The sequence below is a fragment of the Enoplosus armatus genome, chromosome 16 (genome assembly GCF_043641665.1).
Source record: "Enoplosus armatus isolate fEnoArm2 chromosome 16, fEnoArm2.hap1, whole genome shotgun sequence".
Taxonomy (NCBI): domain Eukaryota; kingdom Metazoa; phylum Chordata; class Actinopteri; order Centrarchiformes; family Enoplosidae; genus Enoplosus; species Enoplosus armatus.
This window is the reverse complement of record NC_092195.1, coordinates 21862067-21988773: the sequence shown is the minus strand read 5'-3', so window position 1 is coordinate 21988773 and position 126707 is coordinate 21862067. Positions and strand designations below refer to the sequence as shown.

The 126707-nt window shown below is 41.6% G+C and overlaps 6 protein-coding genes and 1 pseudogene across 6 annotated transcripts; all 7 read right to left on the bottom strand.

Moving 5' to 3' along the window:
* Positions 1 to 8934: 8934 nt before the first annotated feature.
* Positions 8935 to 30591, bottom strand: LOC139298683 (phosphatidylinositol 4-kinase beta-like). Its single transcript, XM_070921390.1, has 13 exons — positions 30478 to 30591; positions 25414 to 25909; positions 24401 to 24960; positions 23015 to 23467; positions 18252 to 18479; positions 17741 to 18102; positions 17265 to 17369; positions 17057 to 17180; positions 15885 to 15998; positions 15395 to 15546; positions 14529 to 14661; positions 14148 to 14268; positions 8935 to 9116 (listed from the first exon to the last, which is right to left on the bottom strand). Exons 2-13 carry the CDS (start codon positions 25892 to 25894, stop codon positions 8935 to 8937), a joined length of 3015 nt encoding a protein of 1004 aa, XP_070777491.1. The 5' UTR covers positions 25895 to 25909; positions 30478 to 30591.
* Positions 30592 to 38947: 8356 nt separating this feature from the next.
* Positions 38948 to 46352, bottom strand: rfx5 (regulatory factor X, 5). Its single transcript, XM_070922338.1, has 11 exons — positions 46327 to 46352; positions 43810 to 43964; positions 43016 to 43049; positions 42853 to 42935; positions 42624 to 42746; positions 42207 to 42323; positions 41709 to 41787; positions 41021 to 41219; positions 40494 to 40576; positions 40273 to 40416; positions 38948 to 40072 (listed from the first exon to the last, which is right to left on the bottom strand). Exons 2-11 carry the CDS (start codon positions 43929 to 43931, stop codon positions 38948 to 38950), a joined length of 2109 nt encoding a protein of 702 aa, XP_070778439.1. The 5' UTR covers positions 43932 to 43964; positions 46327 to 46352.
* Positions 46353 to 47357: 1005 nt separating this feature from the next.
* On the bottom strand, positions 47358 to 51364 carry psmb4 (proteasome 20S subunit beta 4). The gene is made up of 8 exons (XM_070921526.1): positions 51235 to 51364; positions 50153 to 50279; positions 49975 to 50054; positions 49737 to 49883; positions 49514 to 49595; positions 48807 to 48923; positions 48227 to 48315; positions 47358 to 47521 (listed from the first exon to the last, which is right to left on the bottom strand). The coding sequence occupies exons 1-8, from the start codon at positions 51360 to 51362 to the stop codon at positions 47509 to 47511; spliced, it is 783 nt and encodes a 260-aa protein (XP_070777627.1). The 5' UTR covers positions 51363 to 51364; the 3' UTR covers positions 47358 to 47508.
* A 1880-nt stretch (positions 51365 to 53244) lies between these two features.
* Positions 53245 to 66166, bottom strand: LOC139299320 (saxitoxin and tetrodotoxin-binding protein 1-like). Its single transcript, XM_070922213.1, has 18 exons — positions 66047 to 66166; positions 65328 to 65467; positions 64456 to 64520; positions 63650 to 63811; positions 63463 to 63567; positions 63351 to 63373; positions 62473 to 62601; positions 61090 to 61235; positions 60610 to 60701; positions 58742 to 58867; positions 58440 to 58559; positions 57867 to 57888; positions 56309 to 56357; positions 55273 to 55418; positions 54735 to 54826; positions 54140 to 54265; positions 53846 to 53965; positions 53245 to 53294 (listed from the first exon to the last, which is right to left on the bottom strand). The coding sequence occupies exons 1-18, from the start codon at positions 66164 to 66166 to the stop codon at positions 53245 to 53247; spliced, it is 1833 nt and encodes a 610-aa protein (XP_070778314.1).
* Positions 66167 to 68043: 1877 nt separating this feature from the next.
* On the bottom strand, positions 68044 to 71789 carry LOC139299318 (toll-like receptor 13). Its single transcript, XM_070922212.1, has 4 exons — positions 71762 to 71789; positions 69305 to 71641; positions 68434 to 68551; positions 68044 to 68314 (listed from the first exon to the last, which is right to left on the bottom strand). Exons 1-4 carry the CDS (start codon positions 71787 to 71789, stop codon positions 68044 to 68046), a joined length of 2754 nt encoding a protein of 917 aa, XP_070778313.1.
* A 13192-nt stretch (positions 71790 to 84981) lies between these two features.
* LOC139299317 (L-rhamnose-binding lectin CSL2-like) lies at positions 84982 to 102239 on the bottom strand. The gene is made up of 7 exons (XM_070922211.1): positions 102227 to 102239; positions 101889 to 101939; positions 86877 to 87012; positions 86643 to 86711; positions 85586 to 85681; positions 85117 to 85226; positions 84982 to 85004 (listed from the first exon to the last, which is right to left on the bottom strand). The coding sequence occupies exons 1-7, from the start codon at positions 102237 to 102239 to the stop codon at positions 84982 to 84984; spliced, it is 498 nt and encodes a 165-aa protein (XP_070778312.1).
* Positions 102240 to 115372: 13133 nt separating this feature from the next.
* Positions 115373 to 118440, bottom strand: LOC139299411 (cortexin-2-like; annotated as a pseudogene).
* Between the last annotated feature and the right edge of the window lie 8267 nt (positions 118441 to 126707).

The following is a 126707-nucleotide window of genomic DNA, read 5'->3' as shown; positions in this document are numbered from 1 at the left end:
CTAATTACATGTCACTCTTAAATAATGAAATATGTGTCTTTGCTGCTAACATGAACCTTCGTCATTGTGACACCAAATCAACACTTTTTCTAAACCTTGCCGAATATGAACACATTTTCTACTAAACCAACCATAAAATGCCAAACATGTCAAATTCATCAATATTTAATATAAAGGTCCGAAACTCTTCCACTCAAGAACATTTCAGGAAAATAAAAGACAGGAGAAAAATAATGATTTTAAATCAACAAATATGAGATGACAGAACGAGCCGACAACACAAAGAGTCTGACGATGCGTTCACTGCCAACTTTCACTACCCGTCAGTCACATGTTTGATTCCAGCTCGTCGTGTTGATCATCAGAGCTTATTTTCTTCATTTATCACAAAAACCTGTATGCAGAACTTACATTTATATGGAAGCCCGAACCTGCCAAGAAGATTAACAAAAGCCATGAAATGACAAAAATAAAAATACTCATTCTGACTTACTGTCTCATGATTTTGTACTAAGTCATTTATTATTAAATAAATAAATAATAAGAATTATTATTTAGACTCACTATCTTTTATTTACGACTCGGTATCTGATAACTTTGACCTAATTTGTCAAACATTTGTCTTTTCTCATATTTATGACTTAATATCTCATATTTTGACTTTCTAAGTCCTAATTTGGGACACAAAGTCATAAATACAAAAAACAAGGTAAAAATGAGTTATTAGAACTATGAGATATTAAGTCATATGAAATAAATCAACATTCTAAATTACACAGACAAAACATAGTCATAAATATGAGATGAAAAGTCAAATGTTTGACTTATTTTTTCATATTTATGACTAATAATTTTGTGTGTGTATGTATATGTCAGGGTTTTGACTTATTTAAAAATTTTGATTTATTAATTTGTATTTATGACTCATCATTTTGACATAATAAGTCAAATGTTTATCTCATGTTTATGACTCATTGCCTCAGAATTATGACTTAATATTTTTTGACTTTCTATCTCATAATTATGATTTACCATGAGTACTAATTTTTGGCGTTCCTAACTCCTCCTAGCTTTTCTTTCTGGGCGTTAATGGGCCTCCGTACCTTTAACGTCAGCTGTGAGAAGAGACTGGAGGAGTAAAAATCTTCTGGTTGGACCCAGAAACACGTCATGACTTCATGACTGTTGCTGTTGGGACTTAAAAACTGAACTAAAAGCACATTTTGGACTAAAACCGTGTCGTAACTGCTGATGAACAGATGTTTAATGAATTGTTTCAATCTGGAAATGTAAAGAGTTTTCCTCTTCGAACCAACAAAAACCAGGACAGTTTTTTGACTTCGAAGTGCTCCGAATAAAAAAACTTAAAGTCCCGGAAGATTCAGGAACCCAGTGTCCTGATTTAAAACGACTTATTTAAAGCCATGTTGAATAAAACAGTTAACGTCTTAAACTGAGTAATAAAAGTCTTCTCTAATCAGATGTTGTTGCTGATCGAGTTCAGAGACCCGTGAAGAACATTTAGCACTTAAAACTTTCCCATCATGCCTCTCTGAGTGTTCGGGGCGTGGCCGGTACTTCCTGTTGTCGTCCGGTGTTTCCAAAAGTTTATTTCTTTGGTGTGTTTGCTGTCGGACTGTCGGACGCTGCCAGGCTCTCTGTGTAAGCTTTGTATTTAATTTGTCATGATGTCAAATTATCAGTAAAAACAAAACCCAACTCTCTCGGTGTCGACTCCTTTATTTGTTTGTGGTGAAGATTATTGAGTTTTTTCTTTTGTGGTCTCATCACTTGATTTTACGTCTTTGTATGGAAGCCCACCAGAAGATGATAAAATGTTCAAAATGACAAAAACTTAACTCATGTTTTACCTCAGTTATGATGTCACGATTTTCAAAATCATAACTTTTGATTGAAAAAATGAGTATAATTGTTTTTCTGACAGAATTTCAATTTACACATTGTAAGTCATAATTTTTAATTGATATCTAATCATTTTTTGATTTGGTATTTAAACACGTTAAAAGTAGTAGTGTCAATTTATACTTAGCTATAATTATGTCACATTAGTTGGTAATTTTAATTCCGAATAATGTTCTCTTAGTAAGTCACTAAGTCAACAACGAATCACCCTATAGTTTATATTTGTCATAATATTGACTTGGTGCCTGATAACTGATACTAAAAAGTCAATGTTGTACTATTGTAATGTATAATGTTAATAAAAGTTTTAATGAAAAAGTCACATTAAGTCTTGACTGAGAAGCATCATAATTTTGACTATCATTAGCATTTTTTCTTATTTGGACAGATATAATATTTTTACAAAATTCATAAATAATTCCTCACTAAATGGCTTTTCCGTGCTTGTGGTTAAAAACAAATGGTGTCAGTCCTTCCTGCTGATACCTGTATGACACCTGCAGTGACCTGAAGTCTTTGTTCTATCAACAGAACGATGTTGCCAGCGCGTTCGCACACCTGAGGAGAGAGGAAGACCACAGGAGGCCATGTTATGTGTCATTTAGATATTAAACCTTTTCATGTATGTGTGTATATATAGTCATTTTATGTAATTTTATTTAGGGATGGGTACTGAAACCCGGTATTAAAATCTGAAATTATAATCTCTGACGTTACACACGTCGAGCTGTTCACGGTGGCGGCTGCATCACCATGTCACCAAACTGATCTAATAACTGCACCCCGACTAAAAACAAAGTCAAGCACACATAAGAGACACGTGTCAGGTTTATTGAATGAGCCTCCATGCAGCTCAGAGAGGACATGTGACACACGATGTGTCCTGATTGAAAACTTCAGCAGACACACAAACAACACACAGGTTTGATATCTGAGGTGTGAACAGACGGAGACTTTTCTGCTTCTCCCTTAAAGGAGCAGATTTACATTCAGAGTCTGGTACGAGGAGGAGGAGGAGGAGCAGACATGTTTATGAAGTTAAGAGACACTTGTTGATCTTCACTTACTAATTAATTACCTATTAAAGGCCAAATCAGCTGCAATTTATAAATTACAGTTGGATGGAGAGAGCTTCTCAGACCTGTGACACATCAAACAAGGTCTGGTACAATTTGTGTTTTTTGTTGTTTTTCTGTGAGCAGTAGAAATGTACTAGATTGACCAAAGAAAACTAATTGGACACATCTTGTAATTAAATACAAAGATTTTATAATTAAGTCAAATGATCTTTTAATTACAAGATCCATATCTCATACCAATATTAGTCAAAATATTTCACAACTACAAGATTCCTATCGCAACTGATTGAAAATATCTAATAATTATCAGGAAATCTCTCATAATTAATCAAAAATTACACTTTCATTAATACAGATGTGTCCTGGTCCTCGAGGTCTTGGACCTCCACCTGGACCTCCACCTGGACAATGAATTGAGTTCCTTCTTAAAAGGGAATAAAATACCTCCACCTGTGTCGTCCAGGTGATTTTAAGACTTTTCCTGCTCAAACTTTTTCCAAATTACTGCATTGCATGTCTTTTTCCTCCATCAGAGAGAAATGAATTGTTCATCAGCTCCTCCTCGCCATGAAGCTTCCTCTTGTGTCGTGTGAGATGAAGCGGTTTGTAAAGAAACACTGAAATCCAAAGTGTTTTCCTGTTGGTTTTTCTTCACACAGTGAAAAATAAAGCCATCACTTTGTCTCCCCAAGTAGCCCCTTGTTGTTCCGCTTGAATTCAATAGAAACTCACAAGATGCCTCCATAAAATCAAAATAAAGATGGAGGAGCCCCCATGCTGCTTTAATGGATTTAGTGTTACATGTTTAGTACCAACTGAAGTTAAAAACATCAAGGAATCCTTTACAAATGACAGAAAACATTTTCATTCAGGATAAATGCACTTTAAGAGTTTTTCACATTGAATTTCTTGAATGTGTTTGAGCTGATGGAAGGAAGAAAGAAGGCAATGAAAGGTTTTTAGTAGCAGGGACGAGTTTTCGACAGCAGTGTTTTCCTCTCTAGATTCACCAGACTTCACTCAGAAAAAGAACGATTGTAGAGGGTATTAAGTTCTATTTTTGCCTTTATTTAATGGCTAATGTTAGGAAACAACAAAGTAATACTTCTGACATTTTAAATGTACGCTGTTTCACTTAATTTTAGTAATCATAATTGTTTCTATGATCAATATGTGACTACAATCATTTAAATATAAAGAAATATTTTTCTTGTTCAGACTGAAGTAGGAGAGGAAGACATTTAAGTATTAAAACACGTCCCTGAAGCGGTCAAACGGCTAATATAAAAGCACTTCTCAGGTCCGAGACCCTTCGTCCCTCCTGTTGCATTGATAAGAGTTTGTACCTTCTGTACGTATCAAGGCATCTATTTTTCTCACAGGAAAACTAACATCACTTCATTTACATACATACATATTCACAAATGAAAGAACAAGAAAGAGTATTTGCTATTTAAGTTGCTTATCTGGTAAACTTTAGTCACAGCTGCATCTTTGTAAAGCGCGGTAGCGTAAAAAGTAGCAGGCTAACGGTTAGCAGACGGTAACATGAGGCTGCTTTTACAATAACAGATCTGTGCTTCTCCTTCAATAGTGGTCAAAACACACAAAAAACTCAAACAACTGTACAGATGTTAATCATACGACAGTAACCCCAAATATTGGCTTTATTCCAGGGACAAGCTTTTATAGTATCTTTACTATAATTTAGTCTATTAGTATAATAGTATAACTTCCCCCCCGGGGATCAATAAAGTATTTCTGATTCTGATTACAATTATATGCTTAGTTTATAAAATGTAAATTTCCACCAGGCTGCAAACACAAAACAGCTGGTTATGTGATCGCCACCTGATCGTTCCTCCTGTAGCAGTTAATGATGCATTAATATACAAGAAAAGAAAAGAAAATTGGGATTAAAAAGAAAAATAAGCAAAAAGTTAAACTCAAATTATGATACAAAAAATGTTTCTTAAAATAATTTGTACAACCTGAACTTTTAGTTGGCTAACTAGCTTATTACAGTCTGTTCAGGTTTGTCACTAACTAGCTAGCTTGTCACTGCTCTTCTTTGTTAGCTACAAGCTAACTGATTGATAGAAAAAAACGGATTGTTCCTCTTGATGACACATTGATTTCTAACATTACTACTACACAATCCATAAATATAAAAATTAAAACTTACATTAAAACTAAAATGATGCTCAACAGACAACAAAATAAGCTTGCTATGATTTTAGCTTAGTCATTGTCAAGCTAATGGCTAACAAGAAACAGCTGGGAATATTGATTAAAAAAGTCTGTAGCTGTGAATCCAGTCTGCATGTGATGACAAATAGATGAAATAATATATTTTATCACTACAATGAGGTAGCTAGTAACGTTAGGTAGCATCAACTAAAGGGTGTCTCACAGGGTTTTACAGAGGAGACCGACCACCTGGTTTGAAATGGACTCACTCGACTAACATTATCTAAAAAGAAAATACACTTTTGAAATAAAACATGAACTTTCTTTCAGGGGGAAAAGGAGCTATTTAAACAAAAAAGGACATATTTAAGAGAGAAGTTGTTATAATAAAAATTCCATGACCACTATTGTCTGTTAACTGTTAGCATGACAATGGCTTAGCTAACATGCTTGCTAGTATGTTGCGATTTACCCTCCAGTCTAATGTAATGTTCTTGTGTTTGAAAGGAAGCAGGCTAGTTAGCTAGCTAGCAATCTTAATTCATTTTTGGTCATTCCTCTACTATTAATACATCTGTAGTTATAAACTTTTAAGTGGAGTCCGGAGCATTGACTAGCTAATTGCTTCCATGCTTGCTAATTAGCCTCTGCTCTTTTACCTCATGTTTGTAACTGGAGTTATATTTAGAGGAGTGGAACAAGCAGGTAGCTACAGACCTGAACACAATGTTTTCTAGCTAACAAGCTAACAGTTCTGGTAGTACTAGCTACTGTCTACTAGATTTGTTAGTTTTAGAGGATTTAAAATCTTAGTAGACTAGCTGAGTATTTTAAGAAATACTTAATTTCACTCACTTCTCGAAGACAAAAATGCAGTATTTTTATGTACAAACAATACGTTCATACACACGTGTGACACACTGGAATAAAGCCATTGAAAGTGTTACCAGCATTAGTTACATCATTATAAGTGTGTCCGTAAATACAAGAACACATCTGTCTGAGAAACATTTGTTTTAGTGGACTGTTGTTAAAAAAAAAAACCCATTCACATATTCAGGAAACTGATCGTCACCGATCTCCTCATGAAGAAAAATAAACTTTCTGTCAAACACAGAAATAAAGTCACTCGCTCTGATCAGCAGAGGCGCCTCTCCTGATTGGCCGGAGTTAATCACAGGAATGTATCTCGATCAGCCAATCAGGCAGGAAGAGCGTCGAGCGTTAAATATGCAAATATATCGTTAACAGACACATAACTGTAACACATTAATTCAGTTCAGAGTTATACACAGATGTACAGTTAGTGGAACATGGATGATGAGGTTCTTGCATAAAAATGTTGCAAACGAATCGTTTCATCGCTCGGTGGCCATTTTGGCTCAAAAAGGACAGGAAGCCATTCAAGTAAGGTGGAGTGTCGGGAAAAGACCGCAGGTATCGGTTACTCTGCATTCGTGTAAATGTTCCTCTTTAATTCAACACTGTAGAGTTTTGTTATCGTTAGCATCTTTACCATGTTGTGGACTGAGTGTGTTGACAGAAACTCATCAAAAAATTGCAAATAATTACTTCTGAAATTCACCACAGACCCTTCTTACACTGAAAACAGGAAATTAAAATTCAATGACAAACATGCAGATTAAATACAGTGATGAGTTGACATGTTGAATTTTAATTGGTTATTTTTCACCAGACACTTGTTTTACGTTTGCATAAAGTTTCTAGTTCCTGAAAATTGTTAAAAGGTCTTAAAGCACTGCACAATAAATCTTATTAAAATATTGATTTATGGGTCTGTTAAATCTCAATTTTGCATGAAAACAATGCTGCCGATAAATTCAAAAATCACTTGAAAAAACAAGCATTGCTCTTGTACTACAAACAGAGGCACGGTTTGTTTTTGGATTCAAAAACGACGCTACACTAAAGCTAATGTTAGCATGTTAACACTTTTGTTAGCAACTATTGGACGTTATCATGCCGATGTTGGCTGGAATTAAAACAACGAAAAAGTGAAATTTATGTTTATATCTGTACAAGTTTAAAAAAAAAAAGTCAGACAATTGTTGACAAACACTTTAGTATACCAACGTTTGCATACATGCTCACATTAATCTTGAAGTAGAGCTGATGCCAACAGGGATTCAGTCACTGGTCTCTTGTCATGAACGTGACACCTCATGATGGAGCTACATGAACAGGATCGGTCATGAATGTCTGAATCAAATTTAATGGCAATCCATCCGATAGCGTCTAAATATTTCACTTCCTCAGAGCCACGTTGCAAACTTTTTTTAAATTTGCAAAAAAACATATAGAACGCTGGAATTAACTTCCAGGATGAACGTTTTTTAGATGCAGTTGTGATGAATGTCTGGTGAAAACAAACAAGTAAAACTCGACACATCAGGGAATTCTGTTGAAGATAAACTGGTCTCAGACACCATTTCAAACTAAAGAGTGATAGTATATTCAGTCTCTTTTCTTTCTTTCTAAACCGTTCAGTCTTTTCTCTGAACATCCAGAGAGCAAAGAAAACTCTTTCTCCACAGTGTTTTTTCTCACTGTTCAGTTCTTTAAGAACAACCAAACATACAGCGAACCGAGCGGCATGACTTTCTTCCTTCATTATGAGAAGCTGCAGACTTCCTGCTGGTGTTTGTTGTGTTGTAGAATTGGATCGACATTTTGGATTTTGAATTTTACTCAAATATTTGTGATATGAAGAATCAGCTGAAGGAGCTGCTGTCAAAACTGAAATCACATTCATTGCGGTTTGTGGAGTTTTAACCTCCTAAGACCCAAGTTCTATCTTAATTTCTCTTTGCTATCTTGGCTTATTGGGACCTGATAAGTATAAAAACTAAGCATCATCTGTTGACATGATGTAGTTCCACATACGGGGACAATTTTGAATTTCCATATAAGCAGAATTAAGTTTTATGGTATAACCCAAAATGTGATGTCCACGCATGTGGATGCCAGGTCTTAGGAGGTGAGAAGTTCAATGTTCTACGTGAAACTCGAACGTGAGGAAAAGCTCTACTATCATTATTCTGACATTTTATCGACCAAATCATTAATCAAATGCTCGTCATGAGTTCCCAGAAACTGACGTGATGGCTTCAAATATTTTTGTCTGATCAGCAGCTGAAAATTCAAATCAATTGATGTGGTTTTGTGAACCTTGCAAAGTTGAACTCAATAAACGACTAAACTCATTTATCAGAAGTCAAATTAAAATTTCTGTCCTTCAAAACCGATCCAAACACTACAAACTCTCAGCTTCAATGAAGCGTTCAGTGTTTCCTCTGCAGTTTTCTGTTATCTGAACACTCGAGTCAACAGCAGCTGAGATCCGGTGTGCTGGTTCAGAGTAAAATCCAGTAGAATCCAATAGAATCTAATGATGATCTAATGTGTTTCTCTGACAGGGAGAATTTGTCTCAGGCTGTAAATATCGACCTGGAAAAGTCCCAGACACTGTACTTTCCCAGCTGCCCATGAATGCAGCAAAAGTTCACCTAAAATCTGATCAGCTGATCCTCAGATTCAAAACAAATCTGTTCAAACTTCAGAGACAGAGTGATGAACGCAGAGCGGAGGTTAATGAGTAAATCCCTTCAGAAACAAACGTTTAAAATCTCCAGCGACGTTCAAAGAGTCTGAATCCAAATACCAGCAGCTGCTAAAAGTTTCCACACGAGTGTCTGCAGGAGGTGTTGCTGCGTCTCCGTGCTCACATGATGCCGTTGGTGACGTACTGGAAGGAGTCGTAGAGTTTGGTGGTGATGGAGCGCATGGAACCGTCAACCAGCTGCTCCACCAGCAGCTGCAGCTGCTCCTCCGTCAGAGACATGTGGAAACGCTCCTTCAGGCCGCGGATGGTGCTGGAGCCATGGAAGCAGGGCAGGTGGGAACCTGAAGAGGGCAGTAAAACACACGTCAGTATGAGGAGGAAACGTCGGTGCAAGGAGGAAACGTCAATACGAGGAGGAAATGAAACACATGAGAGGAAACGTCGGTGCGAGGAGGAAACGTCAGTACGAGGAGGAAACGAAACACATGAGAGGAAACGTCGGTGCGAGGAGGAAACGTCAGTACGAGGAGGAAACGTCAATACGAGGAGGAAACGTCGGTGCAAGGAGGAAACGTCAATACGAGGAGGAAATGAAACACATGAGAGGAAACGTTGGTGCGAGGAGGAAACGTCGGTACGAGGAGGAAATGAAACACATGAGAGGAAACGTCGGTGCGAGGAGGAAACGTTGGTACGAGGAGGAAATGAAACACATGAGAGGAAACGTCGGTGCGAGGAGGAAACGTCAATACGAGGAGGAAACGTCAATACGAGGAGGAAATGAAACACATGAGAGGAAACGTCAGTGCGAGGAGGAAATGAAACACATGAGAGGAAACGTCGGTACGAGGAGGAAATGAAACACATGAGAGGAAACGTCGGTACGAGGAGGAAATGAAACACATGAGAGGAAACGTCGGTGCAAGGAGGAAACGTCAATACGAGGAGGAAATGAAACACATGAGAGGAAACGTCGGTACGAGGAGGAAACGAAACACATGAGAGGAAACGTCAGTGCGAGGAGGAAATGTCAATACGAGGAGGAAATGAAACACATGAGAGGAAACGTCGGTGCGAGGAGGAAACGTCAGTACGAGGAGGAAACGTCAATACGAGGAGGAAACGTCAATACGAGGAGGAAACGTCAATACGAGGAGGAAATGAAACACATGAGAGGAAACGTCGGTGCGAGGAGGAAACGTCAGTACGAGGAGGAAACGTCAATACGAGGAGGAAACGTCAATACGAGGAGGAAATGAAACACATGAGAGGAAACGTCGGTGCGAGGAGGAAACGTCAGTACGAGGAGGAAATGTCAGTACGAGGAGGAAACGTCAATACGAGGAGGAAATGAAACACATGAGAGGAAACGTCGGTGCGAGGAGGAAACGTCAGTACGAGGAGGAAACGTCAGTACGAGGAGGAAACGTCAATACGAGGAGGAAACGTCAATACGAGGAGGAAATGAAACACATGAGAGGAAACGTCGGTGCAAGGAGGAAACGTCAGTACGAGGAGGAAACGTCAATACGAGGAGGAAACGTCAATACGAGGAGGAAATGAAACACATGAGAGGAAACGTCGGTGCGAGGAGGAAACGTCAGTACGAGGAGGAAACGTCAATACGAGGAGGAAATGAAACACATGAGAGGAAACGTCAATACGAGGAGGAAACGTCGGTGCAAGGAGGAAATGAAACACATGAGAGGAAACGTTGGTACGAGGAGGAAACGTCAATACGAGGAGGAAATGAAACACATGAGAGGGAACGTTGGTACGAGGAGGAAATGAAACATGAGAGGAAACGTCGGTACGAGGAGGAAACGACAATACGAGGAGGAAATGAAACACATGAGAGGAAACGTTGGTACGAGGAGGAAATGAAACATGAGAGGAAACGTTGGTACGAGGAGGAAACGACAATACGAGGAGGAAATGAAACACATGAGAGGAAACGTTGGTACGAGGAGGAAACGTCAATACGAGGAGGAAATGAAACACATGAGAGGAAACGTCGGTACGAGGAGGAAATGAAACACGAGAGGAAACGTTGGTACGAGGAGGAAATGTCAATATGAGGAGGAAGCGTCGGTATGAGGAGGAAACGTCAATACGAGGAGGAAACGTTAATACAAGAAGGAAACGTCAATACGAGGAGGAAATGAAACACATGAGAGGAAACGTCGGTGCGAGGAGGAAACGTCGGTATGAGGAGGAAACGTCAATACGAGGAGGAAACGTCAATACGAGGAGGAAACGTCAATACGAGGAGGAAATGAAACACATGAGAGGAAACGTCGGTGCGAGGAAGAAATGAAACACATGAGAGGAAACGTCGGTGTGAGGAGGAAATGAAACACGAGAGGAAACGTCGGTACGAGGAGGAAACGTCAATACGAGGAGGAAACGTCGATGCGAGGAGGAAATGAAACACATGAGAGGAAACGTCGGTGTGAGGAGGAAATGAAACACGAGAGGAAACGTCTGTACGAGGAGGAAACGTCAATACAAGGAGGAAAAGTCGGTGCGAGGAGGAAATGAAACACGAGAGGAAACGTCGGTACGAGGAGGAAACGTCAATACGAGGAGGAAACGTCGATGCGAGGAGGAAATGAAACATGAGAGGAAACGTCAATACGAAGAGGAAATGAAACACATGAGAGGAAACGTCAGTGTGAGGAGGAAATGAAACATGAGAGGAAACGTCGGTACGAGGAGGAAATGAAACATGAGAGGAAACGTCGGTACGAGGAGGAAATGAAACACATGAGAGGAAACGTCAGTGTGAGGAGGAAATGAAACATGAGAGGAAACGTCGGTACGAGGAGGAAATGAAACACATGAGAGGAAACGTCAGTGTGAGGAGGAAATGAAACATGAGAGGAAACGTCGGTACGAGGAGGAAATGAAACACATGAGAGAAAACGTCGGTACGAGGAGGAAATGAAACACATGAGAGGAAACGTCGGTGTGAGGAGGAAACGTCAATATGAGGAGGAAATGAAACACATGAGAGGAAACGTCGGTGTGAGGAGGAAACGTCAATATGAGGAGGAAATGAAACACGAGAGGAAACGACGGTACGAGGAGGAAACGTCAATATGAGGAGGAAATGAAACACATGAGAGGAAACGTCGGTGTGAGGAGGAAATGAAACATGAGAGGAAACGTCTGTACGAGGAGGAAACGTCAATACAAGGAGGAAAAGTCGGTGCGAGGAGGAAATGAAACACATGAGAGGAAACGTCAGTGTGAGGAGGAAATGAAACATGAGAGGAAACGTCGGTACGAGGAGGAAATGAAACACATGAGAGGAAACGTCAACACGAGGAGGAAATGAAACACATGAGAGGAAACGTCTGTACGAGGAGGAAACGTCAATACAAGGAGGAAACGTCGGTGCGAGGAGGAAATAAAACACATTGGAGGAAACGTCAATACGAGGAGGAAATGAAACACATGAGAGGAAACGTAGGTACGAGGAGGAAATGAAACACGAGAGGAAACGTCAATATGAGGAGGAAATGAAACACGAGAGGAAACGTCTGTACGAGGAGGAAACGTTAATACAAGGAGGAAACGTCGGTGCGAGGAGGAAATAAAACACATGGGAGGAAACGTCAATACGAGGAGGAAACGTCGGTGCGAGGAGGAAATGAAACGTCGGTGTGAGGAGGAAATGAAACACGAGAGGAAACGTCGGTACGAGGAGGAAACGTTGGTGCGAGGAGGAAACGTCGGTGCAAGGAGGAAACGTCAATATGAAGAGGAAATGAAACACATGAGAGGAAACGTCAGTGTGAGGAGGAAATGAAACATGAGGAAACGTCGGTACGAGGAGGAAATGAAACACATGAGAGGAAACGCCAGTGTGAGGAGGAAATGAAACATGAGAGGAAACGTCAATACGAGGAGGAAACGTCGGTATGAGGAGGAAACGTCAATACGAGGAGGAAATGAAACACATGAGAGGAAACGTCGGTACGAGGAGGGAACGTCAACACGAGGAGGAAATGAAACATGAGAGGAAACGTCAATACGAGGAGGAAAAGTCAATACGAGGAGGAAACGTCGGTGTGAGTAGGAAATGAAACACATGAGAGGAAACGTCAATACGAGGAGGAAACGTCGGTGCGAGGAGGAAACGTCAATACGAGGAGGAAATGAAACACGAGAGGAAACGTCGGTGCGAGGAGGAAACGTCGGTGCGAGGAGGAAATGAAACAAGAGAGGAAACGTCGGTACGAGGAGGAAACGTCAACACGAGGAGGAAATGAAACATGAGAGGAAACGTCAATACGAGGAGGAAACGTCGGTATGAGGAGGAAACGTCAATACGAGGAGGAAATGAAACACATGAGAGGAAACGTCGGTACGAGGAGGAAACGTCGGTGTGAGTAGGAAATGAAACACATGAGAGGAAACGTCAATACGAGGAGGAAACGTCGGTGCGAGGAGGAAACGTCAATACGAGGAGGAAACGTCGGTGTGAGTAGGAAATGAAACACATGAGAGGAAACGTCAATACGAGGAGGAAACGTCGGTGTGAGTAGGAAATGAAACACATGAGAGGAAACGTCAATACGAGGAGGAAACGTCAATACGAGGAGGAAACGTCGGTGCGAGGAGGAAACGTCAATACGAGGAGGAAATGAAACACGAGAGGAAACGTCGGTGCGAGGAGGAAACGTCGGTGCGAGGAGGAAATGAAACAAGAGAGGAAACGTCGGTACGAGGAGGAAACGTCAGTGCGAGGAGGAAATGTCAATACGAGGAGGAAACGTCAATACGAGGAGGAAACGTCGGTGCGAGGAGGAAACGTCGGTGCGAGGAGGAAATGAAACAAGAGAGGAAACGTCAATACGAGGAGGAAACGTCAATACGAGGAGGAAACGTCAGTGTGAGGAGGAAACGTCGGTACGAGGAGGAAATGAAACAAGAGAGGAAACGTCGGTACAAGGAGGAAACGTCAATACGAGGAGGAAATGAAACAAGAGAGGAAACGTCGGTACAAGGAGGAAACGTCAATACGAGGAGGAAACGTCAATACGAGGAGGAAACGTCGGTACGAGGAGGAAACGTCAATACGAGGAGGAAACGTCGGTGCGAGGAGGAAACGTCGGTGCGAGGAGGAAACGTCAATACGAGGAGGAAATGTCGGTGCGAGGAGGAAACGTCAATATGAGGAGGAAACGTCGGTGCGAGGAGGAAATGAAACACAAGAGGAAACGATCATTAATCAGCTTTCAGTCTGTGTCGTGTTTCTATCTTAATTTCAAAGTTTCCCACTGAGGAGGAAAAAGTTTGAATGTCTTTACATGATACAAGATGAAGTATTTAATGTGTACTCCAGAGTAAATGTACTGTGTTACCTTGTTGCATGATCTCCACTATCTGCAGCACCTTCTCCATGTGTTTCCTGGCAGCGATCAGACCCTGAAGCATCAACATCTTGTAGTAGATGAACATGTCTCCGTCCAGACCGCCCATCACCTGAAACACATTCATTCAGAACAACGTGAAGTCCTGAACGTGACCTGACAAAGACCATGACCCAGCAGAGGCTGGATTAGACTTGTGGTTTCAGTTTCTTCATATGTTGGACATGTTGTCTGCTAAAGGTTCCTCATAACCAAGACCAGACTCTGGTCCCATGTTGAGTCCTCTTGGATCAGGTGTAATGATCCTCAGGTCTGTTGTAGACCTGCTCTGACAGTCTGGCTCTGAATGTAAAACTGTCATTATTTACTCACATCGACGAACTCTGACGTGAGTTTGAAGGCCGACGTCTCGAAGCCGAGGTTACGAGGAGAGCTGGAGAGGATGAAGCCGAAGTCGATGTGGATGATGTGACCTTCAGAGTCCAGCAGGATGTTCCCGTTGTGTCTGTAGAGATCAGTTTCACATCAGAGAGAGCTACGGGACTGTTAGCCTAGCTTAGCACAGACTGGGAGAAAGTGTTCGCATAGAGAAAAGAAGTGTGTGTGTGTGTCTCACCTGTCTTTCACCTGCAGCAGGTAACAGGTGAGGCTGTGTGTGTGTGTGTGTGTGTGTGTGTGTGTGTGTGTCTCACCTGTCTTTCACCTGCAGCAGGCAACAGGTGAGGCTGTGTGTGTGTGTGTGTGTGTGTGTGTGTGTCTCACCTGTCTTTCACCTGCAGCAGGTAACAGGTGAGGCTGTGTGTGTGTGTGTGTGTGTGTGTGTGTGTCTCACCTGTCTTTCACCTGCAGCAGGTAACAGGTGAGGCTGTGTGTGTGTGTGTGTGTCTCACCTGTCTTTCACCTGCAGCAGGTAACAGATGAGGCTGTGTGTGTGTGTGTGTGTGTGTGTGTGTGTGTGTGTGTGTGTGTGTGTGTGTGTGTGTGTGTGTGTGTGTGTGTGTCTCACCTGTCTTTCACCTGCAGCAGGTAACAGGTGAGGCTGTGTGTGTGTGTGTGTGTGTGTGTGTGTGTGTGTGTGTGTCTCACCTGTCTTTCACCTGCAGCAGGTAACAGGTGAGGCTGTGTGTGTGTGTGTGTGTGTGTGTGTGTGTGTGTCTCACCTGTCTTTCACCTGCAGCAGGTAACAGGTGAGGCTGTGTGTGTGTGTGTGTGTGTGTGTGTGTGTGTGTGTGTCTCACCTGTCTTTCACCTGCAGCAGGTAACAGATGAGGCTGTATCCGGCGCAGCTCTGGACGAAGTTCCTCTGAGCGGTGAGGAAAGCTTCGGTGGTGAAGCTGCCGTGTTCCTGCAGGAAGTAGTCGAGCAGAGACAGCTGACTCTGTTTACGCACCTGACGGACAGGAAACAAACCTGTTTAGAGAAACGTCTGACAGGTAGATGATGGACAGGTGTCACCTCAGAAGTTAAATGATCACCTCCAAGATGGCGCCACACTTTTCTTTTCTGTCTATTAAAATGTCAGAGGGATTTAACTACATTGCTAATAAACACTGAATAATACATACTAATAAACTGAATAGTCTTTATAAAGCTACTGAATGGACCTCTGGTGAGACGGTTCTGTCAGCTGCTGCTCGACTTTTAATCTCACTAACTAAACGAACATAATTCTGACAGGTTAATGCAGAGATGAGTTCCCATGATGCCTTGTTGTTTGTGTGTGTGTACCTGGTGCAGAGACACGGCGTTGAGGACGGGTTCGATCATGCCGCTGTCTGATGACATCACCAGGATCTTGTAAGGTTTGATCCACAGAGGGACTCTCTCCTGCTGCCAGATCGACTGCACACACAAAAACACTCCAGTCAGGTTTCACTTCCTGAAACACCAAGTCTCTTCTGACAGTTGACGTCAAGATGAAGAACAAACTCAGAACAACTGAAAGGAAAGACTGCGTCCGTCCTGCAGAAGCGTCATTACCTCATGAATAGCAAAGAACAACATCAGACAATAAGTACCTGGGAGTCCACATTGACAAGAAACTGGACTGTGTAAAGAACCCCTAACCCTCTACAAGAAGGGCCAGAGCCGTCTCTATTTTCTGAGGCAGCTGAGGTCCTTCAACATCTGCCGGACTATGCTGAGGATGTTTTGTGAGTCTGTGGTGGCCAGTGCTATCCTCTATGCTGTTGCATGCTGGGGCAGCAGGCTGAGGGTGGCGGACTCCGACAGACTCAACAAACTGATCCGCAAGGCCAGTGCTGTTGTGGGGGTGGAGCTGGACTCTCTGACGGTGGTGTCAGAGAGGAGGATGCTGTCCAAGCTGCGGGGCATCTTGGACAATGTCTCACATCCTCTCCATGACGTACTGGTCGGACACAAGAGCAGCTTCAGTGGGAGACTCATTCCTCCCAAATGTCCAACAGAGCGACACAGGAAATCATTCCTGCCTGTGTCCATCAGACTGTTCAACTCCTCTCTCTGAGCGTCAGACACTCAGGAAGAGACTGGAAACCTGGACCTGCTTCACCTGTTCATATACTACCTCACTATTTGTTCTTTAAATGTTTCAGTGCAATACACATATCTATATCTATATATATCTATATAGATATAGATACATACACATTGTTATTGTATATATTTTTTACTTTATTTTTCACTTAAATACTGTAAATGTGTATATTTTTATTTTCCATTTCTTATTTTTATATTTTTTACATACTTTTAGTTCTAAATTATGCTACTTTCTACTCTTGAATGGGAGCACCGGTACTGTACAATTTCCCCCCGGGGATCAATAAAGTATTTCTGATTCTGATTCTGATGAATACATTTTATGAGTGGAAACAGCGATACATTCACGGTAATCTGCAATTATATTCCAGGTGTGTCGGTACCTGCAGCTGTCGGAGGACCTGATAGGCCAGCAGCTCCTGTCTCAGGTCGTCTCCACACTTGACGATGACCGACAGCAGCCTCCAGTTCAGCAGGTGACCGTACGGAGAGGCTTCTCTGATGCGCCTGCAGAGAAGTAGAAATATATATAAATATATATATCTCACAACACTCTGTTGGTGAAGAAGCAGTTGATGTTTGTGGACTCACCTGACTTTCTCCTCCCAGGGTTCTTTGAGGGCGACAGCTGACGGATCCTCGGGGTCTCTCCTGAAGGTGGTCGGAGTGTGAGCGAGGTTCTCCGACAGACGGCGTCTGAAGAACCGAAACACCAGAGAGAACAAACAGAGTGTTAGACAGGAAGCTTCAGACCGTCAGCAGGTTCTGTTTGAATCAATAATTAAAGTTCTGCAGTAAAATAAGAAATATGAAATATGAATGTTCCTTATTGGTGTGATGTGAATGATTTTCATTAAAATATGACTTTATTATTTGGGATCTGGTGTCTTTGTGCTTCTTCTCAGTTATGATCGTGATTATTATCATTATCTCAGATGTTTGAGTGGTCAAACTTTCAAAACTGTCACATGGTTTTCTTTCTCATCTGTGTCCCAGTATCATCCGCCATCAGTCCTGGACCCCTCTGAAACCAGACTGGGTTAATGTGTGTGTGTGTGTGTGCCTACCTGATGTCTCCGGCGGCGATGAACACCGGCTCTTTGCTCTCCAGACTTGTGATGCTGTCGACTGAGAACTGGCTGATGTTGTCGCTGCTGCTGGTCTGGGCCTCCACCTCCACCTGCAGCTGTCCGATGTCGTCGGTGGCCCACGCCTCGTCGTCGTTGTCGTAGTTTGGGACGGTGGAGAAACTTCCCGCTCTGTGCTCTGATGTCATCCCGCTGTTAGCGTTAGCCGCGGTGACGCCGCCACAGTCCAGGTTCTCTGCGGAGCGAGCGGATCGGATCCTCGTCTCCGGGATCCGAGCGGGAAGAGGAGACGTCTCAAAGCTCTCGCACTCCAACACCTCCACGTAGATGATGTACGGAGCCTGAGGAGGAGGAGGAGGAGGAGGAAGAAGAGGAAGAGGAGGAAGAAGAAGAAGAAGAAGAAGAACGTCACTGTCTGCAGGGGGGATATCAGACAGACTTAAGAGTTGTAGGTGTGTGTGTCTCCCGTCAGGTGTGCGTCTCCCGTCACCTTGTCTTTGGAGTTGAGCACCACAGCCTGAGTGTGTGGGATCCTGCAGACGTGGTGTTGGTGTTCGGCGGTGGGCAGCCAGACTCGGGCCGGCAGCTTGTGGTTGAGCAGCGACAGCTCTGAGATCAGCCGCTGGGTCTTCTGCTCTTTGGTGGGCAGCGTGGCCAGACGCTTCCCGATGCAGAGCAGAGACTTGACGAACTCCCTCTGAGGACGGAGACGCTCCGGCTGAGACACAAAGACAAATATAAGACGTATTTATAGTTTCGGGAGACGGACGACAACATTAAATCAGTGAATCATCAACAGACACTGAAGAAAAGTCACATTATTAACAATAATAGATCGAAGGAAAACTAATTCTGATCGTCGATTAACCCTAAGTCGTTTTTTTCAAGCAAAAAAAGTTTAAGGGATAAAACATAAAACGGATTCTTATGATGCTGCAGCCACAAAATATTATTTGTTTCAACAAAGAGTGGAAACAAACGGATACAGACTATATTTGACAGTTTCAAACAGCGAGAAATGTTTTTTTAAAGTGAAACTCTTTAAGAAGAAATGTAAAGGTCAGAAGTGTCACATGAACAAACTGCAGCTCATCAGTTTGTCCACCAGAGGGCAGCGTGGCGCCACAATGTCTGATGTGTCCAAGCAACAGTCCAAAGCTCCAGTTATTAACAACATATTCCAATTATTAACAGCATTCAGAGGAAAAGCAGCAAATCTTCACCTGAGAAGCTGGAACCAGCAAATGTTTCAGCTTTTCATAAATGATTCATCAGGTTTTTACATTATTTTCTATGAAATCAACCTGCAGTGAGATGTATATCTTATATAGCATTTATACTTTAATATCTGTGGGTGGATGACATCAAATAAATAAGCAACTGATTAATGAAAATACTGATTTTTGAAAATGCTTTCAGGTTTCAGGTTGCTGCATTTTTATCTGATGATTTTTTTAATAAACCTATTTTTGAGAGATGTCCTATATATATATAGATATATATATATATCTATATATATTATAATATTTATTGATACACACGCTGGTCAGGATCAATAACATGTCGTATGTGAAGAAACGTAGTAATTTAGAGGAGGGTTGTTTGAATCAAACACATTATTTTGTAATTTTTATACATCTGAACCGTTTTCAAACACAAGATTTTAAAACAATTAGAAATAATAATAATGTAATGATATGTGGAGAAGTTTGTTTCGGGAAAGATGCTGACATGAAGTTTGAAATCAGAGTTAGTTTGAATTATTTAACAAACTCCATCCAATGAATGAGCTGCTGCTGAGTCATGTGACCGCCGACCGTGAGCTGGTTTTGGTCTCTGAACCAGAACCGAACGTCCCCACTGACCAATCGGAGGAGAGCGTTTCAGCTCAGTTTCTAACACACGGCGACTCTTGTCACATGACGCAGCTGCTGTTTCACACGTTTCAGCGTCACATGTTTTAAATCCTCCTCCAGAGGCCTCCCGGTCCCTCCCTCACCCAGAACCAGGTCTGAGGTGGGGGGGGGGGGGGGGCGACACATGGAAACGTTTCGGAGATGTTTTGGGAGGAAATCAAAGAGGAAAGATGTTTACATGACCCAGATTCTGCGGCACGAAACACAGAAACAGCAGATTTTACAGTTTAAATCAGTCACAAAGTTCACTTTATATTCAAGAGTTATGAGTTTCATATTTCATATCAACTCGACCTTTTAAACCGCTCAGGCTTTGTGAAACAGAGCAGAGAAATCACTTCGACGGCAGAGAGGAAACCACTAGCTGATTAATCAATTAGTCGATGGACAGAAAATTAATGGGCAGTTATTTTGATAATGCCCTGATCTGAAGGAAACATTTAGAAACTGATCTGAGAACATTTTAACTCCTAAAGTCAGTTTCAGTCTCTGTGATTCACATTTCAAGTATTTCTCATCGTCTCTCCGTTATATAAACTCTGTTGTTGTTGTCAGCGTCGGCAGCCTCTGGCAGGGAACCAACCCTCCTCCTCCTCCTCCTCCTCCTCCTCCTCACTTCCTGTCCTCCCTGTAACCTCCTCCCCTCACCCTCCACCAGGACAGAGTCAGAGAGTCTCTTTCTGTCTTTTATTCTAATAAATAAAGAAATTATTGTTTTTTCAAGTTTCTTTTTATTTAAATGATGAATTATTGAATCAGAGGAACTGAACAACTCAGAACACATCGGCTCTCATCTCATTTAAATAAGCTGCTGGCTTCATGCTATGTCTTCAACATCACTGAAATCATTTAAAGCTTCTTTGTCCAGAATGATCAATAATGCAGATATGTGATCACCTGTCAATGTGTTCACTTATTATTACACTCGTTCACTCCTGCTGTCCGTCTTGAGAAGTGAACGTTACACACGTCAGCCGCCTTCTGTAATCTTACAACAGTAATTTGACTTGTGAAAGTTCCTTCACTTCACACGAGCAGAAACCTCAGACACAGCAATATGAATATATGTCGGATTGAAGTAAAACTTTTTCCTGATGCAACACGATCTAAACAGTCGCTCTTCCATCTCATCTGTGTGTCTTTGTCTTCTTTAAACGTTTGAGTAAAAACTGTTGAACTGTCAAACTATTTCAACCTTTTCTCAGCTACATTTTCACTGTTATCAACGGTCTCTGGAAAATAACTGGTTCAGAAATGGTTACTGAGGTTCTTTATCAGGAGGTCAGAAGTTCAACATCAAATAAGAAGCTTTGCTGCAGTTTTATTCTCCCTCTTCAGTCTTTCCAGCGGAGGATCTCTAAAAATAAAAACGAGTGGAAAATATGATCAAACATCAGCAGACGAACAGACGAACAGGAAAAGAAGAAAAACAGAGACGTTTGCTCTCCTCTCTCTCGTCTTTTTAATGTCTGTTTTATGTTTTTGGACGATGAAAAGAGGAGAAAAGGTTCAGAGTTTTCTCTCTCTGTGTGCAGGAAGAACCAAGCTTGGCTCTCAGCCAATCAGATCGCACTCTGCGTTTGACTCCCAGCCAATGGAGAGCCTCGGTCTCGTGACTGAACCACCGGCCAAGAATGTGACAGCAGAGAAAACACTCTGAAAGTCTGTCGAAATCTCCTGTTTCTCTTTTTCACAAAACAAATAATCTCCAGTCGTCTTCCAGAGTCACAAACTGGAAACCAGTTTACACTCTCAGCAGCTCTCCTGATGGTACTACAACAACAACAACAAGCTGTTCAACCCCAACAGACTGAAGCTCAAAGCTACAAAGACAAACAACGTTCAAACAACGTTTCAGAAACCTGACGACTGAGTAAATCCACCAGACACCAAACTGAACCACTGGAGCTCTGCAGGTACACGACATTACAACTCCCACCAGAACACCAGCGGTCACGTGATCTTGTACCAAAACAAACATGGACGCCAACCAGCGGCTTGTTTTTATGCAGTGACGTTTGAGCTGAAAAGACCAAAAAAGGAAGGAAGACCAGGCTGCACAGCGCTGCTTTGAGCTACACGCTAACATCAGCATGCTAACATGTCATGTCACCATCCATGTGTTAGCATGCTAACATTAGCTGATTAGCAGTAAACACAGAGTCCAGCTGAGGCTGATGAACGTCATCAGTTCTGCAGGTATTTGGTCATAAACCAAAGTATTGGACACATGAACATGTTGACCTGATGGTGGCGCTAGATGAAGAGTCAGAGGATCACCAGAGTTACTACAGTTCATCCTGAGGGGACCATGAAGGTCAGAACCAGTCCATCCAACAGCTGTTGAGAAACTACAACTGTGAACCTCCATAGAGGCTGCTGATAGAGCTAATAATCCATGACCTCCTGCCCTTTAATATTCCTTATATTACATTACAGAAGGATGAAAAGGTGAAGGTGTACAGACGAGTACAACAGGCTCTGGAACAGGTGTTTTGTGTGTTTGAACAGGTGATGAATGCAGACGGCTGAAGGGTCTTATCACGTGTAACTAACAAACATCAAGACAGACGAAGCGAAACAAAGACAAGAAGAGAAAGATGCAAACTGCAGCACTAAATGTTTTATTGGATATGTTTTGTTGACTTAAATGTTTCTCAGTTAATGTTTAATACAGTTTTGTGTGCTGTATTATTTAAAATACATCAAACTTCATTATTGATTACTGTTCAATGTACTGTCATCTTATATTTACTGTTGTCGTCAAGTTTCTCTTAATTCAATTTTTTTTTGCTGCCTGTACATTTACATATCTTTATCACAAAATGTTAATGTCATTAGTTTATGTGCGAATGCTTATGAGATTGCTATTACCGAGTACTGAAGTATTTAAATACTCTACAGAAGGTGAGCAGTAACTTTCAGGTCTAGTTGTGACGACACATCTCACCAAAGACCAACTATCGCTAACGAACTTGCATTGACCGCCCCCGAACACAAACACTACTTACATTAACGTACATCACCCCTGTCCCCCCTGCGTTACATTAACGCACCCACCCCCTACTGGACACTTTACTTTATTCTGGTCACTGCACTGTTGTTATTTATCTTATCTTATTTTTATTCTTATTCTTATTTTAGCTTTTATATTCTACTTATTTGTTATCAAAACAATAGCACCTTCAGACCACGGCAAATTCTTTGTAATGTATGTTACTTGGCAATAAACAGTTTCTGATTCTGATTCTGATTCTGATCCCATAAGACCCAACTCTTCCCGTGTTGGTGTCAGCACAACAATGAGACAAATTAAATAAAAGAGTCTGGTCCTTACCTCCTCATGGACAGCTTCCACTTTCGGGTTACTCCCTGTCCGTCGGAGGCCGGAGCCGGGTCCGCTGCTTGCCATGGTGGCGTCAGACTTGGATCTCTGGTGGGTCCTCCTGGATGGGGAAACAAACACCTCTGCCTCTCCCAGTATGGGGCTGTCTGGAGAGGGGCCGGCCGTAGAGAAGGCGGGGGAAGGGTCCATGTTGCTGCTGTTGTGCCTCCGGTGACAGCGGCGGTGGGACGGCGAGGACACCGGGCTGTCGGAAACAGAAGCTGAAACTGCTCTGGGAGCGTCAGATGAAGGAGCAGAAGGTTTGAGTTCATCGGAGAGGATGAGTTTTCGGAGTTTGGTGCCTCTGGAGTGACGCTGGGTGGAGATGTGCATGTCGGAGGAGTAAGCACCCAACAGCCAAGCTGTCAGCAGGGAGAAGGTTATACTACCTCTGCAACGGTGGATCTGAGAGAGACACAGAGGAAGACTTTAGATCAAATGTCAATATCTGAAATATTACACTTTTAACTCGTTCAATACGTTTTCAAATGGGGCCTGGGGTGATATGACACCCCATGTGGCCATAGTACGCCCACAAGAACAGTGTCATAAGCCTTCTTCGAGACCACAAAGGACTTTCAGATTGTGGATGGTCTAAGTCCCATGGCCCATCCAGCCTTCCTGAAAGGGTAAAGAGCTGATCCCCTATCTGGCGTTTAACAATTGACCAGAGCCACCACTCCAGCACCACAGGATATGTTTTCCCAAAGATGCTGGGTAATGTGTTGACAATTGAGATGCCCTGTTTAAAAAAAAAAAAAGTAAAAGAAAAAGGGGAACCAGCAACCCGTCTGCCTATCTCTATACAACACTGAACAGGTGTGTGCACCAAGTCGGTTGGTGCACAACCCTCATGGTTTGCCAGAGGCCAACTGGAAGTCTGTGGTCTTCGTGAACTCCCTCTGTACTTGAGAAGTTGTAGTCCTTCTGGCTCATGGTTTCTTCTAAGGGCCAGACGATCAGGAGCTGCCCTCCCAGGTCTGACTCGAGGATAGGAGCATGGTTTCCCAATTCTGAGCAAAGTGGCGCTTTCATGGAGACATTGATAATCAACCCCAGAAGAGGGGCGGTAAGCAGATGGATGGGATTTAGCTATTAACATGCTAACACTAGCTTCTTTAGTTAGTTGAACTACTAAACTAATTAGCTGTGTTAATAATCAGACACCTTGAACAATGGTTAGCTGGCTAACTAGCTTCACATGAACGAAATACAAACTCATTCAAATGTGTCAGTGGTGAAATCATCAGTTCAGTCAGAAATTAATGATGAATTCTGCTGAGAGCTTAGTTTGTTGTGCATAATGTTTTCTTAGTAATCAGGTGTCTGAGGACTCACCAGGTATGGTCTGATGGCGTCTCCCACCTCGGTGTCCATGTGTACGTACATGTTGAGAAGCTGCGGTAGGTAGAAGTCCACCTCGCTGTCGGGGAAACTGAAGAGGCGGTTCCCGATGTACGCCTGCACACCTGGCTCCTTTGACTTGTACAGGTAGGAGATCGCCATGGAAACGTCAAATAGCTTAGACTCGAACAGGCGCAGCAGCCACGACTGTTTAGATGATGACGATGATGATGCCGACGGCAATAAAGAAGACCCCGGACGTGCTGAGGGAGGTGGGTCTTGCTGGGAAATACCTTGTTGTTTTTCTATATCCTTCCCAGAAGTCCCCACCTCCTCCTCTTCCTCCTCCTCCTCCTCGTTTTCTTCTTTGATGGAGCTGGTGTCTGGGCTGATGTGCCACTGTGGACTGGAGCGCTCTGTCAAGTGTTGTTGTTGTTGATCGTCCTGCTGTTGATTGTAGTCAAGTTGTTGCTGTTCAGGCACTTCCCTGTTCTGCAGCTTGACCTTGAGAAGAACTTCCTGGCAAGCCTTCAGAGCTACTTCTGGGTCGATCACTGGAAGCAGAAAACAAGGAGAGGTCAGATTGATTGTGACCATAAAACGTCCTGTTAGCGTCCCATAGAAGCTGCAGTGTTCATTACATCCCACATTATTAAAGTTTTGGACAGAACAAACGACATACTGAGGACTTCGCTTTAGTCTTACAAGAAGTGGAGCTACAATGTGAAAAATGTCCTGGCAATGGCCTCTTAGATTTCATTTTGATATTGACCAAACTCCTGGATTGGGACTAAGTGGATGTGTTCTTTTGTGTGTCTTACTGGAACTTCTTACACGTAATGAATGAGTTTAAGAATCTCTTAAGGCTTGATTTGTAATTGACTTTGGCCCATAAACTGGTTGTTTAGTTTAATGCAGAAAACTGGTGTTTGGTAAATCTGGCAAGCATTGCCAGGGACAGAATATCATGGTAAAGTAACCTAAAACAATCTGCTCTGTCCTGTTACCTTGGTCGACCCCCAGGTCCATCTCCATGGCATCCTCTGAGATGACATCCAGGGGGGGGCTGGGGCCTCGCGGGTCGCCGCCACTCGACATGCCGCTGCTGCCGATGCCCTCGCTGGCGCTGCTGCTGCCGAGGCTACCAGTGCTGCCGATGCTCCCGCTGGGGCTGGAGCTGCGGGGGCTGGCGCTGGGGGAGGACGGCTGCTCGCTGAGTGGGGGCGGGGGCAACTGCAGCTGGGGGCGGGGGTGATGGTGATGGTGATGATGGTGGTGGTGGTGGTGGTGGGCAGGACAGTCAGAGGAGCTCTCAGAACAAGAGGATGAGGAGGAAGAAGAGGAGGAAGAGGAGGCGCTGGAGGGGGATGAGGGGCAGGAGAAAGTAGTGGGGGAGGAGGAGGCTGGTGGAGCGGGTGGGGCTGAGTGGGAGGGGCTGAGGTGGAGCGGCTGCAGAGCCGGGGACAAGGAGACCTCGGCGTCGGCCATTTTGAAGGAGCAGGCCTACAGAGGGAGGAAATGTTGCATCTGTTAGGAGGTGGAGGGAGTTCAATCGTCATATTGTCAGTGTTCCTGAAGCATCATGGAGCCTCTCTGTACTCTGCAGCATCTGAGCTGATCCGTGTTGTGTTTGCAGGTTCATGTGACCGCTTTGCCTCCAACGCATCAGAGAGAGAGAGTGTGTGTGTGTGTGTGTGTGTGTGTGTGTGTGTGTGTGTGTGTGTGTGTGTGTGTGTGTTATGTAATGTCCTGCTGCCTGCACACCAACCTGTCATCATCATAGCTGAACAGGAAGTGGATTATATCTGATGTCTCCAATCACAGACCTTCCTCAACACTTCCTGCTAATAAGTCAGTCTGACGGCCCATGAATGCTCATGTGTCACTCCCCGTCAGACTGAACGTTTGTTGATGCCACTGGGGGAGAAACTGGAAGTCGAATCATTGACTGCATCGAGATCATGATCTTAATACCAACGATCGTGATGAGGAATTCTATCATTAATCTTTATTCCAATCTGTGAATGAGGATCCTTCTGTCTTCAGTCTGTCTCATCTGAGAGGAGGAAATCACAACAAGCCTCTGTTGTGTTTGTGTCATCACTGAGTGACACAGGTGTTCTGCATCATCATCATCATCCTCATCAGTGTTTGTTTCTATTGTTACTTTCTCCTCCTCACAGACTCCATGTTTCCTCTGATTTCACTCAGATCACCGACCAGCAGCCGATCCAGTTTCTGTCTGACCTCCTGACACTGAACTCTGTTACCATAACGATGCTTTTAAAACGATTCTGTGTTTCCATGACGATGCCTCCACACTGACCTGCTGCTCCAAATATAGTACATTTCCCCCTGCTTACAGTCTTTGTGCTAAGCTAGGCTAGCATTTTCCCCCTGCTTCCAGTCTTTGTACTAAGCTAGGCTAAACACAACTGATATCCATCTGACAAACACAGAGTGCAGGACGCTTTACTAAAAATGACTGCAGACAAATGTAGTGCAGTAAAAAGTATAATATTTCCATCTGAGTAGAAGTATATAAAGTTGCATAAAATGGAAATTGTACAGGTACCTTAAATGTGTACTTACTAGAGTAAAAGTACTTGCTGTGTAAATATCTCACATGAAGACAGCAGCTTCATGACAAACATGTGGAGAGGAGAGAGTATGATGTCATCACACATGTGTGTGTGATGGTCTCCAGATGTGAGGCGTGGGCGGAGGCCGGCTTCACACACACACACACACACACATACACACACACAGAGTTGTTGCTATGGAGACAGTGTTTACATAGGGACTGTGTGTGTTTTTTGTATGTGACATTCATCAGTGAGAACGTTTTTGTCCTTCACTCATCATCAGGACGTGATGAAGAGGAACGAGTGTTTCCTGAATACATGAGAGCAGAAACTGTGTCTGTGAGACTCACTGACAAACTCTGCAGATCAATCATCGTGAAAATCTGATCAATACATCGGAATGTGATCGTTGATCTGTTAGACAGTGAAGATGGACTGAAATACATAAAACATGTGTGGGCTTCAAATCACAGCTGACAGCAGCATGACATCATCATCATCATCATCACACACACACACACACACACACACACACACACAGTGAAAGCAGAGGAAGTGTGACGCTGTCACCTTTTTTTATTCAGAGATAAATGTCCTCGAGTGATGTCACCTGAGTCAGCGTCGGTTGAAGACGGCATGGGTAATGTAGGCAGCACATTTTGACCAGGAAGAAGAAGGCAGATTAAAAAAGATGATATCTCTGGTTCTGCAAGTTAGATCCTTTTTTAAGGGAGTTTTTTTAACATATGAGGAAGTAAAGAGGTGACTGACACACACACACACACACACACACACACACACACACACACACACACACACACAGTTTACTAAGGCTTACATTCATTTCCTGGGGACTTACCCTAACCTTAACCACTGACCCAAAAATCAGCCTTTTCCCCAATTAGGCCAATTAGGGACAAAAGCCAACATCACTTGAGGACATTTATGAACTGGTCTTTAGTCTGTAATGTAACCCAGAAGGTAGCCTAAGTCAGAAACACACACACACACTTTTATCAGTGTTATGAGAGCCATTACCGACAGTGAGTCTTCTAATCACAGTGAGGCCTGAAGTCAGACTCAGGTTTCAGGTTTCAGTAATCACACACACACACACACACATACACACACACACACACACGGTTCAGATTTCAGCTCTGATAGAAAGTTTCCAGAAAGACGAGACTCAGTTTGTTCCTGATCTGTAAACCTGATCTCTCATTGGCCAAACTGACTGAGAATTACTGACGGACGTTTGCTAACAGAAGTGAAACTGAAGAAATACTGAAAAACTCTGATGTTAATAAAGGTGCATGACTGTAGCTGGGAGCAATGAATTCTGGGTCTTGCAGTCATTTGGAAAAACAGAAACCTCCTGAGTTCTCAGTAACTTCTACCAAGTGATTCACTATATCAGGTTGCACCATTAACATTTAACAAATGTCTCAGCTAGTAAAGACTTCAGTAATGTGTAAATCCGTTGCTAAGAAACATCATCAGCCAGGACCTCCGGTGGGAGCTGAACATCAGCTCCCTCATCAAGAAAGCCCAACAGAGGATGTACTTCCTGAGGCAGCTGAAGAAGTTTAACCTGCCACAAACAATGCTGGTTCACTTCTACACTGCCATCATAGAGTCCATCCTCACCTCCTCCATCACCGTCTGGTACGCTGCTGCCTCCACCAAGGACAGATGCAGACTGCAGCGTATCATCAGCTCTGCAGAGAGGGTGATCGGCTGCAACCTCCCATCTCTTCAGGACCTGTACTCCTCCAGGACCCTGAGGAGAGCAGGGAAGATCGCTGCCGACCCCTCCCACCCCGGACACCGTCTGTTCGACCCCCTCCCCTCTGGCAGGAGGCTGCGGTCCATCAGGACCAAAACCTCCCGCCACAAAAACAGTTTCTTCCCCTCTGCAGTCAACCTGACGAACATGGCCAAAGTCTTGCACTGACACCCCCCCCCCCCCCCCCAGCATAACTTGTTTTCATTCTGTCTGCATACAGAAATCTGAATTAGTAGTATTCACACAGTTTATAATGAGAGGGAGATTTCTGATTATGCTAAGCTAACTGTTATTTAGTCATTTAGTGAATTGTTATCAGCATAATGTTTCACAATTTGAGGTCTGTTGGGTTATTTAAGTGAAATGTAATTTTAAATCTTCATTATTAAACATCATTTATTAAGTTTGAGCTCAGAGATGTCGACCGTCCTCCATATTACCTCCTTTACTGTAAACGACTCAGATATTAGCATGCTAACATTAGCTTTGTCAGCTGGTTCAGTAAGCTACACAACAGTTAAATATTTAGTAACAACCAATCTCCACATCAGAACTAGTTAGTGTTTAAAGTAGTGATGATAAAACTCAGAGCGACATGTTTGAACTGAAGACCAGCTGGTCCGTTAGCAGGAAAACAAACCTACATCTGGTTCATCTGATAAAATGTACTGTATTTGAGTTACTTTGAAAAATGTTGGTACAAAGAAGAACATCTTCAGCTGACGTGATTCTCTCTCACCTGAACAAACAAACCGGTCAGAGTTCAGAGAAACTCATTTGAACATAGGGTCAATAAATGCAGCGTCTGTAGTGACTGATGGAGGAGTGTGTGACGTGTGCAGTTCAGGGCAAAGTGTGAAGTTTATCATCACAACATCACAGCTGACTGACACACACACACACACACACACACACACACACACACAGAGGTTGAAGACTTCAACTTGTCCTCCTCATTGCAGGGGGTCTCACTCTGTTACAGATCTTGTTGAACTGAACGTTCATGTAGACACCAAATGTTTAGAAACTTGATGAACGATTCTTTAATGATCTTTAATTACATTTCCCAGCAAACTGTAAAGACTCGAGCCTCCTTAATGAATAATATAAACTTCCTTTGTGGGAATTACTTGGTAAATTCTCCTTTATTTGTATCAAATTCTTCATTACATGCAAGAAGAAGGTCAAAGGGGTAAAAGGAAAATGATGAGGTCGTGTCTTTGTATGCATTCTGTGAATTGTAGTGACTTTTTGTGACAGTTTACATTCCACAAATACAAACTGGTGGTATTTTACAGGCTGAAGCTCTGTGTGTATTTATACGAGTACACTGCTGAGAACATAACGCAGCCTTTATATTATTTATAGAGTATTATGGAAACATCATGATGAGAAAATACTTCATATACAGCTGAATATTATGGAACTACACAGCGATACACTCACAGTATCAGCGAGTTATTTCAGAGTATATTCTCAGGCAGCAGGAGGAGGAGGAGGAGGAGGAGGAGCAGAGCCGCTCCCTCCTGATGAAAACAAACCGGAGGAAGGAGGAGGAGAGCCCGGCTGCAGCAGGCCCGCAGCCCGGGGGTTTAACACGGGCGGCTAACAGCTAGCTTAACCGAGTAAAAACCGACAGAAACACCGAGAAAAAGAAAAGTAACAGGAAGGGAAACCAGCCGGAGCGGGAGGAGACTTACCCGGTCACTGAGGCGGCTTCACTCCGGTTTAAATGTCCCGAGACTCGGGCTGCAATCCGTTTTATGTCCCGGGAGTTTCCGGGTTGAATCGAAGTTTTTAATCCAGGATTTAGTCCGGGTCTAAATCCTGGCTTTTAGGCTCTGAAGTGGTCCATCTGGTCCGGGGTTTGTGGCCTGGCTCTGGTCGGATCGGCTCGACTCTGTCTGCTTTAAAGCAGCAGTGACGCAACATCCGTCAAGGCAGCCGCAGTCCGAAACGACCGGAATTTCCGGTAATGTTTTCACAATAAAAGCACAATTAAAACTGAATATATGAATTTGAAAGCGGTTTGTTCCACATGACCGTGAAATGGATACTCTATATCTATTATTTATGTTTAAAAAACAAAATTTAAGTTAATATGGATATAAATACACTGTACTTCATGAAAATCATGTTTAGAAAATAAGTAAAACAAGACATAACCTGTCAATGTTCCGTCAGTATGCATACAGTGTATTTATATGAACTCGCTTGTCAATCAAAAAGTGGAAAATACTGTGATTAAGAACATCGGCAGTTCCATGTAAAAACTATTACTTACAAACAATTGTCAATTAAAATTATGTTGATATATATTTATGTTTGTATGAATTCCGATGTAGCCTGCAGAGTTGTATTTGAAAGTAAAGCACGAGTATTTCTTCCTTGGTTTAATTAATTTTTTTAATTACTTTTAATTTCACTAGTTTGACATTTTAATGGCCTTTATTTTGAAGACTGGACTACATGGGATCCGGTTTCACTCCGGTTACCTTGACGGAGCTGCTGGTTTTGGTTTTGTTTCCGTTTGGACCAAAATATTCAGCTCGTCCACATCCCGGAGGGTCCACCCACTCTGCTCTCCATCTGACGGACTTCCTGAAGGAAACCTCACATTTAAAATGACTTTATTTCCCTTTTTAAAGTTAAAATAAATACGACGTTCCCTTTAAGACCATTTCCTATTTCATCTTAATTAATATAAATTGGACCTTTTATTACTTTTCATGTGGATTTCGTAAAGATTGTCATTTTTATTTCGTCTTTTTGTGAAAATCCTTCTAAAATACAATGAAAATAATATTAATTATTGTACACTTTATAACATTATATAACAATGAAATTATATTTTTACTATATATATCTTGTATATCTGTATATTTACATGTGTATTAAATCCAGTAGAGCGACCTGTTTCTACTTCAGGAAGACAGGATGAGACGCTGTTGGAGCGCCACCCAGTGACTGATAGAGGGAACAACAGAGGAGAGAGGAAAAGAAGGAGAGACAGGATGAGAAACTGACATGACTCTGTTCTGCCAGTGATCGTCACTTCCTTTATTCCAGTCAGTCAGCGTAGGAAAATAGATTCACATTAATGTTCTGGCTTCTGTCCTCTGTCTCTTTTCTGTTTCTCTTCACAACAAACAACAAAACAAACAAACAAAAACAAAACAGGCTCCAGGAAAACAAAGTGTGACTCGCGCAGGTAAAGTAAAGGTGCTTTCACTGATTATTGTGGTTTCCAAACCAAAGAGCAAACGGGGGAAGGCTCATTATTTTGGACTGATGTCGACCCCCAACTTCAATATTTAATTTAAAAAAGTAAAGTGCAAAAAAAACACAAAAGCCAGCGAGTTATAGAGAAAGAAAAACAACACTTTTAAAGTTAATAAGATACAAAAACAGACAAACAATCACAGGGAAACCATGCAGGAAGCCGGCGGCGTCTTCCACAAAGCAAAGATATTCTTAAAAGATCTTCTTAGCGACAGCAATAATGATAATAATAATAATAAAATCTGCACATCAACAAGCTGTACAACTGTATGAAATAGCAAAGACAGACATCAACAAGAACAAAAGACCAACAAAAAAGATAAATTAACAATAAGAGAAACTCTTGTTAGATTTAGTAAAAACACTGACGGCAAAACAACTTGATTGAGATTCTCTTATTTGCACTGAGTGAACAGAAAATGGCAGCATGAAGCTCTGAATGTTCATGTTTGATGTCAGAATCCCACTCAGGTTCTCATCTATGGACTGTTGAGGACTTCATTACCCAGAGTTCCTGAGCCTGAGAAGTAGCAGCGCCTGGAAGGCTTCACTCTGGGCAACAAAATGAAGAATTCCCTTTTTTCTCAACATGAATTGTTTTTATCTGGAAAATCAGTTGGAAAAAGGAGATTTAGAGATCAAATTTTAAAAACTGAGTGGGTCTCTGACAGGAAACAGGGCTACTTTCACTTTAGACTGGGAGTTAACCACCACTACCATCATCATCACCACAATGAATGCAGTGTTTGACCTCGATCAGCTCGGTCGTACAAGCGTCTCGTCATCTCGTCACCTTAACTGCCAATTCACCTTCAAACCGCTCATCGGACTCCGTCAGCGTTCAGAAGAAACTAATCAAAAGCTTTAATAATTAATCAAAAGAAACTTTCTTCTTCTGCATTTTAATCTCTTGTGGGTCGGTGTCACCTGAGGGGCGATCACCTGACTGTCATGTGACCTCAATGCGTCTCACAGTGTCTTCAGACTTCAGAGCAGCAGTCGGAGCAGAATGAAACGCCACGTCACTCGACCTGTAGTTGTTGTCGTTCTGAGTCGGTTGAATTCAACGTGAATGAACGGCACTTAAAACTGATTTGAGCGCCATTTTAACTTATTAACTAAAATCATATTAATGTTAATTTGTAAAATAACGAAATGAAATCAGACGAAGGTACGACAACTAAATTAGCAACAATATGTTGAAGTTAAAAATGCTGCACGTAGCAGCGTTAAACACCACAGACATCAGGAAGTGACATCAGAGGACGTTGTGTCATTGAGTCTGATCCTTCAAGGTCAACGCACCGCTACCCGAATCCCGATCCTTTCATCTTTGATTATCTGACCCGTTTATGGTTTTGTTTTTTGAGCAACACGGCTCCACAGTGAAAGATTCCCATGACCGTCTCCACTTAAAATGAGCCAAACTGCTTCTTGTAATCACTAACTTGCTCTAAACTATTTCCCAAACTCCTTTTAGATCTTGACTTTCACAACCCTGCTAAACCTTCACACCCTTTCTTTAGGGAATGTACATGTCTACATGTCCACCTGGCCCAGTCAGTCCAGTTAAAGGGCCAAACTGAACCAAACTGGGGCTTCTTGCCATCATGGACTCTAATCTCAAACTTATTGTAGAACTTGACTTTCAAACTGCAGCTGAACTTCCAGACCTTTTCCAAACTTTCACGTAGGTTCTGCAGGAACTCAACACGTCCAGTTAACTGACTTTCCATGAACCATTCCTCTGATTTATTTTGGATCTAAACTTCCACAGTAATGAAAGAAACAGTATGCCCAGTTCGTCCAGTTCTCCCAGTCAAAGAGCCAAACTAGGCCTAACTGGGGATCCATGCCATTTATGACTTCCCTTGAACCATTTCTCCTTTTGGATGCAGATTTCCACAAAGCTGCTGGACTTCAAGTCCCTTTCCAAACCAGTGTCCACAGGAAATATTTAATGTCCAGTTGGCCCAGGTAGTGGTCCAAACTGACGTTTCCTCCATCACCGACTTGCACTGAACCCTTTCTTGAACTCCTTCTGGATCTCTTTCACGTCTTTTCATGTCCAGAACTTTTCCAAACGTATTTCATATTCCCAGTTTAGCCCAGCAGGTCCTGCAGAGGGAACCCAGCTGCTGTGTTACCTCAGGTTTCAGGTTTCTCTGAACCTTTTACATCAATTCTAGCTTCCCAACAAGACACTAAAAGCAACATTTCACTTATACCAGGGCTGGGATACAGCTCACTGCTTTCTGGATTAATATTGTCTGTCTTAGGCCTCCGTAATGTCACACTGCAACTTTTCAACCACACTGTGGATATCTGACAGGGCGTTAAAAATTATAAACCCAATCAGAAAGTGAGGACTGCTGATGACAACTTGTTGGACAACCTGACAGGTAACTTAAGGAGTTGCTCTCACTTCTTTGACCCTACAGGAGTAAGGCCTCACTATGCTTCAAATGAAGTTCTTGTCAACTCAACACGATCAACAAGTCCCAAGTAAAGACCAACAAGGCTGTGGAGGATATCAAGTCCAGTGAAGTCACTAGTCAAAGACAAGCTGTAAGTCTTCTATGATTGTGTCACAGCAAGTCTAATGTCACCAGTTATGACTCGAGTCCAGGTCATGTGACTCGAGTCCTTTTGCCTTTAGACGCGGTCAGACGTCAAGTCATGAACGAGTTGCCTTTACAGACGTGCTTCCTGTCGCTGTAGACGTCGTCCATCAAGTGAAACGTTGCTTTAAAGCGTCTGTCTAGTTTAGTCTCTCTAAATCCGTCCAGTCACCTCAACTTTAACACAACAGAATGCTGAACAGCAAAGTTTTGCGATAAAAAATAAATCTGGCGCTGCTCAGTCGGTCTCTAGCGAGTGCAAGCATAAAGTTACATCACGCATAAATAATTGTCAATGTATTTTCTCAATGCATATAATAAATTCATACAACATAGAAGGACTTCTCGTTTTAACTTAACAGTGCAACTTTTCATTTATTTCAGTCCTGCCTGAAAAGGGCTGAGGCTCGGAGGTTAAAGGGAGGCTGACACGTTTAGTTTTACATACTGGCTTCACTTTAGTGATAAAAAATTACGTATTAGCATCATTGGTGCTCATTTTAATTATAAATTATGGGCAGTGCTGTAGCAGCTAGCATGTAAGTTAGGCTGCACTCACTTCATGGCAAAGGACAAGTGCTTAAACTCACTTTCCCATCATGCAACAGGTATCGTATTAACAGTCATAACATGCTTCGGCGTCCCTTTAACCGACCCCAAGCTCGTCGTCACAGGACGGAGGGAAACAAGGACACACACTCAAAACACACACAGCTGTATTCACACCTTGATGGAGTTTCTGTATAAATGTGTGACCACAGGATGGACGACAGCGAGGGCGCAGTGCCCTGCAGTTTATAGCACCAACGATGAAGAAGACGCCCTCACACAGAGCGAGAGGCAGTTTGGCGGAAGTGAAGATCAAACGTCAGCAGTGTGACATTACCATGACGATGGAGGGTCAGCGAAGAGGAGGAGCAAATCCTTTCAACAGTTTGGTAGTTTGGTCTGTTGTCCGACTGACAAACACAAGCAGCTTTTAGGCTTCATGAGGAAACATTCAGCACATTCCTGGTTGACGAAGGAGGATATGAACTGAAACCATCTGCTTCTCCATCAATACCATTTAAATTCATTGAGTTTTCGTTGTATTTTCTTTACTTTTCTTTGAGAAAGGGTTTTCTAATGTATATGAAGGGCTACAGTACTGGGTACTGGATGTTTGGGGTGTAACCTAAAGGGACAGTTCATCAGTAATATTTGAAAGTAATTTTGTCTTTATACTTTTCCTTTACTTGCTGGCACAGCATGAGATCATCAGCAGAAAGACGATCACTTCACACAATAAATCAACTATCAGGAAACTAAACAGGTGTTCATTAGTTTGTGGCCAAACAAAATGTTAATTGACAGTAATTAGTCTAATTAGAAGTGGGAGGACAAGACTACTACAGACGAAACATGTTTCACCATAAATCAAACAGATTATTCCAAGTGACAAAGAAAAAGGACATTTGAGTGTAGAGTCACTTTCAGCAGGATCATTTCTCCCCAAAACTGCTTGTGTTTGGACATCTGCTCTATTTTCTCTTCTCCAATCACTGCTTGATGTCTGAGTGCTGTTTCTTGCAGAAACAGAAGTGATGCGCTCTACTTTTCCCATCTGTTTGAAATAAACAGAAGAAGAACTAGGGTAGTTGGCATGAGCAGCAAACAGACAAACAGCCTTGACAACCTCAGTGTCTCTGAGCTTGAAGCCAAGCGAACATTAGTGTCACGTCCGAGAAATGACTTCACGATGAGTTGACGGGAAAGTCAAAAACATCTCAGATTATGTCTAATACATGGTGATGTCACATTGCTGATCCAGTGCGTCAGTGATCAAGAGGTGGTCGAAGAGTTAGTGCAAAGGGCGCATGGCAACACACATCAACAGCTAAGCCAGCTAGCAGGCTAATCATGTAGAATACACTTCAGTGCTACAGAAGCTAATTTTCTGCAAATATCCCTCAATAATACATCTTTGTTTACTGCATTTTAACATGTTTTTCACGCTACGTGGCAGGTAACTTTGTGCTTCGCTCTTTGTGCCTGAGCTGACGCCATTTTCTTCAACAGGAAAGGACCAACTTCAAACTTCAAACAAGGGTTGACTTCTTCACTGACGTTTGTATCCCAGCGAGCTCAGCTGGAGGCTTTTTGCGGTCATGCAAGTGCTAATGTCAGCCTCACAAGTTTGGCATCGAGAGAACTCAGGGTCAAATAGTTTCGAGGTAAAATCACGTCTTAAAAACACCATCAGGTCTCTCTGTGGTGGGCAGGGCCGTGTCTGTAGCGATGACTATCAAATATGGAACTGTTCATATAATAATCTTTTGACTGATTCTTGATCACATAGTTCCTCATTTAGGTTCCTACAGTTTTAGAGTGTTTTTCATTCAAAGCTGTTGTGCGGTCGCTTGTGTTAACACAAACTTTAACATTTGAGAAGTTTGGCTTCCTTTAGTACTGCATCAGTGTGCTAAAGTACTTCAATTTGTCGTCAGGTATGTATTTGATAGATTAGCCAAAAAACAAACATGCCTATCTGGTTTGTTTAATTTAATTAATCTTCCAGAAAGTGAATTATATCACAATGTATACTGACATATAACTTAGAAAGGCTTTTATTCATGTCATCCATCTCAAGCGTCCTGTGCGCTCTCAGACGTTGACTTGCAGACTGAGCAGCGCTCACAATTTGCTTTGTGTTCTTTCAAATCTCTTGTTGTGAATGAACTTCCATACTCCTGATCCTACAGTGCCGTTACAGAGTGGAGCTTTATGCCGAGAACAGATGTCGACTGCAGAACGTTAACCAGGCGACAGATGGAGAAGTCTCTCAGAATTAAAGTTAATTATGTAGAGCTGATAGAATTCATTTCAATCATGCCAAACAGTGGAAGCAGCTTAAAATGAGAAGCAGGAACCTGAATGTTTTGTACATAACTCTTTGCTAATACAGGAGAGATAAACGGTTCAATAAGAGGTAAACAGGAACCAGATCCAAAATGGAACTGGCTTCGGGTGCCTGGTACTAAAATGGCATCTGCACTAGTAAAGAAGGATTTGAACAGACACCCAGCCCTGCTGATCACTCGGCAGAAGACGACGGGTAAACAGACAAACATGGCTGCCGCCCACCACAGACTTGGACCTGACATCAGGTGTTTGTTTTGAATTTCATGAACAAACTCAGTGAAATGAGTCTCAGACCAAATGATCTGAGTGATGGGTAGTTATGAGAGGCTTGAAGTGTTGTCTCGTCCCTGCCTGTCTCTCTCTCAAACACACACACACACACACACACACACACACACACACACACGGTCAGAAATAACTAAACACCGTCACGAACACAACAAACCAAAGCTGTTTAGAACAGAGGAGCTCTTTAAAGAGAGCAGAGCCGAGCTGCGATTCACATTCAATCCAAAACTCAAACTGAAAACCGTTTCCAGCTTTTCTTTAACACGTTAACCGGACGTCATCATCACCTCTGCAAGACGTTTTGTTGAGTTACTAAACATCCCGATGTTTCAGAAACCTGAAGCGATGACAAAAGCTTTCAGCTCAGCATCCTGAAATCAGTTTTTAGTATTTCCATGAACTGAAGGTGAATCGAGGCCGAAACTCTGTTAAAGAGGTCATTTTTTCGTGTTTAGCACAAAGAACCTTCACAAGGCTCTGACCCGTAGTACCTACTGTATCTATCCACTTCAGGCTGAACTCTGTCTGGGGCCTGATTCAATACTGAATACATGTCTCCTTCCCCTCTTCCTCTAGTCTGTCATCTTCCCTCCTTCCTTTATATCACTATCACCATTTATATCATTTCTTGAATGTGTTTTTTTCTATAAATCGACGAATCTGAAGCAGCGGAAGCGACGCAGCAGACGACCGAACCTCACCACAGAAAATGAGAAGTCTGCAGATGAAGGATACAAGGAGGCAAGGAAGGAAGGAAGCAGGGAAGAGATTTGATTTCAGGTCCGGCCACCTGAGGAGTCGTTCTTCTGGTTTCAGCCACAGTTGACAGACAGACAGACATGCAGATAAAGAATCACAGGGTTCTAAAAGCGTCTTTTTACAAGTGCAATGGGAGCCCATGGAACGACAGTCGAGGTTTTGGCTTCATTTATCCTCCTCAATTGGCTATCTGCTGTCGCCAATCTGGGATTTCCACCAATAAGGAAAAGGAGAGGTAAGGGGGCGGGGCTTTGTTGCAAGCGAGGTAAAAGCTGAGTGAGGTGGGGGGGCTGATAAAAAAGACGAGGAGTGATAAGAGCTAGTGTCCCTCTCTCTTTGAAGAGGTGCTGCTGCTCTCTCCTGCCTCCTCCTCCTCACTTTTCCCCACAGTGATGGAGGAAGAGGGGTCAGGAGCAGCAGCAGAAGAAGAGGTGGAAGGTAGCAGCGGGTTGACGTGCAGCTCCACCGGCGTCAGCGTTATCTCCACCTCCCCCCGCTCCTCATGCAGCGTGGGCAGAGGAAGAGGAGGAGGAGGATGGAGGTGTGCTATAGGCGGAGGAGCAGTGCTGCTGTTGTTATTGCTTGGTCTTGGAGCTTTCTGGATGACCTCCACCATCGGGGTCCGTCCCGACGCCGCCAGCTCCCAGCTGGAGTTCCCTGGACTCTGGAACAGCAGCAGCGGCCTGCTGTGGCGGTCCGGCTCAACCGCCCCGCCCGGCTGACACTGCACCACCACCCCGCGGTGCTCCATCAGCCGGTGAGCCGGGTCCGACACCGCTGGTAGGGGACTCAGAACCAGCCCCGACTGGTCCTGGATCACCAGCTCCAGCACCGGCTGTGAGGAGGAAGAGGAAGAGGCTTTCTGGATGACGCCGCCGGTCAGGGAGGTGATGATGGGGGGGTGGGAGGGAGGCGCAGGAGGGGGAGGCTGGGGAGGAAGAGCAGCAGGAGGAGGAGGCAGGACGTCCTCTGGACGCGGTTTTCTTGGTCGTCCACGTTTCCGTTTCACCGGAGGAGCGTTGGGAGCAGAGCCACCGGACACAGCACCACTTGACATCACCTCCAGGGGGCGCTTGCTGACGTTCCCTCGTGCTTTCTGGACCACAGAGGTGGGGGCTGCAGGGGCATGCTGCTGCTGCTGTGGTGGCTGTTGTGGTGGCGGGGCGACATTCTCCCTCTCGTACGACAGGCAGCCCTGAGGCAGGATCATCACTGGGACAGGCCCGCCCTGCTGCTGGGGCAGCGTCGCCATGGCGATGACCTTCACCCCACCACCGCTGGCGGCGGCGGCGGCAGCTGGGCCTCCGGGTCCAGACGCCCCCCCGATACCTGAGGCGTCTTTGGGAGCCAGAGAAGGTGGAGAGGAGCGGACCGAGAGCTGGGTCTTATCAGGGATGGAGCTCCGAGGGAGGATTCTGGGTAACTGCTTCATGAAGGCTTCCACCTGCATCACATCAGTTATTGATGTTACTTATTGATCTGTTTATTGGTACTGTGGAATAAAACACTGTATCTGAGTAAACAAAGACTGGTACAAGAAACAGAAACCTCTGTGATCTTTTCACAGACAAATAATAAAAAGATACAAAATCAAAAGGTGCTGGAGGTGAAAGCAGGTGCAGATATGTGGAGGCGTCAACCTACCGCAGGACACAGAGAGGAGGAGGAGGAGGAGGACGAGGGGGGGGGGAGCGGAGCATCCAGGGAGGAAGGTTTGGCTGCTGCAGCTGATTTGTCTCCAGATGGCGACTTCAATGAAGACAAGGAGGAAGAGTCTCCAAGATCCTTCTAAAGACAGACAGGAAGCAGTGAGCAGCAGTGACAGCTGATCTGTGATCAGTGATCGGACAGAAACACATGAGCACCTTCTGATCAGCAGCTCCGTCGCTCTCAGCTTTAGAGATGACGGGCGTTTTCTTGATGACCTTGTGGGGTTTGGCTGGACCTCCTGCAGACAGACAGACGGGCAGACAGACAGATGGGCAGACAAACATCTGTGTTACAGTCACCTTCTGATCATGTGATAATGCAGCTAAGAGCAGAAACTGAGGCTGAATCCAAACGTCAGCTATGATCTCTACTCATGTCTGTGTCACATTCTGACATGAAGAGGGTTGTTCTTCAACAGAGGTTCATAAAAGTACTTTAAATTAACATTTTCCTGATTATACTTACTACTTAAGTGACATTTTCAATGTAGGATTTTTGCTGTAACAGTACAGTGTGGTATTAGTCCTTGATTAGTACTTTTACTGTAGTAAAGGATCTGAGTACTTCGTCCATCACTGCCTACTGAGTAATGAGACAATAATGTGACCGACCTGGATGTGACTCTTCCATAAGCACATGTGTAGCCATCACCACACACACACACACACACACACACACACACCTGCCAGGGCTGCCGAGGTGACCAGCTCGGCCTGGCTGCAGCGAGGGTTGACGATGTGCTCCTGGATCAGGTAACGAGCGATCTCCACCACTGTGTCGAACGAACGCTTCAGTATCTTCTGCGCCCAATCACAGATCAGCTCGCACGCCGCCTCTGTCACTTCCTGTTTGTATGTCTGGACCAGCTCAGTCAGCTCAGCCTGGACATGAGGATGAAGAGGAGGAAACGTCAACAAGGCTCAGTTTCTATTGGTGAAGCTATAGCTATATTTGTCTGTTCAGCAAAGATGGCCGTCCAGTGATGATGTCATTTTGTAGGCCAACAAGGAGGTCAGCTCTCACAACAGATTTCCATAAGAATCAGTTTGTTGATAAATAAAGAAGAATGACGTCTGTTGCAAATGAAGACTTGTGATGATGTTCAGACACCACAAACTTCTTGTTCTACATAAATTGAAAATCCTGTGGGGCAGTGAACGTAGCGTGGCCTTGAAATTCAGGGGTCAGGTGTAAAAGCAGTATCATAGATTTTTGACAGATTATTTCGATTCTGGATTTTCTCTGGAAAAAGACAAAGAACTGCTGTTGCAACAAACTGAGGCCAGACACAACTGCGTGTCAGCTGATGGAGCTGCAGACAGAAATGCATCACGCTGTTATGCTGATTATCAGACAAAGTGTGTGTGTACCGGGTCATTCTTCAGGTCCAGGTTGGGCAGCAGAGGCATGTTGAGCACCGTCTTCCTCCTGATGCCGCTATAACAGTACGTATCAGCCGGGCAGGTTAGGAAACTCAACCAGCAACCCTGACAGAGACTCACAAAGCGTGTCGACACACTCATCTATCAAACACAGGATCTAAAGCAAACTAAAATACAACCAGGTTTATAAAACTGTACGCATGCGCACCTGCATGCAAATGTCCCTTTACGAATCACAACTAACGTTAAAGTGTGGCACAAAAGGAGCCTCATATCCTGCACATGGCAACATGAAACATGTTGTTCTGTGGAGAACATCATCAAAAACAAAGAGAGGCTGACGGCTGCTGTCAACAAACAGGACGATTCCTGAAAGAAACAAACCAAACTACATATCATATTCAGTCAGCTACAGATTCACAAACAGTGACTGTGTCCTTCTGTCCCGAGGGACGCTGTGTGTCTGTCCAGCAGGTGAAAGGATATTTGGACTGTCCTCTGCCGCCGAGCCGTCTGGCCTTGATGTTGGGGAAAATGTCTCTGATGATCTTCCCAAAGTTGGCAGCGCTCAGAGGACGATGCTGCAGGTTCTCACAGTATCTCCTGGAGGACAGAGACAGGAGGAGACACAGACAGGAGGACAGAGACACAGACAGGAGGACAGTCAGATGGACAGCGACACAGACAGGAGGACAGTCAGGCGGACAGATACACAGACAGGAGGACAGAGACACAGACAGGAGGACAGTCAGATCGAGAGAGACACAGACAGGAGGACAGTCAGGAGGACAGAGACACAGACAGGAGGACAGTCAGATGGACAGAGACACAGACAGGAGGACAGTCAGGGATTACATGACCCAACATATAACTTCATGAAATGTCACTGGTGTGTCCTCTGACTTGTATGTCTCGTAGACGTCCTGTTTGGGCAGGCAGGTGTCTGAATGCTCCTCCAGGTGACTGCGGATCCAGTTACAGGTGTGAAGCTGGTCGGCTGTGTTGAACGAACTGGAGTCACCACCACTACACACACACACACACACACACACACACACACACACACCGTCAGTAGGACACACCCTGCTGTATTCCTGTAACACTACATCTGTTCAACAGTAACAGGTCTGACCTCTTGTCTCCGGAGCTGGGTCCAGAGGGCAGCTGGAGGTACAGGTACAGCTTGTCGTTGTCGGAGAAACGCTGAACATCTTGCTGTTAAACAGAACAGAACAACTCGCACACATCACTAATCTGCTGTTTCATCATTGACTTGAGTTAAGTTTGGTTCTTACCAGGATCTGATCCACTTTGGTCTGAACACTCTTACTGCAAGACAGAGAACACACCAATCAGGAACGTGCTCAGGGGGGCTCATGCAGGGAGGGAGTATTAAACTACAAAGAGAGGACTCTACAGAGTCAACCATATTTCAAACAGTCTGAGCAGCGTTGACATTTATCAGCCTGAAGCTAAATATCGCTTCATTGTGGTCCGACCTCGATGATCACAACAAGTTCACCACAAGACGGCAGCTTAACATCCGAAAATCACGACGGGACTTTATTAACTTTAAAACTGAAGCAAAGTCTTTAAACTCTTCATTCATCTCAGCTGCTTCAAAAACTGTTTTATTTATGAATAAAGAATATTGTCATACTGAAATTATATATATATATATATATATATATATATATGATGTCAACATGAATTCAAAACACACACAACTTCCTTGACTAAATAAACAAATGTGTATCTCTTTTTAGAAGTCATATACATGAAAGATATGGTGCTTTGGCCACTTTAATAGCTACATTTAACAACCGCAAGAAAACATGGAGGAGGAGAGTGAAATTGTAATTTACAGAACAATTACTGTATCGTGATATATAAAATGACATATACTGTGATGGCAGATTTTGGTCATATCGCCCAGCCCTAATCAGTCATATTGATCCTTGTCTTGGGGTGTTTTGATCTGGAGAACTGAGAATAACTTATGAGATATATTTTAAAAGGTATTTTCAAAACCTTCAAGGCCTTATTTCACAAGGTTTTCAGCGGGCATGTCACAGCCAAGCCTACTTACGAGATGTTGCTCTTGAGTTTTTGCAGCAGCATGCTGGGCTCCGTGTCGCCCTCCCCCGCCTCCAGACCAGCCTCCTCCCGCCGGGAGGCTTCGGCCCGCTGGTGCCGCTGGTCCTCCGACATCTGGACCAACTAACCAGTGCTGAGTACCACCATCTGAGGAGGACACGGACAAAAACACTCAATTACAATACTTACTTTCATACTTAATACAACGACGACGAGTCATCTCCACAACAACTGAGCAAACTGTCATCTGGAGAAAACCATGACATGTTGTTGAAAGCTCCAGAAAAAGCTCGTAAATGGACCTTGAGTTCAGATTTCAGAAGTTCAGAAATTTAACTGTTGTCATAAACTGTAAATTTAAGTGTTCCAAATATACTTCACAGTGTAGTTTGTAGAGCTGAAAAAAATAGTTGATTGGCAGAAAATCAAATTATACATTATACATCTACGTTTTTGACCATCAAGCTACACACAGTAAGCCAAAATAAAAAAGTGAAAACAAAAAAGATTTTCTTTTTGTTGCAATTTCAACCATTATTTTCCCATGTAAATAAACATATACAGTCTTATATATATATATATATAAGACATATAGTTCCATCTGTGAGCTCATATTACAGCTGGGAAAGGAGACAGCATATTGTAAATACTGTTGTACTGTCAGACAGGTTGGAATGAGATGATTTTAACAACCTTACAGCAACTCCTAAGAACACTAATGCCCTCTAGAGGAAGGGCCAGAGCCGTCTCCATTTTCTGAGGTGGCTGAGGTCCTTCAACATCTGCTGGACTATGCTGAGCATGTTTTATGAGTCTGTAGTGGCCAGTGCTATCCTCTATGCTGTTGCATGCTGGGGCAGCAGGATGAGGGTGGCGGACTCCAACAGACTCAACAAACTGATCCGCAAGGCCAGTGACGTTGTGGGGGTGGAGCTGGACTCTCTGACGGTGGTGTCAGAGAGGAGGATGCTGTCCAAGATGCCCCGCAGCTTGGACAATGCTTCACATGCTTCTCCATGACGTACTGGTCGGACACAAGAGCAGCTTCAGTGGGAGACTCATTCCTCCCAAATGCACAACGGAGGGCCACAGGAAATCATTCCTGCCTGTGGCCATCAGACTGTTCAACTCCTGCCTCTGAGTGTCAGACACTCAGGAAGACACTGGAAACCTGGACCTACTTCACCTGTTCATATACTACCTCACTATTTATTCTTTAAATGTGCCAGTGAAATACATATATGTCATACACAACAGTGCAATACATATATATATACACATGCATATACATTGTTATTGTATATATTATATTTTTTACTTTTATTTTCACTTAAATATTTTAATGTGTATATTTGTGTATCTTTATTTTTTATTTTCTATTTCTTATTTTTATATTTTGTACATACTTTAGCTCTAAATTTATGCTACTTTCTAATCTTGAATGGGAGCTCCGGGGATCAATAAAGTATTTCTGATTCTGAACTCGTGGAATAAGAAAACTGGATTTAAATGATTGATTAAAAAATATAGATAACTCAATGCTGTAAATAGTCATTAGTTGCATTACACGAGTTTGTTGGATGGTTTCACTCCGCACAGGAACAATAACACTGCTGTCAGACAGACAGGCAGACAGACAGACAGACAGACGGGTCACTCCCACCTCTCTTCTGTCACTGCAGCACACTGAATTTGAACATCATAGGACATTTTAAAGCTCAGATTTCAGCCCCGTGTTGCGCTGACATCCGGTAGAAAAAGGCCCACTGGCTGCCGGGTAGTGACACATGCCGGCTGTCACGGTGCCGTTAAACGTTACTACTACTACCGGAGCGGGAGGCATGTTTCTGTGGAGTAAAACACAGCCCGCCGCCGGCCACACTGACTCCACACACCAGCTAATGTTAGCTGGAAATGCAAATGTGCTAGCGGCCGAAATGTGACAGTCGTGCTCCCCGTGTCATGTCTGACTGCCGTGTTTACAGCGGGCGTAGCGCCGGTGGTCATGTGCCTGCCATTTACTATTACAACACACACGCACACGCACACACACACACACGGACCCAGCTCAACATGTTACCGCCGAGCTAACTGGCTAGCGGACAACACAGACACCATCTGCATTAGCTGACTGAGGCAGCGACACTTCAACACGTTAGCTGGAATCACTACAAGCAGATTTGACGATAGTTCAAATGCATAGAAACTGAGAAAACTGTTTCCCATAAGAGAAAGTAACATTAGTTTGGCTAACGTTGACATTTGCCGCGTTCCTACGTGGCTAGCTAGAAGCCCGCTGCTAAGCAAAGAGGCTAACTAACTAGCCTAGCTAGTTGACATCAGATAGCATTAGCTAGCAAGCACTGAAACACCCATTAAACATGTTTTAACACGCTATCTGTAATTTCAAAATAATTCCCGATAATAGTTAATTTATTCTGGTATTAATGTATGATCGGTTCGGTGAGTCTCATTTGAGTATTTATTTTAAAAAAGAAAAAGAAAGTACCTGAGCCAAGATACAGCAAAAATCCCCTTTCAGATTTTTTTGTGATTGGACGACTTTGTTATGTCTGCCTGACTACAAAGCCAACGTCTATTCTGATTGGTGAGTTGTCACAAATCCACCCGGATACCCAAAGCGGATGAAATTCCATTCGTCGAGCAGAATTATTTTTCTGACAGAGAGTATTCTGATTGGACGCGTTTTCCTGGTCTGCCCAGTTACAAAACAGATGAATTTATCTCGCATAATCTGCATAGCAACAGCCGCCTGTTTACACAGTGAAAGCGAAAAGTACTTCAAATAAACATTTTATAATTATGTGTCAAACATGAATGTCTGTTGGAATATTATGCAGTCCAGCCACTTATGAAGAGGCCACACAGGACTACATATTATATTAATAAAAATAACCTTTTGATTATTTCATGGTTTAATTTGCCCAAATATCCACCTTATATAGGATCCCTCAGGGGGAATTTAACTATTTATGACAGGAAACAATGAGGATTTAATGTGGATTGCTTTTAACTAAAAAAAGAGAATATAAAAAGTGTCCAGTTCCAATAAGACATGATCAGCTTGAAATAGTTATAAATCTTGACGTTCAAGTAAAACACTTTTGGGGTGGCATGGTGGTGCAGTGGTTAGCACTGTCGCATGGGAGGTAAAGCTGGTTAGAGCGGGATGGGGGTTTGATCCCCATCATGTTGAAGTTTCCTTGAGCAAGACACTGAACCCTAAGTTGCTCCTAATGGAGACCAGCATGGCAGCTCAGTCGCCATCGATGAGTGAGTGAGACATAGCTGTAAAGCGCTTTGGAGCGTGAAGGTTGAAAAGCGCTATATAAGTGAGATCATTTTTGAATTGTCGTGTCCAACTGTAGGTAATATATAATATAGTCTGACATGCGTTATTTACTTTTTTATCTGGGAAAAGGTTACTTTTTGAATTCTGTGATTTCCAGTTCAAAGTGTTTGAGAGGTGACCACATTCAACTGTACAAAACACACAAATAAAACCAAAAAAACCAAACATACTTTGATTTATCACATTTATTTTCCATTATACAAAAGTTACAATGAACACCAGAAAAAAACTAAACTGGGATAGATAAGTTGCAGGTGTGCAGTTGCTGTCTTTGACTCAGCAGAGAAACTGCGCAGCTTCATCAGTCGCAGCTCGTCTTCATTCAAACCCACTGCAGAGAAACAGGAGGAGAAACATGAATGAATGCAGAACAGTTACATCTACATGACATCAGGAAGGAACTTTTACTATCTGACAATTTATGGAGGAACACATGAAAGCGGACATGAATTTTTCAGACGAATGAATAAAGTTTTGTCTTCTTGCGAGCCTTCATCACCGGTTGCGACCAGTTCAACCAAAGACAGATCTGTTTTTTCTGTTTTATTTGAATTATTTTCAGAGGCATCAACAGGTGAACTTTTCCAGTATTTCACAGGGAAAAAAAAAAAGAGGAAAAAACTATTAGAGGCAAGTCTGGGGAAAAAAACTCTTTTGTGGTTCTGAAATGTTTCTGATAATGTCGTTTTTAATCTGTTTGGTTATACAAAAGAGTTAAATTATTTTACATTTCTATTTTTAATAAAAGCAACAACTTGTCTCTCTGGCTGTTTTTGGCTTTTTTGCACAAAGTTTGAAACATTGCATGTTTACCATTTCCAGTTTTACTACAGAAGTTCATAAAAACAATCAGAAATATACATCATGCAGCACTCATTTAGGTGAAGATAAGTGAAGTCCATTTAATCCCCTACCCTGATTACCAGTTTCTGCTTTACATCAGATGACTGACCCAGTTCCTGATGTGGAATGTGGATATAAACCCAGTGTCATTGGGAGGAACTTCAGAGGAATCTTCTGTGACCTTTGACCCTACCTGACCATGTTAGCAATGTCCCAGTTGGTTTCAGAAGACAGAGGACCAATAATCTCCACGCCCTCTTCTGTTACTATGGCGATCTCGTGCTAAAACAAAAACACAATATCACTCATTAAGAGCAGATAAAACATCAGATTCAAACAATAAAAATTACTTTTTGTAAAATTATTTTGTGTAAAAATGTCAAAAATAATGACCAGAACCCAAAGTGTTTTTTTTTTTTAATTTTCCTACATTCTTACCAAAATAACTATTGAAAAGAATCAAACAAAAATCGCACCTAAGAAATCGCTTATCTTACAGACAGTTGCTAACTCAATTCTTAGAGACAGACCAAACATTTTCCACCTTGATGGGCAATAAAGTTGTATTTCTTCTGATTTATCAACTGATCATTTCAGCACTAATGAATTCAACTTTGTCTGCCTCGTCTATTCACAGTGATTCTTTTTAAAGTCTGGAAATATAACCCAAACTACAAGAGACATTACAGTGAAACCAGCAAGAGATTCATAACAGTACGACTTTAAAACAGCACCGTTGTCTCTCTCAGGATGGAGAGCTAAAGGAAACTCACCCTGTTGTAGGAGCGAGCGTCTCTGTAGTAGAGCACTTTGAGGCAGCGCTCCACCAGGTCCCGGGCCTCCTGTTTAGTGATCTCCACCTTGTTCTCCAACACCTCCCTCATCAGAGGCTGCACCCACCCGCACGCGCGCACACACACACACACACACACACACACCAGGTTAAACACAGTTCTCGTAGGCTTTCTTTACACCGCAGATCTATGTATTTATGTTATGTTGTTTGTCAGACTGGTTCGTTGTGGAGGCACACATGATACACTCTGTGGAAACAAATTGTATTTTGGCTACATCACTCCCAAACAGTCATTTTTTGGTTTTATTAATATTCTATATTTAAATCAAATAATGTTTAAACTTTAGATGATGCAGTGAAGCAAAAGTCAATTAGCGTTTGGATTGCGACAGGTGATGGAAACATCAAGAGTGTTCATCCAGACCTCTACAGACCAGAGCATGAGAAGCTGAAGGCCTGGAGCTAGCCGCTAACTATTTAGCAGGCGCTGACGTCACTTTTACCAGCAGGAGGTCATACTACAGCTCAGATTCTGTGTCAACAGATACCCAATCTTAAAAGGACTTTGATAGGGACATCTCTAGATGTGACCCTTCAGATCTGAGTCCCAGTCAGAATACAAACTTTCAGCTGCAGTGTAAACATGTAAAGAGCTTTAGACCAGGAGGAGGAGAACTAACTCACCTGAGCCAGGTACGCTCCAAAACCTGTGGCCACCGTGGGTGCCTCATAGGCCACACCCAGCTTGTCAACGTAACCTAGGAAACTACAGGCAGGCAAGACGGCCAACTGGTTAATTGTAGCTGACATAATGTTGTTTAATTTCAACATGACTGAGACATGTAGAACGGACTAAACCATAATGCAGAATGAAGCAGGGCAGAGAGTAGAGGAAAACAGCCCTCACCTCTCTCCGTTGTAGAAACCTCCGATCACCACGGTGTTCCATAGAGGATTCATCTTGCTGCGACGGTTGTACATCACTCTGGTCAGCCAGGAGTGGACTGCCTTTGGACTGTAGCTGTGACCGTCACCCAGCAGCTCCTCATCGATACTGACGGAGACAAAAGAAAACTTAATATCTCAACACGGAGCAGCTACACATGAAGGTGGTTATATTTCTGTCTGTTGGAGCAGCAGCTTACACCATCTGTTCGATGACCTGTTTGAGATACTGGTAGTCTGCGTAGTCTCCTGAAGCTCCCAGGATGGTGTTGCTGTTCACCTGAAACAGATACACAGACAGTACAAAAGCTGTCAACACAGCATGTTTACATTAATTTACCACTACAGCTGATGGTGTTTGTTAGCAGCGACCGTCACCTTCATGAGGCGTGAGATGTTCCTGAAGCGAGCCAGGGAGCCGTAAGAGCCCAACATGTCAGCCGCGATGACGACGCCGCCAGTGAACTTCACCCCAAGAACCGACGTCCCGGTTACCATAGGGTTACTGCACAGAGACCGAGACAGTAAAGACATTTTTATTAAGAAACACGTTTACAGGCGAGGCCGAGCTCCCACTGACGACAACTCGCCTGTGTTTACTTCTAGAGATTTATGGATTTGAATGACCTGAGGAGGAGAAACCGTGGTGATGTACTGAAGAACATTGGACTCACAAGGACTCAGTATTTCTAAAGTCCCAGCTGCAGCTAATATTTGCAGTTGCCTCCTGGTTGGTAACAAGAGCTGATAAACAATCACTATACTATACAATGGAAAGAAAAGTGCTGTTATAGAATTCTAATTATTCTTGCCATTTATAAGTTTTGACAGTTTACATGAATTATGTCACTGATCTGATTGAGGTAAGATTTAAAGATTAACAGAGCTGCAGTTCATTTTTGTTTGAATAACAGTGCTATGAATTAATAGGTGAAGTCAATGATTGGTGCCGTCTCATAGTGTTCAAGTCTTGATGCTGAGTGAGAGTAATGATCACTAATGTTACACACCAGGAGTCCAACAGGTAACGACATAATTTAGTTTAAAACACAAGTATATCATAAAAACATTTAAGGCGCAGTGATGTGTTCACAGGTCTGGAGTCAAATGTACATCTGAGTTTCCTCTGATGAGTTCACTGACGGTGGCTAGCTAACACGGCTAACAGTTAGTCAGCAAAACAGAAAGAAACAAAACAAACTGCGATAATTCCAGTTTATCAATGATCAATATAGATTCTTATTTTTATTGTCTACGTTAATTAAACAACTAATAAGATCTCTATAGAACTGTACAAAGCGTTTAAAACAGATGTAAACTAACAGTTAGCTTAGCATCAGTTAGCTATCGTTTCTCCATGATGATACAGCACTGCGGCGAAGCACAAACCGAAAGCGACAGCGGAGGTTCGTGTTAAATTAACGGTAACAGTCCCGGTTCTGTCGGAGCGGATCACTCACAGTGTGTGTCTGACCGGCCCGCAGGCTGTGCCCGACCCGCTGCTACTGCTGTTGCCGGGGAAAGAGTAAAACTGTCCGGGCTTTGGTCCGTTCTCCCAGAAACTCAACTTCATACCGCACGACTCCATGTTGAAAATACCTGGAGGAAGTGACGACACAGCGTCGTCTTGTTGGGATCAAGCAGTTTGACGTCACGGAGCGGAGCTTTACCGCCACCTGCTGTTGGTGTGAACGAACTGCAGTTTACAAGTAATCCAGCTCAAAGCAACATTAGTCAAGGTTCAAGGTGGATTTAAGAGTCATTGTACAAAACAGGGCTGCACTGTGAGATGAACACACATACAACTGACAAATGTACAAAATCAGACTAGAATAAGAATAAAAACAATACATACCCATATTACCCATCTACACAAACCATACAAAGATAGTGGTATGGTAACGTGCAAAACCAACATAACAGAAAGTTCCATGTCATTTATTTATGGTGGAGTGTGGAGCAGGAGGTGGAGTTGAGGAGAAAGAAGATGCCCTGTAGTCTGGTGGTATGACAGATTTGGTTGAGTTTAATAATAAATACAGTTGTTTCTGAGTTTATTAATTATTATTAACATTTTATTTTGACCCTCCTCTTGACTGCAATATCTGAGGAAATTCAGCTTATGTCCTTGTCATGTAGACCTTTCTATCTACCTCCCTAGGCAGTTATTTATTACAGTTGTCTATATTCATCTGAGAGCTAATGCTCAGGTTGCTGCAGATATAATACATGATGTTCAGTGAAAGACTCATTCCACCCAAACGCATAACAGAGCGCCACAGGAAATCATCCCTGCCTGTGGCCATCAAACTGTTTAACGCCTCCCTCTGAGTGTCAGACACTCAGAAGAAAGAGACTGATTCTGGACATATTTCACCTGCCAGTGCAATACGTGTGTGTGTGTGTGTGTGTGTGTGTGTATATACATAAATAAAAATCTATACAATAACACTGTATATGTATGTGTGTGTATATAAATATTTTTTATTTTTCACAGAAATATTGTAAATGTATATATTTTATCTTTATTTGTATAAAAGTGTAATTTCCCCCTGGGATCAATAAAGTATTTCTGATTCTGATGCTGTGGTTGGGTTAGAAGACTACTCCTGATGCCCCTGAATTTATATTGGGTGGGCCACTGGTCTGTAGTCGCTAAGGCTCACCTTCTTTTTCACAGCAAGCAGGCAGGATGTCTTCCCCAGCACAGGGACCCTCTCCAGACTCAGGCCCAGGTCGAAGATGTGCGGGAGGACTTCACACAGCTGGGCACACAAGCTTTGAGTACTCTCAGGCTGACGCCATCTGGACCTGCAGCCTTGCCTGGGCAGAGTCTACACCTGCTGTGAAGGCTGTAATGTGTGACGGGCCCTGTTGTGTTGTTGGGGGGAGAACAGGTATGGTGTTGATGGATAGAATAGGTGAGGGAGAGCTGGAGGAGGGGTGAAGAGGGCCCCCCTCTCGTCAAATCTGTGAAAGAACAGATTGAACTCGTTGGCCCAGTCCAGGTCCCCTGTTACCTGACTCCTCCGCCAGTGATACCCCTCATGACACTCCACACAGAAGCTATCCCTGCCCTGCTGAATCCTCACCTTGAGTTCTCTCTGAACCTGTTTCCCCTGCTTCCTGTTCCCGTCTCTAAAGGTCCTCTTCTCCTCATTCAAGAAGACCTTGAGAACTCTGGTATCCCAGGGTTTGTACTTAGTATTTCGTATTTGTAGACAAAAACATATACAAAGTACTGGTAAAAACTACTAACTGTTCATAGCACTAAGACTTCATACTGTGAGTTAATACCAGCAAGCAGAACCAAAGATAGTTTGATTAATATGGAGATAATAATCATTTTTATTTTTAGGCCATTTGTAAAAGAAACATCCAGGTTTTAGTGTTTGCTTTGCTTTTATTTGATCTGTGAATGACACGTCTGATATATGTGCACACTTTGATGTTTGCTCCAACGTCTTCACTTAGGACTGTTCAGGCTCCACTGCTGGAGAAGATTTCTTATGACAAAAATCTGTGAGGAGACAAGAGGAGAGTCATTTATATTCATTCACTTTGTTTGTTTAGGTGAAACACTAAAGGGCCCCTCCACTGATTCTGCACATCATGTTCAGGATCCTGGTCCTGGTTAGTCCTCCTCAGTCTGTGAAAACACATGTATGATGTCGTCGGGGAAACGTAGGATCCGGTGTTTTTGGACTAAAAGTTCTTTATAGTTCTTCATTTCTCTTCAGGTGTTCATGTGAGCCATTTTCTGATTGGGAGAGGGGTTATTTTGCTCTGACCAATCAGCAGTGACTAACGTATGTGTCCAGCTGATGTCATTTCCAGTGGACACAAAAGTTGTATTAGAGGTTGTTAGGAGCAGTTAACGGGCGTCTAAGAGATTTAAGATTTAAGCGTTGTTATTTGAGAAATGGGGTTCATCCTGGTGGGGTCACCAGTGTCATTTAGAGCCTCTGGTTGATCTGAGCTGCAAATACTTGAGACTCCACACAGAACAAACCCATATTCAAACCCAGAACCAGTGTGGTCAACAACGAGAGCTCGTTCACAGAAACTGACCTGCAGCTCCATCGTAGATGAACGGTTCGTCGTGAGGGAATCCCAGACACTCGGCCAGTTTCTTATGATCGCTGTGGGCCGCTTTCAGCTGCTCCACATCCCGATGCTGCCCCTCCCTCCCTGATTCATACACACAGACACACACACACACACACACACACACACACGTCACTGAATTTAGAAGAAGAATCACAGAAGTTCATTTTCCAAAATGTTGAATCTAATGTGAAGATAGTAATCTTAATAATATGAAGGTGTGTGTGTGTGTGTGTGTGTGTTGTGTTGCGAGTTTACTGTAGATGAGCAGGAATCGCCCCAGTTTGCCTCTGTAGACCATCACCAGACAGTCGGAGCAGCTCTCATAGAAATCCACATCGGCTGAGTCGATGTATGGACTAACAACTCCATCTTTCTCCACCGCTGACACACACATAAACAACAAACATCCCCACCATCAGTAACAACGACAGCAATACAATTCTTCTTCTTCTTCTTATTATTATTATTAATAATAGTAATAATAACAAATGTAATGTAATGCTAATAAATCATTCATAATGCCAAAGCAAAGAAAACCCAACACATGTGGGCTTGAACTGCTAACTTTGTGAGGAGCAAAGTTCTAAACCATCATAGTGAGGACATTTCTGCATAGTGAGGACATTTCTGCATTGTGAGGACATTTTGGCCGCTCCTCACTACCTCAAAGGACTGTTTGAATGGTTTTAAGGTTCAGGTTAGAATCAGGTTTAGGTTAGGGTATGCGTTGGGGTTAGGCACTTAGTTGTGATGGTTAAGGTTAGGGTTGAGGGCAAAAGAATGCATAATGTCAACGATGGCCTTAACAAATATAGAAAGACAAACATATTTGTGTGTTAATGTGACTCACTGGCAGCAACTATGTGCAGTGTGTGATGTTCGGAGTCGGAGGGGTCAGAGGGCATCGACATGTTGATTAGGTACTGAGAACACGCCATATCACTGAAAATGACACAACACAAAGAGAGTAATGAGATGCGTCACTCCTTCTTCTGCCATAGATGTATAAAAGCAAACTGGCTGCTACTTTTACGGTTCATCTGAACTCAGATGAGAGGCTAACAGTATCTTCAGTGAAATACAAGATAGACACACAAAGAGTGAATTGTTCAGGTGTTACTGGGCAGGAATAACTTCAGTCTTTTATAAAGATGCTTATTAGCATTTTAACATGAGCAAGGTGTGGAAAGAAAGCTAACATTAATGTTCGTCGAAAGAAGTTAATAAATACTGTAAAATATGTTTTTTAATTTCTTTATTTTATTATATATATGTTTATTTACACGTCTGCATGCTAAATATGAATCCACCACCAGCAGCCGACCAACTTAAACTAACTTAAAGCTACCTAAACCACTGCTTAAGTGATTTATAATGAAAGCACTCACAGCAACATGTTCCTCTCGTTGTACACGATGGTTTTGTTGTCAGGGAGGAGTTGCAGCTCGACGTGGGAGCTGACGAGGTTTACCAGCAAATCCGAGCCTTGCTGATGATCAGAGGTGGTCCAGACCAGAACCCAGTCCCCAAAAATCTGCAGGAAGAGGGGGACAGGTCAGAGTCAGACAGAGCTAATGCTACCTGTGTGTTTTCTCTGGGAACTTTAAAACTTACGAATGGTGGGTTGTTTTAGGCTGATTCCTCTATTTTTAAACTTTATAGAGTAACTTCACTTCAGTGTGAACAGCAGTGTAACCACATCCAACAGTGATGGCACAGTGTTCTGGAGCACACCTGTACATCACCACAGCAAGGTGAGAAGTTAAACCAGTGGAGGTCAACAAAAACGTGATTTATTGAGTTGATCTTTAATACAGAGAAAGTCTGTGTCCTCCACTCGAGTCCAGACTGAAACGTCTCATCAGCTGCTGGATGGACTGTGATGAGATGTGGTTCAGACCTTCATGGTCCCCTCAGGATGAACTGTAGTAACTCTTCATCTAGCGCCACCATCAGGTCAACATGTTCATGTGTCCAACACTTTTGTTTATGACCAAATACCTGCAGAACTGATGACGTTCATCAGCCTCAGCTGGATTCTGTGTTTACTGCTAGTTAGCTAATGTTACCATGCTAACACACTGAACTAAGATGGTGAACATGGTAAACATTAAAACTTAACACATTACACAATTTGAGTATTTTCTGGCAAACAAATAAAATGTAATTTTGCAGGTATATGAATAAGCAGCTTCTTATGTTCCATATTGTGTCAAATATGATTTTAACCAGGATGAGACGAGCGTACACGTAAACGTACTCAGAGACAGACGAGGCTGACGCAACACAGACTAGAAGCTAAATGAAGTTGTATAAAGCTGAATGGAACTAAAATATTACATTATTCGGCTGTGAAAAGATCAGCCCCCTCAGGAGTGATGGATGTCTGCTCTCAGGCACCAAACTGACCAGAAACAGGCTCACCTTGTGCAGGTCTTTTGTTGGCAGCGTTTTGTTCAGACCGTCACAGTCTTCGGGGCCCGGCACTGCGTTGGTGCTGATCGCCGCCACCAACAGCAGCAGCACTGCTCGCATCACAACACTCATCCTGCTCTGAGACAAAAATCAAACACACCCCACTCTGTGGTCTGTCAGCACAGTAGAGCGAGAGGAGGGAAGCAGGTTGTTATATATAACAGCCCCGGTCCCCAGACCTCCAGGGCTCCAGCCACCCCCGAATCAGTCCAAAGTGTGTGTGTGCTCGGCGTGTTATTGAACTCTGATTGACCCCTTAATGCTCATTTGTTGTATTTATGTGTACAAAGGTTACGAGAAGACAAGGTTACTGCTTTAGGTCTTACATGTTGTAGCAGCACATGATTCCATGTCTTAACCAAAACAAGTAAAAGAGAGCACATTACACTCAGCTTAGCATGTTTGCATTGGCGTCCTGTGTCTTTTAGAATCGATTTTAAAAACGATTCGTCACGACTAGTTTACAGCCCTGCATGGTTGAGTAACCCCAGTCTGTCCCTGTATGCTCCCAGCTGCTGCCTAAGGAAGAGGTCTTCATGGGTCCAACATCTGAAACAGACCCACAGAAAATCTACCCGAACTGAACGTGTATCAATTCATTTTGACCTGATCCAGAATGCTGTGGACCTGAACAGACCCAAACACCTGCAGCAGCATGATGATCTATCACACAACAAGCAGGAGGAGGTCGTTTCTGAGGAAACTGTGGTGTGAATGCTGGATGTTGAAAAGCTGACGCTAAACATTGCTGGCTTGACTTTGTATGAAGAAGCAGCTGAAGGAGTATGAAGAGTTGGAAATGAAGTATGTATTATTTTTCTATGTTTTTATGAAAAAAGTATGTATGAAGAGTAAAAACTGTGGGATTAATAGAAAGTTGAAGATCATTTTTAATTATAGTTTAACAGCTAAACCCACTCAAACTCTGAACATTACGTCCACTCATTTGAACGGGGAAGAATTCCCAGAAGTGTTGTTGTTTCGAAAGTATTAAAGGTAGAAACATTAAAAATAATAGCAACTGATTTGTTTGTTTTTTTATATTTAGTTTGTTTACTTTAGTTTTTCTAGTTTGTCTGTTAATGTGATGACTTTGACCACCAAATTCTAATCACTTCATCCTTGAGTCCAAGTGGACGTTTAAGCCAAGTTTGAAGAAATTCCCTCAAGACAAGAGATATTGCGTCATGAGAATGGGACAGATGGACGTAAAACCTCAAAACACGATGCCTCCGGTCACGACTATCGCCGGCACAGAGGCATAAAGACACAATGCATACTAAGACTTCATACTGTGAGTTAATACCAGCAAGCAGAACCAAAGATAGTTTGATTAATATGGAGATAATAATCATTTTTATTTTTAGGCCATTTGTAAAAGAAACATCCAGGTTTTAGTGTTTGCTTTGCTTTTATTTGATCTGTGAATGACACGTCTGATATATGTGCACACTTTGATGTTTGCTCCAACGTCTTCACTCAGGACTGTTCAGGCTCCACTGCTGGAGAAGATTTCTTATGACAAAAATCTGTGAGGAGACAAGAGGAGAGTCATTTATATTCATTCACTTTGTTTGTTTAGGTGAAACACTAAAGGGCCCCTCCACTGATTCTGCACATCATGTTCAGGATCCTGGTCCTGGTTAGTCCTCCTCAGTCTGTGAAAACACATGTATGATGTCGTCGGGGAAACGTAGGATCCGGTGTTTTTGGACTAAAAGTTCTTTATAGTTCTTCATTTCTCTTCAGGTGTTCATGTGAGCCATTTTCTGATTGGGAGAGGGGTTATTTTGCTCTGACCAATCAGCAGTGACTAACGTATGTGTCCAGCTGATGTCATTTCCAGTGGACACAAAAGTTGTATTAGAGGTTGTTAGGAGCAGTTAACGGGCGTCTAAGAGATTTAAGATTTAAGCGTTGTTATTTGAGAAATGGGGTTCATCCTGGTGGGGTCACCAGTGTCATTTAGAGCCTCTGGTTGATCTGAGCTGCAAATACTTGAGACTCCACACAGAACGAACCCATATTCAAACCCAGAACCAGTGTGGTCAACAACGAGAGCTCGTTCACAGAAACTGACCTGCAGCTCCGTCGTAGATGAACGGTTCGTCGTGAGGGAATCCCAGACACTCGGCCAGTTTCTTATGATCGCTGTGGGCCGCTTTCAGCTCCTCCACATCCTGATGCTGCCCCTCCCTCCCTGATTCATACACACAGACACACACAACACACACACACACACCACTGAATTTAATTCAATAATTAATAACTGTGAATAAACTGCCAGAATGAGAGAAATTTCACACAGAAGTTTATTTTCCAAAATGTTGAATCTAATGTGTGTGTGTGTGTGTGTGTGTGTGTGTTGTGTTGTGAGTTTACTGTAGATGAGCAGGAATCGGCCCACTTCGCCTCTGTAGACCATCACCAGACAGTCGGAGCAGCTCTCATAGAAATCCAGTTTGCCTGAGTCGTTGAACAGACTAACAACTCCGTCCTTCTCCACCGCTGACACACACAATCAACACAAACCACCACCATCATCATCATTAAAAACAACAATTGTATTCCTATAAGCCTCAGCAGTAATGACTTCATGAGCCTCTTTAATGATAAAAGTCTAACTATTAGAGACAGAATTGATCACCTCCTGTCTTCAGGTGGTACCTTACCTTCAAACACAGGAATCTCAGAAACAGCTGTAAAACCTGATATATATTTAGATTACTTTTCTCCCATTGACCTTCACCAAATTACTAAAACTATCTCTTCATCCAAGCCATCAACTTGTCTTTTAGACCCCACCCCAACCTGGCTGCTCAAAGAGGTTTTACCTTTAGTCAGCACTTCTTTACTAGACATGATCAATCTGTCTTTATTAACAGGCCACGTACCACAGTCCTTTAAAGTAGCTGTAATTAAACCTCTTCTTAAAAAGACCACTCTTGATCCAGAGGTTTTAGCCAACTATAGACCTATATCTAACCTTCCCTTTCTCTCCAAGATTCTTGAGAAAGCAGTCGCCAACCAGCTGTGTGACTTTCTACATGACAATAAGTTGCTTGAGGACTTTCAGTCAGGTTTCAGAGCTCATCATAGCACAGAGACGGCACTGGTGAAAGTTACAGATGACCTTCTAACTGCATCAGACAAAGGACTTGTCTCTATACTTGTTTTGTTAGATCTTAGTGCTGCATTCGACACCATTGACCATCATATCCTATTACAGAGACTATTATTGCAATTCCTTATTATCAGGCTGTCCCAATAAGTCCCTGAGGACTCTCCAGCTGATCCAGAATGCTGCGGCACGTGTACTGACAGGAACCAGGAAAAGAGATCATATTTCTCCTGTATTAGCTTCGCTGCACTGGCCCCCTGTAAAATCCAGATTACAGTTTAAAATCCTTCTCCTGACCTACAAAGCTCTTACTGGTCAGGCACCATCATATCTTAAAGAGCTCATAGTACCCTATTACCCCACTAGAGCACTGCGCCAGAATGCAGGGTTGCTTGTGGTTCCTAGAGTCTCCAAAAGCAGAACAGGAGCCAGAGCCTTCAGCTATCAAGCTCCTCTCCTGTGGAATCGGCTCCCAGTTTGGGTCCGGGAGGCAGACACACTCTCTACTTTTAAGAGTAGGCTTAAAACTTTGCTTTTTGTTAAGATTTATAGTTAGGGCTGGCTCAGGCCTGCCTGGACCAATTGATCAACAGTAATACAATAACAGTAACAAGGAGAGGAAGAATAACAAAAAGAAGAAATATTGCAGCATCAGTTGTAATAATAACAAACATGAATATTGAGCATACTCACTATACCTATACTTCACTGTTGTACATATACTACGTATAGATATTTTTAACAGTTGTGATCTTTCTTATTCTCGTTCTTTTATAATAATGATTTTATTATTTTTATTTACAACCCATAACCCATAACAACCCATTCATAATGCCAAAGCAAAGTTAGCAGAACAAGACATGTGGGCCTGTGCTGCCAACTTTGTGAAGAGCAATTTCAGTTTCAAACCATCATAGTGAGGACACTTCTACATTGTGAGGACATTCCTGCATTGTGAGGACATTTCTACATTGTGAGGACATTTGGGCCGGTCCTCACTACTTCAAACAGACTGAAGTTTCAGACTTGGTTTTAGAATCAGGTTTAGGTTAAGGTTAAGGTTAGGGAATGTATTAAGTCAGTGAGGGTCCTCACAAGTATGTGTATAAATATGTGCATGTTGACTCACTGGCAGCGACTGTGTGCAGTGTGTGATGGTCGGAGTCGGAGGCGTCAGAGGGCATCGACACGTTGATTAGGTACTGAGTACATGACTTCTCACTGAAAGTGACACAAACACAAAGCAGTTCGACAACATAAAGACGCTACAACCTGCTGACGACTGGCACACACACATTATATATCCTACATCTGTGTGTCTCTAAGAAATCCTGTGTGCCACTTAACCAACAAGAAACATAGAAAACTACAAAATCTAGAAACACCTCTAAAGATCACATTGGATCATATCTCCAAGGCAGAGGCCATGTTGTTGCCACTGGTGGCCATAAATCAGATGACCATGACATGTGGAGTGCACAAAGAAAAGGTTGCTAGTTTTTCACGTCTGCATGCTAAATATGAATCCACCAGCAGCAGCCTGACTGACTTAAACTAACTTAAAGCTACCTAAACCACTACTTGAATGATTTATAATGAAAGCACTCACAGGAACATGTTCCTCTCGTTGTACTCGATGGTTTTGTTGTCAGGGAGGAGTTGGAGCGCAACGTGGGAGCTGGAGAGGTTTCTCACCTGTTCCAAGTATTTCTGATCTTCAGAGACGGACCAGACCAGAACCCAGTCCCCGAAAATCTGCAGGAGGAGGAAAGAGCTAATGCTGAAGACACTGAGGACACGTCTCAGTCTGTCATGTCTCTGACGTCCTCTGTGCTTTCTCTGGGAACTTTGGGGGTTTTGGGAGGGAGGAGTTTATGTTCTATAACTGTTTTTATGCTGATTGCAGTATTTTTAAACTTAAAAGAGTAACTTAACTTCAGTGTGAACAGCAGTGTTTCTCTGAAGCGTCACCACACCTAACAGTGATGTCACAGTGTCCTGGAGTACACCTGTACTTATGGTTTGTGTGAATAATCGATTCTGATTGGATGCAGAGTGTCCGATCCAGTGAAACTGTCTGTCACCTTTCTAAGTTATTGTGCTGACTACATAGTAGTATCAGCCTAATGAATGACCATAGCAACAGGGACGCAGTGAAAGCCTCCGTTTATGAAGTTTTTAAGTTATCACAACATGCAACAAGCTAACATCTAATTACAACAGTGTGCTTCAGTGTCTCATCCTCTGAACACCACAGGAAGTACACTGCCCCTCTGAACTTACTGAGACTTTGTGAACTCACATGATCAATCACCTCACATCCTATTCGCTGTTCAACTCGCTGCTTCAGGCTGCGGCCGACAGCACACACAGCCGATCATTTGTTCCTGAAAATCTGGATGTTGATTTGGAGACAATGAGATGGCTGGATAGCTAGAAGGTCTGAAGATACTGTCAAATTATATTCACTGTTTGTTATTGACTTTGAATCTTGCTAGCCTAAAGTTAGCTTTCTGGTCATAGCTGAGCCAAAGGGTTCTATGAGCTGAGCGGACTAGGAACATCTCCCATTGCCAAGTCGTATCTAATGTCCTATTTACTGGAGCAGTGAACAACGTTTCCATTGCATAAGAACCTTATGGGATGGTAATGACTGTTCCAGGTAATAGTGTTACCAGGGAAACTGAGTTATGGCTTGGTGAAAAACATTTGATTTTGATTGCAACACATGGAAACTGATATAAGTCAGAAGCTGATGTGACCTTTTTTCCAATTTTTGTAAAGATACATTTCTAACCAGGATGAGACGAGCGTACACGTAAACGTACTCAGAGACAGACGAGGCTGACGCAACACAGACTAGAAGCTAAATGAAATTGTATAAAGCTGAATGGAACTAAAATATTACATTATTCGGCTGTGAAAAGATCAGCCCCCTCAGGAGTGATGGATGTCTGCTCTCAGGCACCAAACTGACCAGAAACAGGCTCACCTTGTGCAGGTCTTTTGTTGGCAGCGTTTTGTTCAGACCGTCACAGTCTTCGGGGCCCGGCACTGCGTTGGTGCTGATCGCCGCCACCAACAGCAGCAGCACTGCTCGCATCACAACACTCATCCTGCTCTGAGACAAAAATCAAACACACCCCACTCTGTGGTCTGTCAGCACAGTAGAGCGAGAGGAGGGAAGCAGGTTGTTATATATAACAGCCCCGGTCCCCAGACCTCCAGGGCTCCAGCCACCCCCGAATCAGTCCAAAGTGTGTGTGTGCTCGGCGTGTTATTGAACTCTGATTGACCCCTTAATGCTCATTTGTTGTATTTATGTGTACAAAGGTTACGAGAAGACAAGGTCACTGCTTTAGGTCTTACATGTTGTAGCAGCATTGTTATATATAACGGCCCCGGTCCCCAGACCTCCGGCCACCCCCGAATCAGTCCAAAGTGTGTGTGTGCTCAGCGTGTTATTGAACTCTGATTGACACTTTAAACGCAGAATGAAAGCAAAGCAGCACACGACTGCTTCATTTAATAAAATATTAAATATCTAACTGCAAAGTAGTAATGTGTTTTTGATACCTTCACTTTTTTTCAGTAAATCATACTGAGATGTTTGCTGAAATTGATAGGCTGTGACTCAGCCCTACCTAGACATTTTTCCACTAGCTGCCACTACCCTTCACACAGTATCCTGTGACTCACCTCTCCCCCCCCAGCCTTAACTCCCCCGCTCCCGCCCATACATCACAAAAATCCTGAATAAAAAACAAGGACCACATGTTTGATGTCCAGAGTCTCTTTACTTCTTCAATTTCAGTTTGAAATATTTAATTATTATAATATAGTTTTTTTTTAACTTCAGTTCAATGTAACGCCCTCGCCTTCAACACAGAAACCTGCAGAGAGAAAGACAGAGAGAAAGACATCAGTTCTGTCTGACATCACACACCCATTGTTTAATCAGACGGGTTTAAAGGTGAAGAACCTTTCTTGGGGTCATAGTGAAAGTCTGGTTCTCTGGAGAACCCAAGGCAGCTCGCTTGCTGCTTGAAACGTTCCAGGTCCGAGTCTGTCAGGGTCGAATTACTGCCTGGAAACAAAAAGACAAAAATGGATTAATGTTTCGGAATATGAAATGAGTTCTTTTGTCTCTCTGACTTGTTCCTTCCTACCCATCAGATAAAGAGTACGAGCGGTGAACTCCTCTTTAACGGCGCTGTTGAATTTCATCAAGTCAAGCCACTTGTCAAAGTTTCTGGCGGTGCTGTTGATGCTGAAGATCAGACAGCCCTCGCAGCTTGGCAATATGTGGAACGTAGAGGTGATGTTGATGACTGAGGATGGAAACAAAGTCAGAAACAACAAAACAACAGTATTCTCCATCGGAAGCAGAAACAGTATATTAACTTCTTAGACTGAAAACCTAAGAATGTGTGCTTTGTAAAATACTTACTACGTACTTTCTGGAAACTGATTTTGTGTTTGACATAATCACCAGACAAGATGGATGTTTTATCACTTTAGCTGTGCTGCGGATTGTGTCAGTTTGTTTACAAAAGTTACAGTGAAATAGAAAGTCTGCAGCCATGTTAGGTACTCTGTAAGGCTGCACAGCAGTGCTTTGAGCTAAATGCTTACATCAGCATGCTAACATGCTCACATTAACAGGGCTAACATGCTGATGTTTAGCAGGTATAATGTTTTGGTAATTTGCAGTGAACACAAAGTGGAAATGTCAGTAGTTCTGCAGGTATTTGGTCCCCCTAACCCCGAACCAAGTATTGGATACATTAACATTTTGGATGATGTGTGATGAATCTGCAGCTTTTAATTTGATACGTCAGATACAGAATCAGACTCAGAAATACTTTATTGATCCCCAGGGGGAAATTGTACTACTTGAGCTCCCCTGCTGGATTCTGTGACTAACAGATCTAACAAACATGTTGAAACTCCAGCGTTAGATCAGATAACTTACGTGACGTTGTTGCAGTGTTGCCGTCAATAGTTGCATTGGCTTTTGAGGCAAAGCAGGTTCCATTTCTGACAGACAAGACAGAAAAAACAGAGGAAGAGGTGAATTCATATTCTGACAGAGCTGTTGCCAAGTTAAGATTCCTTTCCATGATAAAGACTGTGTGATACATTTGAAAGCTGAGAAAAAGGCAAGTAAGTAGAGCTTGAGTTAGGATTGTTTTGTCAAACTCCTATTTCCGAGGTCAAGATGCTTAACCATTAAGCCAACACAGTAATAAAATGACCATCAATTAAAAAATATAACCCCTGAGCTCTTTGAGCTTGCATGTTATTTCTGAGTGCAAGAGTTAGCATTAGCTACCTACATTATTTTGTGGGGTTACCGATCATGTTCGAAAAATCCTAGGTGCAGCTGATAAAATTGATGGCCGCTGATTAAAAAGTAGAACCTGCTGTTGTCGACTTCTGTCTGAAAGCAAGGACCCATTGGTTAAAAATGTATTCAGATGGAAAATCTGTCACTGTTATCATTGGAAAATGCATACGTGCTACGATGGAAAGCTTGATGGGTGTAGTAACAGGCATAGCTTAGCAAAAGATGAATTGACGTATATCAACTGACGCGACTCAGCCGTTGTATGTTGAACTTAAGTTGAGGTTTTAGTGTGACAGAGAGATTAAACTGAGTATCATCATTAGTGGAACTTGATCGGGAAATATGGAGCCAGGAGAAGCATATAGACGCTGACCCAAGAAGTCAAAGTGTTAAATGTGCTCTAGTTGGATTCTTTCCTCAAATGCTTTGAAACTATGATTTACAGAAATGATTATGTTGTATATATGTACAGTTGATGTGCAGTGTTAGCAACTCACATCTTGTTCATTTGAGACATAAGAAGTTCCTTGGGGCCAATCGGTGTGATTTTCATCCAGGAACTCTCGGTTGACTTCAGCATGGTGTTAAAGACGTCATTATCAGTGTAACCCATGATGAAGTTTGTCCTGCCGTACATCTGCAAACACACATGAAGTCAGTTAGTGAAAGCAGACACAAACATCTTTCATTAATGGACGTAGGGCAGAATATTGGACCTCCCTTGATAGAGCTAAGCTAGCTGTTGCCTCCAGTCTTTATGCTAAGCTAGGCTAACAACAACCTGACTCCCGTTCCGTACGGGAAAATGCTTCTCATGTATGAGCGTTACATTTGAGTCTTAAAGATAAATTCGTGGCGATATTTGAAAAACTGGGAAGGTGGTTTAACTATATTTACTGCTGTTCTAATGGCAACTCTAATAACCATCTGGGTAAAAAAAAATCAGCCCACTGCACTTCTTAATACCAACAAAGATGGTAGCTGGGTAGGAAACAGAGTCACATTTTGGGAAATGGGTTAAAACTCTTCTGCCCTTCTGGGATTTAAGTGCAGTGAATTTATCTTTCTATTTAGAAATGTTTGCTTTGCTCTGACTGAATGTAATGCTAATATATGAGATGCACAAACTTAATTTCCCAAAAAGCTGAATACTGCTTCAATGCTGCAATGCTAATGCTGACCTAAACACCCAGGCAGGAGTCAGAGGAAGGCTTACCATGGAGGGGTCGACCAGAGACAAAGGGGTGATCAAGGGTTGGCATTCTTCAGGTGTCAGAGCCGAGCTGCTCAGAAACAGCCCCACAACCAGAAAGTGACTGCTGAACCACATATTCATGATGCTACAGCGGGTCAGATTCAGAGTACAACTGAAAACCAACAAAGAGCCGTTGAGTCTTTATAGAAGCTGCTGGTGGCAGAGTTACAAGCTTCTGGGGTTTCCCATTATTTACATAAAAGGGATTTTTCTTTCATTTTGCCCAAAGTTGGGTAAGCAAGATTTCTATGCCAGCATATCTCTCTGCCAGTTCAAAAGGGATTTGTGTGTAAATCATTAACTGCTTTGTTGAATTGCCCTTGACCACCCACAAAACACAAATACACTGAGTATACAGGACAGCACATGACTGCTTCAATCCAGCTAAAACCTGGACTGCGACAGTCTGAGCTCTGCCATTACTGCTGCAGTATCTAAAAAAACATTATGTACTGGGGTTATAGCTGCAAATGATGTGTTCAAGTCATAATTCACAATGAATGCAGAAGAGTGACAACATTTAATATGCTCAATCTGTGCCCAAATACAAGTATTTAATGGCATGATCAAAAAGGTTTGAACTGAAAACTACTGTGGACTGAAATGCTTTTTAAGCTTGGCGCTCTTCATCAGGCAGCATCAGATGTACCATGTAAAAATCAGCTTCTTACATTCAAATAAGTAAAGAGGACAACAAGAGAGAAGGGTCCGACTGCAGATGTCTGTGGACCTTCATGCCTGTGAGCCAATGGGAAGAGAATAGCAAAGAGGCTAAACTTTTGCTAGCTATTTAACCTAGTTGGCCAACATATTCAGTTCATTCATTTTAGTCAGTCCTCGTAGAATACAGTTATTTAATGCTTCTTATGTTTTCTTACCAGGACCAGGCTTTTAGCTAAAGGTTTGTGATGATAATGAAGAAAACTGTGGGGGCTGGAACAGGAGCTACACAACAGTAGCCAGAAAGACTTTCTTCATTAGCATGTGTCTGCTAATACTGCAAAACACATCACCTGTCTTAAAAAAAAAAGAGTTAATAAACACATTAAATGTTGTATTTATTCTCTGGTTACACACAGTTTAATACATCATGTGCAGACACCACTACTCTGATTGCGGTGAATGTAATGTACTATGTACTACTATGTGTATCATTTTGAATACTTTTGTTTGAGAAATTCTTACACTTTATGCTCATAACTGTGTAATCACCTCTATGGACCTCTTAAATTATTACTTGTGTGAAAGATGGATGTAACTATCTCATAAAGACAGAGGCTGCATCCAGGAGAGGACGTGAATACCTGAGGGACAGATCATTCTGTTCCTCTCCTCAAGGCCATCTCCACTTGTCTGATAAGCAAAAGAACTGTCTTCAATGAGTGAGATATGTCAAGCCTCCGCAAGAATGCAAGCCTCCGCCCGTCTGGCATTATAAAGGTCTCATGTGAACTCTGTATTTTTGAACATTTGCACTGCAGACTCTCTGTGTGTAACTTGTTCCCTTGCTGCAAGTTTAAATAAAAAACCTACACTTGTGAATTTCAGACGGTGTTCCTGAGTTTGTTTTAGAGTTTTCCTAACAACTTTAATTGAGAACTAATTTTATGCTACTCATAGCCTACTTCTATTTTACTATACTCCTTTTAATATACTCCACCTACAATTAGCCCACCAGTTACTATGTTTCTTACTGAATTACATATGAATCATATGATCAGTTTATAGCAATACATTTTTATAGCTTAAACTATGTATATAAAACAGTATATAAAGTAGGCGAAATTAGCTCCACCTTAACAATATACATTAATATGCTCCTAATACATGTTGATACACCGGTAAAAATAATTATATTACAATGATATACCACTGACAGGGGCCAGATGAATCAATAATGGAAATAATCATTAGATGCAACCCCAGATGTTTTTTTTCATGATGTTTTTTTAAATTATTTAATATGGAACACTTTGGGTTCCATAGTCTGGAGCCAGGCTGGCAGTGAGGAGGTTAGTGGTCTCGTCGGTGGGAGCGTCCCCCGTCTCCAGAGCTCTCCGGACGTTCTGCCAGAAGACTCCCGTGTGTTGGCCGGCCTGCGGCCAGCTCAGGTAGGTGCGTCTCTTCACCAGTTTCCTCATGCGGTAGTATGGAGACAGCTGCTGGGCCGGGATCTCCTCCAGAAACAGCAGGATCAACACGTCCTTCTGCTCGTCAAACAGACGGAAGCTGCAACAACACACACAGGACGGCACAGGACAGACCATGAGGACGATCCAGAGGACTGAATCAGTTTGGGAAGCTGGGAGATAAAAGCAGGAGGTGCCGCTGGATGTGAGCGCCCCCACCTGGCCATCTGGATCTCTCTGGAGCACCACTCGCTCTGCAGGTAGCGGCGGCTGATCACACAGATGGTCTTCCTGCTGCCATAGATGGCGTCTGTAATGTTCTCTATGATGGGCTTCCCTGTGGAGACGACAGTTCAGACTCACTGTAGGAAAACTACATGCACTGATTATTACTGAAGCAGCTAAACTCCCAACCCTAACTCTCTCCTTAGCTCACACTTCACTGAACTGAGGATTTGAACTTCTTTCTCTCTCTTCAAGCTCTCTTTTTTCATTTTTCATACATCTGTTTCTGTCACTTTTCATGTGAACAACTGAATGCAACACCATGACTGTCTTGGAGGAGAGACTGTAAGTGTGTGCAGTTATCAGCATACAACGATTATCGCAACTGACCCCTATCTATGACTGCTAGCTTTTCACCCTGCCATAGAGTTTGGCCGTTTGGAACAGTTATAAATACTTTTGCTTTCAAAAATGGTCACACAAACTAGTTCTTCTCGAGTATACCCCACCAGCAGCCTGTGGATACTATTCCTGCTGAGAAGGGATTTCTGGCACAACTTCACCTACTTATAAGGTGCATGGTGGGTATCAGTGAACATGACAACAAAAAAAGGGATGTGAAACTCATTGCAGCGACTAGTCTTTAAAAATACAAATAGTTATGTATCAAGCTCTGAAAGGAAGGAGATGGAGAAGTGAAAGAAAGTGGAAGAGAAGACGAAGTTAACAGAAAGAGAGAAAAAAGGCTGTACCTGGCTAAAAGTCTGGTTAATGGTCCAGAATAAATTTGATTCAGACCGCAAGGAGAAAGGGAAGGAAGCAAGAGACATACAGAGTTTCAGAAAGAGACAGACAGAGCGTTCACCTGGTTGGAAGTCTCTGTGGTGCAGACAGAGTCTCCAGCCCTGCTCTCCCTCCAGCACTGGAAGCATCTCTCTGTAAACCCAGGCCTCATCGTGAACGTTGTAGGAGATGAAGGCATCGTAGTGGTGAGGAGCTCCCTTCTTCCTCTTCCTGCTATCATAGAGGAAGGCCAGGAAGAGGTAGAAGGTATAGGCAAGCTGCCACCTCAGAAAGTGGTAGATGAAGGATGTGAGCAGAGTTACCAAAGTCAGACCAGAGCTGCAAATGAAGCAAAGGAAGCTAAAGTCCTTCCAACAGGACTGGATGTCAAAGTCCAACAACCTGGTTCCCTGTTTACTCGGAGGAAAGGAACAGTCGTACTGGTAGGCATTAACAACCTGTGTTTGGTTGTTGTTCTTCACCCATTGGATAAAGCCAATGTTAGAGCAGTCACAAGTGAAAGGGTTACCAAACAGGTCCAGGTATCTTAGTGCAGGGAGACGCTGGAAGACCGTCTCATTGATCACTGTCAACTCATTCTCTCTCAGTATCAACTGGCTGAGTGCAGACAGGTTGACCTGGGTCAGAAAATCCAAAGATCTGAGCTTGTTTTTGGAAAGATTGAGAGCCTGCAGGTTTGGGATTGGCTGAAACAAGTCAGGTTTAGGATATGAGACATTACTGTCGATTATCTGAAGACTTGCCAGGCGAGGAGTGTATGTAAATGTGTCTGGGTGTGGTGTGTTGGTGAAGAATTTCTCAGCTGCAAAGTCCTCTAAATATTTCAGACCCCTGAGCAGATCTGTTGAGATTGCTATGTTCCATTTATTGCTGTTTTTGATTATAAGCTGCCTCAAAGAAGGCACATTTAAGAAAGGTGGCTCACCATTAACTTGATGACTCAAGCTGTTCATAAAAGTAGGGAGATAAAGTGTCAGACTTTGCAAGTGTGGCAGTCCTCTGAACATGTCATTCCTTAGATTCGTTGGTGAAAGGATAAGAGTTTGGAGATGGCCAAGCCCCTCGAAAGTCCCATTATCCACTTGGCAATCTGACAGTGACTCTAAATCCAGAACCATGAGGGAAGAAAGAGTTCCAAAGTCTCCTTTACTGAGTCCCTTAAAATCATTCCTGTTCATATTCAAAATGCGAAGGTTCTGCAAACTTACACTGAAGGTATCATACAAACGGAAAATTGGATTTCCTTCGATATAGAGTAATCTCAAATTCTTCAAGTCTTGAAAAGCACATCCTCTGAGTTTTGAAACACGATTGTTGCCAATAAAGAGTTGCATTAGTCTTGTCAAATTCAGGAAGTCAGAGCAACCTAACTCTCCGATATCATTGTCACTCAGAGATAGGACTACAAGTGTGGAGAGGCCTCTGATGGTGAGCGGCACTTTGGGTAGAAAGTTGTGGTCTAATTTCAGTTGCTCGAGCTGATTCAGTGGTCTGAGTGAATTCTCAGACAGCTCAGTCATGACATTACCAACTAAAGCCAGCTCAGTGATTTTAGAGCAAGGCTGAAGCAGTGTGTCGTTTAAAACGTAAATGTTGTTAAAAGTCAAATCAAATCTTGTTAAAGCAGGAATCTGGCAGGCGACTTCTATCAGACCTTTATCGAACCATTCTTTCACGTAGCTCAGCCAGAGATACTCCACGGACTCCGCGCTCTGAAGCATCATTCTGTAAGTTTCAAAACTTATTTCAGTTCCACTTAAATACAAACTAGTCAAGCTCCTTAGAAAGGTCTTGTTGGGTACGTCCCACTCAAAGCCAAAGCTGCATTTGGACAAATCGATAGACTGAAGATGAGGAAAGATGTCTCTTGTAATGCTGAACTTTCTCAGTGGATTCAAGTTAAACTCAAGCGACCTCAGGTTTGATTTGTTAAATGGCAGGTCATCCGACTCAAAAGTGGTAAACCTGTTCATTCCCGCCTCTAGTTTGTATAGGTTTGGTAGTTGTAAAATAGGTACAATATCAGTAATTTGATGTAGGTTGTTTGAGCTCAGTCCTACTTTCTGTAAGCTGACAAGGGGTTGAAAGGCCAGTGGGGAGATGTATGTTATTTGGTTGTTGGTTAGAGACAGACTCTCTAATTTGGACAGTCCCTGAAACGTGTTGTCTGTCAGGTTTTTGAGGTCATTAGAATGTATATCAAGTTCTTCTAACTGCACCAAGTCTGTAAAAGCTCCATCATCAATGTGTGAGATCGAGTTAAACCCCATTTCTAAATAAATAAGCTTTGATAAACCACTTAAATCAGTTCTGTTGATCTTTAAAATGTCATTGGAGCTTAGATCTAGAGATATCGCATTTTTAGGGATGTCATCAGGAACGGCAGTGAGGTCACGATCTGCGCATTTAACGGAAACATCTGTGACATACCCAGAATATTTAACAGTGCAGTTTGTCAGTGAGTAAGCCAGCGAGGGGTTAAAATGAAGCAGGACAGACAGGAGTAAGACGAGGACACTGGTGTGATGTAGCATGGTGATCTTCATGATCAGCCCTGTTGAAGTACATCAGCTTCTTTGAGTTCCTGTGAGGTAGAGTTGATTAATAATCAGTGCACATATACAGCCATGCGAGAGTCTCTGTGAGACTGTACCATTCATGTCACGTGGTTATCATAATTATGGACAACTGAGTCAGAAAAAACGTTCAGGTCATCCCCCAATGTTGTAATTCAAGTTGGAGCTATCAGGAATTTCTGACAGCTACGATATCTCACATTTTGTGAAAATAACTGTCAACAAATTGGTGACAAAATGGCTGAAGATTTGCCTCCATCACTGACAGTTACATCTAAATAATACAACAATAGGTACAACTAATTTAAAAAGGACCTATTCATGGTTGGTTTTTATCTGGTTTTACTTGTTAACGATCCACTCCAAGGTATTTAAATGAAGGCTAGCCCTGCATGATAAGGGGAGGTTTTCCTGTTCTTCACATTCTACTGTCATTGTGTTAAATGCAGCAACAGCTACAGTAATGCTTTGAGCAAAGAGAAAGCAATCTGGTGAGGAAGAAATAAAAAAATGTAAAAAACACCGGAGAAGGCTGGATGATGTGGTGTGCTCAAATTGCCCTTTGACTGAAAACCTGCCTGTATATTACTGACACCTTTTGTCCAGCAAGATAATCTTCACTAATGAACATCACTTTTATGACTTTTGAAGCGTAAATGTAATCACCAGAAGTAAAAAGCTAATGTTTATATGTTTATATTCTTGCTTTTAACACTTATTTCACATTCGCTGCCCTCACCTGGCTTGAAGTCTGGTCACTTCTTTATGAGGAGTTACGGCCTGACAGAAGAGAGACAGCAAGAAAAGAGAAGAATTAATATTACATTTTCATTTAAGCACTGAAACTGACGCTGGTATCATACAGCTAACATCTTTACTTACCAGCCGCTTCCACTCTTGCCTGCAGGACTCTGACTGGTTCTTGGTTTCCTTCTACATGAACTTATTTAGGAAGTGAGAGGTCGGTCCTTTAACACATGCAGCGTGAGCCCGGACACACAAGAAGATTGTAAAAGAGGAACAGGCGTAATTTTCATGACTTCACTTTTGACATAATGTACAGGAGGTGCATATGCAAAATTAGAACTGCAAGCAGCAACACAGTGACCAGGCTGCAGGGTAGATATTTATTCAGATAGAAAAAAGGAAATTAGAAGATTAGTATGTGTAGAATCTCATGTTAATCAATCAATAATCAGAGATTATGTCACAGTGCTGTATTTGAAATTAGACAGTAAGAAACAACAAACAATAAGTCACAGGAGCTCTATCTGATTAAAAGTAACCAGGCACTTCAGGTTTTGTTTGAACTAGCTGACGTTACTTCATCACAAACTTCTAAGCAGTGGTAATTGTGCTAGTTTATTGTGTATAAGTATTAAACCTACCTCAGAATCCTTTGTTAAGTTTGTTTAATAATATTTGGATACATGGAGAAACATAGTGCAGTAAAAAGTACAATATCTCCATGACATGTAGTGGAAATAGAAGTATAAAGTTGCATAAAATGAAAATACTCAAGCAAAGTACGAGTACCTCAAATGTTTATGTAAGTAAATGTACTTTCTGGACATTTCATTTCATCGAAAACACTAGAGAGAGCCAGAGTTTCATTTCATCGACACCTCTGTCTGTCCTTGAAAGAGATGTGAACAGACTCTTCAAGAGACAAAACCCCCGGAAAGCTGCTGGACCAGACTCCATCTCCCCATCCTGCCTGAAGAGCTGCGCCGATCAGCTGTCTCCGGTGTTCAGGGACATCTTCAACACCTCACTGGAGACATGCCACGTGCCAGCCTGCTTCAAGGCCTCCACCATCATCCCCGTCCCCAAAAAAACAGGGCCCACAGGATTAAATGGCTACAGACCCGTCGCCCTGACCTCTGTGGTCATTTGAACGCCTGGTCCTGTCCCACCTCAAATCCATCACAGACCCTCTGCTGGACCCCCTGCAGTTCGCCTAGAGAGCCAAAAGGTCTGTAGACGACGCCGTCAACCTGGCTCTACACTTCATCCTCCAGCACCTGGACTCCGCAGGATCCTACGCCAGGATGCTGTTTGTGGACTTCAACTCTGCCTTCAACACGATCGTCCCGGCTCTTCTTCAGGACAAGCTCTCCCAGCTGAAGGTGCCTGACTCCACCTGCAGGTGGATCACAGATTTCCTGTCTGACAGGAAGCAGCATGTGAAGCTGGGGAAACACGTCTCAGACTCGCGGACGATCAGCACCGGCTCCCCTCAAGGCTGCGTTCTTTCTCCTCTACTCTTCTCCCTGTACACCAACAGCTGCACCTCCAGTCACCAGTCCGTCAAGCTCCTGAAGTTCGCGGACGACACCACCCTCATCGGACTCATCTCTGGAGAGGATGAGTCTGCCTACAGGTGGGAGATTGACCATCTGGTGACCTGGTGCAACAGCAACAACCTGGAGCTTAACGCTTCAAAGACAGTGGAGATGGTTGTAGACTTCAGGAAGAGCGCAGCCCCACCCGCCCCCATCACCCCGTGTGACTCTCCAGTGGACACTGTGGAGTCCTTCCGTTTCCTGGGCTCCATCATCAGCCAGGACCTCCGGTGGGAGCTGAACATCAGCTCCCTCATCAAGAAAGCCCAACAGAGGATGTACTTCCTGAGGCAGCTGAGGAAGTTTAACCTGCCACAAACAATGCTGGTTCACTTCTACACTGCCATCATAGAGTCCATCCTCACCTCCTCCATCACCATCACCTGTACTCCTCCAGGACCCTGACGAGAGCAGGGAAGATCGCTGCCGACCCCTCCCACCCCGGACACCATCTGTTCGACCCCCTCCCCTCTGGCAGGAGGCTGCGGTCCATCAGGACCAAAACCTCCCGCCACAAAAACAGTTTCTTCCCCTCTGCAGTCAACCTGACGAACTTACATTGACCCCCCCCCCCGAACACAAACACTACTTATACGGTACATCACCCCTGTCCCCCCTGCGTTACATTAACGCACCCACCCCTACTGGACACTTTACCTGGACACTTTACTTTATTCTGGTCACTGCACTGTTGTTATTTATCTTATTTTTATTTTTATTCGTATTCTTATTTTAGCTTTTATATTCTACTTATTTGTTATCAAAACAATAGCACCTTCAGACCACGGCAAATTCCTTGTAATGTATGTTATTTGGCAATAAACAGTTTCTGATCCTGATTCTGATTTCAATCCTATTTCACAGTCTTTATCAGCAAATGTTGTTTTCTCAGTAGTCACTGGAATTGTAGATGTTCAGATTTTCCTTTTTCGGCCGACATGGACGAGAGGCCGCTTTGTGCGCTGAGAAAAAAGAAGAAATTTGCACATCTACAATTCCAATGACGACTGGGAAAACAGTCAACTGTAACTGGGACACTGCAGTCTAAAAGCAGTGACGGAGACCCCCCCAGCTTCAGCCTGCACGTAGTGTGTGTTCATGAACACTAGAGAGAGCCAGAGTTCAAATAACCGATCTGTATTGATGCACTGAACCATCGTCAGACACAGTCCCACATTTAAAGGGGGGCTTACAGTGCAGTAGAGTTTTGAGGATCTGTTTATCTTTGCAGATTCAGTTTTTACATTAAAAACAAAAGACATGTTATTTTAGAGAGAGATCTGCAGTGCAAGATAATATAAGTAACCTGCTCAACCGTGTCTACACCCACCTGGATAAGCCGGCGAGCACTGTGAGAGTCATGTTTTTTGACTTCTCCAGTGCGTTCAACACCATCCGTCCAGCTCTACTGGGTGAGAAGCTGACGGAGATGCAGGTGGATGCCCCCCTCGTGTCCTGGATTGTCAACTACCTGACTGGCAGACCACAGTATGTGCGCTTACAACACTGTGTGTCAGACAGAGTGGTCAGCAACACCGGGGCCCCGCAGGGGACTGTCCTCTCTCCCTTCCTCTTCACCATCTTCACCACGGACTTCAGCTACTGCACTGAGACCTGCCATCTTCAGAAGGTTTCTGATGACTCAGCAATAGTTGGATGTATCAGTGAGGGTGATGAGGAGGAGTACAGGGCTGCTGTGGACTACTTTGTCGCATTGTGCAAGCAGAACCACCTGCAGCTCAAAGACAAAAGAACTGACTGTGGATCTGAGGAGGACCAAGGCGCCGATGACCCCTGTTTCCATCCAGGGGGTCAGTGTGGACATTGTAGAGGATTACAAGTACCTGGGAGTCCACATTGACAATAAACTGGACTGGGTGAAGAACACTAATGCCCTCTACAGGAAGGGCCAGAGCCGTCTCTATTTTCTGAGGCGGCTGAGGTCCTTCAACATCTGCCGGACTATGCTGAGGATGTTCTATGAGTCTGTGGTGGCCAGTGCTATCCTCTATGCTGTTGCATGCTGGGGCAGCAGGCTGAGGGTGGCGGACTCCAACAGACTCAACAAACTGATCCGCAAGGCCAGTGACGTTGTGGGGGTGGAGCTGGACTCTCTGACGGTGGTGTCAGAGAGGAGGATGCTGTCCAAGATGCCCCGCAGCTTGGACAATGCTTCACATGCTTCTCCATGACGTACTGGTCGGACACAAGAGCAGCTTCAGTGGGAGACTCATTCCTCCCAAATGTACAACAGAGCGACACAGGAAATCATTCCTGCCTGTGGACATCAGACTGTTCAGCTCCTCCCTCTGAGGGTCAGACACTCAGGAAGAGACTGGAAATCTGGATCTACTTCACCTGTTCATACACTACCTCACTATTTATTCTTTAAATGTTTCAGTGCAATACATATATAGTCATACACAACAGTGCAACACATACATACATATACATTGTTATTGTATATATTTTTACCTCATTGTTCACTTAAATACTGTAAATGTGTATATTTTTTATTTTCTATTTCTTATTTTTATATTTTGCACATACTTTTAGTTCTAAATTATGCTACTTTCTTATCTTGAATGGGAGCACCGGTACTGTACAATTTCCCCCCAGGGATCAATAAAGTATTTCTGATTCTGATTCTGTAAGTAAACTATAAATATCCATAGTTATGTGCTCGTATTTATTATTTAATATGACTATCTATTATAATTACTTATTATAAAATCTTTTAATAATACATGCAACCAAAATAAACCCTAATGAAACATTTGTTTGGCTATAAATCTTCTGCACATACATAAGAATACTTATAACAGTGAATGAAGGTAATGTGTGTGGTGTAAAGAACTTAAAACACAATCAGAATCAGAAACCGGGCAAGGCAGATGACCGCCCACCTAGAGTCTGGTTCTGCTCAAGGTTTCTGCCTCTTAAAAGGAAGTTTTTGGAAGTGCTTGCTCATGGTGGGAACTGTTGGGTCTCTGTAATAACATTATAAAGAGTCTAGACCTGCTCTATTTGTAAAGTGTCATGAGATGACTTTTGTTGTGATTTGGCGCTATATAAATAAAATTGAATTGAAACTGTTTATTGCCAAGTAACATACATTACAAGGAATTTGCCGTGGTCTGATATATGGAATATATGGAGCTGGTCTTTGACAGCTCACGTTATTATTTATTGATGTTGTTTCTGCTCCATTGTCCTTCAATTCCCATAAAAACAGCAACTGAAAAACAAAACAGATTGTTTCGAATTACACTGAGAGATAAGACGAGCTGATTCATACCAATGCTAACATGCTAACATGTTATATCAATGACAATGTATTTTTTTCTTTGATGATCAGACTTACAATAATCCAGGAGGACATGCAGCATTCAGGTGTCCCCTCCTGCAGGGACATAATGATGATCAGGAAAAGTTCATTCACCCAGTGGACATTAATTTACCGCTGGTTTAAAAACCATGTATCCATGTTTAGTGGTTTTAATGTTTTCAGATATTTTATGAAATTTCATTCTCATCTCAAATTCTGAATACTTTGTTGGTCAAAATAAGTTATTAGAACTCAACTGAAATGTTTCCTCATCCTTCTTATATTTCATTACAGTGACTTTTATTTCAAAAGGCTGTTTCATGATAGTTTAGAGATTAGATTGTAATGAAATACAATAAAGCTTTGCTGGGAAAAAATACCACTATGACATAAATAAAAGAAAAACTGAATCGAAATACAAATAAAAATCCACTGAATGTAACAGTGTGTAATTACACATATTACCATTAATGCTCCTCTATCTCCCACCTCTCCTCTCTCTCTGTCACTATCCATCACAAGAGAGACTACTAGAAAAGACTTTTCATCTAGCGCCATCATCAGGTCAGCATTTGTTGTCCAAACGTTGTTTGACATTCCCATCAGCCTCAGCTGTACTTTATATTTACTGCTAATTAGCAAATGTTAGCATGCTAACACGCTAAAACAAGATGATGAACATGGTAAACATTATACCTGCTTAACATCAGCATCTTAACATTATCATTGTGAACATGTTAGCATCCTAATGTTAGCATTAACAACAGGGACTCACTCATAAAAACATTGCTCCGCAGCACTGTAACGTTAAAGAAGTCCACATCAAAATCGTGTTTAGTGTATAAGTGTAAAGCACTCTGTTGCTATTCCCCTCCGTTTCCAGTCTTTATGCTAAGCTAGGCTAACCACGTCCTGACTCCAGCTCTGTACTGAACACACAGACATGAGACTGATGTCCATCTGAACGTCTCTAAGAGGATTTGCTTTAAAACAAGGCCGTGTATCAGAGAAGTTTAGATTTTGGAGATACAAGGTTTTTGCTGTAGCGGGGGGACATGATAACATTATGGTAACCGTACGGGCTGCATGTTCCAGGAGCTTTGCAGAATCCACCCACGATCTGACAAGCCGACGAACCTCCTTCGACCTCCCCTGAAACAGAGGGAACAAGTTATTATCAGCTTTAGTCAGCTGGTCAGAGTTCCTTTGATTCTAATCCTCATCCCCTCTGAACGTAAGAGCAACTCATATGCATCAGCATCAATATCTTATAGTACACGTTGAAGAAATCTGGGTACACAGAAGCCCCACGGCCATGTGCTCAGCTACATATGGCGCCACCATGTGGCCACTTAAAAGCACTTTTAGCTCATGAATGTGTATCTGTGGATTCCTTCAATCAATTCTATCTTGTCCAACATGTTTCATCAAAACTTCATCAAACTTCGTACATAGCCTGCCATATTAAATAAGAAATTCAATGAAAAAATAAGTTTTTATTAAAAGGACCTTTTTTGTCTCCTGTAAGTCATAATTGTGAGATTGGTGCCAAAATCTAGTAGGCGTGGCCTCACTGACATAAACTCCTGCAACTCTTGAATGTAACATGAAATTGTGACCAAATTTGGTCGGTATAGTACTGAAAAACGTCCGCCTGTAGTATTCTTTATTTATTTTATCATAACGTTTGTCGTGTTTCTGTAAATGTTCTACCTTTTGTTCCAGCTATGACGTATTTTATATTTATATATATATATAATGTTGGTTTTGTCAATAAAGATGTAAAAATGAATTACTCACATATGGTGAGCAGCAGAGCCATGATGATGAAGGTGATGATGATTCTAGGACTCATTGTGTTCAGAGTGTTGAGTTCCTCTTCTGTCTCTGCTGCTGTGGACCAACGCTTTATAAACGTCTCCTCGTGTGTCCAATCAGGCCAACAGCCAGACAAAGCCTCTGATTGGACAGCAGAGCTCAGCCTCAAACTTTAATGTACAGTTTAAAGTTCAGTCAGATGGATTGAATCTGGTCCAAGAGTTGTGTTTGCTTGACCCACAACATGCTGAATTAGTCTGGAAACATTTTTCCAGTAAACAGCCTGTGGAAATAAAACAGGACTCTTTACTCGTTTTAAATTTGGAAACTGATATTAAATTGAATTTAGTATCTCTCATGAATTGAAAATGCGTAGATGATGCTTCATATATCAACTAGCACCCATAAAGAAAACATGATGTGTATGAACAAACATTCAGATTCAACCCTGAAGTGAGTACAAGATGTTCATCAGATGCACTTGAGTGTATGTCTCTCATTGCTAACCTCTCGAGTCTTTTACTTCATTGGTGAATACACTAAGCATGTTTTATTCATAGTAACAACTTTATTTATATATCATGTGGAGACAAGCAGAGAAAACCAGTTAAAAGTTGATATATTTATAGATGTACATAGACTTTAAATGAAAAAGGCACAACAATGACTTGGGATGCAATCACTTTACATGTAAATATGATAATATTATATTATATATAATACAGACATTTTTCGGCTGTAGTTGTCTATAAATATTAAAACAATGTTTTCAATATGTCTGTCATTTTTCTTGTACTTCGTTAAACTGACAAAAGAATGAGACTTACAGCTGAGTTAGTGCTGAGAAAAGGACACCATGCATGTGAGGTGAGGACAGTTTAAAAGACAAAAATGTATGCATAAAAAGTCGGACTAAGGGTTAATCCTCCGGTTTAAGGTTATAGGATTATTTTCCCTGGTGGTTTAAATGCAACGTGAGAAATAAAGTGTAATAATAATATTCTATTGTTATGGGCATTGAATTAAATGACAACATTCAGCACACGGCTGAGAAAACCTGCAGCTACAGGAGAATAAAGCTCCTTTCCTCTCTCTCCATCTAATTTTCCTATCCAGTCCCTTCTCTTCCAAATCCTAATTAAACCAATCCACTGTGAAAGAGTTAAACCTTTAAATCCTTAAATCCTCACGTGGGATAATACAGCATTTAATACATTAAATAAAAATATAAACAATGTAAACTGTTGTACAGAGAGGGGGACTGTTGGTTGGTTTTATTATTAATACTGAGGAGGAAACATTACGCAATACTGAAAACATTAACAAAAGTCTGTAACTCTGGGAGGCTCTGCCTGCTGCGCTGATGAGGAATTAAACTGAATTTAATAGTTTCATGTCGTCAGGACTATAAAATCCATCCATAACAACAGAACACATAAAATCTGATCAACCAACAAGCAATGTTTCAGTCGTCTGTCAAATGTACACATACGATTTTACTTCTTCTGGTTTCACAATCTGGGAGGGTCATCAACTGTTCCAGGAAGATAGATGTTAGTGTCATCAGCATAGCAATGATAATTTATGTTGCATTTGAAGATCAGGTGGCAGCATTCAAACACAGAACAAAAGTGGTCTAAGTACTGATCCTTGTGGAACTCCACATGTCTGACTGTCTGTCTGACTAGCTACTCTTGCTAGTTTTAGCGATGTTAGCTAGCAGTGGTGGAGGAAGTACTCATATATTTTACTTCAGTAAAAGTATCAAGAAGAAGTACTTGTTTGGTAAGTACGGTCCCTTTCAGAGAGCTATACTATTATTATATACTGTATATCATATTATTGGAATATGATTACTGATGCTGTAACACGTACGCAGCATTTTAATGTTACAGCTGGTGGAACTTCTTTATATATTGTTGAATAGTTTATACAGCACTATCTCATATTTTATAAATTCATGTCGTGTTTGTAAAATAATTTAAGTAACTATAGCTGTCAGACAATTGTAAAGTACAGTATTTCTCTCTTGAGATCTTATTTACTCTCCACCACTGGTAGCTGGTCACTAGCCACTGTTGCTAGTTTTAGCTAACTGTAAATTATGGGATAACGTCTCCAATTCTTTCATCTTTCAGCTCTTCCAGCTCTTTGCTAAAAATCAGCGTTCAGTGTCTCTGCAGAGGAGAATCGGGTGTAAATGACTAAAACCAGGTTAAACTTGAATGAAGTGACTCTGAGAAGCTGGACTGTTGTAGATAACAGGACAGAATGAGGAGGAGAACAGTTCAAATATAGTGTTCAAATAGAGAAAAATCAAACCTCTGAGTGTGATGACACTCCTTTAAAACCCTGCTGAAGGTCTTTGCTGACTCGCCTGGCTTTACCTTGATTAAAGTGTATGTGTGTGTCGGTCTTACCTTATCTAACACCTGTGTAAATTCATGAGGCCTGTGAAGCGACGCAGCCACCCGAGGGCGAAGCATTTTAATGAAGGAGATGAAACCCTGAGAAGACCTGAGCTGGTTTCTGATCAGGACCACAGAGGAAAGACAGAGAGAGGAGGGGGACTCCCTGAGTCTCAGCCGGTGCTCTGAGCTCACGTTCAAAAATCTGAATTATTTTGGTTTTATGAAAATGAGAAGTTGGACTGAGCTGCAAAGTATGGGCTAGTTTTATTTCTAAAGCTTGACAATTATTGAAACTAGACTGAATAACATGCAGACAATATGAGATCAAGTATGAGGGCGTACAGAAAATACTCATGTTGTCCTGGTTTGTATATTTGGTGTCACACCTGTGTACATGGAAAGTGACAGTCGGCCTTGTCAGCCTGTTTGCTTATCTATTGATGCAACATGCTACACTGATATCAGAATACAGACCCCCCCACCTGAGGAAGACTTTAGTCGTTGGACTTCATTTCGTCTAAATGTCAATATATTTTTGCTCTATCTAGTTGTGCATGTTTTCCAGGGTAACACTATGTCAGAGTTTGCCTCCTGGGTTATTCGGTCGTTCATGTTTCATGTTTCCTGTTTTATTTTGTTACCTCCCCTCTCGTTTCGGACTACTTCACTTCCTGCCTGTGTGATTGTTTGCAACTGCACTGATTGATTTTGCTCTGAACGAGTAAAAGTGTATCTTCATAAATCGATGATCACAAAAAAACAAAAAGTAATCTCTGTTTGAAGTCACAGTGAGACGTGAGATCTCATGTAGGTTTCATCTCGGGGTTAAACCAAAGATTAGGTTGTTTATCCAAAAAGTGACCAACACGACAACATCGTCTATAAGTCAGAAAAATCTAAAGATAAAAGATTTTTATAAAATGATACACATTCTTATTCATATGTTATAATTATGACTTGGCATCTCAATAATCATCTTTATTATGTCACAATAAGGAGAATGATGAGATACCGTCACATGATTTAGATTTATTATGAGGACCCAATGACCATGTATGTCTCATTTTAGGTTTCTATAACATGAATAAAATGAACAGATTCAATGCTTTTAATTCTTCATCTTCCAGCAGCTGAAGTGAAGAGAGATCAGACATTGTCGGAGATTCAGAGGAGGATTTTTGTCTTTGATAAAGTCTCCGTTTCATCACTTTGCTGTGAAGGCCCTGAAGCTGTTTCATTTATTGATGAGGCAGCTGGTCAATACGTCATGTAGCCACAAATGATAACAGCGCTGTGTGGAAGTGTTCACTGACTCATAACAGACGAGCTCTGCAGGGCCTTCGGTCCCACAGCTGCTGATTAATTGATCAAACCTCTCTAATCAATGCAGCCTGATCCCTCAGGTATAACTGCTGAAGAAAAAGATTCACATTATTGACACTCAGCCCACAGTGACTTCGTTAATTTAACACACAGCAGACAGAGAGGACAGATGTGTTCAGGAGCTTCTCAAAGCTTGTTAAGATGGACGTTAATATAATCAGTTTATATTCTGTATATTTGTTCTAATAGACAGTTACACTGTTTGGCTGCTTACTACAGAAAAACATATATCAATACAAAGGTCAGATTTCTGCTTTATAGTTTTTAACTTTTAACGTTTGGTCACTGCACTGTTGTTATTTATCTTATCTTATTTTTTATTTTTATTTTTATTCTTATTCTTATTTTAGCTTTTATATTCTACTTATTTGTTATCAAAACAATAGCACCTTCAGACCACAGCAAATTCCTTGTAATGTATGTTACTTGGCAATAAACAGTTTCTGATTCTGATTCTGATTCTGATAAGAGAAAAGGCTTTTAACTTGAAGACTGATTACTCTTACAGATGTGACGCAGTAAACTTTCCCAAATCGTTAGCCTAAACTCCGACCGAGTTAGCTAATGAAGAATCAGAATCAGAAACTGTTTATTGCCAAGTAACATACATTACAAGGAATTTGCTGTGGTCTGATGGTGCTACATTTTTTTAACATATAACATATAATCTGACAGACAACAAGCATGTAAAAATATAAAGGTAAAAGAATAAGATAAGATAAATAACAAACAGTGCAGTGACCAAAATAAAGTGTCCAGATAAATGCTAACACCATAGGTAGTAAGCTAGTTAGCTGGACACATCAATATTACTTATTCTTAAATGACATACATATATATGTATGTATATATATATATATATATATATAGACATACATATACATTGCTGCTGTATATATTTTTAACTTTTATTTTTCACTTAAATATTGTAAATGTGTACATTTTTATTTTCTATTTCTTATTGTTATATTTTGTACATACTTTTATCTTTAAATTTATGCTGCTTTGTAATCTTGAATGGGAGCACCAGTTCTGTAAAATTTCCCCCCGGGATCAATAAAGTATTTCTGATTCTGATCTGATTCTGGACATGCTAACATTAGTAGCTTACATTAGAGCAGATAAACACAGCTTTGCTCTTTTGTTTTTGTTTTTAAAGACTAAATATTCATGTTTTTAATGAAAGCAACATTATCTGGGATAACGTTTGAGTTCGACAAGTGTAAACTTATTTAAATCTGGTAAAGATCAGAACAGAGCTGCTGACATTAATGTTTTTTATTAAACATAATCTGTAACACTGTTACACACTAGTTAGTGTGGCATTACTACTGGCATTGGTCACTACTGTGGGTGAGTACTTGCTCATGTTAGCAGCTTACATTAGAGCAGATAAACACAGTTTAATCCATTCCTCACACCTTTGCTCGTGTTTTTGGTTTTTAAACACTAAAAAGAGAGCCTCACTCTTTGTATACAGTGTCTCTCAGGCTACAGCTCCTTATTGCTCAAAGTTTACAAGATCTGGATCTTGTAATTATGAAATCATGTGAATATCAGTTTATTCAGCAGGTAGAGTCAACAGACAGCAGCTGTATTCAGCAGTACACTGGAGAACATGTGCAGTTCACAGGTACCAGCAAATACGTTGAAACCATCTTCAGCTCTTCTGAAATGTTGTTTCTTAACAATTACTACAACATGTGCCTGTATAATTCAACAATGAGCAGTGAGATGCAGGAAAAGTCCAAATCCTGGAAGTTTTTTTTCCAAACTTCAAATTTGTGTTAATGTGAATTCTTACAAATATTTGTCTCATCATCGTTGACAGATGAAGGCTGCTACAGATACCAGGTGATTTTTCTTTATGTTGACGTTTAGTTTCTTTCCTCAGAGTTTCCTGCAGAAGAAGAATAACAGATTAAAAAGGAATCAAGTGTAAATGAAGCGTCTGCTTTACATGACTTTTGTTAGTTTTATGGTTAACGGGAATGAAGAGGATGAACAGGTACCAGGATCTACACAGGTGTAGGAGTACTTCAGGTATTTGCGGGTCCCGGGACAGGGGTTGGAGAAGATCAGGTTAGAGGCTCGGACCGAACATGTGTGTTTGCCATCACATCTGGAGAGAGAGGATGATGAGTGGAGACGAAGATGGAACCATGAAATGTTTTTACATAAAAAATGACTTCAACCATCAAAATAGTTGCCAATTTTCTGTCAGTCGACTAATTGATAAATCGACTAATCGTTTCAGCTGTACTGAAACTGTTGGGGAGTTTAATTTATAACAAAACATCAGATTTTATAAACTCTTCAAATGTTTTGTGTGTAAAAATCTTAATTTGTAAAGTAACTAAGGCTGCCAGATAAAAAGTACAATATTTCCCTCTCAGATGTTGAACCAGCTCAAAATTATTGACAGTGTGTTGTTGGTGTTACTCCACCAGCTTACATGTTGTGTCACCTGACTGCTCTCACCTGTCGGCCATCACCTGCAGAGTGTCGGGGTGTCCACAGGTGGTGCTGGGCCGGTGACTGTGGGGGGCGCGGTACTTACACACCTTCTTACTGGTCCTGCCATAGTTAGCCATTAACACTTTAATCACCTGAGATCCTGAACACACACTCACACACACACACACACACACAGGGCCATTGTTTATTCAGTAAAAAGTCACTTAATATTTATTTTTATTTACAGTTAACATACTTGCAAGACATAAGTAGGGTTAGGGTATTAACAACACAGGTGTCTATATTGCATTTCTACTTTTTAATAACACAATAATACAATAAAATATTTTTAGTTATTTCTTTTATTTATATTTGCTATTTTAAAGTAAAACCACAAAATGTATGATGCTGATTTAGATTAATTCAGTCTTAAAAATCTTTAAACATTCAACAATCTTGAAGTAATAGTTCAACTGTCAGGACGTGGTTAGCCTAGCTTAGCATAAAGACTGGAAGCAGGGGGAAACAGCTAGCCTGGCTCAGACCAAAGTTCAAATACAGCTCCTCTACATCTCACTGATGAACATGAATCTCGTTTGTTTAATACAAACGAAACGACTTTGTCGTTCTTTATTTGATGTTAAGTTCTTTCAGGAAAGGGAAGGGATTCTGCCTCTGAAGGCTTTTAATGTGAAACAAATGGCGTATGTGATGACTTTGCATCAACAGCAAAAACAGCTTATACAATACTACTACTACTACTACTACTACTAATAATAATAACACTATAACAATCTGATTATGAAATTACTATAGTTGAATAGTAAAACATGATCCATAATAAATAAAAAACCTCCATGAGAAACAAAAAGTGAGCCACCCACCACAGTAAAGTGTCGCCTTCTTTTTCTGACACACATAAAGGATCCCTAAAACAAGAAACAACATTCAGTACTTACTTTTAATACTTTTCATTTATAATTACATCTACATAACCAGAACACACACACACACACACACACACACACACAGATACGTACTCCCAACCTCACAGGTGTACGTGGTTTCCATCCAAACACACCTGGTCATGCAGGGTTTCGCTGCGTGACACAAATCCATCGGCACCGCACACCTGTACTGACCGTTACACCTGACAGGGAGGGGAAAGATACATAATTTTATTGGAAAAGAAACGTAAATAAATACCTTAAACAACAACAACAAATTTCAAAAATTAAAACAACCAGTTTAAACCTGTAAAACAAAGATGTTCAGTCTTTCTGGTTCATGTTCGTTCTGTTCGGTGGAGTTTTACCTCTTCTTGATGATGTTGAGGACGGGCGTCGAGGAGCAGAGTGGTTCCTCCAGGCGGCTCGGAGGAACGCCGTCGACACAAACCTCCGCCTCTCTGTGACTCGACTCCACGTTCTGAACGACGATTACACCGTTATCTGGATGAATATCCAACACAGAAGAAGATAAAGGATACAAGATGTTTATCAATGTCAGTAAAACTCATGTTTTCCACATACTATTTAATACTTGCAGGACTTTAACTTGTAATGGAGTATTTTTACATTGTTGTACTGTTACTTGAACTTAAGTAAAGGATCTGAAGACCTGTTCTTCTTCTGTCAAAGATCTAATGTGAGAAAAATTGCTGCTGGAATTGTGGTTTCCTTCTTTATCTCTGCTGTGACTCTCAGCATCTTCCATTGGATGTCATGGACTGATAATGAACGTCAAAGAGATTAAAAATGACCTCAGAGAGACTCAAAACAACATCAAAGAGACTCAAAACAACATCAAAGAGACTCAAAATGACATCAAAGAGACTCAAAACGACCTCAGAGAGACTCAAAACGATTTCAGAGACTCAAAACGACCTCAGAGAGACTCAAAACGACTTCAAAGAGACTCAAAACAACCTCAGAGAGACTCAAAACAACTTCAAAGAGACTCAAAACGACCTCAAACAGACTCAAAACGGCCTCAAAGAGACACAAAAAGATACCAAAGAGACTCAAAATGACCTCAAACAGACTCAAAACGACCACAAAGAGACTCAAAACTATCAAACAGACTCAAAACGACGTCATAGAGATTCAAAATAACATAAAAGACACTCAAAACGACCACAAAGAGACTCAAAACTATCAAACAGACTGAAAACAAAAACAAAGAGACTCAAAATGACATCAAACATACTCAAAACGATCGAAAAGAGACTTAAAACGATTTCAAAGAGACTCAAAACGAACTCAAAGAGACTCAACACAACCTCAGAGAGACTCAAAACGACTTCAAAGAGACTCAAAACGACCTCAAACAGACTCAAAACGACCTCGAACAGACTCAAAACAACTTCAAAGTACTTCAAAGACACTGAAAACAACCTGAAAGAGACTCAAAACGACACCAGAGACTCAAAACGACACCAGAGACTCAAAAAGACATCAAAGACACTCAAAACAACATCAAAGAGACTCAAAACGACCACAAAGAGGAGACTCAAATCTATCAAACAGATACAAAACGACCTTAAAGAGACTCAAAACGACTTCAAAGAGACTCGAAACAACATCAAAGAGATTCAAAACGACCTCAAACAGACTGAAGACGACATCAAAGAGACTCAAAACAACCTCAAACAGACTCAAAACGACCACAAAGAGACTCAAAACTATCAAACACACTCAAAACCTCAGAGAGACTCCAAACGACGTTAGAGACTCAAAACGACTTCAAAGAGACTCAAAACCACATCACAGAGATTCAAAACGACCTCAAACAGACTCAAAACGACATTAAAGAGACTGAAAACGACCTCAAAGAGACTGAAAACAACATCAAAGAGATTCAAAAAGACTTCATAGAGACTCAAAACTATCAAACAGACTCAAAACGACCTCAAACGGACTCAAAATGACATCAAAGAGACTGAAAACGACCACAAAGACACTCAAAACTATCAAACAGACTCAAAACGACCTCAAACAGACTCGAAACAACTTCAAAGTACTTCAAAGATACTCAAAACAACCTGAAAGAGACTCAAAACGACACCAGAGACTCAAAAAGACATCAAAGAGACTAAAAACGACTTCATAGAGACTCAAAACTATCAAACAGACTCAAAACGACATCAGAGAGATTCAAAACGACATCAAAGAGACTCAAAATGGCCTCAAAGATACTCAAAACGACCTGAAAGAGACTCAAAACAACCTGAAAGAGACTCAAAATATCTTCAAAGAGACTGAAAACGACACCAGAGACTCAAAACGACATCAAAGAGACTCCAAACGACCTCAACAAGATTCAAAACGACCTCAAAGAGATTCAAAATGACTTCAAAGAGACTCAAAACGACACAGAGACTCAAAACGACATCAAAGAGATTCAAAACAACTTCAAAGAGACTCAAAACGAAAACAAAGAGACTCAAAACTATCAAACAGACTCACAACGACATCAGAGAGATTCAAAACGACATCAAAGAGACTCAAAACGTCATCAAAGACACTCAAAACGACTTCATAGAGACTCAAAACTATCAAACAGACTGAAAACGACATCAAAAAGACATCAAAGAGACTCAAAAAGACCTCAAAGAGACTCAAAACAACATCAAAGACACTCAAAAAGACATCAAAGAGACTTAAAACGACCTCAAAGAGACTCAAAACGACCTCAAAGAGACTCAAAACGACCTCAAAGAGACTCAAAACGTCATCAAAGACACTCAAAACGACTTCATAGAGACTCAAAACTATCAGACTCAAAACGACCTCAGAGAGACTCAAAAAGACATCAAAGAGACTCAAAACAATATCAAAGAGACTCCAAAAGACATGAAAGAGACTTAAAAAGACCTCAAAGAGACTTAAAAAGACCTCAAAGAGACTCAAAACGACTTCAAAGAGACTCAAAACGAATAAAAAGAGACTCAAAACGATCAAACAGACTCAAAACGACATCAGAGAGATTCAAAACGACATCAAAGAGACTCAAAATGGCCTCAAAGATACTCAAAACGACCTGAAAGAGACTCAAGACAACCTGAAAGAGACTCAAAATAACTTCAAAGAGACTGAAAACGACACAGAGACTCAAAACGACATCAAAGAGATTCAAAACGACTTCAAAGAGACTCAAAACGAAAACAAAGAGACTCAAAACTATCAAACAGACTCACAACGACATCAGAGAGATTCAAAACGACATCAAAGAGACTCAAAACGTCATCAAAGACACTCAAAACGACTTCATAGAGACTCAAAACTATCAGACTCAAAACGACCTCAGAGAGACTCAAAAAGACATCAAAGAGACTCAAAAAGACATCAAAGAGACTCAAAACAATATCAAAGAGACTCAAAAAGACATGAAAGAGACTTAAAAAGACCTCAAAGAGACTTAAAAAGACCTCAAAACGAATAAAAAGAGACTCAGAATGATCAAACAGACTCAAAACGACATCAGAGAGATTCAAAAAGAAACCAAAGAGACTCAAAATGACCTCAAACAGACTCAAAACGACCACAAAGAGACTCAAAACTATCAAACAGACTCAAAACGACCTCATAGAGATTCAAAATGACATAAAAGACACTTATAACGACCACAAAGAGACTCAAAACTATCAAACAGACTGAAAACGAAAACAAAGAGACTGAAAATGACATCAAACATACTCAAAACGATCGAAAAGAGACTTAAAACGATTTCAAAGAGACTCAAAACGAACTCAAAGAGACTCAAAACGACCTCAAACAGACACAAAACGACATTGAAGTGACTCAAAAGGGCCTTAAACAGACTCAAAACGACACCAGAGACTCAAAAAGACATCAAAGACACTCAAAACAACATCAAAGAGATTCAAAACGACCACAAAGAGACTCAAATCTATCAAACAGATACAAAACGACTTCAAAGAGACTCGAAACAACATCAAAGAGATTCAAAACAACCTCAAACAGATTGAAGACGACATCAAAGAGACTAAAAACAACCTCAAACAGATTCAAAACGACACCAGACACTCAAAACGACACCAGAGACTCAAAAAGACATCAAAGAGACTCAAATCTATCAAACAGATACAAAACGACCTTAAAGAGACTCAAAACGACTTCAAAGAGACTCGAAACAACATCAAAGAGATTCAAAACGACCTCAAACAGACTGAAGACGACATCAAAGAGACTCAAAACAACCTCAAACATACTCAAAACGACCACAAAGAGACTCAAAACTATCAAACACACTCGAAACCTCAGAGAGACTCCAAACGACGTTAGAGACTCAAAACGACTTCAAAGAGACTCAAAACCACATCACAGAGATTCAAAACGACCTCAAACAGACTCAAAACGACATTAAAGAGACTGAAAACTACCTCAAAGAGACTGAAAATGATATCAAAGAGATTCAAAAAGACTTCATAGAGACTCAAAACTCTTCAAACAAACCTCAAACAGACTCAAAACGACCACAAAGAGACTCAAAACTATCAAACACACTCAAAACCTCAGAGAGACTCCAAACGACGTTAGAGACTCAAAACGACTTCAAAGAGACTCAAAACCACATCACAGAGATTCAAAACGACCTCAAACAGACTCAAAACGACATTAAAGAGACTGAAAGCTACCTCAAAGAGACTAAAAACCACATCAAAGAGATTCAAAACGACCTCAAACAACAGAAGACGACATCAAAGAGACTCAAAACGAAAACAAAGAGACTCAAAACTATCAAACAGACTCAAAACGACATCAGAGAGATTCAAAAAGACATCAAAGAGACTCAAAAAGACATCAAATAGACTCAGAAAGACCTCAAAGAGACTCAAAACGACATCAAAGAGACTCAAAAAGACCTCAAAGAAACTCAAAACGACATCAAAGAGACTCGAAACAACTTCAAAGTACCTCATAATTATTCAAAACAACCTGAAAGAGACTCAAGACGACACCAGAGACTCAAAAAGACATCAAAGACACTCAAAACGACTTCAAAGAGACTCAAAACAACATCAAAACGACATCAAAGAGACTCAGAACGACCTCAACAAGACTCAAAACAACCTCAAAGAGACTCAAAACGACTTCAAAGAGACTCAGAACAACATCAAAACGACTTCAAAGAGACTCAAAACGACCTCAAAGATTCTGAAAACGACCTCAAAGAGACTCAAAACGACATCAAAGAGACTCAAAACGACTTCATAGAGACTCAAAACTATCAAACAGACTGAAAACGACATCAAAGAGACTCAAAAAGACATCAAAGAGACTCAAAACGACATCAAAGAGACACAAAAAGACATCAAAGAGACTCAAAATTACCTCAAACAGATTCCAAACGACATCAAGGAGACTCAAAACGACATCAAAGATATTCAAAACAACTTCAAAAAGACTCAAAACGACCACAAACACACACAAAACGATATCAAAGAGACTCAAAAGGACATAAAAGACTCAAAACGACACCTCAGACTCAATAAGACATCAAAGAGACTCAAAACGACATCAAAAGGACTCAAAGCTATCAAACAGACACGAAACGACCTCAAAGAGGCTCAAAACCACATCAAAGAGATTCAAAACGACCTCAAACAACAGAAGACGACATCAAAGAGACTCAAAACGAAAACAAAGAGACTCAAAACTATCAAACAGACTCAAAACGACATCAGAGACATTCAAAAAGACATCAAAGAGACTCAAAAAGACATCAAAGAGACTCAGAAAGACCTCAAAGAGACTCAAAACGACATCAAAGAGACTCAAAAAGACCTCAAAGAAACTCAAAACGACATCAAAGAGACTCGAAACAACTTCAAAGTACCTCATAATTATTCAAAACAACCTGAAAGAGACTCAAGACGACACCAGAGACTCAAAAAGACATCAAAGAGACTCAAAAAGACCTCAAAGAAACTCATAATTATTCAAAACGACCTCAAACAGACTGAAGACGACATCAAAGAGACTCAAAACGAATACAAAGAGACTCAAAACAATCAAACAGACTCAAAACGACATCAGAGAGATTCAAAAAGACATCAAACAAACTGAAGACGACATCAAAGAGACTCAAAACGACATCAAAGAGACTCAAAACGACCTGAAAGAGACTCAAAACAACCTGAAAGAGACTCAAAATAACTTCAAAGAGACTCAAAACGACATCAAAGAGACTCAAAACAACATCAAAACGACATCAAAGAGACTCAGGACGACCTCAACAAGACTCAAAACAACCTCAAAGAGACTCAAAACGACTTCAAAGAGACTCAGAACAACATCAAAACGACTTCAAAGAGACTCAAAACGACTTCAAAGAGACTCAAAACGACCTGAAAGAGACTCAAAACAACTTCAAAAAGACTCAAAACGACCTCAAAAGACTCAAAACGACACCAGAGACTCAAAAAGACATCAAAGAGGCTCAAAACCACATCAAAGAGATTCAAAACGACCTCAAACAACAGAAGACGACATCAAAGAGACTCAAAATGAATACAAAGAGACTCAAAATTATCAAACAGACTCAAAACGACATCAGAGAGATTCAAAAAGACATCAAAGAGACTCAAAAAGACATCAAAGAGACTCAAAAAGACCTTAAAGAGACTCAAAACGACCACAAAGAGACTCAAAACGACCACAAAGAGACTCAAAACAACCTGAAAGAGACTCAAAATAACTTCAGAGACTCAAAACGACATCAGAGACTCAAAACGTCATCAAAACGACTTCAAATAGACTAAAAACGACATCAAAGAGACTTAAAACGACCTCAAAGAGACTCAAAAGAAGTTCAAAGAGACTCAAAACGACCTCAAACAACAGAAGACGACATCAAAGAGACTCAAAATGAAAACAAAGAGACTGAAAACGACATGAGAGAGACTCAAAACGACATCAAAGAGACTCAAAAAGACCTCAAAGAAACTCAAAACGACATCAAAGAGACTCGAAAAAACTTCAAAGTACTTCATAATTATTCAAAACAACCTGAAAGAGACTCAAGACGACACCAGAGACTCAAAAAGACACCAAAGAGACTCAAAACGACATCAAAAAGACTCAAAGCTATCAAACAGATACAAAACGACCTCAAAGAGACTCAAAACCACATCAAAGAGATTCAAAACGACCTCAAACAGACTGAAGACGACATCAAAGAGACTCAAAACGAATAAAAAGAGTCTCAAAACTATCAAACAGACTCAAAACGACATCAGACAGATTCAAAAAGACATCAAACGGACTGAAGACGACATCAAGGAGACTCAAAACGACATCAAAGAGACTCAAAAGGACATCAAAGAGACTCGAAACAACTTCAAAGTACTTCAAAGATATTCAAAACAACCTGAAAGAGACTCAAAACGACACCAGAGACTCAAAAAGACATCAAAGAGACTCAAAACGACAACAAAAAGACTCAAATCTATCAAACAGACACAAACCGACCTCAAAGAGACTCAAAACCACATCAAAGAGACTCAAAACGAATACAAAGAGACTCAAAACTATCAAACAGACTCAAAACGACATCAGAGAGATTCAAAAAGACATCAAAGAGACTCAAAAAGACCTAAAAGAGACTCAAAACGACCACAAAGAGACTCAAAACGACCACAAAGATACTCAAAATACCCTCAGACTCAAAACGACCTCAAAGAGACTCAAAGTGACTTCAAAGAGACTCAAAAAGACATCAAAGAGACTCAAAACAACTTAAAAGGTAATCAAAACGGCATGAAAAAGAAATCAAAATGACCTCAAACAGACTCAAAACGACCTCAAAGAGTCTGAAAACGACCTCAAAGATTCTGAAAATGACCTCAAAGAGACTCAAAACGACCTCAAAGAGACTCAAAGTGACATCAAAGAGACTCAAAACGACATCAGAGACTCAAAACGACATCAAAACGACTTCAAATAGACTAAAAACGACATCAAAGAGACTTAAAACGACCTCAAAGAGACTTAAAACGACCTCAAAGAGACTCAAAAGAACTTCAAAGAGACTCAAAACGACATCAAGCAGACACAAAACAACATCAAAGAGAATAGAAAAGACATCAAAGAGACTCAAAACGACCTCAAAGAGACTCAAAGCGACATCAAAGAGTCTCAAAATAATATCAAAGATACTCAAAACAAATTCAAAAACACTCAAAACGACCTCAAACAGACACAAAACGACACCAAAGAGACTCGAAACAACTTCAAAGTACTTCAAAGATATTCAAATCAACCTGAAAGAGACTCAAGACGACACCAGAGACTCAAAACGACACCAGAGACTCAACAAGACATCAAAGAGGCTCAAAACCACATCAAACAGACTGAAGATGACATCAAAGAGACTCAAAACGACATCAAAGATACTCAAAACGACCTCAGACTCAAAACGACCTCAAAGAGACTCAAAGTGACCTGAAAGAGACTCAAAACAACCTGAAAGAGACTCAAAATAACTTCAAAGAGACTCAAAACGACATCAAAGAGACTCAAAACGTCATCAAAACGACTTCAAATAGACTAAACACGACATCAAAGAGACTTAAAACGACCTCAAAGAGACTCAAAAGAACTTCAAAGAGACTCAAAACGAAATCAAGCAGACACAAAACAACATCAAAGAGAATAGAAAAGACATCAAAGAGACTCAAAACGACCTCAAAGAGACTCAAAGCGACATCAAAGAGACTCAAAACGACATCAAAGATACTCAAAATACCCTCAGACTCAAAACGACCTCAAAGAGACTCAAAGTGACATAAAGGAGACTCAAAACGACTTCAAAGAGACTCAAAAAGACATCAAAGAGACTCAAAATTACCTCAAAAAGACTCAAAGCTATCAAACAGACACAAAACGACCTCAAAGAGGCTCAAAACCACATCAAAGATATTCAAAACGACCTCAAACAACAGAAGACGACATCAAAGAGACTCAAAACGAAAACAAAGAGACTCAAAACGACATGAGAGAGATTCAAAAAGACATAAAAGAGACTCCAAAAGACATCAAAGAGACTCAGAAAGACCTCAAAGAGACTCAAAACGACATCAAAGAGACTCAAAAAGACATCAAAGAGACTCAAAATTACCTCAAACAGATTCAAAACGACACCAAAGAGACTCAAAACGACATCAAAGATATTCAAAACAACTTCAAAAAGACTCAAAACGACCTCAAACACACATAAAACGATATCAAAGACACTCAAAAGGACATCAAAGAGACTAGAAACAACTTCAAAGTACTTCAAAGATATTCAAAACAACTTCAAAAAGACTCAAAACGACCTCAAACACACATAAAACGATATCAAAGAGACTCAAAAGGACATCAAAGAGACTAGAAACAACTTCAAAGGACTTCAAAGATATTCAAAACAACTTCAAAAAGACTCAAAACGACCTCAAACACACATAAAACGATATCAAAGAGACTCAAAAGGACATCAAAGAGACTAGAAACAACTTCAAAGTACTTCAAAGATATTCAAAACAACCTGAAAGAGACTCAAAACGACACCAGAGACTCAAAACGACACCAGAGACTCAACAAGACATCAAAGAGGCTCAAAACCACATCAAAGAGATTCAAAACGACCTCAAACAACAGAAGACGACATCAAAGAGACTCAAAACGAATACAAAGAGAGTCAAAAAGACATCAAAGAGACTCAAAAAGACCTCAAAGAGACTCAAAACGACATCAAAGAGACTCAAAAAGACCCCAAAGAAACTCAAAACGACATCAAAGAGACTCGAAACAACTTCATAGAGACTCAAAACTATCAGACTGAAAACGACCTCAGAGAGACTCAAAAAGACATCAAAGAGACTGAAGACGACATCAAAGAGATTAAAAACGACCTCAAAGAGACTCAAAAGGACATCAAAGAGATTCAAAACCACCTCAAAGAAACTCAAAACGACTTCAAACTACCTCAAAGAGACTCAAAACGACCTCAGAGAGACTCAAATCGACCTCAGAGAGATTCAAAGCGCCAACAAAGAGACTCAAAACAACTTAAAAGGGAATCAAAACGACATGAAAAAGAAATCAAAATGACCTCAAACAGACTCAAAACGACCTCAAAGAGTTTGAAAACGACCTCAAAGATTCTGAAAACGACCTCAAAGAGACTCAAAACGACCTCAAAGAGACTCAAAGTGACATCAAAGAGACTCAAAACGACATCAAAGAGACTCAAAACGACCTGAAAGAGACTCAAAACAACCTGAAAGAGACTCAAAATAACTTCAGAGACTCAAAACGACATCAGAGACTCAAAACGTCATCAAAACGACTTCAAATAGACTAAAAACGACATCAAAGAGACTTAAAACGACCTCAAAGAGACTCAAAATAACTTCAAAGAGACTCAAAACGACATCAAGCAGACACAAAACAACATCAAAGAGAATGGAAAAGACATCAAAGAGACTCAAAACGACCTCAAAGAGACTCAAAGCGACATCAAAGAGACTCAAAACGACATCAAAGATACTCAAAATACCCTCAGACTCAAAACGACCTCAAAGAGACTCAAAGTGACATAAAGGAGACTCAAAACGACTTCAAAGAGACTCAAAAAGACATCAAAGAGACTCAAAATTACCTCAAAAAGACTCAAAGCTATCAAACAGACACAAAACGACCTCAAAGAGGCTCAAAACCACATCAAAGAGATTCAAAACGACCTCAAACAACAGAAGACGACATCAAAGAGACTCAAAACGAAAACAAAGAGACTGAAAACGACATGAGAGAGATTCAAAAAGACATCAAAGAGACTCCAAAAGACATCAAAGAGACTCAGAAAGACCTCAAAGAGACTCAAAATGACATCAAAGAGACTCAAAAAGACCTCAAAGAAACTCAAAACGACATCAAAGAGACTCGAAAAAACTTCAAAATACTTCATAATTATTCAAAACAACCTGAAAGAGACTCAAGACGACACCAGAGACTCAAAAAGACACCAAAGAGACTCAAAACGACATCAAAAAGACTCAAATCTATCAAACAGACACAAACCGACCTCAAAGAGACTCAAAACCACATCAAAGAGACTCAAAACCACATCAAAGAGACTCAAAACGAATACAAAGAGACTCAAAACTATCAAACAGACTCAAAACGACATCAGAGAGATTCAAAAAGACATCAAAGAGACTCAAAAAGACATCAAAGAGACTCAAAACGACATCAAAGAGACTCAAAATTACCTCAAACAGATTCGAAACGACATCAAAGAGACTCAAAACGACATCAAAGATATTCAAAACAACTTCAAAAAGACTCAAAACGACCTCAAACACATAAAACGATATCAAAGAGACTCAAAAGGACATCAAAGAGACTAGAAACAACTTCAAAGTACTTCAAAGATATTCAAAACAACCTGAAAGAGACTCAAAAGGACACCAGAGACTCAAAACGACACCAGAGACTCAACAAGACATCAAAGAGGCTCAAAACCACATCAAAGAGATTCAAAACGACCTCAAACAACAGAAGACGACATCAAAGAGACTCAAAACGAACACAAAGAGACTCAAAACTATCAAACAGACTCAAAACGACATCAGAGAGATTCAAAAAGACATCAAAGAGAGTCAAAAAGACGTCAAAGAAACTCAAAAAGACCTCAAAGAGACTCAAAACGACATCAAAGAGACTCAAAAAGACCTCAAAGAAACTCAAAACGACATCAAAGGGACTCGGAACAACTTCAAAGTCCTTCATAATTATTCAAAACAACCTGAAAGAGGCTCAAGATGACACCAGAGACTCAAAAAGACACCAAAGAGATTCAAAACGACTTCATAGACACTCAAAACTATCAGACTGAAAACGACCGCAGAGAGACTCAAAAAGACATCAAAGAGACTCAAAACGACATCAAAGAGACTCAAAAAGACATCAAAGAGACTCAAAATTACCTCAAACAGATTCGAAACGACATCAAAGAGACTCAAAACGACATCAAAGATATTCAAAACAACTTCAAAAAGACTCAAAACGACCTCAAACACACATAAAACGATATCAAAGAGACTCAAAAGGACATCAAAGAGACTAGAAAAAACTTCAAAGTACTTCAAAGATATTCAAAACAACCTGAAAGAGACTCAAAACGACACCAGAGACTCAAAACGACATCAAAGAGATTCAAAACGACATCAAAGAGACTCAAAATGGCCTTATACAGACTCAAAACAACCACAAAGAGATTCAAAACTATCAAATATACTCGAAACAACTTCAAAGAGACTCAAAAAGACCTCAGATGGACTCAAAACGACTTCAAAGAGACTCAAAACTACATCAAACAGACTCAAAACGACATCAAAGAGATTCAAAACGACTTCAAAGAGACTCAAAGCGACTTCAAACAGACTGAAGACGACATCAAAGAGACTGAAAATAGCCTCAAAGAGACTCAAAACGATCTCAAAGAGACTCAAAACTATCAAATATACTCGAAACAACTTCAAAGAGACTCAAAAAGACCTGAGATGGACTCAAAACGACTTCAAAGAGACTCAAAACTATCAAAGAGACTAAAAACGACATCAAAGAGATTCAAAACCACTTCAAAGAGACTCAAAACGACTTCAAACAGACTCAAAAGGACTTCAAACAGACTGAAGACGACATCAAAGAGACTCAAAACGACCTCAAAGAGTCTCAAAACGAATACAAAGAGACTCAAAACTATCAAACGGACTCAAAACGACATCAGAGAGATTCAAAACGACATCAAAGGGATTCAAAACCACTTCAAAGAGACTCAAAACGACTTCAAACAGACTGAAGACGACATCAAAGAGACTCAAAACGACCTCAAAGAGACTCAAAACGACATCAAAGAGATTAAAAACCACCTCAAAGAGACTCAAAACTATCAAACAGACTGAAAACGACGTCAGAGAGACTCAAAAAGTCCTCAAAGAGACTCAAAAAGTCCTCAAAGAGACTCAAAGCGACATCAAAGAGACTCAAAACGACATCAAAGATACTCAAAATGACCTCAGAGTCAAAACGACCTCAAAGAGACACAAAAGAACTTCAAAGAGACTCAAAACGACCTCAAGCAGACACAAAACAACATCAAAGAGAATAAAAAAGACATCAAAGAGACTCAAAACGACCTCAAAGAGACTCAAAACGACCTCAAGCAGACACAAAACAACATCAAAGAGAATAAAAAAGACATCAAAGAGACTCAAAACGACCTCAAAGAGACTCAAAGAGACATCAAAGAGACTCAAAACGACATCAAAGATAGTCAAAATACCCTCAGACTCAAAATGACCTCAGACTCAAAACGACCTCAAAGAGACTCAAAGCGACATGAAAGAGACTCAAAACGACTTCAAAGAGACTCAAAGCGACATCAAAGAGACTCAAAACGACATCAAAGATACTCAAAATGACCTCAGACTCAAAACGACCTCAAAGAGACTCAAAGTGACATCAAAGAGACTCAAAACGACGTCAGAGAGACTCAAAATGACACCAAAGATACTCAAAATGACCTCAAATAGACGCAAGACGACCTTAAAGCGACATCAGAGACTCAACATGACCTCAAAGAGACTTAAAACGACCTCAAAGAGACTCAAAACGACTTCAAAGAGACTCAAAACGACGTCAAAGAGACTCAAAACGACCTCAGAGAAACTCAAAACGACCTCAAAGAGACTCATAAGGACTTCAAAGAGACTCAAAACGACATGAAAAAGATTCAAAATGGCCTGAAACAGACTCAAAATGACCTCAAAGAGGATCAGAACTACATCAAAGAAACTCAAAACGACCTCAAACAGACACAAAACAACATCAAAGAGACCAAAAAAGACATCAAAGAGACTCAAAACTACCTCAAAAAGACTTAAAACGACCTCAAAAACATTTGAAAAAACTTCAAAGAGACCCAAAATGGCCTGAAACAGACTCAAAACGACCTCAAACACAGTCAAAACAACCTGAAAGAGACTCAAAACAACTTCAAAGAGACTGAAAACGACACCAGAGACTCAAAACGACATCAAAGAGACTCAAAACGAACTAAAAAAGACTCAAGACGAAATCAAAGAGACTCAAAATGGCTTCAAACAGATTCAAAACGACCTCAAAGAGACTCCAAAAAACTTCAAAGAGACTCAAAACTACGTAAAACAGACCCAAAACGACATCAAAGAGACTCAAAATGACATCAAAGAGACTCAAAACGACATCAAAGAGATTCAAAATGACATGAAAGAGCCTCAAAATGGCCTTAAACAGACTCAAAACGACATCAAAGAGACTGAAAACGACCCCAAAGAGACTCAAAACGACACCAAAGACTGAAAACGACATTAAAGAGACTCAAAACGACTTCAAAGAGACTCAAAAAGACATCAAAGAGACTCAAAATTACCTCAAACAGACTCGAAACGACATCAAAGAGACTCAAAACGACATCAAAGAGACTCAAAATGACTTCAAAGAGACTCAAAACGACTTCCAAGAGACTCAAAACTATCAAACAGACTCAAAACGACATCAAAGACACTCAAAACAACCTCAAAGAGACTCAAAATGACATCAAAGAGACTCAAAACGACCACAAAGACAATACAAACTCTCAAACAGACTCAAAACGACCTCAAAGAGACTCAAAATGACATCAAAGAGACTCAAAACGATTGAAAGAGACTCAAAACGACCTCATAAAGACTCAAAACTATCAAACAGACTCAAATCAACCTCAGAGAGACTCAAAACAACTTCAAAAAGAGTCAAAATGACATCAAAGAGACTCAAAATTACCTCAAACAGAGTCTAAACGACCACAAAGAGACTCCAAACTATCAAACAGACTCAAAACGACATCAAAGAGACTTAAAACGACCTCAAAGATACTCAAAACGATTTCAGAGACTCAAAACGACATCAAAGAGACTTAAAACGACCTCAAAGAGACTCAAATCGATTTCAGATACTCAGAGACACTCCTCCAAGAGACTCAGAAGGACCTCAGAGAGACTCAGAAGGTCCTCCGAGAGACTCAGAAGGATCTCAGAGACACTCAGAAGGACCTCAGAGAGACTCAGAAGGACGCATCGTTGAGTGGTTGTTTGACTTTAAAACAACAATTGTTAACAGTCACTTTAAAAGAGAGAGACTCTGAGCCTAACTCTTTGGACCCCTGGGACCCTGTTCAGTAATCCGTTCGGGTCTGATGTGGATGTCAGTAATGAACTGAGTGCTTGAAGGTGACATACAGCAGTTGAGCTTCTGTGTGAAGTCCTGCAGGTCGCAGGTCAACGTCGCCTCTGAAAAACACAGCAAGGGTCACAGCTGAGGGTTAAATCATGACATTCAGTTTAATAGAAGTCTACATCAGACAGCTCAGGAGGTGTTGGAGGGTGGAAGGTAAGAAATGAATTTAAATCCTGGAAGAGGATTTTGAAGAAAAGAAAAGGTAGAGAGATTACAACAGACAGGAGATAAGGAAGGACAGAGTCTGTTGAACTATGACAACCTGAGTCCTGTCTGTTGACACATGGACAGGTTTAAAGCAAACATCAGGAGTCACCTGAGGCTCTGAGAGTATATTTACCTTCTCTGGTCATCATGCTGCAGCAGAACACTGTTAACACTGAAAACACACAGAAACATGTCAGATATTCAGAGAAGAAAACAGTATAACGACTAAAAGACATTAAACATTTACAGAGCAAAACAACAGACTAGAGCTACAGTTAGCTGGAACAACTGAAGGTTTAAAGCTGAAACCACAGTTTAATGTCATACCACATGACTTTGATGAGAGAGTGTTCATATAAAACATCTCACACAAGAGAGCCAGTTTCTTCTCTTCTACTGAAGTAGAGGAGAAAAAAGATGATTATATATAAAGCTCATCAAGTAAGGGAAGGTAGGGAAAGGAGGAAGGAAGAAATAAAGGGTTAAATAAAGATATTAGCTGGTGAGCAGTTTCTTTTTTAATCCACACGAATATCTTAGTTCTTCTTGTGTTCTAGTGTTGTAGTCTTTGGACCAGTACAAGCCAGGGAAGCAGGTAAGGAAGGAGGGAGGGAGCAGGGATGGAAGTAGGGAGGGAAGCAGGTAAGGAAGGAGGTAGGGAGCAGGGATGGAAGTAGGTAAGGAAGGAGGGAGGGAAGGAGGTAAGGAAGGAGGGAGGGAAGCAGGGAGGGAAGCAGGTAAGGAAGGAGGGAGGGAAGCAGGGAGGGAAGCAGAGAGGGAAGCAGGTAAGGAAGGAGGGAGGGAGCAGGGATGGAAGGAGGGAGGGAGCAGGGAGGGAAGTAGGTAAGGAAGGAGGGAGGGAAGGAGGTAAGGAAGGAGGGAGGGAAGCAGGGAGGGAAGCAGGTAAGGAAGGAGGGAGGGAAGGAGGGAGGGAGCAGGGAGGGAAGTAGGTAAGGAAGGAGGGAGGGAAGGAGGTAAGGAAGGAGGGCGGGAAGCAGGGAGGGAAGCAGGTAAGGAAGGAGGGAGGGAAGGAGGGAGGGAAGCAGGGAGGGAAGGAGGGGGGGAAGAGGGAGGGAAGGAGGTAAGGAAGGAAGACAATCAGTCAAATGGAAACATTCAGAGAAAGACAAACCACCGAAGCAAAGGAAGAATTAATGTCAAAGATTTGATCTGTAGAAATATGAATTGGACTGTGGATCTCTTCAGTGTCGTCGTGTTATGAATCACTCACAGCCTGTAGGACAGGAGGAAGGATTACACACCAACTACTCTGTAAACGTACCTGTTGACATACACTACAAAAACATCATATTCTCTGAATGTGCTAAAAGACAAACACCAAACGAGTCACTGAAAGTGCTTTGGAGCGTCACGGATGCTGAAGGCAGAAAACGTTATAAAAGAGGAGAATTTAAAAGTGTTGATACTCACAGAAAGCAGCGACGAGTCTGTTCATGTTCATGGTGACAACAACTTTAAACACCTTTCAGTGTGTTTCACTGATGAATCCTCAAAGAGAGAGAGTGTGTGTGAGAGAGGCAGCTCAAATAAAGACTGTATGTAAATGAATATGTACACTCTCATTAGACCCTCAGGGTGTTGCTACAACACACAGCACATGCTACACTGAGTGTGTGCAGTTACTTCAGTCTGAAGATAAAACTTGCTCCTGAGGTTTTCTGTCTGTATTCTGACATAAATACAGAGGATCGACTGCTGGAATGGGCAGTAAAACTTATCACAAGAGACATTTTGTCGGCTCCCAGTGAGCCAACACAACTGAAGCAGCCCGGGGGTGAGGGGGGGGGGGTGGAGGGACTCTCCACGAAATGAATATTCAAACAGGCGGGGCTGCAGCCAGGGTTGTACCTGTAAAATAAAACATTTAAAATACTCCCATTTACACTCAGTCACATGTTCTCTATGTGTTTCTGTTCTGTTGGTCGGATCTCAAATCTGATCACACTCCGTCTTTGTTTTCTGGGCTCCATGTAAATCAAGGTCGACCCTCCTCCAGCGCAGAAGGAGCTGACAAAAACACTCGAAGAAGAATAACTGGTGCACTTCAGCAGTTTAGCAGTAGCATTAGGTGAGAACTATCCATAAGCTAACAGGTCGCTAACACATGAATAAATCCTATTTATGAAGTACAAGCGAAACAAAGGTTTAATCTCACACCCAGTGATCTAAATAGGGTTTCAATGCTCCTAAAAATCTGTTTATTTCAACACACGTTTTGGGCTTCAATGCGATTTTTTAAAATTCCAGCATTGTTTACATCCATGTTCACCAGCTCGCAGTCTTCGTCTTCACTGCCTGTCCTCACGCATGTCTTACTGTGTGACTGCCACCTGTAGATCAGAAGAAAAATGTGAATGTGTGTCACATCGCTCATGTGCACATGACAAACCAACGCTAGCGCCACTAGAAGTTAAAAACTCCACAGGGTATCTTGAAATAAAATGCCACCAAATCTAGAAATATTTCAGTTATAGATGCATTGAAATTACAACAGTTTTACTTACTCTGCATTGGTTTCTTTTAACTGTGAGAGTGATCTTTCCTAAACCTTAAGCAGGTAGTTTTAAGTTTTAAGTTCAGTCTGGTTCTTCTGTAATGTCTTCCTGAACGATCCCCCTATACTTTAACTGATTTCAGCTTCACTTTGTTAGCTCTTCTTCATCAGTACGCTCACATTGACCTCACACGTTGTCTTTAATAGAACCAAAGCTGAACAAAGAGGAACGTTGTGACGCCGGCTGACACAGTTGAAGTCTGAAGATTTCAGTTTTCAGTTCACGCCTCAGCTGCAGATATGAAACATCTGCAGTCGGCTCATTCTGTCTGAGTTTCTTTTCTTCCTCTCTCTATGAAGCACATTTATCACTTTTATATCCAACATATGTGTATGTAATAAAACCCTCTCTTAAATGGAAATAAAAGACTGGTTTATTTAACAAGGATTGGCTCTGATGTGTTGAAGATGCACTTCCACGCTGCCAGTTTTTTCCCTTTTTTTAGTAACAGCTTGTTGTGTTTTGTCGCTCCGCCCGTCGACCATCTGCCTTCATGTATGATGACTCACACAGACACGGATTATGGAAATACAGCCTCATATTAGATTTCCATACGACTGACCACGGGTTGAGGAGACGCTCTGAAACAGCTTAATGTTCAAACCGAAATCTGACGCATAATTCATCCTGAGAGTCTCCTCCTGTCTCATTCCTGATCTTCCTCTAACGTGGTTTATTCTGCTGTTTGAACTGAGCTGCCAACATTTACGAAGAAGATGTTGTGGTTTTAGGCTGAAAACTCACCGAAATTAGACAAAGTACAAATAACATATGAGAGAAAACAGGAAACTGCTCTTTTTAGTATAATCAGCAAAATGTACTTGAGTACTTGAGTTTTCTCTTGTAATATGTTACTGTATTACTGGATTATTATTACAGATACATTAACATGATGTGGTAACATTTCCGAAAATGTATTAAAACGTAGATTTTTCTCGAAACAACTCAGAAATCTTTTTTAAAATGAAGCACACTCACTATGAGAGTAAATGAAAATGTGCCGACACCATCAGGTTTTGGTCCAGGAGGAAGTTTTATTTCTTTACAAAACAAGAGCGCAGACTCATAAAAGAGCTCAGACAGGAGGCAGGAAGATAAATCTACACTTCAGTTTTGACACGACGACTTTCAAGCACTTAGAAAATATAGAGGAGCTCTGTTCACACAGTGATACACACAGTCTGCACGTCATCGACACTGTAAAAAAGACAAGAAAAAAACAACTGGGAGTGACGTCTGGAACTAAACAATCTGGTCGTAATTCACTGCAATTCACAGTTATGGTATATTATTAGTTATTATTAGTAACCACTGAAATAATTGCATTTAATTATTCATACTTTTAAAATTTCAATTAGGAAATCTTGGAAATCGTGTTGTGCAATTCCAGACACTTGATTTTGAAACTTAAAGTTCATATTGAAACACTTTATTTTGAAAATCATGCACACAGAAATCAAAACCCCAGCGTTTAAATATTTTACTTTGAAAAACACTTTTACATTTATTGTATCAACTGGGAAATTTCAGGATTTCAGGTTTTGAAAACATTTTGCTATTCAAACATATCTTTAAAATCAGAGTGTAAAGTTTAAAAATTACACACTGATTAATTCATAATACTGAAATAATTTACATGTAATACACCATTAAGATACAGTGTCAATTTTGAAATTTTCCTTTTAAAAATTCAATTCAGTTTTAACTGACCAGTTGTTTTTCTCTTTGCAGAAAATAAAACACAACAAAATAAAAAAAGGTCACGTGTCCATTAAGCACCTACTTGAATTCTTTATCAAAACTAAAACCTTTGCATTGATAAAATACAACATTACAGTTATAATACAGTTTCAAGACTAAGGAAACATCAGTTTGTGTGTTTTCAGTTACGACTTGAAAAAGCACTTCACCTGTCGTCACCAGATAATGAAAACACTGCAGAGAGAAGGACACGTGAGTCATACCAAACCCCGAAAACGCTGAGCTGAAATTTACAGTAGTGGCTGTTTGTTTCTGTGACACAACTTTTTCAAAGCTACAACACAGAAAAGACCATAGAAAACAGGTGCAGTTCATCATATAGTTGTTAAAAAATCCATTAAAACGAGAGACTTCACAGTTTCAGGGCAGACACATATTCAACAGGAAGCACTTAAAGGAAAAATCCACCCAATCAAAACGCACGTATAAAAACAAACCTAGTGATGAACTTGACACCTGTATGTGTTTCTCCTCCTGTGGCCAAACACTGAATCACGTTACGTCACACTTTTCAGCAAATAACTTCCACAAATTTCAACAAAGTTCTGTCGCACATCTTAAGTGCGACACACGCTGGCCTCACCGCGGAGCGCTGCATGATTCCACATCATCTCATCAGGTGGTTGTTGGTTAAACCTCGACCGCCTCCGTTTAGTCAAATACTTTCACCCACAGGAGGTGATGGATTCAGAAAAAACAACACCACACTAACTGAAGCAGAAATAATAATAATAATCATAACAAAGTCAGGTTGAGGATAAATGTACAAAAAAAAAAATTTCATCAAACGTGACTGAGGATGTGGACGAATTACGAGACAATGTGCCCATTTAACCCCCCCCCCCAGACAGGAGCAGGACCGTAGACATGTAGTCTTCCTGCACCTCTTCAGTCGTTTTTTGTCTCTTTGTAGTCAGTTTGCATCCTTTTGTATTCGTTTGATTGACTTTCAACAAGAAATGTTAACAGTCACAAACAGAGGCTGACCCCTTGGGCTCGTGACCCGGCGCCCGGTTGGCCTGTTCAGTAATCCATCCATGGCTGAGTGTGGATTTTCCCTTCAAGCACAGTGTGAAGAAAAAGAAACCGTTTGGGTAAACTAGCAGCTGGAAGGCAAAGCTCAGCTCTGATGCAGCGGCAGTTCCCCAAATTTAACACAAACACGCACAGAAAACAGAAAGCCAGTCCCGACTCCCTTAAAGGGTAAAAAACAGCAGCGACAGGGCTGCTGGAGTTTCTAATCCTATGTAAACAGGCTTAGTGTAAGGCAAGGAGGACGAGGAGGAGGAGGAGGAGGAGGAGAGAGAAAGAGGCTGAAGTGAACTTTCAGATGAGACAGAAGAGGAGGGATGAAGGTGTGGGAGGAAGACAGAATGATGAGGAGGAGGAGGAAAGCGATCAAGAGGATGAGTAAGCAGAGGGAGGCGGACAGGCGAGGAGGAAGAGCAGGATGCAGATGGCTGAAAGGCAGACAGCAGAATTAAAGGGATCAGACGAAGGCTCAGACAAACACTGAAACCTGAATCAGCTGCTCGAGTTCCTCAAAAGCTTCAGCAGCTGTCGTCGGTTTATGACTTTTAATATGAAGATCTTTCCATAACATTCAGTTAGACTGTTTGTTTCTTTCTGAAGGAAATAAACCGCTGACTTCCACAAAGACACGGAAGGTCAGAAGGACAAGACCAAAGTATTTTAAATGAAAAAGTTAAATTGTGATTTTAACATCAACCTGATTTCGTGAGTTTTGTAAAGTTTGTAGAACAAAGTTGTTTCAGCGTTCATCCTTTTGTGCCAAGAAAAGAAACTGAACTGTCACTCAATTCTTAAGATAATTTTTAACATCAACGATTGAATTATTGATAAAAGAATATCAAATTTGATAAAAAAAAAAATACAAGTGCATGTTACTAAAAAAAAAAGAAGAGCAAAAGATGGACGAGCATTTGATTTAAAGGCTCATCAGCGTAGTTGTAGATTGGTCTGAACGCTCTCCCTCTGTGTGACGCAGTTGTGTTTTTTGTGTCTAAACTGTATATTTTCCTCTGATAAGTGAAAACAGCTTGCTGTCTCTTCATCAGGTGTTTGACGTTTCTGTCGGATGAAGTCGGCCTGCGGCTCTGCCTGCCGTGTTCAGCTGTGGAGGCTTAACTGATGTCTCGCTTTCTCTTTTCTCTTCGTCTCTCGCTGCTCTCTCATGTTTATCTTGATGGATTTAGCTAAATTCTCTCACCGTCTCCGTCGTCTCATGGATTTAAAAAGAAGAAGAGACAGGGAGAAGAGGAGATGGACAAATTAGAAAAATATGTTCTCTCAGATTTAGCCAACTGTTGGATGGATCCAGCTCGTCTTTCTCTGTCTTGTTTCCACCTGTCCCTGTGTGCTCTGTAAGCAGGTAATAATTGAAGCTATCATTGACATCCAGGGAAACAAGCTCCATTAACACACAGCAGAGTCACCGATGGAGCCGTTAAAGCTGATCTCCACCTGTTGATGAAGGACTGGAGCCAACATGCAACCGAGGTTTTAAAATATCTGACTGTCAAAAACAATTCAACAACAACATTTCTCTGCAGAAACAACGGCCATCATGCAACATTTTCACATGCTCAAAGCATGATCACAGCAGCATTTCAAAGGTGACATTTTGATTAATCATTGATCAATTAATTTCAATGGAATCACGAGCATCAGTGGATACACTTGACAGGTGTGAATCAAAATGGAGGAAGGTATCGTAACTTATTAGCTGTCAGCGTTCAGTTTTATTGAAGCTCTTCTTTCAGAGTATAAACTGCTCCACAACAGAGACCTGGTTCACACACAGGAGACAGGAGGACATCATGAATAAACTGTGTGAACGCCATGTTAACAAACAAGCTCTCACTGCTAACTGACCGTGAGTACAAAATGCTTTGGGGAAGAGCTATTGTGATGGACTAGTGCCAGCACGTTTGCAGCTTACTAGCATGTTAGCCATTAGCTTGCAAGGTACAACATTTAACCCCGAAGAAAAAACATAAACTGCCTTATTAGTCCCAAATGAGAAGTGAGTCCCCTCAATGTGGTGCAGAAACAGGTCAGTGTCCCCACAATGTAGGTGTATAAACCTGTTTGTCCCCACAGTGTAACATCAGGTATACATACCTGTCCAGAGCCTTCAAGCAGCTAACTTCAACTTAAATAAAAGCCTCTAATTCCTTTTTCCTCCTGCAGCAGCTGACAGCAGAGCAAAGAGAGTTTTAGCTCTTTTAGGGAGAGACGAGCCAAAGAAGAGCTAAAGAGATAAGACAGAGTAAGACGTCTTCCTCTCAGAGAGCTCTTCTTTATTGTTCATTCTTCCTTCATCTAGTATTTTCTCTTCTTCATATGCTTTAGCGACACAAATGTATTTCACCTGTCAGGCCTGTAAAGCTAAATGAAATGTAAAAAATGACAGAGGTTGAGAAGAGAGAAGCAGCCACAAGGATGGGAGACGCTGAGGGTGAGAGAGATAAAGTGAATAAAGGTGAAGACGTGGGGGGGGGGGGTTAGAAACAGCAAGTGAAGTTGGTTGGTGGAGGGTTTGGTTCGGCAGTGAGCCGCTGGGAGTGTTCGACAGCCAGTGTTGGTGTGTGTGGAGACGAAGGCAGCGTGTCCACTGCTGCATCATGTCTAAGTTTTGTATAGCAGAGTGTGTGTGTGTGTGCTTACAAGACGTGCACGTGAATACAAAGGCAGTACTGCAGATGTGGTTACACTTTTATACTGTATATCATTGTGTGTGTGTGTGTGTGTGTGTGTCCTTACTGCTGTGAGGAATAAACATAAACGTGTGTGATTGTACCTCTATCTTTGTGAGGACAAATTACAGATTTGTATCTTGGCAGTGAAGACATGGAAAGTTCTGGTTCTTTTAGTAAAGTGGGGACATTTTGGAAATAAAGACATTTCTTCTGTAAAGTTTGCATGTTTGGAAAGTAAGGATATTTTTCAAAAGTGAAAATCATTTCGAAAAAGAACAGTGAGGACATTTTTACAAAGTGAGGACCTCTTTTGAACGTGAACACATCAAAGAAAAGTGGGGCGTTTCTGAAGACAATATCAGAAGCTTTTTGGAAAATGTTTTGTCCGGTCCTCGTTTCTTTAAAGTTCTGTTTCAGGGTTAAGGCTTTGTTTTAAGGTTAAAGTTGGGAAATGATGATGTCAGTAATGGTCCTCACAAGTTTAGAAGTACAAACGTGTGTGTGTGTGTGTGTGTGTGTGTGTGTGTGTGTGCGCAGAGTAGACTTTCTCTACTACATTCTCAGTATAAGATCAGATTTCAATCAGACGCTTCAGTTCACCTCAAACAGACACACTGACGAGTGAGGGCGACTGAAGAGCTGCGTTCAAGAGCAGGAAAATCCAGCAACAAACATAACAACATGGAAATATGACGGATGTCTCAGCCTATCACAGTCAGCGGTGGTGATTCCTGCTTGCCTGGCCATCTTCAGCTCCACCCAACCCCCGCAGAAGTGGGGGCAGGTAAGCATCTGCTTTTAGGGCAATTCTAAATGTTCTTCTTGCTGTTTTTAAAATCCAAATTTGTGTTGTTATTTAGGTATAGCGTAACTTTTATTAGTATAAATGAAAATGAAAACTGAGCAGCAGCTTATTGTGTTTTCCATATTTGGACAAAAGGGGCGGAAAATGGCCAATTTTTTAATCACAAATTTGGACTAAAGAGGCAAAACTTCTGTACAAAATGGGTAAAACATTTGTCCAACTTTGGGAAAGTGGTGAGTTTGGGGCAAATCGTCTGAATGTTGTCCAAATTCAGATCCTATGCCCCCTTTTGTCCAAATGTTTGGGTGTTTTTGCTCCAGTAATGGACATCAGTGAACGTAAACCCAAATTCCAGCCTTCAGAACGTCTACAGCATGTTTTTATCAAGTCTGTAGATAGAAAGTCAAAAACTGTGACTCCATGCAGATCTTCACTCTTCACTGAGTTTAGAAACTGCATTGTGAATGCAGTTTAAATCAGCACATTTTCCAGCATTAACAGAAATCATGGCGCTTTTTGAAGCACAGCAGGCGGGGACTCAAAACTGACACAAACACTTAAGAAATGATAAAACACCATGAGAGGAAAACTCAGTAGGTCTGTAATTAGAGGTATTGAACTGGAAAGAACGAAGATGGGCTGATTTTCTCCTAACTGGATCTGTAGCATTGTGGAAATGAAAGTCTTCAGTGATCCTCACTTGTGCGCTGAAGAAGTCCTGCTGGTTGAGAAACCAAAACTCCTTTTTAATATTCCATCTCTGATGTCTGGGAGGGCCCCGCGTGGGATCCAAGAGGGCCCCAGATCTTTTATAAGTTCCCAAAAAAGAAGAAACTCTGCAACGTTCAACCAAAAAAAAATATCCATCCATTGCAGTCGTTGAGATTTCAGATCCACCCTTCCATCTGATCCCGCTGCGTTCAATCAGCAGAGGCTTCAACAAGGAGAGGACAACAGTATCAGGAAGATATAAAAAAAAAGAAATCATCCTTTTTTGTTTCTGTCGCTTTCTTTTCCTTCAGGCGGAGGTTCGGTCACCCTCCCTGCAGAGAGGACCCCTCCGGAGAGCCTTGAAAACTTTTACAGATTTGCAGAGCTGAGTAAGGATTTGGTCCCGATGAGGAGGCAGGAATAACCTTGAAGGGTTTTCTGCCACACTGCAGGGAGAAGGGGACGGCGGCGGTGTTCAACCCGAGGGTTAGGACCCCCACCAGGGCCATGAGGTGACTCTAGAGCGGTCACAAGTTGATGATTTGGAAGAAAATTTGAAGCAGTTGAGTCTAATCGTTTGAGATAATGAACATTTTCAGCCTCTTAATACAGAAATAAATCCAGGAAATCATTTGATGTCACGGCCTGGTGTTGTGTGCACCGTCGTCCCCCTCTGGTTCCAGTGTGTTGATCCAGACAGGAAGTGAAACGTGCTGTGTTCAGTGTTCAAACCCCCTGCAGTAAAAAGCCCAGATGGGAGCGGCCTTTCTTTTCCTTCTCATTCTTTTCACCGACTTCAAACCAATTCTCTGCTTGGGGGGATTTTCAGCCCGAAGGTTCAGGCTCCCTGTGGGGAGGTTTGACAGGAGACCTCCGACCACGAGGAAGCCCATTGCAGCGAGAGTTTCTGCAGGTCAATCGAGGGGCTCTGCAGCTGCTGGAAGAAAAAAAAAAATAAAAGACATCACTGCAGTTCTTCTGTGAGGCTTTTTAAAAAATGTTTAAATGTATTTTCATCTTCAGTGTTGATGAAGTTTCAATGACAGTCTGACTCTTAAAAGCAGGACTGGATTACTAACAGGGACTTTCTGCATTGTGTGTGTGTTAGTTAGTATCTATGGGAGCCTCAAAATGATCACTTGTACAAGCACTACTTTAAGGCCTCTGTCACTTATAATATGCTTTAGTAGTGCATACAGTATAAACACACAGTGAACCTGGACCCTTCAGGCCCCTTGGGGGTCTGGGGCGCCATTGGAGTTGGTTGGTAAGCTTTGGTGTACAGGATAAGGACCATGAGGTGGATCCTGATGTATTATCTGATCTTGAACTTGTCCCATGAGTGGAAAAGTTAAAATGCTGAAAACGTTCAGCCTTGTTTTTATGGTTGCACCATTTTTCTAGATGTCTTGTGCATCTTTTTATACACATTTCTCCAAAATTCAGACATGTTTGCAAACTTTGGGATCGCCATTAGAATTGAAAATGAACTGGAATGAAGCTTGTACATACATCATACAGTAAGTTTGTGATAACAGATCCACCTGTGGCTCTGACAGGTTCTCTACATTTTTAGAAAACCAATAAGGCGTCCAGCTGATGGTCAGTTTTGTGCCAAACTGGTAGAAACCGAAGAAATGATTCACCGCATTCCTTCATCGTGTCTTGGTGGTCATTTCTCACCCGTTTGTCTCCTTTTGTTCGGAGCTGAGGCGAGTTGGCTGCAGACATGCGACAAAGCTGTGTGTGCCGACCGGCTGCGTGGTGAGACGCCTGGCGTTTCAGACATCAGCTGGCACTTAAAAACCAGTTACTAAGCAACGGCCGGGCTGGCAGGAGGACGGAGAGTCGCTAGAAACCGACTCGTCTCGTCTCTGCAGTCAGAGCGATTCAACACAGCCTCCATCACCATCATCTCTCCTGGGCCTCCTCCTCCTCCTCCTTCTCCTCGCTCAAAAATAACACCACATTGTTCACCTGTTTCTTCAGTGAGCTTCATTGAGCTTCACAAGTTCTCTGAGTAAGTTTTTAAAGTCTGTTAATAAAAGTTAACTTGTCCATTTCGTCAAAAGGAAACAAAAAGCTAAAAAGAAAAATGTTCTTCTCCCGTGAGAGATAGCAACCCTAACACGCCGCCTGGCAGGCAGTTTGATGGACGTAGAAATCATAGAAATCCCTTCTCAGGCATAACAACGTTTCCTTAATTTCTCGCTGCATTGCTGTTGAATCCTGCAGTGCTGCAGTCAGAGAGCTGCAGAGAGGAGGGATTTCTACAACCTTCACAAGTTTAAGATCTGGGCAAAAATCACAGCTACAGGCAGGAAATTAACCTCCAAATCCTCAGACAAGAAAATTCCAAACAAAGAACTGAGATAGTTCAAATTGTCCCAGACTTTTGCATATTGCAGTTTTCATTTTTCCATTTGTCTCATGATTATGTTTTTTTGATTCGTATCACAAAATTAAATTTCTTCATTTCATTTTAGATTTTTAAAAACGATACAAACACTGTTTACACATGTTGTGTTTTTGGACCAGATGTTTTGCCTGCCAGGCAGACTGAGGCGACAATCAGACAGGAAGCAGAAAAAACACAAGCGCACTTTTCCCAAACTGTTGCCTTCCCAGGCTTGTGCCCTTCACGTCTGGCACACACTCTTTTTTTTCTCTACCGTGTAATTGTTATAATAAAATTTGATTTGAGTGATAGCTGACAAGGTGTGGCTGGAAGAGATTTTACCATTTTACTCTGGTTGACAAACTTAGCAGCCACTTTGACCATTTTACCAGCCAACAGGGCTTTTGCTTTTGCAGGCTAGCAGGTGAGGCACAGGTGGGACAGAATCACTGAAGTCTCAGGTCTTGGCTATTATGTTCAATGTCCTAAACTTTGTGTTTTGAGTCCTAACCAAGTCATCATGGGATTAGGAGCAACGTCCAGGTAACGTAACTGATGGCTAGCTGACTTCAGACATTGTTACCATGCTGACTGTGTTGAGGATTCATCGGTTTCATGTTTGCAAAGTTAACGGCTGAATGCTAGCTCTTAGCTAATATCCTCGAATCTAATCTTGAATGAAGCTGGAAGTTGTTGCCATCCATCTGTGACTGTTTTAGCTGCACGTTTTGAAGGTTTCTGTATGTTTCTGTTGACCAGAACAACTTGACTGGCTGCTGTCAGATTCATCCGAAGTACGTCAGTTGCCAGTTGATTAACTGCCAAAATACTTAAGTCCAGTTAAGTCACAAGTCATTGGTGTCCAAGTCGAGTCTTAGGCGTGGCATCACTCTTTAGAAATTTGTTTTTTTGTCTCCCCGCCCAGGATGGTAACGTGTTCCCAAATTCTACTTCCGAACTCTATTTATTTAGCTGCTGATTGTTCCAAAACAGCTGGAGAAGGTGAACTTCACCAGAAACTTTTGTTTCCAGATTTGAATAGAACAAAGTGGATACTTGGGTAGACAAACCTCCCTGAAGAATAACCAAACCCAGCAGCCACAGACTAAATATCCATCATTTGAACTTTTTACTTGGTGATAGTTTACCATCATGCTGTCTACTAGTCTGGCCACTGTCCTGTTCAACACCATGGTAACCACTAGAGGGGAAACGTGCGCTTGTGTTTCTGCTATACTTTCTCAGTGTGATCGTCGCCTCAGTTTAACTTGTTGATTGTCAGGGTTGCTGCCTCTCAGGCTGCCTGTCAGGAAATCCGGTAGTCGAAGGTGTCCTTCTCCATGTAGTCCGTCCAGGTGGAGGACGGCATGCTCCGGTACGGGTCCAGAAGGATCCGGAAACAGCGGACAATCAGCAGGCCCAGGAATATGAAGAGGATGAGGACGAAGATGAAGGCCGCCCTCTGCTCGAGCGTGAGGAAGGAGGCGGAAACTGAGGAGGAAGAGGAAGAGGAGAAGTCCGATTCAGAAGCAGAGAAGGTGCTGCTGTAGAGGTCGTCGGCCATGTTGAGATGGAGAATGATTGGTTGGTTTAGATGATCCTCTTCTTCTGTCCAGTGAGAGACTCTCCACAGGAAAACACTGTCGTGTCGGAGAGGAGAGGCCTGCAGAGGAAACACATACAACAAGTAACAAGTATTAAGTAAGTATTTTAAGTATTTTAGAAACTAACAATTGCTATAAAAAACTGAAGGATTAAATGATCCAATTAGAAGACAGTCTTAAGCCACATGGACGCATAGGTTTCATGGACTCAATCATTACCTATCCACCCACCTGTAGAAATAACAAGTGGCTTCAAACATGGCACAGGCTTTGTGTCAAATTTGTACAAAAAAATTCAACTTCAATTTGTTCATTGGGCCTTGTGACTGTATGGAACAGAATCCTCATGAAGGACGGATTTATGAAGAGCTGCTGCAGCACAGTCCAGGAGAACAGGCATGAGATCAGTAATGAATGAAGTGCTTCTCATGGTGGGACCTGTTGGTCTCTGTAATAACATTATAAATATCTTGACCTGCTCTATTTGTAAAGTGTCATAAGATGACTTTTTGTTGTGATTTGGCGCTATATAAATAAAACTGAATTGAATTGAACTGAATGAAATATCTGGTAATTCTAAAACACCAAATTTCTCAATGGGACATTTTGTCTCTTTATCTTTGTCCTCATAGCCGTGTCATCAGTAAAAGCCTTCAGATTCTTCATGACTTCAGTGTTTCCTCTCATGCCAGCAGTGTGTGGGTGGGACTGTGGGTGTCATTTGTTATAAACAACTCGTTCTGGAAAGAAAGAAGCTCTTCATTTGCTTCACACATGGAGATTAAAACCAAACTCAGTTGGCTTAAGATGTTGTCTTATGAAGTTCAATCTTCAATTAACAAGTTTATTTTACTGAATTGAATTGAGTTGGTCCTCCTGTGTATTAATTAATATTTTATGTCTCATTCACTGACAGACCTGTCACCTGTCACCCAATCACGTTAACTCATGAAACATGATGTCATCCTTCTCTCAGCAGCTTTGTGAAAAGTTCTTAAGAGGAAACAGTTAGAAACTTTGAGCTCCTCGTGGTGACAGAAGATCTGTTGTGAACTTCTGCAGAAAGGATTCATCATCATCATCATCATCAGCCTGGTGACCAATCAGACTTCAGTACGAACCTATGATGGGATGGGAGACCGCGTGTTGTGTGTTTTGTACATGATGACGTTTCGTGAAGTTTGGTGAGGTGTCTCTTCACGTGCATCACGTGACCCTGGGTCTGATTAGTTTTAACGAGCACATCGAGCCGATTGCAGGACGTCCGTGGAGGATTTGCTGAGTCTGTACAGTTAAACTCCCTCCTCCCTCCCTCTTTAATATTTCACTGCAAGTCTTCTCTGCATTTTTATTCAGTTCAGCTTCAATTTCTGGTGTTGTGCAGGAGAAACCCTTTAGAATGCAGCTGGTACGTTTCTGTCTGGCCTGGAAAGAAATTAATCCCTTAAAACTGTTTATCAGTTATAATTTACAGATTAAAAGGAAGCCATTTTGAGCTGCTTCATCATTTTGAACACACACACCTGAACACACACAGCAGTATGTTCTCCTTTTATAATGCAAGAACTAAAGTCTATCTAGAGTCCCTCCAGGCTCTGAAAATGTGTGAAAACCTAAAAAAGAAATTAGATTTGACGGAAAATATCACGCTGACCTCAGAGGTGTCACTCTCACTATGAAAAGTCATCATAGCGTACCGGGCCGGAGCCTTTGAAGAGCCATCTCCGTAAAATCAAAGAAATGTAAGAAGTTCTGTGGGAAGTTCTAAAACTCAGCGGAGGTCAGAGCTTCATCATTGAACTCTACTTCTTCTTCACTCTGTTCCGAAAGTGTCAAATAAAAACTTCAAAAGCGTGTTCTCTGTTTGTGATGAAGAGCTGTTATTCATGCTGATGTAATACAGTCGGGTTTAGGGACTACAGACTACAGACTACAGCAGCCTGGAGGTGAAGCTGTTTACCAGACAGGGAGGCTCTAATGAAAAACTCTATCCAGGTGCACGAGGGGAAATGTAGGATACAGAGTTTTTGCTTTTAATCTGTCTCTCACAAATCCAACTTCTTTATGGAAGTGACAAACTAAACCGTATTTCTGAGCTCTCCACATGATGATGATGATCTTGTTGTTGAACTTTAAACTTGACAGGTCATTCGTGTCGTTGGAAACAGCAGTTTATCCTGGATCGAGATCCTTCAATTGCTGCCCACGTTTCTGGTCTGTTCAGTGATGGAAACAGGTCTGATGTTGAGCTTTGTAGATGGGATTAAACATGACGACAGCATCTTCCTGCATAGCTTGCTGGTGGCATAGCAGCGACCTGTGCAAGCAGGGGAGGTAGAGTGAAACTTTAGTGAAATAGTGAAAAGTTTGCACTCTTTGATGAAGTATACCTGCGCTGCACTGTGCTCTGCCTGGCCACACGGAGAGATGTTCTGAAGGCAGCTCATGATGGATGCAGCTGCACAGGTGTCAGTGAAATTCATCTGCACGTCCACGCAAAATACGTCGAGTGTTGGTGATGTAATGGTGACTTGCAGGATCAGTCGTGAACTACTGTAGCTGGTCAACTAACTGCTAACATGCTAGCACCAGTTAGTTACAATATCTCCGAGCTTCTTTCTATTTTCTCTGTACTGGACTGTTATCTCCCTCCGACATTTTGTTCTCGGGATTGTTCGTCATTACGTTCAGTAAACAGTTACTGACTGTTACTACTTTTACTCGCTAACAGACAGTTAGCAGACCTGTTCCCACAGTTTGTTTAAGACATGTCAGCACAATGTCTTCCTGTCTCCTGACTGTGTGTGAACCAGGTCTCTGGTGATGCGGTGATACACTTGAAAGCTTCAGAACACGCAAATACTATAAGTGGACCTTGAGGTCAGACAGTTTTGCTGACTGTCGTTTCTGAGGTCAAGCAGGAACTGTTAAGCTCAACTTTTAGTTGCTCAAGTTTTAACATCTCATCTTTTTCTGCACACTCTCCATCTGCTGATGAATACCATGTGATACGGTCAAAAGCTTCAGAACAAGCGAGTAGGTTGACCTTAAGTTGTTGACTGTATTGTCTTTGTATTTGTAGAGAGAAGTTGTTGGTTTTCTCACTCACTTCAATGCAGTCAGAGTTTGATCACAGCGGCATCTAGTGGGCGTTTGAGGAACTGCAGCCGGAAGCTCGTTTATTTGTATGTTGACTCTGAGTGGTCGTTTAAAAAACTTGACGAGTATTTTTAAATAATAAAAAAAGAAACTGGACAGTCGTGATTAAAAAAAGTCTCTCAGGGTTGATGAATGGTGCAGCGTTGCCATGGTGACGCCTGCTAACTGCCATAGTCTTATCAGTCGCCAGGCTGAGAGAAAGAGAGAGATAGAGAGAAGGGGAAAAGAGGCAGACCTCGGTAACCATGGCAACCGCAGCACGCACTGTGGTCAATGCGGTCTCAACACACACACACACACACACACACACACACCTGTGGTGAAGGTTTGGTTCTATTTAGGCACAAAAACTACGTAATTAGTTTTAGAGACACATCATGGTTACAGTACTCAGCTGAGGTTAAAGGACCTTTGTTGTCATGGCTACAATAATAACCAGTGAGTGATGGTGGTCATAATTAAACAGGAAGTGAACTGTTAAAGTCTGACGTTTTGTTTTTGTCACGACTTCCTCCTTTGGTCATAATTACTACAGCCACTAGAGGGCGTGGTTACCTGAACGTAAACAGTGTTTTGAGAGGACTGATCGTGTCTCATGTTGTCGTTTAATGTGGAAGTTTTACATTATGACATGAGGAGACCTGACTGCTGTTAGCCAAGTTTAGTGAACCCCGACATGCAGCACTGCCTGTTTATTGTTGCATAAGACGTTGGAGGCTGCTGGAGGTGGAGACGAGTCCTGCTGTAAAATGTGTTGGTGTAGAGAGAGTGGAGGAGTGAGTGTGGGCGAGAGAGAGCCTCTGTACAGCTGCACTATTTCTGACATGCTCAGTTAGAAATATTAAAAACTGATTTTGTATTTTCTTTTAAGACAGGAAGTGACAGTTTGTCTCTGCTCCTGATTTCCAAAACACCAGAAAGAGACAAAACATTTATTAAAGACAATCTTCAAACTTATACTGATGGAAAATGTGTTTGTAGTATTTGTTTTGTTGTTTGGTTGAATGTTATTTGGGATGTAAGACAAATTTCAGAGAAATATTCTGATAATAAGGTGAAATGAAATGAAATCAAAATGTCCGTCGGGTCGGTGTAATACACGACTGTCATGTGGTCTGTGTTTGCTGTAACATCTGCATAACATCTGCTGGTTGAAGCAGCAGCAGAAACAGGAAGCAGAGACTCCGCAGCAGCTGATTCACATGCAAACAGCAAACACTTGTTTCTGAAACCAAACCGGCCTTCAAGGGCTTCAATACTGCTTCAGGCTACACAGCCTCACTGTGTGTGTGTGTGTGTGTGTGTGCGTGCGTGCGCGCGTGTGTGTGTTTCCTCTCTGCAGGTAAAAATGAGATTCATGCAACAAGCAAGGCATCGATGCTGTCAGAGGTGGAGAGCATGAGAGAGCAGCTGAAGATCTGGAAACAGATGCTTCGTGTCAAACTTTTCTTCTTGTTTGATAAGACGAGTTTTTGTTTTGTTTTTGTGTCTGACAGAAACGTCTTCAGCAAGAAACGTCTTCAGCTCCAGATTGTAAAGAGACGATAAAATTGATGAATAGTAGCTGTGTGTGACAGGAAGTGACTGACACCTGTTTCAACTGATGTTATTATATTTTATACCTGCGCACCTCCAGCTGTGTTTGGTTTGATTTTATTGTTGAATGAGTTTCACTTTAGTTTGCTGCTTCTTCAGCACGTTAACATGTCGTCTTAAAAGAAATACGCTGACATTATGTAAAACATACATACATGTCATCATCAGTGAGCTTCAGATGATGATTGAAACAATCACTTCACTCTTTATATATATATATATATATATATATATATATATATATATATATATATATGTGTGTGCTGTTTGCTGTGTGATGCAGATCCACTGCTTGTTTCTCCTGAGGATGAGTGAACCTGATTTAGTTACATGTAATGAATGAACCCTGGAGTGCAGGTAACTCATGGCCACGAGGCATTATTTGAAATTTGTATTTTATTTGAATATTTTTGATATTATATATTATTATGATATTATATATTATTATTATATTATATTTATCATATGTATTAATCATCCTTTACTTCATCCATTCTTTCATTCACACATATAAGCAGCTGTGTTACCTGAACCAGTTTTCAAATATTCACAAGTTTTTATTATTTTAACAGCAGAGCAGCTTTTTGTTATTCTTGACACATATTTGACTCAGTTATTGATTATTTCCTCTGGTGGTTTTGCACACGAATACGAGATGAAAACTCGTAAAATTCAGAACCAGCCTGAGGCGGAAGCAGCCAGCAGGGGCCCAAACATCTGGCTCAGGGCCCCAAACAGGTTCTGGATCAGCCCTGGTCCAACTTTTAGAAGTCGTCAATGTCAGAGCAGAAAAATCACCAACATTTTCGATATTGATGCTGAGGAACATTTCAACCCTTTTCCAGGCCTTGAATCCAAATAGGTGAAGGTCTTTACAGACTTTTTAAGGACCTTGGACAGCTGTGTTTCCTGCTGAAGGTCCCTGGAGCAGGACACTGAGGTCTCAGTGGACGTCTGAAACACTATGAAACTGCAGATGTTTGAGTGGTTCAGCCTGAAGAGACAGCTCGTCACTCAACACACCTGGATAATTCATTTTATCGGCTTCATATACAGTTAGCTAGTTATAACTACTTTATATACAGTTAGCTAGTTTTAACTGCTTCATGTACAGTTAGCTAGTTTTAACTACTTTTTATACAGTTAGCTAGTTTTAACCGCTTCATGTACAGTTAGCTAGTTTTAACTACTTTATATTCAGTTAGCTAGTTTTAACCGCTTCATGTACAGTTAGCTAGTTTTAACTACTTTTTATACAGTTAGCTAGTTTTAACTGCTTCATGTACAGTTAGCTAGTTTTAACTACTTTATATTCAGTTAGCTAGTTTTAACTGCTTCATGTACAGTTAGCTAGTTTTAACTACTTTTTATACAGTTAGCTAGTTTTAACTGCTTCATGTACAGTTAGCTAGTTTTAACTACTTTTTATACAGTTAGCTAGTTTTAACTGCTTCATGTACAGTTAGTTAGTTTTAACTACTTTTTATACAGTTAGCTAGTTTTAACTGCTTCATGTAAAGTTAGCTAGTTTTAACTACTTTTTATACAGTTAGCTAGTTTTAACTGCTTCATGTACAGTTAACTAGTTATAACTACTTTATATGCAGTTAACTAGTTATAACTACTTTATATGCAGTTAGCTAGTTTTAACTGCTTTATATGCGGTTAGCTAGTTTTAACTGCTTCATGTACAGTTAACTAGTTATAACTACTTTATATGCAGTTAACTAGTTATAACTACTTTATATGCAGTTAGCTAGTTTTAACTGCTTCATGTACAGTTAACTAGTTATAACTACTTTATATACAGTTAGCTAGTTTTAACTGCTTCATATACAGTTAAGTAGTTATAACTACTTTATATGCAGTTAACTAGTTATAATTACTTTATATGCAGTTAGCTAGTTTTAAGTGCTTCATGTGCAGTTAACTAGTTATAACTACTTTATATACAGTTAACTAGTTATACCTACTTTATATACAGTTAGCTAGTTTTAACTGCTTTATATGCAGTTAGCTAGTTTTAACTGCTTCATGTACAGTTAACTAGTTGTAACTACTTTATATGCAGTTAACTAGTTATAACTACTTTATATGCAGTTAGCTAGTTTTAACTGCTTCATGTACAGTTAGCTAGTTTTAACTGCTTTATATACAGTTAGCTAGTTTTACCTGCTTCATGTACAGTTAGCTAGTTTTAACTGCTTTATATACAGTTAGCTAGTTTTACCTGCTTCGTGTACAGTTAGCTAGTTTTAACTACTTTTAGTTAGCTAGTTTTAACTGCTTTATATACAGTTAGCTAGTTTTACCTGCTTCATGTGCAGTTAGCTAGTTTAGTCCAGTGGTTCTCAACCTAAGGGTTCTGAAGTGTGATGAGGAGCCAAACATTTGGGAGTTACCGGTTCAATGAATGCTCTTTTATAAGCTCATCACGTTTTATTTACTGTAAACTCTTAAATTAACTAATAACTAAAGCTGTCAGATAAAAGTAGAGAAGTAAAACGCACAATATTTGTCTCTGAGACGTGGTGAAATAGAGAAAGTAGCAAAACGGAAGTAGGCTACTCAAGTGAAGTACAAGTACCTCAAAGTTGTACTTAAATACAGTACTGCTGTTGTACCTTTTAAACACCATCTGTTCTTTAAACAAAACTGTCCTCGTTATTTTTAAATACTGTCACAGTCTATGTTTCAGTTTGATTTTTCATTCTGGAGGAAACTGAGATGTAATTCAGCAGAATGAAGAACAATGAATAAAACTGTAGATTATTCATGTCATCAATTTACTGCTCTGCTGTTCTCACACAGGGGGGGAGAGTGTGTGTGTGTGTGTGTGTGTGTGTGTGTGTGTGTGTGTGTCCTGCTTTCATGCAAGACAGAATTCAATTAGGAGATGATGTTGTTCCACAGAGTCTCCAGTCTGGATTTGACAGCAGAGAGATGACGGTGTTTTATTCATGCAATCAATTTACTGCTCATCACACACACACACACACACACACACACACACACACACACACACACACCTTATTGTTTTCTTCATGTCTCCTCAGTGTTTAACTGGAAACAAATAAAATCATATTATGGTTTGTACACATTCATTCACATATTAACCTCAGTCTTCATCACTCTCAGTAAAGAGAGTAAGTGGACCTTTGAACTTTTTATTTTCTTACACACATTTCAACAATTTCTAAAAGCTTCATCTCCATGACAACAGAGCAAACTCCATCCACATCCTTATTATAGATTAAACTACCCAGCTGAATATAAAGTCAAATTCCTTGTAATGTATGTTACTTGGCAATAAACAGTTTCTGATTCTGATTTCTGATTCTGATTAAAATGAGCTCCATCTTCACCAGCTGCAACATTAATGCATCAATAATTATAATCCCGTAATATAATATATATTATTTTGCATAATGAGTACTTTTACTTTTGGTACTTTAAGTTTATTTTGAAGTCAATAAGACAGAAGGTAAAACTCTACACATCTACGAAGAGTCTGGAAGAGAAGTTTGAACGTCATGAGTTTATGTTCTCACATGTGACGACTGTGGTTGATTAAGGGTAGACTATAACTCCACAGATCTGGGAAGACCTCTAGTCTGCAGGAACAGTATGATTTTATATAAATATTGAGTGTACAGACTGTTTCTGGGTCTGTGTGTGCAGCCTGCTTTCTCTTGTGTGTGTGTGTGTGTTTGTTCTGCTTGAGACTCTGAGGAGGATGTTTATAGATATTTTTATATACAGTGTGTGTGTGTGTGTGTAGTGTATATTCAAGTGTGTGTGTTTGTTCTTCCTCCGTCAGTTCACACACATCTGGATGAGAAAATATGTATATACATCCTCCTCAGTCTGTGTGTGTGTGTGTGTGTGTGTGTGTGTGTGTGTGTGATGTTGCAGCTGTGAATGACAACAACCCTCAATGTTCCTGCTGGAGGCTGAAACAAGAAAACTACTGGAACATCAGACACACACACACACACACACACAGACACACAGAGACACACACACACACACACAGACACACACACACACACACACACACACACACGCACACACACACAGACACACACACACACACAGACACACAGACACACACACACACGCACACACACACACACACACACACACACACAGACACACAGAGACACACACACACACACACAGACACACACACACACACACACACACAGACACACAGAGACACACACACACACACACACACGCACACACACACACACACACACACACACACACAGACACACACACACACACACACACACACACACACGCACACACACACAGACACACACACACACGCACACACACAGACACACACAGACACACACACACACACACACACACACACTCCACCATAGCCCGTCTACAGACTCAACACCCGAATGCACTCATTGCTATTTCGGGTGACTTCCACCACGTCACCATGGCTAAGACACTTCCCGTCTTCACACAGTATGTGAGCTGTCCCACTAGAGAGGAGAGGACCCTGGACTTGCTGTATGCTAACGTTAAGGATTCATACAGCTCCTCTCCCCTCCCCCCTCTGGGTAGGTCAGACCACAACCTAGTACACCTCAACCCCTGTTATATGCCTCTGGTGAAGAGACAGCCTGCAACGACGAGGACAGTGAGGAGATGGTCGGAGGAGGCTTATGAGACACTTCAGGGATGTTTTGAGGTGACTGACTGGCAGGCGCTCTGTGAGCCGCATGGAGAGGACATTGATGGGCTCACAGAGTGCATCACGGACTACATCAACTTCTGTGTGGACTCCACTGTCCCAGCAAGGACTGTCCATTGTTATTCAAACAACAAGCCATGGGTGACAAAGGACATCAAGGCCATCCTAAATAAAAAGAAGAGGGCCTTCAGAGCTGGCAACAGAGACGAGGTGAGAACGATCCAGGGGGAACTGAAGGTGAAGATCAGGGAGACCAAGGAGAAGTACAGGAGGAAGCTGGAGTGGAATGAGGACCATCACTGGTTACAGGCCAACAACAGAGGAGCTGAAGGCAGTGTGGACTCTGTGAGCCCTGCTGCTCACCCCCCCCACCGACTCTTCTGCTGTCTGCCTCCAACCTTCACCTATTCCACCTCCTCCCACCCCCTGCTCCTCACAGCCCCCCACCCCCCTGTGAGAGCTTTCCTCACACCTCGTTCCCCAGTCCCCAGGCTGACGGCACTCTTCAACCTGACGACACCACCCCTCCCCCGCCGGTCACCTCTACAGTGTGCTTCACTGCTGACCATGTTAGGAGACAACTGATGAGACTCCACTTCAGCAAGACTGCAGGCCCTGATGGTGTCAGCCCCAGGGTGCTTAAAGCCTGTGCCCCCCAGCTACACTATATTGCCAAAAGTATTCACTCACCCATCCAAATAATTGAAATCAGGTGTTCCAATCACTTCCATGGCCACAGGTGTATAAAATCATGCACCAAGGTATGCAGACTGTTTCTACAAACATTTGTGAGAGAATGGGTCGCTCTCAGGAGCTCAGTGAATTCCAGCGTGGTACTGTGATAGGATGCCACCTGTGCAACAAGTCCAGTCGTGAAATTTCCTCGCTCCTAAATATTCCACAGTCAACTGTCAGTGGTATTATAACAAAGTGGAAGCGATTGGGAACGACAACAACTCAGCCACGAAGTGGTAGGCCACGTAAAATGACGGAGCGGGATCAGCGGATGATGAGGCGCATAGTGCGCAGAGGTCGCCAACTTTCTGCAGAGTCAATCGCTACAGACCTCCAAACTTCATGTGGCCTTCAGATTAGCTCAAGAACAGTGCGTAGAGAGCTTCATGGAATGGGTTTCCATGGCCGAGCAGCTGCATCCAAGCCGTACATCACCAAGTGCAATGTAAAGCGTCGGATGCAGTGGTGTAAAGCACGCCGCCACTGGACTCTAGAGCAGTGGAGACGCGTTCTCTGGAGTGACGAATCGCGCTTCACCACCTGGCGATCTGATGGACGAGTCTGGGTTTAACGGTTGCCAGGAGAACGATACTTGTCTGACTGCATTGTGCCAAGTGTAAAGTTTGGTGGAGGGGGGATCATGGTGTGGGGTTGTTTTTCAGGAGCTGGGCTTGGCCCCTTAGTTCCAGTGAAAGGAACTCTGAATGCTTCAGCATACCAAGAGATTTTGGACAATTCCATGCTCCCAACTTTGTGGGAACAGTTTGGGGACGGCCCCTTCCTGTTCCAGCATGACTGTGCACCAGTGCACAAAGCAAGGTCCATAAAGA

What these genes read in the sequence shown, in the direction of transcription:
- psmb4 (XM_070921526.1), bottom strand. Translation starts at nt 51,362, where the DNA reads ATGGAGTCGTGCGGTATGAAGTTGAGTTTCTGGGAGAACGGACCAAAG. An exon ending in CAGGTCATCGAACAGATGGT is followed by an intron (nt 49,884 to 49,974) that starts GTAAGCTGCTGC and finishes TGTCTCCGTCAG; the next exon opens with TATCGATGAGGAGCTGCTGG. An exon ending in TTGGAGCGTACCTGGCTCAG is followed by an intron (nt 48,924 to 49,513) that starts GTGAGTTAGTTC and finishes GGGTGGGTGCAG; the next exon opens with CCTCTGATGAGGGAGGTGTT.
- LOC139299320 (XM_070922213.1), bottom strand. Translation starts at nt 66,166, where the DNA reads ATGAATATGTGGTTCAGCAGTCACTTTCTGGTTGTGGGGCTGTTTCTG. An exon ending in AACGAGAGGAACATGTTGCT is followed by an intron (nt 54,827 to 55,272) that starts GTGAGTGCTTTC and finishes TGTCATTTTCAG; the next exon opens with TGATATGGCGTGTTCTCAGT. An exon ending in CATCTACGATGGAGCTGCAG is followed by an intron (nt 53,295 to 53,845) that starts GTCAGTTTCTGT and finishes GTCTCCTCACAG; the next exon opens with ATTTTTGTCATAAGAAATCT.
- rfx5 (XM_070922338.1), bottom strand. Translation starts at nt 43,931, where the DNA reads ATGTCGGAGGACCAGCGGCACCAGCGGGCCGAAGCCTCCCGGCGGGAG. An exon ending in CCAAAGTGGATCAGATCCTG is followed by an intron (nt 42,936 to 43,015) that starts GTAAGAACCAAA and finishes TCTGTTTAACAG; the next exon opens with CAAGATGTTCAGCGTTTCTC. An exon ending in TGGACCTGAAGAATGACCCG is followed by an intron (nt 41,220 to 41,708) that starts GTACACACACAC and finishes CCTCATGTCCAG; the next exon opens with GCTGAGCTGACTGAGCTGGT.
- LOC139299317 (XM_070922211.1), bottom strand. An exon ending in CACACAGAAGCTCAACTGCT is followed by an intron (nt 87,013 to 101,888) that starts GTATGTCACCTT and finishes ATATTCATCCAG; the next exon opens with ATAACGGTGTAATCGTCGTT. An exon ending in GCGAAACCCTGCATGACCAG is followed by an intron (nt 85,682 to 86,642) that starts GTGTGTTTGGAT and finishes TAACTATGGCAG; the next exon opens with GACCAGTAAGAAGGTGTGTA.
- LOC139299318 (XM_070922212.1), bottom strand. Translation starts at nt 71,789, where the DNA reads ATGAAGATCACCATGCTACATCACACCA. An exon ending in CACCATGCTACATCACACCA is followed by an intron (nt 71,642 to 71,761) that starts GTGTCCTCGTCT and finishes TTAAATGCGCAG; the next exon opens with ATCGTGACCTCACTGCCGTT. An exon ending in CCACAGAGACTTCCAACCAG is followed by an intron (nt 68,552 to 69,304) that starts GTGAACGCTCTG and finishes TCGTCTCCACAG; the next exon opens with GGAAGCCCATCATAGAGAAC.
- LOC139298683 (XM_070921390.1), bottom strand. Translation starts at nt 25,894, where the DNA reads ATGGCCGACGCCGAGGTCTCCTTGTCCCCGGCTCTGCAGCCGCTCCAC. An exon ending in TGGAAGCTGTCCATGAGGAG is followed by an intron (nt 18,480 to 23,014) that starts GTAAGGACCAGA and finishes TTTGTGTCTCAG; the next exon opens with CCGGAGCGTCTCCGTCCTCA. An exon ending in ACGCCGTGTCTCTGCACCAG is followed by an intron (nt 15,547 to 15,884) that starts GTACACACACAC and finishes CCTGTCCGTCAG; the next exon opens with GTGCGTAAACAGAGTCAGCT.